This window comes from Homalodisca vitripennis, chromosome 4, assembly GCF_021130785.1.
Source record: "Homalodisca vitripennis isolate AUS2020 chromosome 4, UT_GWSS_2.1, whole genome shotgun sequence".
NCBI classification, from domain to species: Eukaryota; Metazoa; Arthropoda; class Insecta; order Hemiptera; family Cicadellidae; genus Homalodisca; species Homalodisca vitripennis.
In genome coordinates, this window is record NC_060210.1 from 103,587,219 (window position 1) to 103,726,217 (window position 138,999).

The 138,999-nt window shown below is 32.4% G+C and overlaps 5 protein-coding genes across 9 annotated transcripts; 4 read left to right on the forward strand and 1 right to left on the reverse strand.

Annotated features, from left to right (window-relative positions):
• Positions 1–7,780: 7,780 nt before the first annotated feature.
• LOC124359853 (probable G-protein coupled receptor Mth-like 1) lies at positions 7,781–45,217 on the forward strand. 2 transcript variants are annotated; one of them, XM_046812941.1, is made up of 7 exons: positions 7,781–8,503; positions 27,882–28,298; positions 32,639–32,717; positions 34,394–34,584; positions 36,538–36,700; positions 39,733–39,786; positions 44,331–45,217. In XM_046812941.1, exons 1-7 carry the CDS (start codon positions 7,951–7,953, stop codon positions 44,641–44,643), a joined length of 1,770 nt encoding a protein of 589 aa, XP_046668897.1. In that variant the 5' UTR covers positions 7,781–7,950; the 3' UTR covers positions 44,644–45,217. The 2 variants fall into 2 exon arrangements, with proteins under 2 accessions (XP_046668897.1, XP_046668898.1); XM_046812942.1 differs by lacking the exon at positions 39,733–39,786 and having other exon boundaries at positions 7,783–8,503.
• A 4,402-nt stretch (positions 45,218–49,619) lies between these two features.
• LOC124359854 lies at positions 49,620–61,103 on the forward strand. Its single transcript, XM_046812943.1, has 3 exons — positions 49,620–49,772; positions 55,258–55,458; positions 60,356–61,103. The coding sequence occupies exons 1-3, from the start codon at positions 49,770–49,772 to the stop codon at positions 60,890–60,892; spliced, it is 741 nt and encodes a 246-aa protein (XP_046668899.1). The 5' UTR covers positions 49,620–49,769; the 3' UTR covers positions 60,893–61,103.
• A 6,166-nt stretch (positions 61,104–67,269) lies between these two features.
• Positions 67,270–76,051, forward strand: LOC124359855 (C-type lectin domain family 12 member B-like). Its single transcript, XM_046812944.1, has 6 exons — positions 67,270–67,392; positions 71,054–71,129; positions 71,642–71,841; positions 72,147–72,282; positions 74,770–74,952; positions 75,151–76,051. The coding sequence occupies exons 2-6, from the start codon at positions 71,054–71,056 to the stop codon at positions 75,420–75,422; spliced, it is 867 nt and encodes a 288-aa protein (XP_046668900.1). The 5' UTR covers positions 67,270–67,392; the 3' UTR covers positions 75,423–76,051.
• Positions 76,052–84,301: 8,250 nt separating this feature from the next.
• LOC124359857 (zinc finger protein 436-like) lies at positions 84,302–116,128 on the reverse strand. Its single transcript, XM_046812946.1, has 9 exons — positions 115,868–116,128; positions 112,309–112,533; positions 109,422–109,611; positions 102,218–102,357; positions 101,620–101,771; positions 100,669–100,866; positions 97,345–97,512; positions 91,326–91,518; positions 84,302–89,109 (listed from the first exon to the last, which is right to left on the reverse strand). Exons 1-9 carry the CDS (start codon positions 115,985–115,987, stop codon positions 88,765–88,767), a joined length of 1,731 nt encoding a protein of 576 aa, XP_046668902.1. The 5' UTR covers positions 115,988–116,128; the 3' UTR covers positions 84,302–88,764.
• Positions 107,288–138,622, forward strand: LOC124359858. Of its 4 annotated transcripts, XM_046812949.1 has the most exons (7): positions 107,289–107,651; positions 128,537–128,650; positions 132,535–132,697; positions 136,373–136,482; positions 136,735–136,914; positions 137,082–137,247; positions 138,238–138,622. In XM_046812949.1, exons 4-7 carry the CDS (start codon positions 136,380–136,382, stop codon positions 138,437–138,439), a joined length of 651 nt encoding a protein of 216 aa, XP_046668905.1. In that variant the 5' UTR covers positions 107,289–107,651; positions 128,537–128,650; positions 132,535–132,697; positions 136,373–136,379; the 3' UTR covers positions 138,440–138,622. The 4 variants fall into 4 exon arrangements, with proteins under 4 accessions (XP_046668903.1, XP_046668905.1, XP_046668904.1 ...); XM_046812947.1 differs by lacking the exons at positions 128,537–128,650; positions 132,535–132,697 and adding an exon at positions 134,723–134,869 and having other exon boundaries at positions 107,288–107,651; XM_046812948.1 differs by lacking the exon at positions 132,535–132,697.
• The last annotated feature ends 377 nt before the right edge of the window (positions 138,623–138,999 follow it).

Below are 138,999 nucleotides of genomic sequence, written 5' to 3' on the forward strand. Positions count from 1 at the left end.
GTTAATAATTTTGTATCCTGTAATTTAATAAAATAATTCTCTTAATTGTTAATTTAATTTTAATAACTATTTCCCATTGATTTAATATCATATTTACCCAGTATAATTTAAAACGTCATTTACAACCTCAATTGATACAATTTCAATTTACATAAGTAAATTTAAATCATTTACATTTTAAGAACTGGCTGTAGTGAAACGACCTTGAGTTTTGTGCCATAAGAACAATGTTAAACTGCAAACACATTTACACCCTTGTTATTGGTTGCATGAATATGGGAAACAACTCCTACAGAGAGTGATGAATCTGTTACAGAGTTAGAAATTATTCCTGCTGACCTAAAGTTGATTATGCACCTTGATCTTATTCTTTATGAGCATTTTGTTGGAAAAAATGAAGTAAAGTATACTTTGATTTTCTATATAAAGAGAACTCTCTTTTAGTTTTAAAAAGTGTTTACAATCTTGAAAATTCGTTTAAAAAATATGAATTTTTCTACACTTTTATCTAAGTGTAATTATAACTCCAATGTGGACTAATAACTACTAAAAAACCAGTGACAGTCTCAGCTTGAGCTAGTTGTTGCTGGGTTAATGTGTGGATATGCTGTGTGACACAGTACAGCTGCCTGAGGGATGGCAACGTGGAAATTCCAAACATTCATAACTTATCTTGAGGGCTGAATAGTTCAATAGAAGTAACCAACCTGTAACCAATTTTACACTACTGCATTGTTTTGGACTCTGGTCTTTGGCCTGTCGTAGAGAATGGATACATGTTATAGTCATTACTCATCTGCATTTATTTTCACATTATTTTATTCTATTTAGAGATTTTAAGAGAATTTAATAAAGTACTAATACCTCTAACTCAGACTACTGGTATTTACTACTTGTAATAGTCCAGAAAACAAAAATTTATTTTTATTGTACATGCACAATCCATTTTTTTTTTTAACTTAGAGGATTTCTCTTTAGAAAGATATTGATCATCAGCCATACCAGTTGGAAGCCAAAGTGGAAAGACAAAAGGGATAAAGTACCAATTAATAATTTTGTCATAGGTAATATTATGTTCATAATGCACCAACCAACAGATGCCTAAATAATAGGTATACCAGTGTCAGGTATTGAGATAAAATCTAAAAGCTGTTATTTTCACCTAACTAATATGATTTTATCCCATTGGTTGATTATAACTATTGTTTATCTGTTGATTGGTTTTAAATTTGTGAAGTTAAAATACTTTTAAAAGTTAGCACGCAATATTTTTATCTTTTTTCATACACATCCATTTCAAACTTTTGTTAAAATTTAACACTTGACAGTAAATTGTTTTCTTTTTAAGAGTTGGCTATACTGGAGGTGTTCTTGATTTTAGCCTCATAAGAACAATTTTATTTTTTATTTTATTTTTATTTTCTTAAATCTTCATGTGAATGACCAAAACATGTATTACATGTACTCAAATAAGAAATTATTCCTCAAGAACTTTTTGTTTCAAAATAATTTCATTATAAGACCAAAAAGTTTGAATACTTCAACATATTTTAAACAAATCTTTTTAAGATTGATTATAATAAAAACAACCCCTCCCTCAACCAATTGGATCGTTTTATCCTTCAAACCATTGCCTTACTCTAAGAAAATGTAAATGTCTCTCAACATTAGACCTTAAAACCTATTGTGCATTTTTAAAAAGAAATAAACATAAATTACTGTTTTACTATAAGTGAATGATGTTTTCAGAATTACTTGCGTTTACACACTAGTACAGTCAAAAAGAAAGATGATTCAAACAATAAAAATCTACAATTGAAGTTGAGCTTATTTTAATAGTTTAAAAAGAAATGACTTCTGTTTAAAGAACAGAATTTCAATCAACTATGTTAATATACATCCTTTCCAATATACTACTTAAAATCTTTTATATGGATAGGGTAACTATTGTCTTGTCTTTCACTTGTCTAAGTAATTCACTAACACTTTGTAGAGTATACCTTAGCAAACTAAATGTTAAATGTAATTATTTTACCTCTGCACTTAAACATTTCTAAAGTTAAATGCTCAGTGTCAGCTAAAAGGGTTATCTTTTTAATGCACTGCTTGTTCAGTTTAAGTTGTCTTGTTAAGTGTATCAAGTAAGAAATTGAAATTGTTACCAATTATGTTGTTCTTTATGTAAAATAATTGGATCCCCACATATGTCAATTTGTAAAATTTTTACACCAAGGCATGTAAAGTGGTTTAAATAAGAGGTGCCTTTATGTGTGTTGCTCGATTCCCATACTTATATTTATTTTTTTTAAAGATTTCTCAGTATACAATTGAATCTCTAGACAAATGAGGATGTTAAAAAGGTTTAGCCTTTTACTTGCACTTTTATATTAAGATTTCAATTTTATTTCTGGGATATATGACTTAGATTTCTATCATCTCAGTGAATTGACATATTACCTTTTATATTAAAATTTAAAACTTTTCGTTAAAATACAGTCATTGATGGCTAATTTTAAGTGGAGTACACTAGGCCCGTACTCAGACTGGTTTTTATGGAGCCCGGATTCTTAGGGGGCCCAGTACAGGCCCCGCCACACGTCTATTTGAATGGAAAGTGTTGACGGACGATGTAGCTCTATCTAATAACTGTAACGCTATTATAGGCTAAATGTGTAATATCGTTCATTACAATTTCAAAGAAACTGTGACTATTACTTTTAAAATATTAATCTTACTTTTGATTTAACAATCTTGATTGTTTCTTTTCGTCGTGCATTCAAGTGGAAAAGTGAATAATAGTTTTGCAATGAAACATCAAGTACCTCAACACTTGCGTCCCGTCTGACCTGATGAATCATAACGGGAATGTCAATTAAAAAGAGGTAATATCTTAAATTGAGAATTAAAATTATATTAAAAAGCAGCCTATTAAAGATTTTTCTAGCAATCACTAATATATAGAAATAAAGAGACAACTAAAATACTAAAATTAATAAATTTGTAGAGTTCATTAAATTAATTAAAGCAACGCTTAAAATGGTCTGATTAATAAGATTTTTCTGTACTTATTTTTAGCAACATATATTGACTCTTACTATCATTAACAAAATAATAAATCGTTGTCAATGGGATAACGGTGGGGAGGGAGGGGAGTGAAGTGATGTGGAGGTGGTGGACATGACGGGCCCGCCAAAGCTGAGTACGGCCCTGAGTACTGCTGAGCAGTGCATTGAAAAAGTTTAAATACTCATATTAAAGGAGGAGAGAAAGGGTAAAGTGGTTGTGGAGTTGAGGTGATGTTCTGTAAATTAACTGACAATAATACAACCTTCCAAGCACAAATGATGTACCTCTGTTAGCCTAGTTATTGTACAGTGTTGATAGCAATACTAAACCCCTCGACTGACAGCATCATAGCTTTAGTTTGGTGTCTTACTCATTGTCACTGTAACTTTCCAACCTGTTGTTTTGGCACCAAAATTTTGTTTTCATCACATTATATTGTTTTATAAGTAATGTCAAATGTTGTGTACTTATCTTTAGTCATATTCTTAAATTGAACTAGACAATCTTAAAACTTAAATTATTTTTTAAAATAACATGTATAAATTATTTTTTCAATAGTATGTACATCATTGTCTTAAAATTTTTGTTATGATACAGTTTGATTGTTTAGAAATATATTTTTGTCGTCACTAGGTTTAGAACATTTTGTATATTTTAAGGCTGAATATTTTATAGAATCATTATTTTAGTGTAATGTTTTCTACACTATGCTAATATATTCTAAGATTTAGATGTATATTTTTATCTTCCCAGCGACAAAGGGACTAATAAAAGCAATAATTTTAAACTTTGGCTCTAATTTATTCCTGTTTGATTTCAAAGTGTAACACATAAAATTTATCTTGAAGTTAAACATAAATATTTACAGAATTAATTTTTAGGACATATTTTTCTTAAAGTTCTAGGATAAAGCATAAACGCATATGGCCTCTAAATTGATGTCACTTTATCTATAACCACAAGTTTCAAAGTACTTTCTGTTTTTTTTTTTCATGTGCCAGAGATGCTTATGGGTTAAATAAAAATAAGAGTCCCTGTATATTTTTTGTCTCTAAATCGAGTTTCGTACATAAAAAACTTAATAGAGAAATTTAAGATATTATTTTTATACAACTATAAAAATTGTTTCTAGTTTAGACAGACGTACACTTGTATAAGTTAAACCTTTACACTGCCCCATTTGCATTATTAATACCAATGTTGCCTGAGCCAGTTACAAACCTACACAAACACAATACAATGCAAAAACTACTTGGAAGAAACATTTTTGTGCTTTTAACACATTAACAGCAGCAGACATACTAGTGTTTCAGGCTTAGCATAGACCTGTTGAAAAATTGTTTTATTCAACCTAAACTTTTCAATACAAATATTTGGGACTTTTTAAATGTTTTGTTTTTTGTAGTAAAGTAATCAAATTTCAAGTCTTTGCCTGTAATTTTAAATTATACTACCAGTTTTAATTTGAGTTTTATCAAATCTGCAAAAGGGCTTTTTAAGGGCATAATAAAGCGATACTCATGTTTTTATGGCGCAAAGACAGGAGTCAAATTTATTGGATTTTATGAAAAATAAACTTAAAAATGGCATAAAATACGTCTCAGACCAGTAAGACCACCCGTATCGGGATATCAGAAAATATGCAAAGTTCTGTTTCAAAAAATCTGCTTTGTTAAATTTGAAGTACATTAACTTTCTTAAATAAGTATTGAACACGCATACTTTTCAACCAAAAGTTGTAGAGAATTTAATTTTGAAGATAATGGTGTAATAGGCCATCAGTTTCGCTTTATTTTTATTCTTTCCCAGAAAATCGGGCGAAATCTTTAGAAAATGTTATTTTGCTTATTCTCCATAACTCACTTAGTTTATAAGCAATCACGTGCTTAAAAAGAGTTATAAGGTAATCTAAATAATTTTTTCAGAATCTAATTTTAAGAGTCATGCTAAAAGGGCCAAAAAAGGTACTTTGCGCGAACGGGCGCAAACTTTACACGATACAAATTTTAGGAAAGAAAGACCTACAATTGTGTACTCTAAAAGAATTACGTATCATTAATATTTTTAGTTTTTTTGAAGAGAAGGCGATTTTCGCAAAATTACGAAAATGATTTTCGTACTTGAACCTCAGTATTTTCAAAAACAAGTACTTTAAATTGGTCAAACACTCATAACGTATTATAAGAAATAAATAAAGTAAATTATAAAGTGGCAACGATTTTTTTCAAATGGTGTGGAAGAGAGGTTGAGATTTTCACTATTTTTTCTAATGAAAGAATATGAATCGACATGTCTCTTTATAACTCGCTTAGGTTTGATACTAGGAACTTTTATGAAAAATAAAAATAAAGATTTTTAAAAGAATTTTAAAAATGTCCTATGAGTTTTCCACGAAAATGCATTGTTTTTTTTTGTGAATGTATGTAGAAACTTTCCATTTTGTCGTTTGAAAATACCAATTAACTTTAAACAAGTAATAATTTCGTTTGTATTGGATTTGCATATATAATAAATACACGATTTTTTTGTTTCCTTAAAAGCTATAATTTTGTTTTCTACAGGTTTTTCAAGAATGCATACTTTTCTTGTTATTCTTGAAAAACCATTGGAAAACGTGTTTTTTCCCTGAAAACCAACAATTTCACTTGCAAATAAGTAAAAAATACTGACTTTCAGAAAAAACTTCATACAACAAAAAGTTGCTTAGAAGTAGTCAATTTATAGATTTCCGCTTTTATTTTCCATAAAACATTGCTCACCCCCAAGAAGGGGTGGCATCCACCCTCAGGGAAAAAGGAAACCCCGGCACAGAGTAGAATTTGAAATAGAGGACAAGTAGAACCTAAATCCAAATTGTTATAAAAATCGGTACTGTATGGAATTTATAGTTTACACTATTTTACCGTTATTGACTGGACTACAAGGTCATCTAATTACAGGAACAGTTCCGATAGAACGTCTTAGTATCCAAAGAGACTAGACTTCAAAGATTATGTCCCCTCCAACTCTCGTAATCGTTGCATCCTCACTGTAGTCGAGGAGTATTCACATTTCCCCTTTGCCTGTCCCTGTCCCAGTCTTAATTCTGATAAATTATAAAATGCCTCACTGAGTTATATATCATATTCGGCATCCATGTTTTTATTCATTCAAACAGAAGTTCCTCCTTCCTATCTCACTACCTTACCTCATCCCTGCATTCGAACTGAATGTCTGCAACAAACCTAACCTCTCTATAGGCTACAATCCGAGAGGGACGGTCAAGTAGACCGGTGCAATGCTGCAATCCGGACTACTACCACCCTTGCACTCCCTACAACTCACTGGAAATCTGGTTTTGGTAACATTCTGCTTGCCATTTGATCCCTGTTATGTACTTTATTCAACCAACTGTACCCCTCACGAATGATTCCGTTCTTGTTACCCACGCCACACTTAAAACGGTTCTACATTATTCTCTTGGCTCTTAAATCAAGGAAAAGCTTTCATCAAAAAAATATTCAGCCTAGCAAGTACGATGACGTGCGAGAAGAATCATAACTAATAGAAGCCAATTCAGAATATCCATTTGTTAGGAAGAAGGACGACACTGAAACAACTATATCTCTGGCTCTGCGTCACGTTGATCCAAGAGGAAGCACTAACCTGTAGGAGGAAGATAACAAATTTCAAGATTAAATTTCTATTGGTGAAGGGGGGAGGATTCCTCAAGATCACGAAGCCCGACATCTTACCTTAGAGCCTTAAAGTCAAACTTTCCCAGCATGTATGCAGGATGCCAGTTCGCTTCCAGGACTACGAAGAAAACTTGGTGGGGAAGAATGAGATGATTTTCAACCATGTGTTTAGTTTTTGTCGCCTATTGTTTACTTTTGATGATTGTGTTCACAGTTATTTTCCGCATTTAACATTAAGTAATTGAAAGCCTAACTTTTACGGTTTATAGTTGTCTTGTCTGCAACACATCACATTCTCGTAGCATGTTCCAGAATTTAGATTGATTGAAGACATACCTGACAATACACTAATATTCATGCTATACTCAGAGAAACTGCAGGACTTTATTATTGCAAGAGCTAACAGAAACGAGGATCTGCAGACATGACTGCCCCAGTTTAGAGCGTTTATTTAGCATCAGAATGCAGTAAAAGTTTATTTCCAAAGTAAGTTTTAATTAGATTATGCTGATTAGCCACTATTCTCTCTAACTTAAAATACTTCAAATGTCAATATTGGAACCTTGTTAAACTAATTGTAGACCATACATCACCGACCTTAAAAGATACAGGTTCGTTTTGTTTATTTTTATTCACTTTGCGCGCATAATTTTAAGAAGTAAATACAATAGTAATTATTTCTTTATAAAATGTAATTAGCTAAAATTGTTTTTTTTATTTTGAAATTAATTAGTCTTCCTAATCACTTTTCAATGTAAAAATCCCTTTGTCTTGGAAATTAAAATCTGTAATTAAAATACCCATATTCATCCGTATTTGGCTTTTATGAAGAAATGCAGTAAATTCGTCTAATCTAATTAATCTAAGTTATATCTAATAATTATCTTTCAGCCTTTATATTCTCTCTTATCAGAATCAATTCTTTGCAGTCATCCTCCCTTAGTCTGTACAGTACTGCTGCAGCGGGCAGCGCGGGAACTACGAGGAACACTGTAAACAAAACGATTATGATCAGCTGTTGTGGGCTACACACACTACTGTACACTGGCACCGGTCAGACGGGTTTTGCATGCAGTGGCGGTGACGCTAATTTGTTTGTAGTTCCCGTCTGAATGAATGGACAGTAAGGTTGTGTTTCGTGATTCTTGGAAAATGGATTTCTTTGGATATCTTTACATTGTTATCAGTTTTGATTTAGTTCCTTAACATGTTTAACTGTGTAATATGCGTTCCTTTTATTTTTATTTTTACAAACCACGTGTTCTCGGTTTCTGCAGTTGAGCGATGGTTACCGAAATGTTGCCCTCAGGGAAGTCAACTCTCTGGGGACGTGACGTCCTGCGTGTCCAGTGGCACCGAAGTGTCAGATACAATCGTGTCCGCCACAACTGATAACAGGATTCTGGAGTACAGGCTAGAGCACAAAACTCAGTTTAGCTGTGTGAAGCACGAGCCGTTCTTGGTTCAGGACGACACTTTCGTGATTGCCGGCAATAATGTGGTGATATACAGTGAAGCGGGAGAGAACTGGACGCTACCCATGACGGAGATGTGTGTGGACAGTCTGTACATACCGCCCTCGCAAGAACAACAGCCGATGTTCGTGGCCCTGCTGTGTCCAGCTTGTAGTGATCTTACATGCCTCAACAAGTGCTGCCTCGAGAACCATCAGATCAGGATCTCCGAGGATGGAAACGTTATTTCTTGCGTCAACGCCACCGAGCCTTTCGAGAGCCAAAGGTTTCTGGGAAGCAACTCAAGTATGTTGAAACAATATTTCTTCTCTCTACGCTTATATAACAGTTAGATTTAATGTTTAGTCAAATTCTAAAAAACTTCGAACCGGTAAAGGAAACATTAGTGTAAGCTGTTTTAAATTTTACTATCGGGTGTGACCTTAATATTATATTATATTATAACAATAATAAATATATCCCGTGGCAAAGGCAAAAATAATTTTGGAGAAGCATTACAACTACAGATGAATGTTCATTATTCATATTGGGAAGAAATAAAAATTGGAAACTATTTGGCGCAATCCTTTTTCAAATATTTGGGGTATCATATTTTTTTGGGATAGTCATGAAATCATCATACTACAGTATCAGCAGAAGGATTAACAGATACCATGAGCTACTTTCAACTATACCTAACAAAACCTTAACCTTAACAAATGCTTTATTTCCTAAAAAACGCTATAATAAATCCTATATCAGGAATATCATAATATACATTGTTGTTGAGTTAAGTCAATACAGACCTGAGTAATCATTATTAAGAATGACTACCTGACTGATAATCATCATCAATCAGACTATATGCCTCATGTACTATGAGCGGTACAGTCTTGTCGGATCAATATTTAGGTTTATGGTAATCTCGAAAAGGAAATGAGTAATTGCCAAAGGAAACGCAAAGTAACGACTATTCTCATTATTCTAAATCATAAATTCATCAAATTCCATCCCTTGCAGTTTTAACCTTACAGCACCATGAATAAAACTTTAAACAAAAAAATGAAGAGTGATTTGGATCCCAGAGGATCACACAGTCATTTATTCTATTGGTTTGCTGTAATTGGACTTACTGAATGAACACAATTCTATTATAACTTAAATATGTCGTTGATCTTTTCTTCAGTCTTAAATTCTACGCCTTATACGGTCAATATTTTGAAAGAATTACTGCTTATCATTTAGGGTCTTCTCAGTAGTTTTTAAGTCTACAAAATATTCCTGATGTTCTGTTTTATTAAATAAAATTCATTTGTAGTCCTTAAACTATTTATCTCACAATGGACCATGCAATGGTTTCTGTACGTGCAACAAGTACCAACACAAAGAACATTAAATCCATAAATTGTTAAAATATTATGTATGTAATTTAACATCTAAGCTACCCATTACTCCTGCGCTGCTCATTAAAAGTCCTAGTAACCTATTTAGAGCAATCATTATAATAATTTTGGCGTTTACTCTAATATGCTTATATAGATCTTATACTATGGCAAAATAAATAAATAAAATACGGTACACTCATGAAAATAAAATAATATGACTGCGCTCTGTTTTTTTAATTTATTTGAGTGTGCGTTTGACAATGCCGTAATCGTGCGAAACGCGTCACGCATAAGTATAATGGATTGCCCCAAGCTCTAAATACATAATATAAGAATAATACTACAGTTTTTTTAGTAAGCTTGCAAAAGTTGTACATAACCAATTCAGTGATTAAGCTTTATGGTAGGATACATTTATTTTTTATCAATTGGTCAAAATATATTAATTATAATGTTAGTGCGTGAGAAATTTACTCACTAACATTATATAAGTCTACGAGTTATCTCTACAAAAGCATAAACTAATCGAGAGACAGTCCCCGCGGCCGTACCATTGAAGGTTAACTGGAATACCTGTTTGTATAATTACAAGATTACAGAGGCTTACTACAACAACATAGAGTTCAGAAGAGGACCCTGGGCAGCGTGGAGGGGCTATATGTTCTTAAATTGTCGGATACACAACATAATCTACCGACAAGGACACGTGGCAGTCTTCAAATTGTGTCCTTATCTATCAGTCGATATGTCTGTCTATTCGTAGGTGCTATAAATATCGATAGAACGATCCTACAGATTTGGTACATAGGTTCGTCTTGATCCAAGGAAGACCTCTAGCGATTAAAATATAAAAAATAATATTTTTAATAATAACAACCAAATAATAATAATAATTATTATTAGGCTAATAGAATAATAATATCATTATTATTGGGTGGTATATTTTTTAAATTAAAGTTCAAAATAAAATTCTATCATGTTTACATTAGTCTTATGGGTGGATAATCATGATAAAAAAGTGGCCGAATAACAAATTTGTAAAGTAAATTAGTACAATTATAATACTGTATGATATCATTTTACGTAGTAAAACGTGATGCAGCTACTTTGTTGGATTGGTCGTTAAAACGTCTGTTACGTGCTGATGGATGCCTTGATGCCTGTTGTATTTTTCATCCATGTTCGTTTGTTAGAATTCAAAATAAATAAATAATGTATAGTGATTAAAAACCTATGAATTGCTTACTTCTATTTTTATTTTTTAATTCAATCCTTCTAATACCATGCTTGCACCGACCCTAAGACCATTGGAGATAAGAGAAGGAAACCCTCCGAGATATATTGATAGCTCGTTAGACCCGCACGTTGAGGTCCATGTACCAGAATAGCCGTAGGTAGTTTCGACTGTTAAATATTTAACGGTTAGGTCAGATCCACTTATTACTAACCCACTAGCGTATCATGGAAACCTACTGAAACAACTTAATTAAATGTTAATATATTCAAATTATGCATAGTTAATACATTTTGGATGAATTTCCGTGTAGAAGGTTTTAGGCCTCCAGGGACCACTTGGACGCCTTTATTATGAAGGCCGCTAATCACAAAACTTCCGTCTATAAGATCAAGAAAAATGAACTAATAGTTTTCAAGTCAGGTTACTCATACAGCAGTACGTATGGATCTAATAAACAAAGTGGGATGGGATATTTAATGTAGACAAAACTTTTATTCATTCTAATTTAGATTTAAACGTTCTGGATGTTCTAGTCTAGAATTTGTAATTGCCCAGTACCTTTCTTAAATATACAGCGTGGCCATCTTAATAAATTGTGCCACCATTACTATCTCCAACACGTCTACATCTACAGAAAAGTGGGAATATATTGTTCGGTAACTATTTTCCATTTTTGCAACCAATTTCTTATAGAACACCTTGTATTTTCAATTTTAAATTTAAACTAAAATTATTTGTAAACTTTTTTATTCTTGGCATTTTTAACCTACTCTTTTAGAAGCTACAGCCTACCAAAGTTTTTTAGTGCCACGTTTTGCCATATGCAAGCACCATTGTGAAAATGATTTCAAGTGTAATAAAGAAGCTTATGACGTTATTGCGAATCGTTCATTTTCTATTTAAGTCGGTGGTATACTCGTATTAATTGCACTAAGGTTTTATTACTATCCTAGCGGCGAATGCGCTTTTGTATTAAAACTTTTGCTGAAATAACAAATTGTCTTCTATTCTAATCCATGATTTTTGTCACTACAATGGTCTTTATATCCTTATTATTCCATTTTATGAGAATGTAGGCAGTATATTAATTATTCAATGGTATGATTACTGATCTTGGACACAATACTAATATTTTAAATAGTTTCATAAACGGGTAAATTTAAAAGAAAAATTATCAAGGTTAAAACAGCTTTTAAATCTTATATCATATTCAAAAATATAAAAAATATGATGTTTCATAAGAAATTGAGAAATTGGCCACAATATTGAAAAATATGATAAAGTTTGTAAGTGTTATAAAGTTACTTATATTTTATACGGTTACTGAACAGTAGATGAAGTTTAAATTTAAATTTGATCGTTTTTAGGTGGCGACTAAATTTCAAACGTGGAAATTGAGATACATACCTCCGCTCTAAATCAAAACCTGACTATACCATTGGCTTCCTAGATAAATATCGAACTGATAAGTGTTTTGAATTATAAATTCAGAACAAAAACACTTAACCGCTAATCACGGATTTAAGAAAACCCCTGTATTATTTTTGTATGTATGAGGAATATATTTAGGTCGTATAAGAGGACAGGACGGCACGGCCGGGTCGTTGGCACATACCCACATGACACTGTCTGACAGTCCGTGCACGCAGGTCAAGGAATCCCTTTCCCACATTACTGAACGATAGTGCTCGTTGGAAACCCCGGCACTCTGAATCATAAAGGTCTTTCTGTATTCTCAAAACACATGTTTTATAATATAAAGTCAAATAGTTCAAATCTTCAATTACAATGTTACAATACACAATAAGATGAAATTAAGACGTAAATATCTCATGAAAAAGTGAACTTATGATAAGTACGGTATAGTATAGTTTATAGTATTCCAAGCAGTAATAACTTTAAAGCCTATAAATCATAAAATGAATACTAAACTCATCATTAGAATGATGTTGTAAAAATATCTTTCGACTTGGATACATTTTCAATTACCTATATTATCTGATAGAAAAGTATAAACACCCGAGTTTGAACGTTAACTACAACATAACTAGTAGAGCTACAATAATGGGTGTTACATTATAAATTTAGCTTGTCAATATCTGCGTTTAAAAATATAAAATATATTATTCACAAAAACGAATTCCAGTTTATATGTCGGTAACAACGAAATGGGGTACCGGTTTTTGGCGCCTTTCAACCAAACTGCAATTTTTGAATGTTCATAATTCGGAAACTTGTGATTTGACTAAGACCAAATATTTATACAAGATACGTGTATTGTTTTGGAGTTTGAAATGTGAACGTTATTTTTATGAAATTAAAATTAAAATTTAAAAACTTGTTATTTCATTTTGTGAAATTAAAAGTTTTTGTAACACAACTCTATAGGTAAGAAACGCTCGCTGTCAACATTAATTGCTAAAAGTCATAAACGTTGTTGAAAATACAAATTCAAATTAGAGAGAATATCACATGTGTTCAAATTAGAGAGATGATCACATGTGTTTAAATTAGAGAGAAGATCACATGTGTTCAAATTAGAAAGAAGATAACAGGTGAATGACGATAACCGCACTGCTACCTCTGGTGCTGCTCAGATGAAGAATGAGAGCTTCGTAATGTTTACCTTTTTTATGAGGTTAAAGAGACCGAGACTGCTGGAAGTATGAGTGTATATAACTATAACCTACATGAGAAGCGAAGTCTCCTTTATAATACCCCACAGTGAAAAATCACATGGGGTCAGGTCTGGCGAGCGCGCAGGCCAATCGATTGTACCACGGCGATCAATCTATTCCTTAAATGTGTTATTTAAAAAATCTCGAACTTGTATACTGAAATGTGCTGGGGCACGATCTTGTTGCCATATGAGCGAATGAATATTGAAAACAGGATTGTTTCTGAGCTCGGGAACTACTACTTCTTGCAGCAACCGTAAGTAACTTTCTGAGTTAACATTTCTTTGAAGAAAATAAGGACCAATCAGTGCAGTACTCGAAATACCTTCCCATATCATAACACCAGGCAGATTGAGTTCTGCTTGGATTACCATTATGAGGATTTACATCCGAACAGTACCCGCAGTTATACCGATTAACGCGTCCATGTAGTTTGAACCATGCCTCATCACACCACAAAATTGATCGTAAGAAATTTGGATCAGCCTTTAAGCGGATAATTATTGTCTTACAGAATTCCAATCGCCTATCGGAATCATCCTCGTGAAGCGCTTGGAGTAAATATGGACGGTATGGCTTAAATGTTCATTGCTTTAATATTCTTTGCAGGATTCTTCTTGATATTTCTAGTTCAGCAGATGCCTTACGAGTCGATTTACCGGGACTGGCTACAAAAGCTTGGGTAACTGTGTGCAGGTTTTCTTCGTTGCAAATTGATCGTGGACGACCACACTTCGGGGCACTTAAAACGCTTCCTGTTTATTTCAAATTTCTTTATTAACTTCCGCATATACTGTCGAGTAGGTATCGCGACACCTGGATATTTACCACTAAATTCTTCAATTATTATAGCAGTATTTTTTATTATGCTTCCACCACAACTGAAGGATGTGAACTCGTTGTTGGGTTGTAAACATTTTAAAACACACACAAACAAATAACAGATTCAAAGAGCGTCACTTTACACTATTTTTTCTCTCTTTCAAGCCTCAGCTTCAGCTACGTAGGCTTCTATGTTCACTGGTTTATTTTCAAAGTACACACACTGTTTCGTGTCTATACATACTGTATTGGTCCTCCCCGGGATTTGAACGCGTGCACTCACAGTTAGAGAGCCGAGACTATGACCATTCGTCTACGGAGGAGGACAAACACTTTAAACTAGCCACTGGAACAGACAACAATGAACTTACTCCGTGTTGCTGCCAACATAAAATTGTTACCAACCTATCGAAACAAAATATCCCAATTTATGGAGAAACTAACATATGCGCTACCCTGTACATTGAATTATTTCATTTATATAGCAGCTTCTGTGGATATATAAGCATTATATTAGCTAAGATGATTTACTGTATACTATTTATTTGTACAAAAATTGGTTTGTTTAGATTGAAAGGATTTTTATGAATACTATAACAACATATTACATACAGTACAATAATATAACATTTAATATAATAGTAATAATATATCATAATATTAATATTTTTATTTTTGTAATATTTAATAATAATATACAGCTGTATTCAATAGGTCTAACATTTTTATAAGACTATATTTTTGTACTAAATTATTTTATACACCACCAAGAGCGTATATTTTATCTCGGAGATTAAAATAATAATCAAATTTCTCCTGAAATTATGCAGGAATGTACAAAAACATATTTTGACAAACTGTCGCTTTGATTTCCTGAAACTGTGTTGAAAACAAATTAAAACGCAATAAAAATGTTACACTAATTGTTTCCCGCCGTATTGCAAGTGGTTGATTGACTTTCATAAACCATCATCGAGCTGACAAGAGAGTTAATACGAACAGCGTGACGTGATGTGGCGCCAATGACAAAATTACTCAGGGCCGGACAGCACAACCGTTCAATATGCTACTTAGTTATTTGCGAAACAATCTCCATATACGGCTTATAAAAATAAACCGTCCATAGTAGGAGATTTAACATTCAAAATGTTGTTTCTTATAAGTTTTTTTTTATTTAGAAGTAAATACTTTTTTTACTCAAGCCTAATTTACAAAAAAATTTCAAGAAATTTTCAAAATATTATTAAGTCTCCCTGGAACACTATTGTTAGCGCGATCCGGCGGCCAGTCATATAAACTACCATTTGCGGTTATTGGAAGCCATTAGCGTATTCTGTTGATTGCTCCTAGTCATAACCTCATTGGAACGTCTTGGTTTGGATTGGCCATGATCATTTTATTTGTACATGTCAACACTGATGGACGAAATGTCTTCTAGCATTAGTTAAGTAATTTCTTTTCATTTTCCTCACCATTCTACAAAGTCTTGAAGATTATAAGCCGGCTACAGTAAGGACGTCACTAAAGCCAATCGTAGTAATAAAAAGAAAATTCCTAATATGTCCTAATATCTAGTTTAATCAGCTCCAAACGCCTCAAACGTACCACCTGAATCACTGCCATGAACTGAAAGATCTTGCCAAATACTGAAAAAAGTCGATGGAAATCTGGAGGAACCAAATATCTGCAACTTATCCATCATGTCACGTGGTCTCATATAGCATCATTACTTTAACTGTGAGATGTTACCAGTTATCAGTAATGTCAATTATGGTAATTTGGAAACAAAACCCCAATCCCGCACACCATGTCCTTCGATTTCACTCAGGGTAGTTTTCACATACCCTCAACAAACATGAGTGTTATAAAAATTATGAAATAAATAGTAACATTTGTACTGTTTATGTCATTTATAGTCATTAAAAACTCCATACTTGTCACTTATCATGTATACTGTTACTTCAAGATAAACTTCACACTGCTTCTGACGGAGACATCATCTGAATCTCTGACATAAACATTGATTTTATTCAAATCATCCATTTTATATGGAAAACATCTTAATCTATTCCTCAGTCATAATCATGAAATACATTTCCAATCTCTATTGGCCTCCTCTGTCTTAAAATTCATTTCTGTAACGAATTCAATATGGTTCCTTAATATCGGTACGATCCATTTTAGAGAGACACTTTATTTTGCATCATCATTAATAATCATAGTTAATTAAAACAAAACCTCTATCGCTAGTAGTACCTAGCTTGCCTCTTTATGTGCTGGGTGGATTCCAAAGGCCCTCCAAGAGGAAATTACCAGTGAAATCTCCTCTAGAATCACATGAGTAAATCATGGTCACGAGGAGAAACGTCAGTCTCTTCAGTCTATTTGTCGCGCTTCTGATAGGACCACATAACTACCACCTTGGACGTCACTGGAACCCCATTACGATAAGTGAAATTTCTCTAGTATCATTAAGGCCATTTACCTTCATTGAAAGATAAACACGCCTCTGCAATCTACGTTGTCTCGTTACTCCAAGCCTGGCGCAAAGACTTACAGAGGGAGTATCACTCAGAACGTTCACATGAACTGCAAAGTCTCCCTAAGCAGCATTGAGATAAATGATGATCATTTAGATAGATTCCAATATTTACTATACAGCCTGACTTCTTAATACAGATCTTTCTTCTTATATTAATTTAAACTTATTTTATATTAACTCCATATCACTCTAGGAGTGTCAGTCAAACAGAATATACTATTAATGGCTAAATATTCGATACTATCAAAATAATATATTTGGCGTCACGAAAATCTTCAACATAATATTCGTTTCAAGTTTTGACGCAGACCATATGGTAAAAGCAGCATGAGACAGTTATTGCATAACGATATTTGATTTACGTATACCTGTGATAAAATCACTTAGATCATCACGGGATATTTCTTCGCCTTCCACTCTGCCCTTACTCTACAGGACAATTGTACGCCCATTTATTGGAATACATATCTACAGTATTGTGTCCTCACATGAAAATACTTAATGAGGCTTTGAACAGAATCCAGAGCAAGTTGGTGAGTCTTGCCGGAACGCGTAGGACATCCGTACGGCCGATGAACCAGCCGAGGACCACCGTAACCTTTGTGGATAGGGGAATCTTGGTCTTAGACGTTCAGTTTTCGACCAATTTTCGTTCAGTTGTTTATTTTAAGTACTGAAAATGGACCTTGCAAACCCACGAATGAACTATATTGTGTACAATTGTTAACTGCTTTAATGGAATTGGGTCTTAACCTGTATTAAAGCATGCAAACTATAAATAAATAATTGCTCTTAAACACGTTTCTTAACAGTATCATTGAATGCTTAGAAACTTTACAGTTCGGAATTCCAAGAGGGATTTGTTCCTGAAGTCTCTCTTTGACCGCTTGAGCGATATGAGCCAATTATTCTATCATGGTTTTATAACTTACTTGACTTCGGGGGCGCCAATAAGCAAGCCTACAGGAAGATTCCCAAACTTATCCTTCCATCTTGACCTATTCTCTGTCTGGAACATCAGAAACTAAAATGTTAGTATTATTTTTACTGTTTTCTTTTAGATAGTGGCTGTTATAACTGCTTTCAAGCTATCTTTATTTTTACCATTAGAATCATTTCATAATGTCAAGCTTGATGTTGTGAATTGTGATGTTTAGTTGTATTTCGTTTTTTTCTGAATGGTCTATTTTCTGTAACCCTATGTTATTACACAAATAAATATAAATTTCTATTAATTTAAAATTTATAACGTATCATTGCTTTCGTAGTACAAATAAAAATATTGTGCTCTATATTGTTTTTGATTGCAATACATATACTCTTTTTTGTTTGTAATTCATTGTTATTAATAGTATTTGGAAATTGTTGAAAATAATTTAATAACACATTTTTATCAAACATTAATCTATAACATAAAAACTACGTAAACATAACGTAACTATGGTGGGAAGGGTTGATTCAATTTGAATGTTGAGTTTAGCTCCAGTTCACCTTCCACTTAGTGCAGCGTCTGGAACCTGACGCTGTCATAGACTTGACTCCTGGTAATCATGTCACTGTGAAGAGATCCAAAAAAGGTTGGTGACGAATAATTTTAAATCAAACTCTGGAACGTTTCGACATCAGAGATACCCTCATTATAAAACCAAGAGTAATCTAAGTGAACAGTTGTTCTCATTGTCCCATCAGGTGCACAATTGAGTTTTTGACAGCGTCAGAATTAGACGCTGCACTAAGCGAAAGTTGAACTGGACCCGAACTCAATAAATTAATTAGAGGATGCTTTATCTCAATTCAATAATTTAATATTTAAATTCGAATCCCTCATCTCATTCAGTTTGTTGATGACTTGAAAATGTTTTGCTTAAAATAGGAGTTTTAAATATCTGTATGTGTTTAGTTTCAGACATAATACATAATACATCTGTTTGTTTACCATGTTCCGAGCAACTCGATCACAGGTGTTTTGGGTAATGTAATCTATTCGTTTAGCGAGCTTAATCAGTAGGAGCTGAGTTAACTTCAGATCAGGTTACGTAGATATTTGGAATTTTCTTGAGCGCCCCTAATATTAACTTTATGGAAATAAGATGACGTAAATTGATACCTTAAACTATGCTTGTTCACTTAGCACAAGAAGATAACAACCTCTGATAGAATGTTTTTCTAAAATGGCGTTTGCGCTGATCAGAGTGACAGGATGGATAATTAGGATGGGTAAAATTGGGGGAAGAGATTCCAATTTTACCTTCTGTCCTTCTGTCGAGATTCCATGCGGAGAAAGATTAAAATAATATTTAACGAGCATTATCTAATACATCTCACTTTCGAAGAAGAGGATGCTAGCTCCATTCCACCCTCATCCAGTCAAAGCGCACAGGTGAGACTGGGTGAGACAATGTTTAGGCTCGAAGGAATCTTGAGCATAACCTTAGCCACTCCGACAGTCGTAGTCCACAATGAACTAGACCTTTTGACTAGCCCTTTTTACCCCCAAATCACAAAATTTGTGGTTAGTGATGCCATTGGGCGGCCCACATTTAAGTGACAAACCGGGTTTTTATGTAACCAGTATACGCTAAACTGGCAGCTATATAAATCAGTCAGAAGTGAACCTCCTGGGGGGAGGGATGCGTTTAGAATTTACAACTAAAATGGACCCATTACGCTTTTCATTCTTTAGGCTGTCGGCTGAAGTCCATAATGAACTATTATAGCTGTAGGCATATCAAATACTAATGTAAAGTCAAACGAAAGCTGATTATCTATACCTGATTTGAAAGCGCAGGACGAATTCCCCATGACGTCAACCTGAAACTCGTAGATCGGGTTGAGAGAAACACTTCGAAAGGTCAAACAGAGGTCAAGGTCGTGGTAAACTCGATGTGGATGTGTTAATGTGTTTTAATGTTCTCATTTTGCGTCATCAGAAATCATTTAAAATCTTGTCTACGTCATAGAGTTTTTGTTTCAGTAGAATATAGTTTGCGCCAAGAAGAATTAACAATTAGATTATACAACTAACGTTTTTTAAGTTTCCGCGTATGGTTGGTTTTTATTACCAAGAACAAATAAGCAGACATTGAGCTCAATAACCAATTACGCTCTTTTGAAAGAAAATCCTTACTAAAAATAACTTTTATGATCTTTTAATGCAAATCAAATAAATTTCAAGTATACCCTGCGTATTTTTGCGGTAACTTTCAATACATTTCAGCTGGCTCACCTGAAGCTTGGCTCAATTTTAAAATTATATTTACACATATGTTGACCTTTATTGCAGTTTTTACTATATAACATCGATTTAATAAAATTACGATTTGTTTTCAGGTAAAAAAGTATTACAAAGTTATGTTATTTATATATTTATTTCTAACGGTTTTTCCGGAAGCTTTCTTAAAAACATAATAGATGAGCATTTTAAGCATCTTTTGGATATGGAGGTATATAATATCAATTGTAATACTAATTATTAAATATATATATATATATATATATATATATATATATACGTGAAAAGACTTGTAACTGCTTACTTTTGGCATTTCCAAAATTTCCTAACTGTGGACCTAGAAGCCCGCACTTAACCTCAGCTTCGTCCAAACATTCGACCTCGGAACAAGGATCTCAGCTAGAACAACTACGTCACCTACAGTTTTTGAAGGACTCTGAAAAACGCTCCGCTTTCCTGCTCCGTCTTTATGTACTGACTTTGAACGAATAAGAAAGAACAGCCTGAAGAGTTCGAGCAAAAAAAACTGTCCATTAACTTCTATTCAGACCGTACAGGTCTTGTTAGTGCTCACATTTACTTGAATTTCTTTTTCAAGTAGATTCAAAATCCAAAGAAATGCTGCTAAGGGGTTTTAACAAAACTAGACTCGTCATTTTCGTCACTCCTAAACTTCGGACGCTGAACACTTAGTAGGCTACACGTATGAATGCTGGTCACTCAACCTAGAGGAACACAGAGAAATCACTTTATCAGCTGCCCGGGAGACGACCGCTACCCTACACGATCATGAGGAAGACGAGCCTGTCTCACAACAACAATCAGAAGTTGAAAATGCCGAGGTGAAAGAAACAAAAGTATGACTATAAACCAAAGATTAATCAATATTGTATAAGATATTTAACGCAGATGGTTTATTTATAGACACTTTGAAGACATTTATCACTAACATCTACGTCAGCAAGTGGGTCTGGACTGTCTTTTTTGTCTGTTGTTTACTGTTACACACCACAACGTATTTCCAGAACGGTTTGTTTATATGCGATTTTACTCCAACCATTTCGGCCCAGTCCATGTGCATCTGTCTACAGCACTCTCATCCACGATAAGATATTATACGTAAAATATTCACACCTCTCTGGCTTAATACAGGGTAACCCATAAATTCGCTGGCGGTCAAAACACTATATGTTTTGATGTCGAGGCATATTTCTCTCTACATTTATATTTATGGCCAACAATAATTTTCCTTTTATAATCAAGGACGTTTTGTTTTCAATTGTTCAATTTCAACTCAAAATTCATTTACTGAATGATGTTCCTTATGATAAATTACAACGAAAATCTTACGCGAACTGAATGTGTTTTTATTCGCACTGTGTTTAACAAAGAGTAAATGTTAACACTTACCTAGACGTGGATTTAGCTCGGCTACAACAGTCAATGTACTTGGATTGGGTATTACATAATATTTCCGCCTAATTATTACAGTTTACAGCCCACAAACAACGAACACGTCTTGCATATCTAATTGGTAAAATACTGAAGTCGGTGTCACCGACAAATTATGTATTGAGTTCAAGTGCAATGCCGAATTTTAATCAACTATCATCAAGCTATTTCGGATTCCGAAATGGAAAGTCGACAATTGATGCAGTCGTGCGTCTAGTGACATGGTAGTAGAAGGAATTTAAAGTCAAAGAGATACGTTTAGTGTTTTTCTGGACTTGTCAAAAGCATTCGACTGTGTTGATCATAGCACCTTAACTCACTTACAGGAATATCACGGGATACGAGGAGTGCTACTTGAGTGGTTTGTCATATCTCAGTGATAGAAAACATCATTTCCAAATTTCAGTCATGCAGTCGACGGAGAGGGGGTTGGGATATTGTATTCCTCAGGGGTCCATACTCAGTCCACTACTCTTTTTATTGTACGTCAACAACACTGGCTCATCGCTGCATAACGGACAAATTGTCCAGTACGCAGATAACACGACTCTCTGTTTTAACTCAAAATCAAACACAGATCTTGAAATGATGACATTTACTGCACTCAACAAAACAATTCAGTATATCAATGAGCTAAATCTTAAAAGACATCCAACAAAATAAACTTTTATTAAATTTTGTCTGCGACACAGATTCAGATTTTAGTCCAACATCCATCTTAGACGAAACCGAGATTGAAGAAGTCTATTCAATAAATGTATCCCTGGGAATACACATTGATCGAGGGTTGACATGGGATTATTAAGACAGCATTTGTACAAAATTGTCCTCAGACAAATATGTACTGAGACAATTATCCAAATACTGCCCAATTCAGGTACTGATGACGGCGTATTATGGAATAATCTACTCACATCTATCTTATGGCGTAGCTTTGTGTGGAGGTTGTACAAACATACATTTTTCTAGAATGTTTATTCTTCAAAAGAAAGCCATCAGAATAATATTGCAAAACTTGCAAAGAGTTTCATGCAGACCAGCATTCAAAAATCTGAAACTCTTGACAGTACCCTGCCTCTATATTTTAGAGACGCTTCTTTCTTTCAAGACAAAGTGTAATCCTTTAAGAGGTAGCGACATACACTCTTATGAGACTAGAGGCACAAATATACTCTTATAACTACCGAACTGAGAGACAGAACTGCAGCTTACGAACGCTTGCCTTCTCAGGCATGAGTTCAATTTGTCAATCACAATTTATCAAAAGCTTACTCTACCAAATTATAAATTTTTAAATAAATAGTTTTTCATGTTAATTTTGGCCATTTGCTTGTGCTAATTGTATTCAATATTATGTGTATGGTTTTATGCCATAATACTTGTGAAATTTACTTTGTTATGGTAAATTTACATAATATAATGATTCTACACAGAATAACGCGTACAAGTTTTGGCTACAGGTATAGCTTACCCTGCGCCATTAATAAACAACCGTGTGTTTACACTAAATTCCTTTTAAATCTAACATGTCTACGCCAGTCTACAAACGCGAGTTCCGGTATTGGCACCGGGCGATTACTTGAGTGCAAAACCTGGTACATGAAACGTGACTATATCCTTTATCATGTGGACACACAGGTGGCGGAAAAGGGTAACGCCCATAAAAAGGCCTTAAAATGGGAAACTAGTTTTAGGAATGACGCTGGTACACACAACACTGGCTTCTTTTAATTGAATAAGTCCCATACGGAATAAGTGGGCGATTACGTGCGTGGTCTCTCGCAATCCTTACAGAGTAATTATCTTGTTCTGGCTAATGAAGTTTATTCTGTCTAGAGATACTCGCTCTCTGAGATACCGCGCTAAGTGAACACGCACTACAAAAAGACGAGGTTATTAGTGATTATAAAGTAACCAGAACAAGAGATAGTCAAGGCCTGATTGTATGGAAGGAGTTTTGGCAACCCACCAACGGAGTGGCGTCAACATCGCTTTTGTGAGCGGACTTAACCTCTCCACCTTCTTTAGTCAATGCTGTAGTATTCCCTCTCTGGAAATCTCCCTGCAATGGAAGATCACCTACAGTTGTAGTTCTAATCTATATCACTGAGGAGGAAACGTTTCACTTCTCGCTCCCTCAGGCAATAGACTCCATGACTGTTCATCACATTAGCTGCTGTTAATTACCTTCTGTTTGTTGTCGCCATTCCTCTTTTTCTATTTCCACAACGTCTATCTAGACATATATTTAATGTGTTTTATAATACATGTCGTGTTTTCTTTTCCTTAAACTTCATAGTTGAAGAAAACAAAAATTTTTATTTGTAAATTTATAACTTACTCGCCCAACATATCATCAATAAATGTACTATTGGGGTTGTTGTTTTTACTTAATACAAAAAATCTAAATACTTGCAAAACTACAACAAGAATGTAGGAAATTTTGCATATTATCCAAATTAATGTTATATAATTTTACAACGCCTCTGGTAAAATAACAGAAAAAAACAATTGGCTGCCTATAAAAATACCTTCTTGTTTAGTACGTAGTTACCTTATTAGCCGAGTACAATTAGACAACATGTGTTATCGTTAGTCGGCGTTGTAACTGTTAACACCGTATGTTACACATACAGGGAATATAATGATAATTACAGTTATTATCAGTTAACACTTGGTGCGAAATAAGTATATGGCAGTATATACTATGTTTATAGCTACACACCTCATATACACTATACTGGTAATATAGCACTCTAAACATTAGTAACAGCACATGTTGTAAAACAATTGCTAATTAATTTTTTTTGTATTAGCACTTCAACAGTCTTGGGTAAAATATTCAGACAAAAACATGAAGATGTTATTTATTACATTTTGGAAACTTTATTTTCATTGATTAATGACTAATAAAATTCATTACAATGTACATTACATGACGGAAAAGGCTCATTAAATGCACAGTAAAATTAATTAACAAATTGTAGATGTTATGCTGTAAAGCCAGAGTTCTGCGACATATCTACCACAAAAATTAATATGAAATTCTTCTTCTAGACCCTTGCAGAATCTTTGAGGAATCTATTGACATATATATTTTGGTAACATTATTCTATGCTTCTTGGTAAATTGAGGCCAGTAGGCCCTGATGGATGGTTACAATGAGGGATCAACCTTTCCTCTAAAGAAATCTTTTTTTATCCTAGAAAAGATTTTATTGTTTAATACGTTTAATTTTAAATTAAAATTTCTATAGTGGATTATAATATATACAATAAAAGTATAAATGTTAGTTTCGTAAAATTCATTCAGAAGAAATTACTTAGCTTATAGTTGTTATAATATTGTCATCTTGTACTTAGATTAATGTGGGTTTGTTTATTTCACTTCAATGTTGTTTTTAAGGGAACATATGATAGGGTGGCTGTATAAAATACAAATGTATCTTATGAAGATTCAAATATGCTTCTAGGCATACTCGAATTTCGGGAATTTATCTAATTAACACATTTTTGCAAGGATAGATTCCGAAGGAAAAGAAACACGCCAAATTTTAAAGTATTCAGTTGACAGTAGATATTGTTATTTTTCACATCCTAATATAAAAAATAAATGTTTCCCTTTCAAAATTATCATCTGATCAAAAAATAGATAAACTTTTATAACTGAAGTTAACCAAATCTCACGTTTAGTGTGACTGTCATTAATGAGACAAATACAACTGTTGTATTTTGATCAACCCTATTTAAACGTTTAGGTTATTAACTGAAGGTTTAACGCAGGGAATGTCCACATAAACCAACTCAACAGTTCGAGTGAACTCTACTTCTACTTCTACTTGATGCCCAGTTCGGGATTATGTGGGTTCATCAACAATCAAATCAACTGCATTCCTAAAAGAATATTTACCACTAGGGTATAAAGTCATTTAGACATCCAAGGTCTGGACTTTGGCACAAGAACTTTGAAGGAAACAGAAGTTGTCCGGACATTTGCTGTCGTTCAGTGATTCAAAAAATCAGTAATACTGAGTTTCGAGATCTGCAATCTGATCTCTTCCTCAGGTGAATCACTAACTTAACACATATCTATAATCTAGGTTAAAATAAACAAACCATACCAGAGTACTGTGCATAAGCTAGGAATCATCCACTTGATAAAAACAAAATATTAATTATTGTATCAAGATTATTTAACTTAGATTGTAGTTACGTGTTAGGTTAGATATTCGCCTGAAGAAGAGATCAGCGTGCAGATCTCGAAACTTAGTGTTACTGATTGTTTTATCACGGAACGATGGCAAATATCCGTACAAATCCTGTTTCTTTTACAATCCTTCCATCGTCAAAACAAACTTCGGATAAGAACTATGCTATTTATTGATACTCAGATATTGAGTGAGGTCCCTGTGAGGATTGGTAATCAGCTACAAAGTCTCCTCAGTTTTGAAAGTAAAATACTGATGTTTGTGCTAATAGCATCATGTTCTTGTCGCGCACTTTTCGGAGAGGTTAGTCATTTGATAAAGCAGAATTCTTAATACGGTTTAGCTGAGAGATACAGCAAATTGCCAAAAAAGAGTCATTTAGTGAAGATTATCATCACTTGACCACACACGGTCAGTCAAACTTTTGCTCTCTTCGGACAACTTAAAATGTTCCTAGACTGACGGTATAAAGAAATCATTATTCGCTTCGGATTCTCATCAATACACAGTCAGTATTTTACAAGAATGTTTGTCTAATTGATCGTCTACAAATCTAATTTGTGTTCTTGAAATCAAAATTCTGGTCATACGTAACCGTGAGCAAAAATGCTGGTAACACAGTACTCATGACTATTGGTATTCTGTGGATTCCATCCTTAAATAATTGAAAGCAACAAACCAAAATAGCGGTTAACAGACTCATAGAAATGCACATAACACATTTATTTTTAATATTCGAAACGGATAAGTAGTACACATTTATTAAGTAGTAGCAGATATTCTAAATTAGTAAAATAACCCCAATAAATACACTCATAATTATATACATTTGTTATATTGTACAATACGTACCATTTGTTATAGGGTTCAAGACGGACGTTCTCACATTACAAACTAGTTTTTTACCACAAAGAACTCTGGTTCCGTACCGGTAATCCTAACCTGTAAACAAACTCGACTCTATCTGAAGTGATACAGTTACACAGTTGATAGTTGCAACAACTTTTAGAAAATGTCACGATTCTGATGGATCCTTTTTCAAATCATGGGCTTCTATAACTGTTCAATACCATATTTATTTTCTCCATGCATTCTTTAATGTATTATAAATAAGCTAAACCATCCTGCCTCCCATGTACTGTTTGCTAGCTTTCTAGAATACCGCATAATTTAAATAATTTCGCTTTAGGTCAATAATTTTCCACTCTGCAGCTATCAGTGTATCTTCAACAGCCTGGAGTATACGTTGTTGTGAAGTAGCTCGGGTTATGGAGCACTCATTTCTTAAATCGTGTTTTGTTCGGCTTTGGAATAATCTACATATACCACAAAGAGAGTATTATAATACACGTCACTAAAAATGACACTATATATCTGACATATACTTTTATTCGTTCCTTATACAATACCTACCAATATTTACCATCATAGAAAATTAAAAAAAAGCTATTCAGTTGCACTTCCTCTCCAATAAGCATATGTTTTTTTACAAAACTTGTTTTTGAATTTTGAAAACCTAAAAAATGTTCGGTTACTAAAGATGACATAGAATGGTAAAACATTCTCAATACGATCACTTATCAAATTGTACCAAGAATACCATCCGTTTGATCTGTATTATGGTCTAACATTCTTACTCCAAATTAAAATTGAATTTTGTATCACTTTTAAATTAGATTTGTTGTATAGATGTGGTTTGTGACATTTTGTGGACTATAGTAAATACAAAAATATTTAAATCGCTTTTGAAAAAAATTTTATATTCCTATAAATATGATCTTTTTTACAAAATATAAATATATTAAACTTTGAGAGAAATGATCTAGATATTCACAAATTCGCCTAGATGTCACATTTCATAAAAATAGGACCACCAATGTTTGTAGGATGTAAGAAGGAACGTTAGCAAATTGCCCTCACACGTTCACTTCAATATACATACACATATTTTCTAGAATATACTAAGGCTACACATATTTTCTAGAAGACGTAAAGGCTTTTAAGTTACTTCAAGATAACAATTCTGAATTCCGGAAGATATACTGCACTAAAAAAGAATATTAAGCCATATTACTTCTATGCTCACAGAAACGCAATATACTCGTAAAGTGTGGTATTTCTGTTTCCAGAACACCCTCTGGTGATCCATGGGTTTCCGACCTGCAATCTCTTGCCGTATAAGAAGTACATCTCAGGACCGGCGTACATCTCCAGCTTCAGCCGTCTGGAACTACCCAGCATGGGCATGACCGTGCCTAGGACTGAATACTGCGTGGACTCCTCAGCTAGAGGCCCAGTACTAGTGGCCTGCACTCAGCCTGTAGCCGCCACACTCAAGCCTACACTCTACGGCGGCTTCTTCTGTGTGGGAGCGGTGTTCCTGGGCCTCACCCTCGCCCTGCACCTCTGGCTGCCCGAGCTGCGCAAGACCCTCCACTCTCGTGTCCTCATCGCTCATGTCAGCTGTCTGCTGGTCGGGTATCTCTGCATGGCCACCGTTAATCTTGCCTCCATACCCGCGCCTTCCACCCTCTGCTCCTCTGCAGGTGAGTCTCGTATTATCTTACAACGGCACTATTAACAGCAAAGTGGTTTATCTCTTTACAGTATCAGAGATCTTTCTATATCACGTAACTTGCGTAAAGGCCTGTCTTTGGTTACTCAAAGTCGGACATATAGAACTTCATACAGAAAGGTTAGGCAGTCAGAAACTTGAATTTCAAAACGATTTTATTAAAATAATGTTTTAATTTTTAAAATATTTAAGTCGATTTAATTCTCTCTCTCCCCGAGTAGTTAATGGCTATACAGAAAATGGCTCGAAAATAACATTTAGAATACTATAATTCCAATAGAGGACTAGTGACAACATGTCCAACTTTAGACTTCTGGTTATACTATAATTAAACGCGCTCGTACTAGAATAGCACTGCGTCTGAATATAATTGAATTGAAGCGAACGAGATAATATTCTTGCGTACTTAGCACTAAAGTAGCATCAGTATACTAAACGTGAGATGTTAATTTATTGTAAAACGTGAAACTTGTAAAATGAATGTTTTAAAATAGAATGGAAAGTTTTGTTGATTTAATTTTGTTTACTTGAATATTTGATGGCCATTTACCTCATCCTAATCGGTACACTGATTAACTTCTTAGTCCTTAGTTGTACGGAAATTTAACATTAGAAAAATGTAGTTTTTCAAAAATTAAGCATTACGTTAAGTAAACAGTGCATGTTTCTTCATAATGCAAACATTAATTCGTTGACAAAACCCCTGTTTATCTTTACTTACTAAATTAAATTCAATTGAGATAGCAAACCCAAATTTAATGTGTTATTAGCCTACATTTAGACAAATTATAACATCAATGGGTTTTAAAAATCCTTTTTTCGACTCTGGCGGATTATTTTCAGTGCTATCGGACGACTTCAATTTCGGGGTTATCGGGCTAAAACAGCTTTCGGACCTTGCGGATTCGGTCTTATAGGACGCACCCGTTTTATACATGTCTTAAATGTTCTAAGTTTGATCGGAATACATGTATCGACTCTACTAGATGGTGTATTCTCATATTTGATAATGTCAAATAGACAACGTTCCTTGTAGATGTATTGGAGGAAGGAGCGACACTGCTACGCAAGTCGGCTGTTTCGATCTATCGGCTAATTCAGTGGGCGTCATTGGCCATTGATAAAGAACATCTGGTCCAAGAACAACATCTATATAGCTTGCAGCAAATGACGCGTTCTGAATAGAAACAGACAACAAGTCTCTGAATATTTTAATGTTTAGATGTTCACTATATGTGTATAGTTGGGATATATGTATTTGAATGGACACGTACTTAATTACAAACAATTTTTAATAAATTAATAGTTCACAAACTGTGTTTCTTTCATGGTCAAATTTGTTATATCAACACTATTATTAGTTATACCGTCTATGTCAACTTATATCAATGGAGAAAATCAAGGAGAGTTGACGCAATTAAGTCTTCTTTGTTCATTGTTCCTAATATTATATGTGTTAAAATACGATCACATTTTCTTTCAAAATGTATTCATTTGTAAGAAAGGTATTTAGAGAATAATGATAAGTTATAAGTTACATGATTGAAAACATTTAGAGCGATTGGATAATTTTAAAACTATGGCAGTTGGTTAGTAAAACAATATTTTTTCCGATATGTTTAATTTTATTGGAAAGTGAAATCATTGGTTTCGAAAGCTCTCTTCCAAAAAAGTCAAATAATATTGGAAAAGTGTTGTTTAGTAACTACAAGTTGCACTATCTTTTATCAGACAACTGACCACCTCCCATTACTTCTAAATTAACTATACAAATGTTTCTGAAAAGTCGTGTAAAAGTCATAAAAACTTAAAAAATACTGTAAAACTAGAGATATTTTACTAAATGTATTTATTAACCATAATGATGATTGCGAGATTTCAGCTTGTTTTTAGAAATAAGTTTCGTGTTTGAAACACAATAAATATGTTTAGAGCATACAACCTGACACGTGTTCTAGAGTTCTGCTAAGTGATAATCAAATCATTGGCTGAGCTTTAGCGAAGCCTATCTCTCGTGCGGTCGGAAAAATACCATTTCTGTCTGTCTGTTCGTCCGTACGATATTTCGTAAACAAACTAGCCTATAGACTGACAATCCTGCACGTATTTTCATTTTCATATGAGGAACACTGAGTTTGATGATGATGCATGTCACTCCGTGGGATTTGGTGGAGCGTTACCGAATATTTTTACATTGGTCTTATGCATACCATGGTGGTAACGAGAAAATAACAGAATAAATACATTTGTAAACAAACTTTTTTTATTCTCTTTTAAGCCTCATCTCTTGGATATGCTGGCTTGTTTTTGGTCACTGTGGCTGTTATTCCTATCATGATTGGACCTACCCGGGATTTGAACCCGCGATCTCTCAGTTAGAGAGACTGTATCCACTTGTCTACGGAAGAGGACTAATCAAACTTAATACACCTATAAGAGATTCAAGCAAGTGACATATTAATGCATGTAGTCTAACTATTCTAAAACAAACATCATATTATAGTTACTTGGTGTGTAGACTGTTATTATTTAAACTGATATGAAAACCAATTCAATGAACTAACATCTGAATGTATCATGTGGCAAGATACGAGTATGCCAAGGAAGATTTTGATACGCAGACTTTAAATTTTGCATGACACTTCATTTATACAAGAATGAGTTCCATGACGCATCATTTTTATGTCATTCTTGTCTGCGGTATGATTGTCTCACATCTTCATAATGAAATGCGTTATAGATTTGACATGTTTCATGCGATTTCAGTGAAACCTGTTAAGACACGTGTTGTAGCGTACTTCTAACTTGTTATAATAATTAGTATACTAAAGAATTGTTGCAGCACTTGGATTGAAATATAGATAACATGCAAAGTGTAGGTTCTTATGACTATTAGGATAATAATAAATATATTTTAATACGTGGTTGTTTAATTAACTTAAATTAGAGCAATGAGTTTATTAGTGTTGCTAATTATGGTGGCCGAGTGATATTAAATAAATTCACAAAAATGTTAGAACAACGAGAATGACAATTTAGTTTAGTAACTGACTCAAATTCCCCCGTGTTTTAGTCCAATCCCAATTACTTTTCTTTGGCACACCGTTTGTTTCGTATGTGTATGTGAACAATTTTATTATTATTCTCTCTTCAGAGACAGCTTGTATTGAGTCTGTATAAGAGACAAGGTTCTCTGTAAGGCCTCCTCAATGATTAGAAGACCTACTTCATGTTTTCCTCATTTTAAAACTTTCACTATAAACCAGTTTTGAGGTTACGACTGAACATAGTGCAAGTTTCAGATAATGGTCATTGAACTTTGTACAGAACCAGTACTCGCAGGACTCTCTCGAGTTTTGTTTACAAGTATAATAATAATACTTTTAAACATATACATACCATTATGTCTTGAAGTACTGTTTCATATGGGTGTACCGTAACTTTGTGTAGTAAGTTTTATTCATTGTCTAAACAACTTCTCATATTTGGCAGAAAGAGTAGAAGTACATTATCTCTGTAATATAATATCAATCTCTGGGTGAGCCGTTTGGGATTTCCCTGACTGTTACAAGAAGGATTTTAGCTCTGGCATTGGCGGCTTGCTCAAGGTCGACGCAACATTAGCCTTCCTACATTGTTTTTGTAAACCACTTCTTACTTTAATACCCACTACTTATTTTCGTTATTAATAACTGTTCTTCTAAAATTAAGAACGCCAAATCATAAACTAGATACAGTACTATAAATTCATATTGCATTTGTTCTTGTACCTTAAGTTATACAGTTTGTCCACAAGAGGTTTACACATTTAAGCTTCCATGATATGCTCCTTTACTGGCCGATCATTTTGAAACTTTACAAACTTTTCAATTACCATACTAATAATGGTGTGTCAAATTTACAATTCTCTCATGTTTGCAGAAGCGGAATGGTGGTTGAAAGAAAAATATTTGAAATCAAGTGCATAAATTGTTTTATTGGGTTCACAACATAAACTGTTACTGCTACAATGTAATTTGGTGTTATTTTTCACCGGTATATACTTTACACACCATTTTTGGTATTTTAATTGGAAAGTCTGTATAGTTTCTAAAAGATCACCCAGTAAATGAGCATATAATGAAAGCTTAAACTGTAAACCTCATCGTCGGACATACTGCATATGGTAATGGTATAAAATGTATTATTATTATTTCTTGAAATTAATTACCTAGTTTGTAAAATGATCTGTTATTAATAATTATGTAGGTTTACTTATCCCTTACCAAGCTGTTAGTCAGTATTGGAGTTTATTTTAATTAATTGTTGCAGCATTCACAATTCAATTTTCAATTCTGGCTGCTGTGTTCTGGTTGAACGTCATGTGTGTTGACATTGCTTGGACATTCAGGTAAATTGTTTGGTTTCAATATCTTTGTTTACAAATTGCGAATCATGATTAATCCCTTATACTGATTTGCTTATTTAAATTGTTAATTATATATAATTCAATATGTTTCAATATTTTTATTTTCTGCTAATGTTGAGTTGATAGGTTTTTATATATTATGACGGATAAGCTATACAATTTATCATGTATGACTCTTGATTTGTTAGTTGATTATTCACATTTTAGAACTAATAATTATCTGTTCTTCAACAATTACATGATGATATGGCTAGTAATAACTCATACTACAAATATTTCAATGATTTTTTATCTATTTATCATTTAATATATTTATTCCTTCTGGAGTAATGTTTAGTATTAATTTATTAAAAAAAGTATTGTTGTGTAATCATTTATGTCTTTTCAATTAGCGATTTTATACTTTACAATATTAAATTTTCTGATGTTGGAAACCTTGTATAACTATTTATTATACCTGTATCTTTGAATTCAATTTTTAATATTGCATTATTAAATGAACATTTCAGATATTACAATAGTAATATGTAAATGTATCTCATTAGTGATTATAATAGGCCAGTAATACAAACATGGATGTGACAGCAAAATCAATTTCACTAATGTATATAATAATATAATTTTTCACTTTGTTCTGTGGAAAAACTTACATAAAAAAACCTATACCACTTACATTGTTTACATAAACAACTTTTATAAATGCAAAAATTATTTTGCATCTTTTTTTAATGTTATACCCTTACTTTTATTACATAACTATTTATGCAAGTTAAAAAAACCATAAATAGAATTATATTACAAAAATAAGCTAAATATAAATTCAGATTCCAATGCAGTATTGTTATAAATAAACCATCGGACTGATTTTGTTCACAATAGAGTGTAAAAACGCGACTTTTTAATCACAAACAAGATCAATAAACAATAGAGAGATTACACAGCTTAACTGGTAATAGGTTCTTGTTACTGCATGACGCAGATGTGGTAATTGATTTAATTAGTTAAGAGCTGGGAAACCCCTAATTGAGACTGACTTATAATAAGCCAATCTGGTTATAGTTAACCGAAATCTGGATATATCCAACTGGAACAAATCCGAAGTAAAACTATATTTTTATCAATATTCTTACAAATTCATAAATCATGAGACAATTAAATATGTATACTGTTTTAGATGTATATAATAATTGAACTTGTATAGATGTTTATGTAATGAACATCTAGACAAATACATTAAAATTAAAACAATTCATTTTTATTTCTTGACAGTCTCAAAAATTCAATGCTTTGTTAACCGTTGTTTACATAACTGTAACCTAAAAAATCTAAATTTTTCAGATACAATTCTTTATATTCATGAACTGTAGATGTAAAAACGATATAAATGCTTTCAAATAATATTATTAGACTTTATTACTTTAACAAAAGTAAAGGTTATAATTACCTTTTGCAACATTCATGATGTAATCTAACATTTTTATTTATGAATTTATTAAAACAAAATTTGCTAGGTTCGTTAAAATATTAACAATACAATTTGTACTGTCAAAATAATATTCTTTTTATTAAATGTTTGTTAATACTACAAATATAAAATAAAATTTGTTTTATTATTTTACATTGAAGATGTTAGAACCTAATGGACTGACTGTTTGCAGTGGTCTGAGGGCACCCAAAGCTTCGTTGACTCTTGACAGCGACGGCCACAAGTTCCTCTACTACTCTTTGTACGCGTGGGGCAGCACCTCCGCCATCTCCGCTGTCACAGCTTTCCTGGAGTTCAGTCCGGCAGTCCCATCCTCCTCCCGGTTCAAACCTTCCTTCGGCGCTGTCGCTTGCTGGTTCCAGTGTTAGTAACCTACACAACAATAAAAATCTTTATACCTGTTTTTTTTCAGTTAATTGCAAAATAATACTTTAAAATTTGTCTTATGACCTTAATTTATGAAATTATATGACTTTAATCATAAAAATCTACCTAATTTAATCTTTCATTCACCCTTTTGACAAAATATCTGGGAGACTTTCTACATTTCTGCCAATTATGGCATCTAAAAACCAAAATCATTATAATATGAATATTTATGTATAGGTTGTGTAAAATATCTGGAAAAACGTTTATATTATATAAAATATTATAAATTTTTAAAAATATATAAAACCAAAGCCGGTACAATCTACAAATATTTCATAATGATACACAGCTATCCATGTTTCATTGTTTTTATTCTACCAGATAGTTACAGAAGGTCTTAGTTTAAGATGTTAGATTTCCAATGTCTTAATTGCAATTTTATCTATTTTAATAATTTTTATTGCAATGATTTGGTATTTATTGCAATCAAATTAACACCAAATCTCTTTCTTAGCACAATATTCTTGGAAATCTATGTTATGCTATTTTTATCAACTTCATGAACTGTTTAAACTCAGTAAATGAGAGTCTTTAAAACAATTTTTACACTTTAGACACAACAAAATATTTAAACATTTCTTTAATAAAATGGTAAATAATAAAAGATAAAATGTTCTTTTATATATTCATAAAATATAATGAAATACTGAATTTTATCATTATCCTGCATGGCCTTTATCACAGTTTCAATAGCACTTTATCCTAAAGTGAACTTCTGGAATAAATCTAATTGAAAATTCTTCAGAGATTGTACTCAGAGACTTTGTACCTTTTGATTGTTTAATAAGCTATAATAATGCAATGTTAATCAACACCCTTAATAAATCCTTTAGACAATGTTGGTTTTTTATTGAAAATATGTTTTTTGTTAAAAAAAGTTATTGAATATTTTCAATTTTGTTGATTCTGTAAATTTAAAAATCAATATTACTGCCGAACCCAAAATGTTATTTCTTTGCACAATCATAATACTTTCTTCAATAAAATGAGTAAAATAAAAAAATAAAATAGGGCAAATAAGTCACAATGAAATTGAATGATCTTATATAACATTTACAAGATTATGTTACTGTAATTTTTCACATTTCAACATTATGATTTGAATCAAATAAACTGGTTCCAATTACGCTTCTTAAATAATCTATTCCAATTTCTAAAACAATTCTAAAGAATATATAACATAATATGCTATCAAAATATTTTCAATAATTATAAAATATATATTTTAAAATGGAGTACATTTAAACATAAAAATTTCCTAAAAATGTAATTAAAAAAAAATTAAATGTAAATGTAATTTTTTATGAATGATGGTATCTTATGAAAAAGTATACAGTTTTTACCTTCATAACCAACTATAATTATTTGAAAAAGTTTAAAATAAAATTCAAGCCATTTTAGTTATAGGTACACAGTTCCGACACAAATCCGAAATACATAGATTCTCGCATTATAATTAAAATTATAATGACTATTTATTTCAACGTATGGTAATGAATGTAACTTTTTTGGCTAATTTATAATGTACATATATACTTTGATTCAAGCCAGACAGAGTTAATTAAGGTTATTCACATTGAGTTAACTTAATTTATTTCTACCATAATTATCAAAGTTTTTCAATAGATGACAGTTAAATTGTCCTATAGCTATCACTTTCATGACATAATTTCATTTACTTATAAAAATATGTTTGCTCATCATAATTTAAAATACTTGTCAACGACTTTTAATATTTATAAACTTTATATAATAGTTCTTTGTTAATGATACAAATTTTAAGGCCACACTGCTCCTCTTGTACAATTCAGTGTTTGTGCTGTTGCTGACCAACATAGCACAGCTCAAGTACGAAGCTTGCAAAATAGTTTATGGATAATGTTACAGATTCTGAAGCCATCCTGCTCCTCATGTATGGTCCAATGTTTGTGCTCTTGCTGTCCAACATTGCGCTGTTTGTGTACACTGCTTGCAAAATACGTCGCACTCAGCAGGACACAGCCAACATGGTACAACATGCGGGCTCTAGGCTGCGTGACAACAAGGACAGGTATTCTTATTTACTTACTTGTTCCACCGACCGCTGGAAACCCAGTGGAAACAATACACCTCCAAACTCTTCTATCTTAGTTTAATCCACGATCTTTCCCATCTTCTTTAAGACTCTCTTGTCTGATCTCCTCATCTCATTAATTCATCCAATTGTTATGAATGCTTTCAAATGCTATGAGAAAGTATTTAACACGTTGTCTTTTTATTTCCAAATTTTGTTTTATATCTAATTTTTAATAATAGTATATAAACACTATAGATGAAAATAATATTAGTTTATACAGTACAAAACATAAAAACTATGTTGTATTTTTCGTTTAGCCTTATCTGTTTTGTTTCTCCTAGCATAATAAAGTAGGATACGAAATGCAGAGTGCTATAACTCCTGATGAAAAGCTTACTGCCAAATTCTATTACTTGGCATTAGGCAAATGACTGCAAAAACTTACAATGTTTGAAAGGATCTCATGCACAAGGGAAATGAAGTTGACAAGTAGAACAAAATTGATCAACCTTACAGATGCTCAAATCTAGGTACTGTTACTTATACTTCACCTCATTCATTGCATCTATTTTAGAAGATATTTTGTAGCCTCATAAGCCTCATAAACTGGCATATGGGAATCGCCCCACACACACACACACACACACACACACACACACACACGCACATGCACACACACGCACGCACATGCACACACACGCGCACACACGGGCGCGCGCACACACACACACACACGTTTATATATATATATATATATATCGGACCGAAAATGACAAAGTCTTTACGGTATTCATATGAAAAGTATCTGAGTCTTGTTCGGTGGGTAGAAAAGTAATTTGAAATCTGCAAACTTGGATTTTTATTGCTGCTTACCAAAATTTCTCTCATGCTCTTATTTGTTTTGTAGAGAGTGTGAACATTGGCTCAATTTTGTTGGAACTGGTACTTGGAGTTTTTTATTTAGCTGACCTTACTTTGAGGGAGATTATGCAACTGTTTCACTGCAAGCGAAACAAGACATTTTTAAGACAACATTTGAGGAGTATAATTAAAATATACATACACATATATTAACATCAACTGAGATTTACATTCACTAGACTTAACAGATTCAGATGATGGATTTGGAACATCTAAAAATACAATTTAGTAAACAAGCCAGTAACAATTGAAACACATAACCTCAAAATTCTGCAGTGATCCTGTGCATAGTAGACAGAAACACTAGAGAACAATGTAAAATACCCTTAAAGAAATACAGCTTTCATAAAGCTATAATTTTATGTTATACAATTCTTAAATTTTAAATTTAATATCTTTTGGGTTTTCAAGACAACTTTAAAAGAAAGCGTAATTGAAATATATGTAATATTAAAAACTATTCATGACTTCACTAACCTGTACCGACAGTTATTTTCCAGAATGTAATGCCATCTGTATTGAAATATAACAAATTTTATTCATTGCAATAGTATTACTAAATTAATTAATAATTCTAAAATGAATATTCAACCATACCCTAGACAATTAGTATATGTTAATTCGATTGACATGGTCTACATGAACCATACCATAATCAGTATTTTATTTCATCATTCCTTTTTGATACCTACTAAGATTACATATTCATGCTACAGTTACCTATAGACCAAGTAGCTTATTTTTGACAAAGTTATCAGCATAGAAAACACCAAAAAAGAACTGATTGAAGTAAAGAATTCACACACACTATTAATCCTGTTGTCAGTCTGCCCAGCCACCCCCAAAAGATTTATGGACTGTTGCAATGAGTGAAAACTCTTTGTTCACTTTAGTCTTTTGTCAATCTGTATTCTTCAGTCTATTTCTTCCTGAGCCTAAACCAGTACATCACTATTGGCGTATTTATAAACAATTGCAGTCTGATTGATTGTCAAAAATGTAGTTTAACAAAGGCCCTCTAACTACTCATAATATTATTACATTTTTTTGTAATTTTACATTTTAAGAGAGAAAGGCTAACTTAGTATCATCTCTGGATGTTTGTAAAGTTAACACTCTGATTAATAAGTAGCACAGCGAAATGTCTGTTGAAATATTCTACAATTGACAAATGTTGGATTAGAAGTTTTAAAGATATTTTAAGGATTTTCATTTGCTTAGTCACCAAAAATAGTACACAAGGAAAATAATGATATGCCATTAAAACATTGTAAGTCAGAATCAAGTCATTGTATGATTCTTAAACATCACACACAACAAAATTTGAATATTCAATTTAAAACGCACCGTCAACTTTTTGTGGTTTTGGAAAGGCAATATTTTACCTTTACCCCAAAACTGTTGATTTTTGACAACTCAACAACTAAAAAGTCTTCATAGTGTTATTTGTTATTTAACAGATTTAAATTAAAGAATAAAATCGCCGGTATTTTTTTTCTGTTTGGTACTAAGATTCCTGCAGACAATATACATAAATTTTTTATCACAATTATTTCTTATTATGCTGTAGATGTATTCTTAACCGATCAATCTTGCCAAAAAGTCACTTCCTTTTAGCTGAGTGATTTTTAATATGAATTCACTTTTAGTGGTCATGTTCAGCAGTCATTGTATGCTCTCTATGATTCATAAAGACACGCATAGGCTTGTTTCACGTATTTTTAAACAATTGCCATTTAAATAAAGTCAAGATCTGGATATGGTAATTTTTGATCATGATTTTTTTAATGGTTACTGTATATTTCTACTATTTTTTGGTGACACAACTATTATACAATGTGCCTAATATTCCCTCGCACCAAAAGGTGCAATAACTTTTGACACTATAATGCGCCCCTTTTTGAAATATCATTCAGATGTATTTTTTTCAAAATTTAAGAAGGTAGATGGGACTTTTGGGATGTACATTTATTAACAATTTGCTGTGCTCAAGCACAATGTTTCCATACCTTTTAATATTTTTTTATTTTAATAAAGAATTCATTTCAGTTTCATTTGCAATCTTCATGCAATAAATTCTACTAAAATATTTCATATTTTACCAGGAGTTTTGATGAGGAAACTATCTTCAGTGGAGTATCCACAAGTCGGGATAAAAGGTAATATAAAACTTTCATGTGCATCATCATAATTATTCTTGCAATATCTTTACCACATCATCACCATGCACTTTACCATAGTCACTATGCACATGATATCCTAAAAATATACTAGTGAATTTTTTCTTGAGGTTGATACAATACTTTTCACAACAAAATAAGCTGTAAAATTAATTGGTATGAGAGTGAAGATAGTAACAGATACTATTTCTGATTCTTGTAAAACCACTTGAACTTCAAAACTTTTTCTCCCTGTGAAAATAGTCTGGGAAATGAATTTTTACAGAGCTGTAGTCTCTCAAAGTTATTCCCAACAAAAAATTATTTTTCCATGAAATCAGCTAAAACAGTTATTATAGATGAACCATTAGACATCTAGACATGATATATTTATGTCCTTTCTATCCATATCAACACAATCTTATTTTTTTTTACTTTATGTCACTTAAAATAAATTTTGCTAATTCACATTTTTTATATCTCGTAAGGTTCAAAGTTTTGAGAAGTATACAAAATACACTTGCAATATCAATACTGTAAACACAATAATTACCATCTTTAATTAATTCGAGTTAAACAAGTAAAATGATTGTACTTCAATACATTATAAGGAATTTTTGGTAGATATCTCATCTACATATGTATGTGTGTAAATACGAGTATAAACATTCTCTATCAATGTATCTATATATCATAACAATAATTACGGCCACAGTTCTTAATACATCTTTACATAACTTTGTATGAACATTCTACATGTCATTGATAGGGTTAAGTTCGCTGTTGGGGCCAATTGGATGAAAGGGTGTCTGTGGATCAAAACCTTTTTCTACACAAATACTATAGATACATTGTGGTTGGATGGATTTTAATAAAAACTGGAACGAACATTCTATGAGATAAATGTTTACTCTTGATGCGGTTTCAATACATTTTTGGGACAATCGGATGGAGCCCTATGGTAAAAAACGTTTTATAAATCATTCTGTTAAACGCTTTGTAGTTTGATGGATTCCAGCCAAAATTGACATGCACGGTTTATAGGATTAGTAATAACCGCTCATAACCGGCTTTTGAGCCATAAAGGCAGAGGTCCTCGAGGTCAAGAGCTTCCATAGTCTGAGAGCCGAGAGGTGAGGTCAAAACCTGACAGAGACCTCAGGCTGCTGAAGGCTAGGCCCTGCTAATGGCTGGGATATCCTAGAGGCTGAGAGCTCCCAAAAACTGGGGTTGCCAGAGGTGGGGAGCATACAGATGACGAGACCTACCAGAGGCCCTGCACGAAATTGTGGCCTGCCAGAAGCCAGGAGGTGCTAGAGGCTGAGAGCTCCCAAAAACTAGGATTAATAGAGATGGAGAGCATCCCGATGCCGAGACCTACCAGAGGCCCTGCAAGAAATTGTGACCTGCCAGAAGCCAGGAGGTGCTAGGGGCTTAGAGCTGAGAGGTGCTTGCCACGCCTATTACATAGCAGGACCTGCTACAAGCTGGATGGTGCTAGAGGGTTAAAACTCCCAATGGCCAGAAACTGCCAAAGGTACTGCTAGGACTTGCCAGATGTGTATATGTATTACCAGCTATTCTCTGTGATATCTTTCTCAGAAAGATTTGGTAGTTATTGTTTCTTTTGAGAAGGAAAAATATCCTGTTATGACAAAATATAAATAACTTTTTATGTTTACAATAATAAAACAAAGAACAGATTAGGTTATATATTTTGTTTTCCTGCACTGAATTGTTATTTATAAAACGTAGTATGAAGTTAAAACTCCCTACTTGGCAGGTTAGTGGTAGACAGTAATTTAAGAACATTTTATCAGTTTGCTTTAAACACCCAAAGGGAGCATTTGCGGTCTTGTGTTTATAAGAAGCAAAAGTTCTATTTTTACCCTCTTAATATGCTACAAAGAGATTTCATGTTGGTTCAGAAACACTATGTATAAATAAAATAATGTATTGCAGATTTGCTTATGAATTGTTTATTCGGTTCTGATTATACCTATAATTACAGGATAGATGGAGTGATATCTGCAATCTCAGAATTTTGGAAGTAAAAATATCAATATTAATTTTAAAATGCAGTCTTAGAAGTGACACATTATTTTCATTATTTGTTAATTTGGCTCAGAAAATTAAAATCAAGCAGAGTAGGCAACAATTAATCAAAGCGTATCAATGGAAAATTCAAAAGTCACAAGTCTTTAATTGGGTCTACTGTGTAAAACAACTAATGAGGAAACACTACCAGAAGAATGTTTTTGTTTCTCTGGAGCTAAACATTAGATATCATGTTATAAAGTGTAAACATTAAGTGCTATGTTGGGGCCTAGAGCACAAGGGGCTGACATAAAGTAGTGCAATTAGAATTATTGAAGATTTGAATATTTTGTAATTTGTGCATTCTAAGCTGTTGCACAAGAGTGATTGATATTGATGTGAAATACGTTTTTATTCTTCAAAGTTTCTACAATTTTTATTAAAAAATTAACCAAAAGGCATGCTGTCATGTAAAGCAATATCAAAAGTGTGCAAAGCTTTAGTGGAGAGCATCAAAATTAAGTCTTTAAATGATTTCAGATGGGCTTAGCGTATTAAAGCAATACATTCCTTGCTAGAGAATTTTGAAACCACTTTATAAGACATTGCACATATATCTTGTCAATGGTAAAAAAAATCAATGTTTTGTTAAAAATATGGAAAACTTCAAGTTTGTATTTTACTTGCTATTAAGGATATTCTATCACAATGTGACTTACTGTCAAAGATTCTCCAGGCAAGCATTGTGACCTACATAGTTGTGACAAATTTAAAATAAGTAGTACATTTGAAGTGAATTTTTTTACTTATTTGTTCAATTACTGCACAGAAATATCTGGTAATTACAGGTTTTGTGGGTTGAGAGTTGTCAAGAAAGAACGAAATTCCATGCAAACTTGGGAGAAAAGTAAATCTCCATTTGATTCTGTAGAGCATTATTACATAGATTCGCTCCTTTGGTCATCATTAACATCTTAACCAGTTACTGAATTGGCTAATTTAGCTCTTTACACATTAATAATAGTAGACACAGTTGTGATGATCTACTGCTGCAGTGAGGTTTTACAATATTGAAGAGTCAAAAGACTAAAATATTAAGAACATGACATTTTTGTCTAGAGGTCTTTGAGAATAAGATATTCTCCACTAAGGACGTAGCCAGTGAAAGGGTTCAAGGGGTCTGGACCCCTCCAAATTTTCAATTTTTTCAATTACGTTTTTATCAAATGATTATTATTTAAATAATTCAGTATTACTGACATGTACTGCTGAAAGATCGTTCTCAACATTGAAACAGGTCAAGAACTTTGTAAGGAACAAAATGGGGAATAAGCGGTTGATAACACTTGCCTTACTTACCCTAAAACTTTTTCCTGGCTACGTTCTTGCTATCTACTCTACTTTTTAAACTTCACTGTATGTTTTTGTAACTCCAATGGACTCCTATAAGAGGTCTTTTTTAACTTATGGTGGTTGAAAAGTTAGACCAGGAATATAACTGGCCAAGAGAAATTGTCCTTCTTAGCTTTTTTCACTACGAAAAGGAGTGTTGTTTAGACATTTCCAAAGAAATTTATTTCTCTAATTCAAGCGAAAAGGCAAGGCTTTGTTTTGTATAAAAATAACTTACTTATGCAATAAAACATCTGATGTATTACTACAGATTAGATACTGCATCGCTTCATACTCAAAGTGTTAATATCATTGACTCTCGTAGCTAAAGTAGTGGTGACATGTAACATGTTACTATCAAAGGATACAATAATATTGTCTGGTATATTATGGAACATCAGATACTGTGTTACTTAATAGTCCCAGTGGAAGCATTTAAGACTATAGCTATACTAGTGTTGAAATGTAACATGTTTGCTTCCAAAGATTACAGTAGTAGTGTGTAATGTGTCACTGAACATCAAACACTATGTCACTTAATATTCCAAGTATTAACATTGCAGACTACTGCTACAGTAGTTTTGGCTGTTTAACTTGTGAAACTCGTTAAGTTATAGCTTTCTTATACAGCTAAGTAAAAACACTGCAACAGGTCCATTGGATAACAGACCAGAAAACCATTGTTGATTCACATTTTCTGCCAAACATGCTAATTGAAGCGAATTCGGTTAAAAAAATTAAAACGTTTTTGACAGTAAGATAAATTGAGGTACCATTTGTTTTCTATTCAAAGTGTTTGTGAAGGTCCCCAAATACTTATATGTCTCATTATTCTATGTTTTATTATTTCATAGTATTTTGTTTCGTTTGCCATTCTTTCAGCCATTTTCACCTTCTGGCTCTCTCAAAGTTGTGTTAACTTAATAACGTTTTACATTTTAAGAAAAGCATGTCAATAAGGACAGACAATTATCCTCATTTTTGTGATTTCAATCAACTATTACATTTCTTAATTTAGTATCGAATTAATTGTTTATCTATAATTCAATAAATAGAGGATAAATAAATAAATCCTTGTCTGAATAAAGCTAGGAATATTTTATAACTTGTTCCAGATTCTCTCTGTACCTGAAGCTGTTCGGGTTGATGGGGGTGACCTGGGTGCTGGAGGTGGTGTCCTGGCTGTGTGGAGGTCCTGAGCACTATTGGTACGCCACTGACGCCATCAACGCTTTCCGCAGTGTCTTCATTTTCATCCTGTTCTGCACCAAGAAGAAAGTATTGGTCCTGATCAAGAACAAATTTTCTACAAAAAAGACTACAAAATTTCCAATTCACTCCAGGAAGTCTGCAACTTCAACTTCAAGGCTGACTTCAAGTATGACTTCACAGAGAACAAATTCTATACAACTGTCACAGATCTCATAATGAACATGACAGAAATCAGAAATCTCTTAACTGGCTAGTCTCTAACTACTTACCATGTGTACAAAGTTTTATTAGATGTGTGTTATAAATTTAGTATATTGATGACTGAAAGATAAAGACTGATGAGTGATATTTTGTAAAGTGTTTTACAATGTATTATTTTAAAATATTTTTTTGTAAATGTAAATTGATTATTCGTAACTTTTATTTACTTGAAATATCACATTTTAGACTTTAAGTAAAATAGTTTTATCTTGACTATTTCATTATTACAAATATTAAGTGCAATAGATATTTATGAATATTATGAGTTTGAGAATTTATAGCAATTTATTTGTATTTATTGACTATTAAGAGTAATTTATTATTATTGTACAAGACTATAAACAATTCTGCAGGACCACATCGTTTGCAGGTATATGTTGTTGTTATAGTACTACAAAGAGAACTCATGCATAATAATAATGTTGTGCTTGTCTTTAAGTCAAAGTAGTTATATATTTATGGAATACTGAATCAAAGAAAATGTATTTATCATAGATTAATGTGATTAAACAATAGTTGTAAAATGTTATATTTGTAACCTTCATATCCATATCCCTGTTACATTCTGTATGCTGTGAAAAGAGATATTGTAGTGTTGGTTATATAAGGTTATATAATTTTATTTATTATGACATGTGGTGGCCAACTTTAAATTTATTATACAAATTTTCTTGCAGTTTTTTATGTAAACCAACATTCTAAAATGTTTATATTATAATGACATGTATAAGAACTGTTGTATAAATAATGAACAGTGAATTACGTTATTCTTAAATGAACTATTAGTATAATGTCCAGTTTCAGTAATACAGCCTTGTGTAATTATTAATAACTGCCAAAGTGAGAATAAAAAGTGAATACTCGGGGCTGGACTTACATATAGCGCAGAGTGGCAAATTTTTGGAGGCCACAAATTGTGGGGAATAAAATTCAGAAATATGAATTGTATAAACAAAAAATAAAAATAAAGTTCCAAAGAAAATTATAAACTTTATTACAACAAATCCCTTAAAACTGCTGAATACAGCTGGAAAGGCAGGCCCTGCTAGTATTGTTTCTAGAATTTAAATAGGCTCTTTTTGTGGTTGAATCATTATGTCTTCTGGTGGCTACTGTATAATATAGTACAATATATTATGGGGCACCATTAGTGGAAATTGACCTGACACACCACTTGCGATTACAATACAAGTCTGATGAATGTGTCGAAGACATTTTCTTGTGATGCCATCAAAAAGATATCTGTTCAAGCGATACAATCCCATACATAATACGCACAGACATTGGAATTTTGCCACATCTGTGCAAAGATATCTACGATGCTTCCATAATCCAGGGTAGAGCCTTGAAGTCACCAGTCCTATCACCCACTACCCACTATCGAAGCTGTTCTACAATGATCTTATTTGCAAAGAAAATTGCTTTGACTATAATTTTTAACAATACTACAAAAATAGTATAGGGGCAGCTTTGTATTTTTAACCGTTGCAGATAAATCATCAGAACTTTACACATCAATACTATACATAAATATTTATTTTTCTATTCAAATATCTTATTTTTAATCATATTAACGGTCCAAAAGGAGTCCATCATAGCACTGAACATATCATCATTAGTGAATATGTTTGCAAAAATAATTTCTAATCGACTGCAACTAAACCATGCATATATTTATAGAAACCATTTATGTGCTTATAACTATTTTTTTCTTGTAAGATTTCAAAATGGTGGAGCTTCAATATTTTTAAAAATGTTATAAATTATTTTTCAAATCATATTATAAAATATAAACAGTATATATTAACACGCCAACAAATTAGAGTTGTCTTACCATAAACGTCTAACTTTCTAAAGTAATAATGCATCTTCAACTTCATATTTTTATACGACAGCCACATGTGAAATCTATCTTCCTGCCGACTAAATCTGGAGGGATATTTTATTTGACTTCTTTTGTTGCCAGACAGTTTGCTACTAATGGTTTCCATACTGTCTGTCTCTCACCAGAGACACAATTGCCAGCTTAGTTTACACATTTTGCAGAGCTTCCCATAAAAAATTCATATCAACATATGGTTACAGACAGCTAAAATTTACTTTGATCTTTTTATAAGTTATGAACTATCAAAATTACCTATATTATAACTTTTTTATTATTTATAAATAAATAAAATAATTTTTTTTTATAAATTTTTTAATCTCTGTTTTGTAGGTATTTTAGTTTGGCATATTGAATTGATATTTGAATTGATTGATTGAACTTGATATTTCTTCCAAGTTCATTAGATGGCTCATAATTTATTGCTATTGAACAAATAATAAATACATGGAAATACTTTTATAAATACAATCTTGCGCAAGTTTTTATTCAGGAATTCAAGTCTTTCAATTTGTGAATAAACATATGAAAATCACAAGTATGTTAACTTAAAAGATTTAAATAACTCTGTTGCTCATGGAATGTTACTATAGAAGAATTGTGTACATATAAAGTTTTATTCTAGGTACTTTAAATAACTGTTTATGTAGCTTTTAGTATATTTTATACCTTTTTGTGGAAGACCAGAAAAGCAGATTCTAGTATTTTAGTAAAAACTGCCAACATCCTATTTTATAAATGATGGCAGTTTATGTACACCTATTCATCATTTTAAGAACCAGACGTTTACAGTAAAAGAATAAATAGTATATTATTTGTATATTATGTGGATTTTTTGTTGTTAAATAAATATGGTTCAATTTTTTTTAGATAATGTGGTTCCTTAAAACTATAAGAATTTCAACTATAAAATGTCCCCATATATTGAACATTAAAAACAAATTTAATCAGCTGAAAACAGTAAGTATAGCATTGTTTCCAGTTGTAGTCTATTTCGTGTAAAAACACAGATAACAAAGTCATGTGACTACAGCCAGTATGCAATTCCCTAATGGAATAGTGCATAACTCACAAACAAATGACTTTATTAGCTAATGCTGAAATGTTGGTAGTAATAAGCTATGTCACCAATAATGCCTAATGTACAAGTTAGATAACTTCTAGTTAATTGTTAGTTGTATTTGCCTCACATCTTGATTATCTAATAATTGACTATGAACAGTGGTAAATAAGTTAAATTAATATTGCCTATATACTATCTTAAGGACCAACAATATTATAATAAAGAAGGAAAGCTTATCTATAGATACATGACACCAGAAGCAATGTTAGGAAGTAGCTACATTTTTTGCACTGTTGGTACTTTGCAATCGATTAACTATTGAAGTAGTGATGCCTCAGTCGATAACAAGTTTATAACATATTTCTCATTACTTTTTTTAGCATTCAAATAACTTAGATTGTTTATTTATTTGTTTAAGTTTAATATTACCACATGACTAGACCAAAGACTGTAACTCACAGCTTACAAACCTAAAGCACTGCTCTTTCCAAATGTAAATTGAACTCCTTTCAAAAACAAAATACACCTTCCAGCACAGTCAGAAGAAACATAGATTTCACATGAGGCTACCATCTCAAAATATCAAACTGAAGATGCACTTTAAGTTTAGAAGCTTAATTTGTAAAACATGAATATTATTCCTGTGTGTGCAGCAACTCTAATGGTTGGCATTCTAATATACTTGTAACTTTTTTCAAACAATTGTAAAACTCGGTTATTTCCAAACTGAAACCTTACATGATTAAAGTAAATTACAAGGATATAAAATAAACATATTGCTTACAATAATTTAATGTTATTGTATACACTCAAAATTATATACAGTCACTAGCTTAAAACCGTACAAGATATTAAAATTTGTATTTCTATTTATTTTAAATCTGTGTATTGTCTAAGGTGTATTCTCAATTATGACCCTGATGAGACAATGAGAGTACCTCTTCATCTATATTACACTATATCTTGTAGTCTAGGCGTCTCTAATGTCGAAATAATGTAACAAGTTCATTTTGAGCTTCTTCATTGCCGAATTTTGGATTTCTTCAGACGAACATGGCTCCAGATTTCAGGAATCAAGTCTGTAACAGTGTCAGATTCCAGATGCTGCACTAAGATACAAACACAAAATTGTTGTGTGAATTAGCGTTTAACTTAAGATTCATACACTGTTTATTTGAATTTTGTATGTAAATGATTTTGGACCAACAGATACAAATTTATGTACTGCTTTAAAGTATAAGGGCGTGTTTTGACATGACATTTTTCTTTCAAAAAAAGGTGAATTATACCAAATTACATATTTAATCTTCATAATTGATTGTAAACGTATGTGTGCATAGTTTTTGTATGCCTGAATTTTTCACTGTTTTAAGGAATGGGATGGAGTTTGGACCCCAATGTCCTAAAAGGAATAAATTAAATGTTATTATGTGAATTTGATGAAATTTTATAAATAAATAGTCCACCACTTTATAATTTGACCCACCAAACACAAATATGTTTAAAATTCTACTTATTCTACAACAATTAACTAACGGCCTTCCAATAAAAAGTAAAAAACCATAATTCATCATTTATCAACCAATTTGATTTAATTAAATATATACATGATGTTTGTATATATAACCAACATTAATGTGCTGTTACTTTCTCAATTACTTTATCATTATTCAGTAGTTTATTTTCTATCGTGCTTTTGATAAGTGGAAGGAACAGACTTTTACATAAAACTTTTTTCTTCAACCATTATTTTAATAATTAATTATTTTGAGCATTCAATCATTTAGATTTTAAATGTTAGATGAATAATTCATTGATTTCATATTAAAATTATTCTCTTGAGGTGATGTTAAACAGTGTGTGTTCAGGCAACTACAGGAGGAATAATCTCAACTTAATCAAAAGCACATCAATGGCTGTTTAATGGTTTGGTACATTTCTATAGATAATAAGTTACTTGTACGTCATCAATAAAACCATTGTTTGCATGACCTGTCCTGCCTGTGAAAAGCAATCAGCTGGTTGTGGATATTTCTTTGGATTGTACAAGTTTCAACCAGATAACTCTTGCACAACCAACCAAACCGGCCATTCCCTTACCTTGACTTCATTCTGACTGGTTTATTCTCTTACAAAATGGTAAGTGCAGATTTTATTGTCTTCATATTAGATTTTCATCATGTTTCATTTAATTCTTACAATGAACATTACTTACTTTTATTTTTCCATCAATAATAATTTATTCTTTTGGTTTTCTGTAAGAAGTTCATAATATATATTATGTGTACGTTTTTGGTATAAATCATTGCATGCATGTTTTCTGAAAATATGGCATCATTGCTCAATTTCTAAATCCAATTTTTAGTAGTATTTAGATTTTACTCCATTTCTTCTCAACAGTTTTCAGAGGAAATTAAATGACTATGTACAGTCATTCAACTCATAATGGTCAAATTCATCTTTAATAATAATATTACATTCTAATAGTTTTATCCATTATTCTAAGTCTGAATCCGTCTAAGATATCAAAAGAACTAATAATTCTTGTTATAATGATTAGGATGAAATATAGTTAACTTCACGATACAAAATTGTATAACACAAATCATCATAATGATCCATAATGGTGTGTTGAAAAATTACAGCTTTAATTAGTGTAAAAAGTGCTTAATATAAACAATATACGGACACTGTGTCTATTGTTTTAACAGTTCTTCCTTGGTTACAGTGAATGTAAAAGACCATATGTGCCTAAGAGATTCAGCCCCTTGATTTCAAAGTATTAGACATTTTTATCACTAGAAATAGCTTTTAACAGTTCAACTATCATAAGCTACCCAAAACCAACATATTAGTGCTATTAATAAATTAATCTCCGTTTACATTTAAATTAACTCTGTGATATTTGCATAGCTGTATTTTCAGAAAGACAATTCTAGATGACCAAATATTATTTTGTAGATTTTTATAATCACATATTTTATGGCCAAAATTGGTGCCATCATTTAAAGATGATTAAATATAATAATTTTTAAGATTTTATTGATTTTTAAAAATATGTATTTAATGTCTTATAAGGTGAAGATCTTCAATTATTAATAAGGAAGAATGATTAATTTCTAATTTTAATTTCCACTTGGAGTCATTATATGTCAATGTTTATTTAAATAATTATGACTCAATATTAAAGTGCCTCTATTGTTGTACCTAATTTAAATTCCAAATAAATTACCACTCGAAAAAAAAGTTACGATTTTAACTACAGTATATCCCATACTGTGTAATTCAGATGAACCAAAGTTTGAAAGCTTACTTATTATAGTCTCCTCTTTTGGAAGTTTCACTCAGAAGAAAGAATAAGAAACTAAATCATGCATTCACACATTACGCAGACCTCCCATTTTTTTCCTCTAATGGGGTACTAAACTGAATTTGCTTAGAAACATATTTAAAAATACTTTTTACTGCACTTTGGAACCTTTTGTTAATTACAGGCCTGTACTCAACCAGATTTTTTCGGACAATTTTACCAGGCTATTTCAAGGGACTGTGTTGATGACGGTGACGGGACATGACAGGACCCAACCGAATATTATTTTCGAGCCCCGCCAAAGCTGAGTTAATTACTACATATTTGTATTGTTCTTGTTCTTTAAGCAAGTTCGTAGTTGAAAATTTCTTAAATCAGGTACTTAAAAATTAAAAAAAGTTTATTTCTGTTTTTTCAATGGTGTTTATTTCTTCAAATCACAACCACTCTGCTCAGTAGACATGATCAGTCATATACAGAAACTTTTTGGGAGACTGAAATGACTGTATGCTGTTTGAACATCGACTTATGATAGTTGTCCATATACACTTACCTTGCATACATATAATTCAGCAGGTTAATGTCACCCATTTATTTAATAGTAGTAGTTAGTTGCCATTGAGCTCATTTTTTGCCACATACACATATGAAGTTTTGATTCCCGAAAATTAATAATGAACAGCCATTTTAGTCATTGCCTTTCCCTTTGAGTTAATTTACAAAACAAATTCTTTAAATTTTCATTTGATATTTTTAACTTAACAAACAAATTTAATGGTGAATATAGTTTTTCAACCTATTTCAGGCCATTTACTTTTAATAGTTTTTGTTTGTAAAATAGTTAATTTCATTTACATGTTGGCTGCGGCAGACCGCCTTACGGTACACATTCCCAATACTGTACCAATTTTTGGTCTCACAGTATAGAGCCACAGTGAAGATGTTAACTACCTGTATTATAGTTACAGTTATTGAACAGTAGTTTAACATGTTACCTGTGACAGATGCACATTCCCAGTGCAAGTTGTCAGTCTCACTCACTCTTAAGAACTCACTACTATACTATGCCTGAAATTGTAACATTTTTCTGTAGCTGAACAAATATCAATAATGAACAACAATTTGGTCCATCAGTTAATAAATTACATGTTATTATGTTATTTGGAATTCGTATGGAGAGTCATCATAGATATCAGTGTTTCTTTTCTATAGGCAAACAAATACCAACAACAAGTAACAATTTTCTCTATCAATTATTGCTTTTTATTATGTTGTGTAAAAATAAAATAATACACAACAGGATTTAACAGATATTGGACATGAGCCACCAATAAACGTCTTACTCTAGCTGTAAAGATGGCACAGGATATTAATGGACAACATAGTGTTAGTGTGAACACCTGTTTGTACACACTGGATCCAGGTGGTCACATACTCAAATACAAGCAGTTACCTCGTATACTTACTCCTAGCCTAACTTGGCGTGGCCGTACCTGTTGGGGCTTTTTCAGTCACTTTTTGATATTCAATATGGATGGAAAAAATAACAAAGAAGCATTGTTTTCTCTTGAATATTCAGCTGCCAAAATTTTTTTTGTTATGCGAATCACGTGAACATGAGTATATAGTGTGTTCAGTTAACACTAAAAGAAGGAAATATGGTGAATTTCATAATTTGTGCCAAACGTTAATACATAATCCAGAAAGATTCTTTCAATACTTAAGGATTAACATAGAAACTTTTGAATATAATTAAGACTTGGTATCGCCAAAGCTTAAAAAATCAATATTTTGTGTGAAATGTTCATAATAAGTGTAGGAAGAGACTTGTATTGACATTGTGTTATTTACTACAGGCTCATCATTTAAACATCTGTCTTTATTGTTCAGGATGGGAGCATGAACAGTGGGAAAAATTGTTAAGAAAACAGTAAAAACATTATGGAACCTTTGAATAGGCCAGTACTCACAAAAAACACTTTGTTAATAAAGAAAATGATTTCTATAAGATGTTGAACTAATCTAACTGTGTAGGAAGTATTGATGGACAACATTTGGGTAGGGTACAATAAGCGGACCCGGTTTTTTATATCGAAGAATGTAGTCTTTGATACCTAATATTTGCATCTCAAATCCTAGACTATCAATCGATATAAAAGTATCTATAGTCCTCAATAACAATCATATGTTTTAAATTAAAATATGAATTTAATATTTACAGTGATCAAACAAATTACTATAACAAAAATTAGGAAAACTGAAGACGACCATATTTGCTCCTCTTACAGTTACAGTTGTTTCTTTCCCACAAATGAGTCGAACATGTTGAAGCCACAAAAACAAAATATTTTATTTATGTCTTATCATCTTTCAAAGCAATGTCTTGTAGTTTTCTAAAATTGACTGCCATTTTTAATAATTAAAATTACTTATGTAAAATTGAAATATTACCCTACGTGTATTATTTTAAAGTTTTTACAGCTGTTGATATAGACTATTTAAGTTAATAATTCAAAATAATTAATCAGTATCGATTGATTATATCGATGGTTATGATTAAGTAATATCGTTTGCCAATTTCGATATAAAAAACCGGGTCCGCTTATCGTACCCTACCCGAACATTTTAAAGTTATTCTACCTGCAGACTCATGGACTACGTTTTATAATTATAAACACTAATTTTCTGTAATTTTACAAAAGAAAGGATGGAAGTAAGTATCGTTTTATACTGATTGACATAGGTGGCTTTGGAACAGTGATGGCAGAAATTTACGAATGTTGGGAATTAACAAAATGCTTTAGAACAATACCTTAGACCAAAAATAAAATATCTCCCTTTAACAAACATTCAAATTCCTTAATACACTTTAATTGTAGACATTTGACAAAACTGATAACTAACTGTCACAATGCATTTTTGTTAAGGTCCACGTTAAATATTACTGTAACTTACATTACTGCAATATGGAATGTTACCTAATTCATTTCTAATTATGTTTAACTCCTTGGTCACAGTACGTGGCAATTATGATTGTCTGGATTCAAAACATGGTTCCTACTATATGGTAATAGCTTAGGAACCATAACAGCCAATTCACTCTGTACAAGAGTACAACATGGCTGTTCTTGAAATCGGTAGTTGATATTTTAATACGAAAAAATTTAATTGTCAACAGTCTCATTTTGGTGGAGATCGAAGTGAGAGGGTATCAAAAGGGTTAAAAGTATGGAAAGATAATTTTTTTCTCACATTATAGTTTTCCTAGCTGGATACACTTAAAAACCATGTAAATAATAGTCATATCATCGCCAGACAACTAGACAAACAGACTGAAAGTCTCCACTTAAGTGTCTATATATATATATAAGTGTCAGTTAACTGACACTGATTTATTTATTTTAATGCGCATGAGGTGAAGCCTACCTCCTCTCTTAGAACTATATAACAAATGAGTTAGCAATTAGTCCAATGTTCGTCTAAGCAACAAGCAAGGCTCCAATGTGTACATGCATGTAAGCAGCTGTAGGACAATTTGCACAAAGCGGCAAGCTGCATGCTACCATCCAGGTTACCAGCATCCCTCCCGGCTCCATCATGATCATAACCTAATGCACACAGCTCCTGAACCAAAAAGTGCTTTATTTAATCGAAAAAGTAAGAATAGATCTGAAACTTGTTTATAATTAGACGAATTTAAAATGTATTGCTTTTTCACTTTATTAATTTAAGAGCTGCCTTTTTTAACTTAGAAATGTTCTTTCTACTCATACATGATATGGATAAAGATCTCTCTCTCTTCTGCTTCTCAATAGTAATATAAGAGTTGATATTATTGTTATTATTTTACCACCTGCATCAAATGATTTTAAAGCAAACCTAAATTAAAATAGCTTTAATCACTACAGAAGAAAGTAAATACATTTTATATGCTGTGCTATAATTTTTTCAGTATTAGGATATAAATACTAGGATTGCAAAAAGAAACAAGAAGAATACATGACACGTTATTTTAACTTAAGTTAAAAAAGTCATATTGTTTTAAAAACATATTTTATTCTACTTTAATTTGTGTTTATTTTACACAATTGTAACTCATTAACACGTAAATTTAAACATGATTACTTAAAACTGTCATACTGATTAAAATCTATAATTTTTTGTGTGATAATTATCAAACAACAATTTGTTTGACAGCTGCTTTTATAAACAGTTATTGCAATTATTACTTGCAGTTTTTTCTTTGATCTAAAAAATATTATACTGAAAATAATTAATAGAGGGCGGATTATATAACTAGAATTTATTATATAGAAGGCTGAAGTGGACAAGAAAAGCCTGCGCCAACTGATATCTGCTTGCCAATGTCCACTTTGCTCCTCCACGGTGAAACCCCCAGTCAGAATGTGCAGTGGAGGACACTTCTTCTGTCAGGGCTGTATCATAGCACACCCCCTCCTCTGTCCTCTGTGCCATTGCACCTATGTTTACGGAAATCCCAGTGCATTTGTACAGGTATAAACTCATTTACTATTTCTCATTTTAACAAAACTTTATTGTCTTATTTAATACTTTAATAAAAGGCTAAAATTCTGTAATATTGAATTTATTAATAGTGAAGACTTTGATTTACTGTCATATTTTTTTTATAAAAGGTACAGCTTTATAGTGAAAAAACAACGTCAAATCTGTATGTGGCATAGGGAAACTTTGATAGCATTTTCATTATTTTTTTTTAAACTTAAAAGAATACTAAATTGTAGTAGAGTCATCCATTTATGTCAAATTATCATATATATTCTACTTGTCATTCATTCTAATTATTTATACCAAATTTCAATTTGATATGTTATATACTTTTATAGTTATAAATTTGTAAAGTTCACTAAAATGCATGTTTTTATTGTTTCTCATAGTTAAAGATATAGATAACATGATGAAAAGAAATCATCGTTTACATTCTTCTGCACTGCCTTCAATCGTCTTCTTTATTAAAATGTTCAACATTTTAGGTACCTGTATATCGCTGCAATATTTCTCAAAAGAGAAGTAACTATTCTGACTGCAAAGACAGCAAATATGCTTTAGCATTATATTTCTATTCACAGTTAATTTTATTACACTATTAAAATTTGTTTCACATATTAAAATACATTATTACATTCTAAAATGTCTTTCCTAAAATCTTTATTACATCAAAACTATTAGTGACAAAACTCCTAGTTTTGAAAATTACACAAAATTAAAAGGCTGCTTAAGTTATATACAAATATAAATTTACCTGGAATATTGAACAATAGAAATTAGGCACTCTTTTCGGTCTGTAATAAGTAGTAAAAAAGTAGCTCATTGAGCAATAGGAAATAACTAATCGTGGTTCATATTTACTGCCAAAATCTGTTCAAAACTGTTAATTCGAATACTTTATCAATACCTTACAGAATAAAAGACCATAATGTTCAATCCTACCCTTACATGCAGGAGCCTAGAGTGTATTTGAAATGTAGAAGCACACAACCACGGTTTTCTTGAAATCGATAAAAGAATTCCCGATAGAAGACAGACATTGATCGTCAGTTGTGCTTGTTTTGGTGGAAGTCAATATGGGAAATCTCTTTTCAAAAGAGTTAAAACAATCAAAAGATAATTTTCTCACATCATATTTTTCTTGGGTTGTCAAACCTAAACATGCAAATAAAAGTTAAATAAGCTTCATCTATTTATGGTAAAAGAGCAACTTTTTTGGTTGAAAGTGGCAACTTTCAGTCTTTTTATCTTGTTGTTTGGTGGTGGTATAAATATTACTTATCTGCATTACAGTCAGTTTTAAGTTTGTAAAGCTAAAAAATGTATCCTAAAACAATTGTTAGTTTGATACCTATTTTTAACGCTTTTCAATTTCAACCTGGTGCAGCTGATGATCAACTCTTTTCTTATGGAAAATTCTTCTATTGAAGGATGTGAAGGACAATAAGAAGGATGTGTGCTTACACAACGCAAATTGGCTCTGTACTTCTAGACTACTATCTCACGTGGTGATCTGACAGTGGATTGTGACAAGTGTGAATATACTTTTGGTAAATTACAGAGGTTTTCATGCAACTGAAAGTACCATATGTATGGTTCTTTTGAGCGAAGATAAATAATAAAACTAAGCTTTGATATTGTATGACAAAATTCAGATTCTTGCAATAAAATAAATGAGATAAAATCAAGTAATAATAGTTATAAAATATGCATCATAACCAAGGTCAAAATACACCACACCACTTGTCATATAACAGGCTTCGCTGAGGTTGTACGCGAAGTTCAGGTCTATACCTACATGTGCTACTATGTCAAATCTTAAAATGTCATGTGAGTAAGTAAACAATATAAGTATCAACTTAATACTCAGTTTTTTGCAAATTTATTTATCCTGATATCTTCTTGTTGCCATCATGGGTAACCATAAGAATAATGTAAAAATGTTTGCCAATACTCACAGGGCCGCATTTACAAATTCGGCGCCCCTAGGCCTACAGACCAAAGAGCGCCCCCCCCCCCCCCCCCCCCCAGAGGACTCTGATTACACTGACGTAGAAATCCAGTAAATTTCTTAATTACGTAATTTTGATGAAAGATAATTACAATAGTATATATATATATATATATATATATATATATATATATATATATATATATGAATGTTTTGAATAAATAAAAGCAATGAACCAATGAATGAGTCAACGTCGCACCCCGGACCTAGTTGACCTTGGCCACCCGCCCCGCCGAGCGCCAACACCACCCGCCGCCGCAACTTTTTTCTTTTGTGTACTATAAAATTTATGCGCCCCCTAAAATTTTGCGCCCTAGGCCTGGGCCTAGTGGGCCTATAGGGAAATGCGGCACTGAATACTCAGCCAAATCCCACAGAGTGTCAGGCACCATCATCGTTGCCCACACAAAGATAAAACTTGTGCAAAATTTCATGCCTAAAGCTCAATTTATTCTTCATATATTGAGACAGAAATGAAATTTTGGTGACCCCAGACTTTGATAACTAATATTCTTGGATCCCAAGGCTCTCCCATGATCCAATTTTATTTTATTTTGCAAATGTGTTCCTATCCACAATAATTTTACAACATATATTTTACTCTCGGACTTCCCTCCTTTGGAGGGTACCTTGTCCCCCAGTTTATAAAAATTTTCTAATTCTGATCTAAGTTTTTCTAAAATGTGTGTTCAATGTCTAATTTTTGTAAAATCAAATGAACATTTCCCCCCCCCCCCCAACTTACTTTGGAGGGATCGGAAACCCTGTCAAATGGCACGGCATGTGGAGGTAAAAGCACTTGTAACCAGTTTAACTAAAAAGAAACCATACAAATATGTAAGCATTGATGAGGTCATTAAAAGCCTATGAACCACATGGTACAGTATTCCTAGAATTCAAAATTATCTGGTTAAATATATTTATTTCATATAAAAAATCTATTAAAATTATATAATTCATTTCCTTATTTTCAAACCATGTTACAATCTCATCCATCTGAAATTAAAACATTTTACAGCATATTACAAAACAACAAATAAAATTGTTTAATATAACCATTTATTGTTCTAATAGTTAAAAAAATGTTAGTGTTAAAAGATAGAAAATTTCATTCTTAGATTATTTATTATTGAATAATTTGTCTTCAAAACTACATAAATATTTTATCTTTTTTAACCTACTTTAACATCTTTCTGAATTTCGTAATTTAGCACTCAGGTATTCTAGTTGGAGCAAATGATGTTGAAGGTAGAAAACAAGTTTGTAACATAACATAATGCTTATTAGCTGATTCATGAGCATGCCATCAGCAGACTCCACCTACAACGTACTTCTCTCATGCCATTTGTTATAATCTATGTATCACATCTTCGTGTATTTGATCTATTATGTATTATCATGATTATACTCACAATGCTTAACATATCTTAACAATAGCTGGTATGTGTAAGTGGTATTCATGAACGCTTTACAAAAAAGTCTTTGTAGAGGAAAATGAATGGGCTGTTTATTGCGAAGCTAAAAAGCTAAAATCAAACTTGTCTTCATTTTTCTGGATATTCAGAGTAATGAATTTTTAACACCCATAATTGTAGATCCAAAAACTAGGAGTTCTTAGAATCCAGTTTCTTTGGTCCCTTTTGATCAAATGATAATGGGTCCTAGAGAAAAGTGATCTAAAAAGCCTATGAATTTCAGAGACCCTCATAGACCATGAGTTTTCAGATACTATAAGTTATCAGAAACCAGACAATGGTCTAAGAATCTAGAAGCTCTCAAAAATTAAATGATATTGTATACAAGACATTCTATGAAGTTGTATTTTTCTAGAGGCATGATGAAGCAAAAGACTATAGCAACTGCTAACACTGTAGAGTTGAAGGATATTGGTCACACGACTGTTAGAACAGCCCTGACAGTTGTGCCACACAGTATGCTTTCATCATAGTGAGAACTGGCACCACTTCTGGCAAGCTTTAAAATTAACAAACCCACCCACCATGTTTCGCTATTATGCCAAAAGCCTAGATCAAAGGTGTTAATGACAGCATTGCCACTAAAAGTAAATGTAAATTTATTGTATGTAACAGGCCAACAGGACTATGAAAAGATACTATATCTGATAGCCCATTTGGTATTTGTGTTGGAGACATGTATAATGCCATGTGCTACACATGATAGACTATCTGTGTAGTTGAGTATGTTTAATGACCTGTTTATGCATGTTTCCACTGGCTGTAAACATGCATAAACATGTAGCTATCGCCCATGTGATAATTTAAATACAAACTTGTGTTGTGGTAGATGCTGAATGTAATGAGTCAACTATTTGTGCATGTTTACACTGGCTGTACAGTAGTCCTGGATATGAAGCTGTCGTCCATGTGGTAATTTTAATGCAAACTTGTGTTGTGGTAGATGCTGAATGTAATGAGTCAACTATTTGTGCATGTTTACACTGGCTGTACAGTAGTCCTGGATATGAAGCTGTCGTCCATGTGGTAATTTTAATGCAAACTTGTGTTGTGGTAGATGCTGAATGTAATGAGTCAACTATTTGTGCATGTTTACACTGGCTGTACAGTAGTCCTGGATATGAAGCTGTCGTCCATGTGGTAATTTTAATGCAAACTTGTGTTGTGGTAGATGCTGAATGTAATGAGTCAACTATTTGTGCATGTTTACACTGGCTGTACAGTAGTCCTGGATATGAAGCTGTCGTCCATGTGGTAATTTTAATGCAAACTTGTGTTGTGGTAGATGCTGAATGTAATGAGTCAACTATTTGTGCATGTTTACACTGGCTGTACAGTAGTCCTGGATATGAAGCTGTCGTCCATGTGGTAATTTTAATGAAAACTTGTGTTGTGACAGGTGCTGAATGTAGTGAGTCGACTGTGTGCGCATGCACACAATGGATGTACAAAGTTCCTGGATGAGGCAGGCCATGCAGAACATGAGCTTTACTGTGAGTGGAGGTCCGTGCGGTGTATGTGGTGCCAGTGGCAGGGCAGCATCAACCAGTTAGCAAGCCATGTTACCATTAACCATCATGGTGCTATTTTAGCCAATACTGAGGGTTCTATTAACATTCCATCTAGAAGGAATAATATATATTTTTTCGAAATCGATAAGGTAGTCTTCTGCCTCTATGTTTGGCACAAACGTGACTATCCTTTGTGCCTCTGCTTAATGTGTTACCCACTATCCAAGAAAGACATGGAAACAGTGTTTTCCATCAATATAGTCAACAGAGGACTGCATATTTCACAGTCCATACATCCTGTGTCAGATGCTGTCCAACGGGACAAAGTATTTTCAGACCCAGAAAAGTGCATAATTGTGCCGAACTATATCAAAGAGGGAAAAGCATCCTTTGCATACTGTATTACACCAGGCAGCATTATGTGATTAATCTTTAGATGAGTTTTAATTTTGTAAAAGGTGTTTAACATCATTTTTAGTTGTTGTGACTAAGTCAGTATTTCCAGTGGCTCTAAGTCAGTTATGGAAATGACCTCATTATAATTCAGAGAAATATAATCTTGTTATGTGAAATATAGTTTTTATTAATTTGGAGAGGGTGTAAATCTCTCATTACAATAAACTGTTCTTAAATGTTTTTGACTGTCATTACTGTCCTGTATAATTCTGATATCATATTATATTTTCTGAACTATAAAACTTAATTTCTTAAAGATAATGTCATCTTTGTTTAAAAGACACATACAGAACAATAAACCGCTTTAAAAAAGTTGTTTTCCATATTATTTTACCCCTGAACTCCAAATTTATTATTAACATCAACATATACCATCACCAAACAGGTACTACTATTTGAGCTGTTAGCCAAAATTATGTGTTAATTTTTTAAAGTGTGTTTATTGCCAGCCTAGTGGGCTATAAACAATTAATTATAACAATTAGTATAACTATAAATACCAGCTTATTTAGTTCTCAGTTTTATTACAGCTTTTAAATATTACTTGAGTATTAAAATTTTTCTTATTTTCCAAAATCTCAAAACAGTTAAAGTCAAAATGTAAACCACTCAAAACAGTTTAACATTTCATTAAAAAACTATTTTGAATCCCAAATAAAAACGAAATTATTTTCACTGTCCATTCATGAGACTAATACATTTCATTAAGGAAACATATTTAGTTAGATGGTGTTGCAGGGATATATGTTTTTTAGACATTTAAAGAAATGAACAAAATATGTTTAAAAAGAACTTAAAAATACTCATATTACAAATATATTTATGATATTCATCACAACGATTCCAACATGTTAACAGCAACAAAGTGTATTTAAATGCTCAATCTTACTCTTATCTTAAAATTATAACTTTTAACATATGTCAGTACTACTCAAATTGAGAACTGTATGCAGTGCTGGATTTAAGGTACTTGCAGCACTCCACCAAATAACCCAAGTGGCCCTTGCCCCTAGGTGGAACTTCTTATGAGTGATCGTCAGAGCTGAGCATTGTGATCAAGCTATCTTTTTTATTATTACATGTGGTTTAACCTCTTACTGAGCAGCTGGTGACTGAGAAACAAGTCAATGTTCTTGCTGCTGGACTTATATGCTACATTTAAAACCTCACTTATATTTTAACTTCACCACAAAAGCCTAATAATTCAAGGTGTCAGAGCCATATTTTAAAGACTTTAATTTATTAAGTTTGCTATCATTCTAGCATTTAAATGTACCTTATTACAATCTCATGTTTGAACAAGTTGAGTAATTTGGATATCTTAAAGGTAAACTAACACCAACTGGAATGTATTGATGGATGCTAGCATTTATATTGTATCCTTCAACTTCACAATTGTGGAATTAAAGTACAAAGTACATTTAAAATTAATAAATAACGTTTATTTTAATTTTACATTTTAAAATCGGTAGAACATTCAAAGCATAGCATAAATGCTACTAATGGTTTATTTAAATACACAAATAAGTTGAAATGGTGAATTCAGTAATTCAATGATCTTGTTTTACCAATCTGGCTAAACTCCCAAAAAAGCTCTAAATTTATATATTTATAGAAAATATATAATTAAAAAACTTTAGCCAAATAGAAATTATTTGTTAAAATTGATAATATTGCTAAAATTATTATATTATAAGTTATATAACAGTTTTATTGTTAAAATTAAATATGTGTTTTATTTGGGAGACGAGGGGGGAAGTACAGACAGCAAAAATACAGACTAAAAAAAATAGAGTTGAAAAGACATTAGAAGTAAAAGTAAAATAATATAAACTGTAATAGGTTAATTAAAAAGAAAAATACAAAGAATAGGGCACATAAAATCTAAATCGTTTAATTCTCACTTATTCTCTAACACTGAGAAATCAATATATTCTTAATTTAGATAGATGATTAAGATCCACACTCATTCTATATTCATAATAAATTTAATATCTAAACACACTCTTTTCTAGCTTTTTTTGGCTTGCAAAATCTTTAATAAAATAGTTAAAGCAAAAGGCTTAAGAAGCTCAGCATTTGCAACAAAACTAGCCAAGTATTTTTTTAATCTTTTCAACACAGTGGTTTATCTTTCTCCAGAAGCTTAAGATGTCATTATACATATAGTAGAATGCCCAAAGCTGTGTCCATGTTTAGAAATAATGTTGTCAAATATTTTTCATGAATGAGTTGCAGATACTCCAAAAGTGGATTTGGAGTGGCAAGAAACCTATCAACGTGTACTACACGTTTTAGCACTCAATGTTATACTCAATATTCAATGCAATATTCAACCTCCTTAAGGTTGGTAGTGTTCGTGTAAGGCAGAATTAATTTTTCTTAAAACATTGCCTCGTAAAACAAAGGTGTTTTATTTAACATAAGTTCCGTACTCTGTTCGTGTTCTTGAAGTCGGTTCGGATTTTTCCAGTCATTGAATACCTTGAAAAAAGAACTATCATTACTAGAATGGAATAATTTACATGAAACACAATATAGGTGGCCGGTAGTATTTGAATACATAAGCAACTCTCTTTTCTTCATTTCACCATTCGGTAAACAGCTAAAAAAAACATATGTTCTTTTACTATTCTTCTTACATTATTATGATAGTGATGTTTGGATTTTGAAAAATCACAATCTTTTATCGCTAGTAAGTGTTTGGGAATATTTCTTATGACAAAATCAGTTGAATCAACAGAGAAATTGCCACATGAACTTGGATTTAGAACATCTAAGGTGGACTGAGGAACAGCCGATTGAGGACTGGAAACATTTCTGAGCTTAGATCAATATTTACATCAGTATTTAGATCAATCGAATCATAAGTATTTTCCTCTACAGCAACAGAATTACTAGGAACCTGAACATTAACAACACCACAATTTTAATTTTGACTATTCTAGCTGCTATCTCCTGACCTATTATTAAAAAAGCTTTCAATTTTAGAATTAGTTTTTAACAATTTTAAACGTTTTTCTTCATTAAGTTTCTTTATTTGTGTTTATATGATACACTAGTAGAATGAATATTTGTATTGTTATCGTTCGTTGTCAGAGCAATAAGGGTTACCTGCCAATATGAGTTTACAACTAATAACATAATTAACAGTAAATTAAACTGTCATTATCCAGAAATTGTATAAAACACAAGAACAAATTACTAGCAAGAAGTAATGCACTTGCTACTTGCAAAACTATATTGACACTGACACTCTCAAAATAATGTAAACAAAATTTAAGAATAACAGTGGAAACAGTGGGAGAGGACCAGTACTTCGCTCACATTGGGAATGGAAGTGACTCAAACTCACAGGGCCAGTGCTGGATATATAGTACATTTAAAATTAATAAATAACGTTTATTTTAATTTTACATTTTAAAATCGTAGAACATACAAAGCAAAATGTAATGTATCATTACATTCCTAGAATTTCTGAGGCCTTCTATATCCTGGCAAGTGTTAATAATTATTTTTTCATATATATGCAGATTATTTCAACTAGATTGTATTTCTTTTACAAATTTTCGTATACAAACGTAATGTATTAAATTTACTATATTGGTAATTTATTAATTACTAGAAAATGTCTTGAAGCGTTCAACTGATCTAGGTAAAATTAGTCAATAAAAACTAATGGAAACGCTGCGCCAAATGAGATGATAGGAATTGCAGTTATCACGGTTACAGAGGTTGGCAGGCCACATAGGTAGACGCAAAGTAAAAATCTGAGATGTTTGGTAATGGAGGACTCTAAGTTGGGTTGTCATCTGGACCGCTTGTACACGCCCCTTATAGCTCTGGTTAAAGGAAACATTGTAGTGAATTAAACAAATACTTAAACATTTCAAAATAGCCAACTAAAAGCAGAGCAAAATTGAATGTTTACAAAACACCCTGTACAGTGAACACTTACACCACACACACCTGACCTTACCCCTTTAGAGTTTTATATATGTTATATAAAAACATAACATATATAAAAATATTTGGAATATGAAAAGGTATTACCCAGAAAAATCCTTGTAAAGTATGGGAGGATGATGAGTTTTGCTTTATTTCGTTTAATTTATTAACATAAAACTTGTCCAGTGTATTTTTTTCAACTATAATCAAGATTTTATTTTACTTTTTAGATTCGTACGTTACACAGGTCACATGTAGTTTAAATTTTATTATACCTTTAAATAAGTACTAGACCTATAATTAGCTGTTTATAAACAAAAAAGAATACATAGGTTTATGTGTCATATGTCACTTTAATTGGGCTCTCATTATTTCAATTATATTACGTTTATTAACTACCTATCAAAATTGAACTGTTTTTGTACATTTGTATTTTATTCCATTATTTTTTAATTGCCCATAAAAGTGAAATTTTTACCAAAATTCTTAGAATATTGAAGCGCTATCACTTTTCAAACCAATAACTTTAAACTTTTGAATGTGTGTCAGTCATAAAAGAGAAAGTGTACATGTCACACTATGGTGATTACCAGTACCCAATACTGTATCAGGAAGGAACATATTATTCCACCATCAAACGAGAGCATCCACCTGAAGAGCAAAAATATTACCGTTTGATGTTTCAAAACTTCCCTCAAGCACCATCACCTCATAAACCAAGATGTTCTACTTTATAGCCGAATTTTGAAATGATGGGTAACTAGTTTGATAATAATAATTATTTTGTATATTTATTAAACTATAGTTATTGTATGTACCACATATAACTTATATTTACATAATGACTAAATATTCACATGCTTACTTCATTTATTTACATGTACACTGAGCATATGTGAATAAATCAAACAAATAACAATCATAATGTAATGAATTTAGGATATTTTTATGATTGAAATCATAAAACGTAATTGGAGATGTGTATAAACTGGACTTGTATAATAATAATAAATTCAAGTGTACTATGTCTAAATGTTTTAAAATCCAATTAAACCAAGTAGTCTATATTATAACGTTATAGTATTTTCCTAAAAACTAAAGTTTCAGTAAAATGCCTGCAAAGTCGTCAAATTGCTTGCAAATAATAAAACAATCAAAATCGTTAGACCAATTTTTTAACAACAAATTTTAAAAGAACATAGATTTAATTGTGAATTGTGTTCTTTGAATAAGGACTTTTTATGCAAGTTTGATCAATTTTTATCGAATAAACTATACACATTTATATTTCTTTACTTTTATTGTGGTATTACAGTTTTTGAGAACATTTAATTAAAATATGTTAAAAAATCAATTAAATGGGATATTCCATAACCTCAGGTGTATCAGAAGTTCAACACCAAAGGTTGAAAGTTCATTATTTTATTTTTATAGGTAGGTCAACTATAAAACACGTTTTGATAAAATTCTAATTTTGTATACGTCTTACACAATTTTGGTTCAAATAATACCAGAGAAGTATAACAATGACAGAGAGTAAAATGTAAACACTTTTAGAATTATAATAATTCTAAATGGTAAAATCGGCATACTAGAGGTTTTGTACTTTCATTTTATTTCTGTTAGTACCTACTACCACTATCGGTATTCATTAATAACACACATTACTAACAAACGACTAGCGTCAACAACGAAAGCGATGAGAACTACTTTAAGACTGTAGGCGTTCATAGCCATTGCTCGCTGTCCCTCTCGCACAAAGGGCGGGAAATGAGGTCTGTATTATATTTGTCAACCTCCATGGGTCGCAGACGGACTTGTCATTCCGAAAAATTACGAAGCATGAGTCTTCAGTTCTACTATATTATGTCCGCTGTTATAGTTAAAATATCAAAACAAAACTGAACTATGATACATTGTTCCACTACGATTATAATTTCAGTTTAACGCAAGTTAAATATACCTTGAATATTTGAATCAATGAGGGGAGGGGGGTTACTGTTCTGACCCAAAAATTTACTCCCGCATGTGGCAGTATGTGTTGACCAAAACATCCGCCAACCTGCATATGTGTACCTACTTCTGTGTGCGTCCACCATAAACACAAAGTTTGAGGTTGTGGTCAAGAACTTAGCCAGGAAAAAATGGGGGGTCCAGACAACTGATATTTTCCAGCAGTGGACAGAGGGTAAAGCCCCATTTCCCTCTCCCCTTCAAGAGCTCGACACGTTTCTTTATTGAGAACGATCTTTCTGCAGTAAATATCAGTGATACTAAATTATTTTAAGATTGGAGTTTAGGACTAGCGATGATGCACTGTGGGACTCCCAGAGGTTTAGGAGGTACGACTCATACTACCGAGGCTGGAGTTTCGAAACTCCCAGAGCTACATAAGAACTGAGGTGAAGAGCCGCGGCCCCAGAATCCTCTACGCGGTTTGGCGGGATTCCCGGACTTTCTCCCGTGACGCAGCGCCCGCGGCCCAACCCGTCAGTACCATAACGGAACAGCGCAGCTCCGGGTAAGTACCGTACACCACTTTCTCCTGTAGCAGACCATCAGGTATAACTGAGATTAGGCCATTTACTGACAATAGTGTTGCTGAATGTTAGCCTATTCACAATTAACAGGCAGGAGGACTTGCCGACCTTGTTGATAGTCAGCATTCACTGATAGTACAAGTTCACAACTTTCTAAGGTCAATGTCGGTCAGTGTCACCCAGCAAGAGAAAATTCCACCGAAATAATATTAGTAAATATAATACTATGACAAAGAAGTTATATCGTGATAATATAATAAGCCATAAACAACTGTAACCGTATATGCAGGGTTGACTGCAATAAAATTTCTACTGTAAATAATAATTATAAAAGAGAGGATTACTAACAAAATTAAAATTATTATTAATTATTATTAAAATATTATTAATTACATTTAGAACTTATAGAATAATAATATTCCACGTCATTCAGCCCAAGATTATAAATTTTAGTGAGATTGATTTGTGTAGGCAACTCAAAATTTCAGAACGGTTATACAGGTATGTTGGGAGCGTAGTTGGCAGATTGGGGTCAATCCCGTTGAAAGCGTACTTATTTCACAAAAGAAAAGACACAAACCAATTAATGAAAGTAAGAATAATAAAGTGTTATTTGTCTCGTAAACTAGCCACTAAAGATACAAAATATCAAGTCAAAATATATAGTTACACATAGATTATTCTTATTATTTTAAGAGCACGTTACTTTAATTTTGCAGTTTTCTGAATTAAAGCAGACCAAAGTGAACGGTTTTTAATTCTTATTGTCCACGGAAATTCCACAAGTGTTCAAAACAGTTTGTAAAAATATATAATTTACATATTTCAGCACTTTAACGACAAAGTAGTATTAGTTAATAAATAATGTAATACAAGTTTTGTAGTATACTTAACGATACTTCTTCCATAGTACCTATTTCAGTTTTAACAGGATTCTTAGCTATTTATTGTATATCAATGTACAGATTTAAACTTCTTGATTTACATTTATGCATTTAGGGTTTTCAATCATAGTGATTGTTAAAAAAAAATGTAAATGATAATTTTCCACGGTTAATGTTCAGTCAGGAACTAAGGCCCTTCTAATAATAAATATTGTTCGCTCCCAACACGGTGAACCCTTGAGTGTACGTTTCCAACATGGTCGCTCCCACTCAACACGTCCTGAAGTATAATAGTATTCCGTTCAATTTACGAATTGTATACGCCTTATATTATAAATAACGAATCTGCAACCTAATAATTTTCAGGCCAGCGGAAAACCCAGACAAATTTCTCGCTAACACAAGTTTATAAATAAATATATACCAATGTAGGTTTACATAAATACCAGCGCAAGAAGTTCAACGTCATATATAACGGCTTGTGCAGTACAAGATAATGCGAGATGCATAGTTTCCAGAAACATCTCAGTCTCAGGACATCCACCATACTCTGGGAGGGTAGTCGAGACTTTCCGTATACACAACAAACGGCCCTTTTAGTCTTTTTACATTCTATTATCACATATTGCCTATTCAAAAATTTCACACCACAAAATGCCCACAAGTCCAAGGACGTAACCAGCGAGGGGATGCAAGGGGTCCGGACACCTCCCAAATCTTTAATGTTTTCAATTACCTACTATTTTAGTAAACGATTATTATTATTTACACAATTCAGTATTACTGACATTCACTGCTGAAAGATCGTCCCCAACAAAGAAACGGGTGGAAACAAAATGAGGCCTTACTCTCTGTCCACTTCGGAAATATCAGTTGTCTGGATCCCCCCCCCCATTTTTTCCCTGGCCCACAACCTTAAATTTCGTGTTTATGGTGAACGCAGACATAAGTAGGCACACATATGCAGGCGGACGGATGTTTTGGTCAACACATACTTCCACAGACGGACGTAATTGTTTGGATCAGAACCGTAATCTGCTCTGCCGCTCGTATTCAGTAATTCTGCGATGGCACCAAATGTTGTGTGGTGTGACGGGAACTTCTCAACAAGTTTTCGTCCGCCCGTCAGTTCAACACTCTTCTCAATAGCACTTTGGTGTCTCAAGCATTTTATTCGTTTTATGAGTTCATGATTTCTGAAAAATGCTGGATCTGGGGTCAGTGTGACAGGCGGGAAAGAATATATTTATGCTAAGTCTAGTCAGTGCGTAACTTAGCGTAGATTACATTAGGTGATTTGTAATCTGATGTGATTTGAAGATTGCGTTACGATGTTAAATAATTATAACAAATATTCAACAAATGTATTGTTATGTGTCCAAATCGTGTTCCAGTTGCTATATAAAACAGTCAGATAAACTTGCAAGATGTATTAACCAAGCAAGCAATAAAAGCACGATTTAAATAGAGATTAATAACTTTATACTTTCTTTGCGGATGTCTATCATATTCTTAAATATTTGTGTGATAGAAATAAAGGAAGTTCTGACCGAATAATTTAATGTATGAGCCTAACTCTACGGCTCCGTTCTCACGACGCAACAACGCGTTGCTTATCGATTCTTAAACGGCCTTAACCCGTCGCTCGTCTAGTAATAACTGTACAGGAACCCATAATTTGAAATGCTCTAAACGAAAACCATACATATCGAAGCATGTGTTTTCCGCCAGCGCTTTTCCGTTTCACCAGTAATGAAAACGTAGTACATTCCTACACAACAATATTGGTCTTTGCACAGCATTTCAATCTTAGGCAAAACACCAGCTCGTACCGTGGTTCAATATTTACAATAAGTCAATATTAAAATAAATAAATATATAGATGGAATCAAACATTATTAGTCAAGTACCTAATATTAATACATTACAAAGATTTTTTTTGTTTTACAGAGAAGCTTTTTTATTACTCTTTTAGTATTAGACAAAATTCGATTGAAAAACCATAAGTGAGATGGCAATATGCCAATATGTAGCAGACAACTTTACTGTCATCGTCCTGACAAAGTTAGTTGTCTGCAGTGCCTGATTGTGGAAGGTATTCTCAATTTCCAAACAGGAAATTACTACTCGAATCAGAACATAGTTAACTTCCAGCTTATCCAGGAGAAATTAATTTATCTGCTTTTTACAAATTAATTTAGAAATTAATACAAATCATCTTTTTTTTTGTATTATTTGTATATTAATGTGCATTGCTTGTTAAAATTCTCTGTAAAGTATACTTTAAAACCGCCAAGGTAACACAACTTTGTATTACCTGTATTCATTGCAAAACATGTGGTCTGCTTCAAATATTGCAAGGATTATTAAAAATTACAGTAACAATTTAGTGAGATTACAAAAATATAATCTAATTTATCTGACACTTTGAGAACGCTTCAATATAAATTTTAAACACTGTTTGCAGTTTAAAGAATGCTTCCCTGTTGCTAATTTCAAAAAATAAAAAACTACATCACAAAGTCACTTTTTAGACTTCCTAGTAATTCAAGCATACCAAAACCACAAATAATTAGAGTGGACTACTGAATATTTTGATGAGTCATCTTAATTTACTTATTTCTTTATCATTTCAGGTCTATTGGTAATACTCATCACAGAATAGTCATAGTTAATTCATCAAATACAATTATCATATAATTATAAATTTCACTGTTAATTAAAAATACACAATTTAATGTATATTCTTTGTATATAGATGCGTTTTGAGATGTTCCCACTGCTGGGACTCGTTTTGCTGGTGTCATCAGTTACTTCTGATGGCAGTGAGAAAGGTAAGAAGACTTCAAATGTAGAGATAATAGATAATTCATCCAAACAGAATAACTTTCTAAGTAGTTTTGAAAAAGTGTTTTGTTTGTTTATAAGTAATAATTTTTGTCCTAAAACTCCCACAAAAAAGGCTTCTTTAGGACACATTAATTTAGTTTCCTGGCCTAATCAGTAGTTGGTGCACCAATCATTTCATTGACCCGCAGGTTTACTAAAATTGCATACATTTTGTGGACCTTAAATGCCCAGGGTATGGTTTCATGTTTAGTGTCCGTTTTATTTGATCCCTTCAGTTTTTGACTGTCAAGAAAGTTGTTCATTGTTTAATTGGTTGTTACCTGGAGAAGAACTGTCCTTTTTCATAACATAAAATCCAATCTCCAAATGTCTCTATCTTGTTTGTATACACTGTCAAACTTTGGAGGCCAACTTGGTAGCCTAGCCTTGGCCTCATCGTAAATTTAAAATTGTAATAAATTTTTACTGATAACTTTATGTTAATTATCTGCAACAGATGACTTAGGAAAAAGTAATCCACTTGCACTACCCTCAATCCCCTCACTGATAGAACAACTGGCTCTCCGGGAGGAGAAAGTGATGAAGCAGCTGAACACTCAGATGTTGCCACCTCCTCTGGGATATGTGGTTAACAAGCCTGAACCTGACCATGTGAACAGGCCTCTCAACAGACCTCCAGTTCCAGCCAATAATGAGGTTGGTTTCCTCATTATTGTTAGAAGAAACATCTCTTAGGACCAGATCAGAAATGTCTTGTTCAAAGTACTTTCTTAATAATAGTTTATATTCTGGTGAATATAAAACAAACATTTAAACAACTAGACATACTTGTACAATTAAACATCTGTAACTAGTCATCAACAGTTCTTTGTGTAATTTTGAAATATTGGTTTTTATTTATATCTGAAGTTATATAAATTCAAGTATGTAATCATCTTTACACTCACGTTTCTATTACTATGACTCAGTCTTGTGATACTGACATAATATCTATGTCCCAGGTGACCGAAACAGATCTGTATCTACTGGGGGCCATCGAGAGACTTGTGTACAGAGTAGATCTGATGGAGAAGAGGATGAGGCGTACAGAGGAGCTACTGTACCATGTCATGGAGGGCTCAAACACACAGAGACAAGGTGCACTATAATCTATTACTGTACCTATTTAACCTCTTCACATTAACATAAATAAAATAAGAAGTATTGATGCAGTTATGTTAAAATGCATGAAAAAATTGGTGGAAAGGACAGGTAAGAAAGATTCTAAATCTATCACTCTGTACAGTTAATTTTTCTTTACTTTGCCCTTCTCCCCCACAAGGAAACGTGGATGAAATATTTGTTCAGCACCCTGGATTATAGAACCTTCTGAGCTCTATAATCCAAGCTGGAACAGAACTTGTTGCTATCACTTAAATTGTGTAAACGTAAGGTTGCCTGAAGCAATTGACATACGAGGTTCTAGCAACCCAAAATCTCGAAGCTACTGAAACAATGTGTGTGATGTCGGTGTACATGACAATGTAATACCTCATGAAATTATTTAAAGACTAAACTGGATTCAATTATTGGTTAGCAATATTTACCACCTGAACAACACTCAAGGCGTTCAGTACCCTGCTAATGACCTGAGTGTCCATGTTACATAGTCCTGCTTTGAGTTTGCATCATCTATTTTGTACACAATATCACACTCATGATTTTCATCAGCAAAAAGTGTCTCTCCAAAAGTCCATACAAATAAAGCCACAGCTGATGTGCTACATAAGCCACAGTAGCGTTTAACAGCAACCATGAATTCTGAGTCTTGGATAATTATACCTGCCACTCGCCATGTACATTTTTATGACACACAGTTAATGCAAATGTAATCTACTAAGATATAATCTTAACTGGTACACAAAGCAAGAATTTCACCTATCAGATAGTGATATCTGGACACTACCAAATTCGAAACTACTTGTTAAATTTTAAAAATGAATGTAACACAAACATATTCTTGCAAATAAATACACTATTGATGGTTAAGCAAGTAGCACAATACTTCTTAACCCACTAGGAAAAGGACCCTGTTGCTAATACAATCATAAGAAACAATGACTTTTAGCTTTGACCCTTCCAAAGAACAAACAAGAGATGTGTGAAAGCTACAGAGAAGATATTTATTATTATACAGTAGGACCTTGATATATCGAACCTCAAGGGGATTTACAAAACTTTGATATATCAAGAATTTCGATATAATGGGGTTCGATATATCAAGGCTGTTTGGGGCAGACTTCGATATATAGAGGTTTACAACTGTTGTTGTATTATTCATTATATCAAGGTTAACTCTGACAGACTTCGATATATAGAGATCCACACCCACTACAATAATACAGTACAATTAAGAATCGTACATTACTTTATCGGGAAATGTGAATAAGAAATTAAACAAGTACATTATACATCAATTTAAATTTATTTATTTTTTAACTAAACGTATAAAGTAATATTATTACATAAATATGAATATGAAATACTGTAACGTCTTAAAAAGTTATGTTGTACAGTATAAATACACAAGTCTGAAATACGGTTCTACTGTACTGTATTTTAAATGTTTAAAATGCTACTGTAATGTAGGCTTACGTACATGTTATAAAGAGTTTGCAAAACTTATTTACTGTTGTTAAAAAAAATCTACTCGCACTAATCGTGGTAACGTCCAAATTAAACTGAGGGTGGAGTGGTGATCCACCACTGGCGTCTACAGAAAACAAAGGAGTGTCGGTGGTAGGGGTTTCAAGTCTCGACATGGAAAATACGGTACCTACTCTACTTTGATGGTTGTTTGTTTGCACAACACGACAATACAGTACTAAAGTTCGTTTTGTTGATAAACTGAAACTTCGATATGTTGAGGTAATTATAAGAAAACTTCGATATATAGAGGTAAAAAATAGGCAAAATTATTGGCGAAAATTCGATATATTGAGGTTATTTAATTGAAATCTTCAATATGTAGAGGTAAAATTAGCATTGAAGTAAATGGGACATTCAAGGGGAATGACAAAACTTCGATTTATCGAGGAATTCGATATATTGAGGTTCGATATATCAAGGTCCTACTGTATTAAAAATAATGTATGTTAAAAGTATTGAATAGTTTGTGTAATTCGTCTTCTACCATAATCAACTCAAATAAAGGATAGCTGTTTCAATAAAATTATATTCCATTGCTACAGTACCCTGGCAGCCACCAAATCAAAGCGTGAATGTTAATATAAAATACAATGAACTTCGACCTAAATCTTTCCCCTCAATAAATTACACTTAATTTATCAAGCACTTGCTGTGCTAGCAAACTTAATCAAAGCAGAATCAAGTAAATTTCATCCTACTAGTAAATGCTTTGTTCACTGCTCTCAAAATGAGAACATTTAAATAACATTAAGTATATGACTCTAAAATTACATTTAAAGGTATATATTGTAGAACCTCTATATCAAAATAATACTTGTATATTTTATTTCACAATTAACTTTACTGCAATCATTTTAAAACACTATCTTGACATTGTGTATACAATAATCGGTAGGTATTCCATAACACACTGCTGGACAGATATTAATGTTTTAGATCCGTGCCCTGGCAACTTCACACGTGTCGCTCGTAATTGTTATCACTTCAGTGAACGCCAGTACAACTGGAAATCAGCTTCATCCTCGTGCAAGAGTCTAGGAGGCAATCTTGTGGAGATGGAATCCAGAGATGAGTATACAGAGCTCGTTACCTTTCTCCAGTCTGATCCTTACCTCAGAGGTAACAATTTCTCATCAGCTTACTAAAATAAAAACTTCCAGCAACAAAACAATCTGTAGAGTGGCAATGATTCAAAAGTCATCCATCTCAATTGAAATCTTAAAATTATTCTCGTGTAATTATTTGTTATCCTGTTTTCAAATATGTTTATACTACCATTAAACTTGTTGTAACTTTTACAAACTTTGTCCGGACCAGGTGTGGAGTGGTGGACTGGCGGGCTGAACCCAGGTTTACTGTGGATCTGGTCCAACAGTGCTCAGCCAGTGTTGCCAAAGCGACCGAGTACGAGGCCTGAGGATACAGTGCTCGGTACAGGCAGGTGTCTCAAGCTGGCCTTCTCCACCACAGCCAAGCTGTACCAGTACCATGGAGCTGAGTGTGCCTTGCGTCAACGGTATATATGTGAACACGAGGAGAATGCTACCATTCGTGCACTCAAACGACTACACAAGTCACTCAAACTGTGATCTGGTTCAGTCAACTGCAGTAACTAAACAATCAGCCTTGGCAGTACAGTAGTGTACAGTACTGAATGAAAGTAATATATTACCAGACTTAAAATTAACTTGCAATGCTTTTGAGCCTTTTGAAACAAGAGATACATGAGTAGTTTCATGCATTTGTAACCTTTTGATGATTATAACGTACCCAAAGCTTGAAACAAGTAAAAAAATATACTCTTATCATCATTTTGTCTAAATCAATAATCATTATCAAGGTTTTATTACAGTTCCTAATATAATTAAACAGTTAATACTCCTTTAAGGTTAACAAACTTGGAATTTCCATTAAACTAGTAAAGTCTAGTTTTGGCATGAACATTTTTAAAAGACCAAACAGTAAAAAAATTTTCCAGTAACTTGGTATTTAGTTAGTATATAACTTTATACAACATGTTTAGATTAGACTACTGAAAACTAACTCTTAATAATTGTTCAGCTAATGTATGAGAATGCATTACTACTTATATGTGGCTTTATTCATGTCAGAGTGCTCTGCCATTAATATCCGTGTTTCTAATACTCCAGTCTTTTTATATTTATAGACGTGTATTATATTTTTGTACCAAAGTTATAAATTAAACTATAATAAGTAATCATTTGAGTATTTATTTGGAGATTCAACTGTTCGACGAGGTATAACCACCATTGATTTCTCATTGATTTCCACTACAAAACCAATGAGAAGATTCAGTCCAAAAATTAGTAAGAAACTTATCAAATTTAAAAATGAAGTTTGCTGGAAAACTTAAATATAAAACATTAGGTATAGAATAAGGTAGTTGTATATGATACCATGTGTCACATGATACTTCACTGATCTTTGACAATGCAAATCTTTGTTTACAGTTATTTTAATCTGATAGGCTACACAAGTTACTATATACCATGTCAAAGTGATATGTTTGCACTTAGCTTGTTTACAAATTTATTTATTCTGCGATTTTCTCATTATCATCATGTTTACTCATAAAGTCGATGTCAAAATGTTCACTAATGCTCAACCAAATTTGAAGGAGTAACATAGTACATTATCAAATTCGATTTTGCTGGTAAAAGTTTTGATAGTTTTGAATTCTCCTTGATTTTAATTAAAAATTACTCAACAAAGATTCTTTGACATTTGAATACAGTTATGAATAAGAGGTTAACACCTTCACTGTGGCATAAGATGTCTACCCCCTTTAGAACAATATTGGAGTAATAATAGCTAGGAGTCAATGTGTTTATAGTGAAATTGATATGAATACAAGGTGAAATTATAACACACATGCCTTCCTGTTAAATATATTTTTACAAATTTTATTTTAAAACTTACAGCTATCTGGAATGTTAAAATACAAAAATACAACAAATATTTTGTAATGTACATATTACAAAGTTATAATTACAAAACTGACACTTTAATACTATACCGGATTTAAGTCATTATGAAATTAATCGTATTATAAAACCTCAATCACAATTTATTAAAGCTGCACATAATATTATAAACCTAAAATAAATAACTAAAGTTAATTTATTTAAAATTTTCAAAGCAGTTGTCATACAGTACACAAACTTAAACTAAGTACTTGTTGATGAAATATCGAACGTATGAAAACAAAATGACTAATATTGGTGGTATTTTGTAACTTATTAAGAGCTGGCTGTACTGATGGCCATTTTGATTTTAGCCCCATAAGAACAATTTTAAACCATAAAGAAATTTGCACCCTTATTTTGAGTTGTAAAATAATAACAGTCCCATTTTAAAGATATGATTAACACATGTTCAAATACTTTTGTTTTTTTTTTTTTGTAATGTTGTTCTTGGTTATTTAGGAAAAATCTTAAACTCTTTTATTAAATTATTTAGATATTAAAAAGTATACACTTCATAATAAAATCTCAGATGCTAATTATTTCTTTAAAATGAATCATCTGCCATAAATGAGGGTGTAAAAGTGTTGTTAAGTTACGGGGTAAAACTCCATGTGATTTATTTACAGCAGGCTCTTAAGAAATGCACTTGATACTTTTATGGTGCATTTAGATGTTCAACTATTAAACTGTATATCAATAACTCAGAAATTCAATACTAAGTATAGTTGTATACATTTATCTGTAAACTTTATAATAATTCTTTCCGAGTTGTATTTTTAATCTCTAAAATACAAATAGTGTCAAGAAGTCCCCATTATTTGTGCTAGATGAAAATAGAAGTTTTTAAAGGGCTTTTTGTTTGACCAGATGTAACAAATAATACATTAATGGCAATACATACCATTACTGGATCGTCAATTCAACATACCAGTAGACACAGGAAAAACAGAGAAACAAACTATTAAGGCGCAACATTTGCACTCCCTTACAACATAATGTTGCCTTGTAGTAATAGGGCTTTTGGTAGGCAGAAACAATTCTTGGAAATATGATTATTTTCACTGTTTACAATGCACCAATAGGTAAAGCTTAATTTTTTCAAACACATTTTGTAACTCCATTTAAGTGAATTTTAATGAAAGAAACAATATAATAGGGTCATTCCAAAAGAACAATAACACTATAATTATTAGTGGATTTGTAAATTGATTGAGAACATTGAAATTGAGAACACTGATATTTTCTCCTGGCTTATAGACATCTATATTTTATTTGATATAAAAATAATGTGGTAATTCTGGGTGGTTAATTCAAAATTTATATATTAATCGTACATTATTTATGAGCTATAATGGTTTTTAAATAAGACAAAAGAACATTAAAATGTATTTTCTTATGGTTGGGTAACCGGTACAAAAGAGAGCTCCTTCTCCAGTAATGAACCATGCATGCTGTGTCATCTTGCCTATAGGAAGTCCAAGTTTTCAGTAAGTACCACAAAACATGTAAGTGTATGTGTGTGCGTTTTGTGTTCTCTCCCGTTCCCCTACCATTCCAAAGCTAATCTCTTTTTCCAGTTCTCCCTTTGTCTTTGTTTTGCTTTCACTATTTCAAATGAGTTAAGGTGAATGCTTAGAAGCACAGTGTAATTACAAATACATTGTGAAAGGCTGTTCATTTTGTTTTTTTTTTAATATTTTGTTATAGTACAATAATACAACAAGATACGTGTCATGTAAAGCTTCACTACGGTTGCATGCAAAATTTAATGTCTACAGATAGTCTTTATCAAGATATCTTGATAAATTTACGTTTTGTGGTTATTAAGCTATGTTGAACAACAGGGTTTAAATAATAAGAGTTCCTGTCAGCTAGGAAGTGTACTACAATGCAAGAGTGCATCGAAATCAAACCGTGTCAATGACTTTTAACCCTTTAAGGAGTATGGACGTCATATGACGTCTTCTTTTGATAGGCTACAATGAGTAATGGATAAAATCCAAAAAATACCAAAAGGAGTAAAAAATGAAAATCTTTAAACTCTCTTAAAAAATGTTTATTTGCATTTGATTTAAAGCTTAATAAAAAAGGACTACGTGTTCTACAAGTCAATATTTCAGTACTTTTCAAAATCAAACGTCTTATTTCCTCACTACAGCAGATTCAATCAATATTGCCTGCCATTTGGACAACAGTAACAAACTAGATAGTTGCTCAACAAATATGTCACTCACAAGATAAATATGGCCACAGTACACAGTATACAAGGAATGGTTAGTATAATGTGGCGGCATATTCTGACAGCAAAGTGATACGCGCGCGACGCGACCTTTGAGTCAGTGACTTCTACCGGGTGGCTATTGTGATCTGGTGGTAAAATCAGATTACAAGTAAATGCGAGCACAAACATGGAAGTTAAGTATGTTGCCGATAGATGGAATCACTTTACAGACAAATGTACTTAAAGGCAATCAGTAATAGCAATGCATTTACAATAATACAAAAATACAGAGGCTAAACGTCATATGACGTCCTCACTCCTTTGGGCCACTATAAGAGTATACATCATATGACGGCCTTACTCATTATGTAGAGTTTACACACACTCCTTAAAGAGTTAATATAGATTTCCACTCAATATTTTTTATTTACAGGTAACATGTGTAAATGTCACAAATTAAATCTCAAATGGTTGTATAGACTACAGTTTGTTTACAAATTTATTTATTTTGTTATTTTCTCATTGCCATCATGTTTACCCATAAGAACAATGTAAAAATACTCACTAACACTCAACCAAATCCCATGACATGCACAATCATCCAAATTAGTGTTCCAATATATAAATAAAGAAGTTCCATGCAAAATTGCAATGTCGGTCTATTGTAAGTGGTACTTACAAAATAGCAATAAATGAAGATTAATATATCTGTTTGTATGTCAGCACAATGTTTAATGTTTCATAAGTTTAAATAAAAAAAAAACAAATCGGCTAGTATGACATAGTTAATGATATAACTACAAAATTAACTTCCTTATCCATTGTCTTTAGTTTTTAAATTTGTTTCATAAAGTAAAGTTCACTTTTTGACTGATAATTCATTAGTTCTACCAGCAATTCCCTTCTTAACAGCTCTGTTCATGAAAATACGCAGCAGACTTCTGGTGATTCATGTACAAAACAAAACGGTAAGCAAAATATTATTTACAAAAATAACACAATTTGTTAATTTAATTAGATTATCTAATTAGGTTTTACAAACATGGAGTGCTATCGCAATCGGTTATTTGCATACTGCCGATCAGCTGCTGTTTACAAATAAATGCATTGTGGCGATGCGAGAATGTAAATGTAGAAAACATTAACTGCATGCAAAATATTATTTACAAAACGATTGATAATTTATAAATTAATTGATCTATTTACGGTTTTTAAAACACAAAGTACAGCAAAATCACACTTTAGCAATCAATAATTTGCGTACTGCCGATCAGCCAATAATAATTAACACTAATTATGTCCGCAGATTTGATTGTCAAGTCCTGTCGATTGATTCTCAAATCCAAATTTTTGTTCAAGTTTCTGTTGATTTGAGGTTCGGGATTCTACTTCGAGAAGTCAGTAGTTTAAAAAAAGATATTTAGAGATCATTCCTTCTTTAAACGTGACATTTTCAATAAAGGGTAGAAAAGAAACTGGGTGATGAAAAAATTTAAAAAAAAAACTAATTTCAGAGGTATTTTTTATATTCCCTGTGTTTTGAGAGTTCCCTGAGAATTCCCAGTTCCCTTCAGTGTAGCACCATCCCCTACATTCCAATATTATCACCTTATTTTCCACACTCCATGTAAAGGCTAAAGCAAGCAAACCCAGAGGAGTATTGAAGATCTTATGAGATGATCATAACAAATTACTTGATAGTCAAATATTTTAAGATTGGGAAATATTTTGATATTATAATATTTTGAAAATGATGTTTGCTTAAACTTAAGAACAATTACTTATTTTAAAACATATTTCATTAGGGACATTCTTGATATCACTTTTTATCTTATTATGTCTCAATCAAAGAATGCTTAGTGATATTTTCGAAACAGATTTGTCTAATAAAACAATGCCTTAATTGTTAATGATTTATATCTTTTGCACTTACAATTAACATTTTCTACAATTCAGCATCTATACAACATGTTTTCTGGACATTTTCTAGCAGATAAACCTATACAGTAATAAAACACATAACTTGTTGCATTGAATATATTGATACATACCAAATATAATCAATTTTCAATATTTTTTCAGTATAAAGTAGGACTTATTAATTCTCTCCATTTCATTACCTACACTTTTTACTATCAACTAATTAAAATTAACATTTAGCTTATCACATATATTGCTAACGTTAATGAGTTTGCTCAGCAATTAAAAAAAAATTATAGTGTCCAAGAACTGAACTGATAGTACATTTATCCATTACAAACAAAATACTAAGTAGTCTTTACTCTATAAGTCCCTCAGCTCTAAATGTGACATATAAAAATTAAATTATTGTATAATTTTTAATGACAGAAGGCTTCTGAGTAAAGGAACAGTTTGTTTCAGCTCATGGTTTGTAGGGAAAGTGGATCAATGGCTTGGCAGAATTGGGCCAGAAGCTCAACGGTCACTCACTCAATCAATATTCCTAAACTCGCATTCAAGTTAAAATAAATTAAAAACAAGTTAAAATAAATTGACGAGAGACTGAATTAAGCTATAGAACACAAAAAGTTCAAACAAAAATTTTACAGACAACAGGTTTGATTATTATATTGCTGTCACTGTAGTTACATAACTCAAATATTTCCGTGTGATGCCTTACATTAACCCTTTGAGAACCACAAATAAGTTTGTCAGATTTTTTATTTTTTTCAATCTTCTTGCATGTGCTAAAAGTCCACACAACAAGATGCAATTTGTAAGATTATTCTTAAATATTTAATTAACAAGTTTTACAAAATAGATTCTTAGTTTTTTACTATTATATATTTTCAGTGGAATAGAGAATTTTTTAGCACATGTAATTTTTAAACATGTAATTTTTTAAACTTTAGTAATTCAATTTAAATTTAGTTTTTTACCAATATTTATACAATTGCTTATGTAAAAAACATTATTTTCAACTTTAGAAACCTACAGAAAAAATACAAATAAGTTTATTGTGAGTGAATATTATTTTACATTTAAGTACAAGAAACAATGTTATTTGCTTTTGAAAACAAACAACTAACCTAACACATAATTACAAACTAGGTTAGTTATTTACCTGAAGAAGAGGTCAGATTGCAGATCTCAAAACGTAGTATTACTGATCTCTTTTGTATCACCGAATGATGGCAAATGTCTGGAAAAATCCTGTTTCCTTCACTCAAGAGTTGAGTAGTGAGTGCCAAAACACTATGCACGACACTCTTCCTGGCACTTTGTACACACTGTATAACATTTTTATGCTACTGAGTAAACAGATTTCTTACCAGTAACTCATTTGCATCGCAAAAAATTAAGAGCGGCCAAATAAATTATTAGCTGGTCTTTATCACAACTATCCACAGTGACAGAATACCTGACCACTCTATTTTTTTGCCCAACAACAGTGGTCTGGTAAATCGTCAATTGGTCCTCAAAGGGTTAACTGAGCAGTAATGGAAAAGTACTCCTCTAACTTTAATTTAAACTTTGGTCTTTTATGGAAAAATATAAATATATATATTCCACAATACTTTACAGTAAAATAAAATAAATGAAAATTGAAAAAAATATTTGGATAAAAATCAGTCGACCCTAAAAGATATTTTTCAATATAAGCCTGCTGTTTTTCCAATCACCTAGTAAAAAAATATAAAGTTTGTGCACTTTGAACTTACGCGTTGATCAAAAGTAAGTAACATTGTATAATAAGCTTTTAAATTATATATAATTCCATGGGAGAGCTTTGTAAAGGAGTATCTTTAAATTTAATTTTGTTCAGTTCAACTTCTTTACAATAATGACTTTATCTGTAAAGTATTTTAAACTTCTCAAAATATATTCTATAATAATGCATATACCACACTAAAAACGAATGTATTATGAATAAATGTAAGCAAATTTTTCACTAAATAAATAACAATTAAATTATATTATCTAGTTTTCTCTCAAATTTAATACTATCCATTATAGGTTCTATCAAATATAATACATTTCTTTGTAATTTTCCAAAGTTTCTTACTATGATCTTGAAAATAAAACAAAAAATTCCTCATTTACATTAATAATATCAATTTTGAATGCTACTGCTTTTGAAAAGTTTTTGTTAAGTAATTTGATGATAGCAAAAAATAGAGATAAATTAACCCTTAGCACGCCGTAGACGGAATAATCCGCGATGTTGTTTGGTCTTATAACGCCAAAGACGAAATAATCCGCCGATCAATAAAAATATATTTTTTTACTGTTTTTGAAGTTTATAAGTTCAATACATAAGCCACAATACAAAGTAATGTACTGACTTGACCAAATAATCCAGTTGCAGCTGTCAGCTGGCCGCAGTAGGTAAACAATAAATTGTTTTGTTGCTGGCAGCTGTTCTCGTCCCGCCGATGACGATACTATCCGCCATTACCGACTGTCAGTGGAGCACGCATTGTGCCTTGGGAAGTGTTCTTGCATTGTCAATTCTTATACAAACAGTTAGTTGTAAAAAGTTATTGTTACCATGTTTTAGGTGTTATAATAAAGTTTTTATTGTTTCTTTTCTGTTGTGTAATTATGGCTGCAAGTCATGTCCCGAGACCCCATGGCTTCATCCTGATTTTTGTTTTGAAGTTTACTGTACAACTGCCTAATCTATTATTATCAGAACTTAAAAAACAATTTAAGATCAGCATATTACACTTTATTTGTTTTCTTATCCTTGTACATAGTTTTCATATTTTTCATCACATGCATTTGATTACTCTGTAACCTAAATTTGATTTTGATTGAAATATTCCATTATTATGAAAAAATGATATTATTATTATATGCAAGTATTACATTATTGTAAAATTTATTATTTTTTTTGTGACTATTAGTCATTAGGAATTAATAAAAAAATTAGCTTTAAGGAATTTTCATTTTTATTTTTTCACCTTAAATGAGCGTAATCTAAAAAATTACTAAATTTATATCGGCGTTCAAAGGGTTAAGTTAATGTTCAAAAGCTTAATATTTTTGTACAGAGAGTCCTATTTATAAATACTTATTACATGTAGCCTACTCACCAATTCAATTACCAAGTAAAAACCAAACATGATTTTAACATGAGTTCTGGATCTAAATTGTTTTTTGGAGTAGCTGATCCTCTCTCAAACACCAAAAGTCAAAATTTTGTACACATCCTCTTTGTACATAGTTTTTGTAGAGTAATTTTTGTATAAAGTATTTTTAAATGTCACATACTCATAATAAAGTACACACAATATACAATATCAAATTTTTTATCAAATAATAAAATTAAATTCAAAACTTATTTTTAATAAATAATACTGTTAAGTTTTGAACAGATATCACAGAATTCAGATCAAAATATATAGAGAACAATACACAGATTACTTAAGAATACAAAACTAATAGCATTCTATAATTGACTTGAATAATGGAGGTCACTAATTTAACTATTATTTATGATCAAAATTAAAGTACCGGTCATTTTCCTCTTTTAATATGATTAAATAGTAATTAATATGGCTATAAAACCTATCACTACCTTGCTCATTAATAAGTTATTAAATATGCACAACACCAAGAATAACTGAGTACAAAATAAAAATAAATAATACAAGTTTAAAACGACTTAATATTAAGTATACACGATTTAAACATAATAATGTAATTTACTTTGTTTTATTTTACAAAAATCTGTAAATATAAATAAAGTAATGATATGCAAAATACAAAATAATACTTAACCTTAAATTATAAAAGAATTCTCAAATACAATCAGAAAATAACATATGAAAAACAAACTATTAAAAAATTATTCATGACCACTTTATCTCATATTATACAGAGTTAACATTAAGGCTCTATGCAATGTAATGTAATACAATACTTTGTTCATATGCATTACAATGCAACATTCACTCCATTATTATATAATGTGTTGGCCATTGCATTCAGCCGTTCCATTTAAAAAACTACTTCCTAATATTTGATGCACAAAATTTAATACCGATAGTATGTTGTGAAAACTATTCACAAGATCTTATGGATAACTTAAATCATATTTAGATGCACTCTAACAAAACAAAATCAAACAACGTTTAATACAAAATTTTAACAGTTGAAATAAATTCATGGCAAGATTTGATGAAAGGAACTAAACAAACAATAGAGAAGTTTTATTTGGTTAACTAAAAATTGGTTACACAAAACTACATTTAAACAAAATAATTATAGTGACAGGTACTTTGGAACTTTTTCTTAATTAAGTCTTAATTTCAACCAGATAATATGTCTTTACTTATAGCACTAAGTATATTACTTAACCAGGCCAACCAATACAAACTAATGCTTGATAAAATATACCATTCAAGTTTTTCTTCCTTGATGATTGGAAGACATTCAAAGTTGAGTGAAATAATTTCCTCATACAGCAAGACTTGTTTTACTAATACAATACAAGTACAAGAATAATAATGTGAGGATACTAAAAAAAAAAAAAAAAACATGCTACATTTTCCGTGTCAGGGCCAAATTGGGACATTCACAATCTCACAGACCACTATAATAATGACACGTAATACACAAAGGGTATGGGCACATTTGGTGTTGAACAAATTATTATTATTTTTTAACCTAGACACTAGACATTAAAATAACCTAATAATATTGCATATAAAAGCTCTGCAGAGAAAGAAAGTAACAAGTGATGTTTATACTCACTTGTATGTAGTTGTGTAAGTATGGCTTGGTTTTGGGGAGGGATGAATCTGATTTAAGAGAACATCACACCAAGGGTAAAAAATAAATCATATCAAATCTAAATTTAAACATACTGGATAGGCCTTATTCAAAGTAAAACATTTAACTGCTGTATTTAAAACAATTTGGAGGTTTGAACACATACAAATATGCTTAAAATTCTTTAGGGTTTTGGGGGAGGATTATATCCCCTAAATGCCCACTTAGTTACGCCAATGCTCAATTATAGATGTGTCAGAGAAAACATTGTGTTGTTTCTAATTCATCTGTAGCATTCATTTGTTTGTACACAAATAGATCTCCCACTACTAAATGTGAAGTATGTGAAATAATTTCATTTTGTCGTAAAATATTCAAAGTTGATATTTTATGACATTTCATTCATCTTTACTCAAGTTATTCACAAAATTAACAGTGATTTCAGTAACATGTGATGTTAAAAATGTAGAAAAAAATATTCTTGATGGCGATAAAGAAACGGGCGGTGATATGTAGCTATATAAATGAATCCTCTCAACAAAAAACCCATAGACATTTTCCCTTTATTTTAATGCATCACTCACTAGTTATAATAAATTTGGTGAAAACATAATTTCTTTAAGAATAATAGCTATAGTATGATGTTTTTAATATAAAGGGAATGACCTCAACAACTTCTCAATCTACAGGTATTTCCCCAATTGTAACAACTATTTACGTACATCGAAAATTCTAACATCAAAGATTGTAACACTACAGACTCATCGAAAACTCCACAATCTCAACACTAACACAGCTAGAGGTACATATATATTTTGTACATAAGTACAAATAAGGTGAAACTCCTCTTGCTACTTCCTTCGCTACATGAGAACAAAAGTGACTTTATCTGTAGCTCTTGTAGATATTAGTGCATATTAAAACAAAAGAAAATATATAATCAAATTCTACAGAAATTAAGAGTTCTACAAAAGCCTCCACAACTTTTGAATTATAAAATTTATTACTTTTACGTTTCTTGCTAGTTTGAGTAGTTAACAAGCCGGCACATAATTGTGTTCCAACACCAGTACTACCAAAAGTTTGCTCTACACAATGCTTAATGTGAAGCGGAATACACTGGAATGGTGTTCTGGTTTCTCTAAAGTAAAAAAATAAACACTTTTGGTTTGTCCTCAAAATTTTGTTAAAAAATCTTTTTATATAATCTTAACTTATTCTGATAAAATAAGATATCCTTCACCTTTCTTTACTCTCCTCATCACCACAGAAATGAATAAAAACACTGTCTAAGGCCTCATATTTTTAAAATTTGCCCAGACCAACTTTCCTCTGGATGTACAGTACAACCTTGTTTATACAGACTTTACTATCCGTATCTCCGGATTTATCCAATCAGTTTTACAGAATGGATAAAGTAGAATTTTTAGAACAACAAATAATTTTTGTTGAATTTTCAGTGTAATTTGATTTTTTGTGAATACATGCTCGGTGTTCAAAATAATACATACAAAATAATAACAAATGAACAAAGTTGTAAAAGTCCTTCATGAACTTTATTATAAATTTGCAAGATTTAAATGATTGGCTTTAGACCGACAACGGAATCTTCTTGTAGATGACAATTGTAGCAGCAGTATGTTCTAAAATGGTAACAAAGGACAGTGAGAAAAATTCTGATATCGAGAAAATCAGATGTTGTGATTCATTCTGATTTCACAGCAGAGTTAGACCTTAGACCTAGACCTTAAACCGTGGTTAAACTTTACAGCACAAATGATGACCTTGAAACGTATTGCTCAGAAAAAGTGTACCAAAATAAAACAAAAAACACTGACAGTTTTTTTTATAACACAATTAAAATTTCCCTTAACTGGTTTACTTTATTTATTTTCTCTATAATTAATCATTATTAATAAAACAATAATAAACTAGCTCCTTTTTGGCTACTGCTGTATGTGTAATAAATAAACTTCTTATCATCTGCAATCTATATATTCTGTATTAACTGTATTCCCTGTTATCAGAATGTTTATTTATCTGGATCACATTTAGCCCCAATTAATCTAGACAAACAAGGTTACAAGGTTGTACTGTATTCCATACCGCTAGGAGGTAACAGTTCTGCCACTTTTAGTTCTAGAAAGAGCACTGTGTGTAACACAAATAAAACATTATTATATAAATAAGCCACTGGTATTGTTGTTGACAACAATATAGCTACATTCCTTTTATATATACCTGAATAACAAGAATTGTAAACATAAATACAAATACAATAAAATGGAGACTAATGGAATATTAAAAAATAACAAGAAAACAATAAAACAAATAAAACACGTTTGGACACTGAGATTCAATCAAATATATCCATGTCATTGATACCAGACTTATTATGCCAAATCATGTCACAGTACTTAATGTATAAATTGAAAAATAGTACTTTCTTTCTGTACAAACTTTTTTTGTGTGAGTTGCTTAACAGTATGACAAATAACAGTTACTCATCCACATAATTTTAACTGATTTGAAAAAAGACTGACCAAAAATATACAATCAACAATGAAATCATGTTCCAACAAACTATGAATAATTTATGATTTTTTTACAATTTTATTTATGTAGTTGTTAATTTATGCTTAAAAAACGCCTTGAACAAACTGTATTTACCTTTAAGCTTCCTTCATTCTATGAACTCAAGGTTTATAAAACAATGTCAAAATAAATTCATTGGTGCATGCACTTAAATCACGAGATTCACTAGTCAGTTAAATTGTATTACATTTCTGAATACACACTTAGTATACAGTTTAATTATTTTATTATATTTTGAAACAAAAACTAGTGAGCAACAAAATGTGATCACATTACTAAATAACTAAAATATTTTGCACATGATCTGCCATTAACACAAAGTATACTGAAAGGAAATGTTACTATATTTAATTATAATAGACAGAGAGAGAGAGAGAGAGACAATCACTACCTGTGCTGCATCATATCGAGGGTGGGGTCGAGGTGTGGTTGTCCAGGCAGCTGGGTGAATGTGAAGAACTGCTGCAGAGTAGGGGCAGGGAAGCTGTTGGGGTGAGGGTGGTATGTGGTGGGGGGTGGAAGGGGTGCAGGGGCGTACTCCTCGTACAGTGGCAGGGGCTCTAGGGGTGGGGGTGGGTTGCTGAGTGTGGGGGGCTTGGCACGAGTCTGGCGGCTAGTGTTTATGCCATGCCTCCGTTTCATGTGCTTATTGTAGTTCGGCCAGTTGGTGAAATGATGCTGACACTCCAGGCAAGAATATGGACGCTCTCCTGTGTGCTGTCGTCGATGTGTCTGTAAACATACACTTTATAAATTACCATTACATTTGCTAGAAAACACTAAAGCACACAAAATCTTTTGTTTTCAAAATAACTGTGTCTCAAATTTCATTTTCTATACACACGTTAGTGAACTTAAAATAATGTGACAAAAAGAACATAAATACATGTATTTTTATTGTGTTCAAATATAAGAAGATGGATTGTGGCAATTAATTAGTTGACTACGATTAGTAAAAACAACTACACAACTCATATATAAAACATAATATAATAAAAGAAACATGTCTTTAGAGTAACCTACAAAATATGTAATTTTAGATCAAAATAAAATAGATCTCTAAGAGGGAAAACAGGTCCCAGACAATTGGAGTGGCAAGTATTGAGCTTAATACAACATTTTTTTTAATGAACTACAAAACTCTAAGATGTGAGTTGTCTACATACATTAGTAACAGAACTCAAATTGAAACATTTTTACACTTCACCCCTCAGCCTACAATTGACTCTTCAGGCTTTCTAATCGATCTTGCATAACTAAAAGATAGACGAGCAGAAAAAAAAGGGGGCATAAGAAAAGCTCAATCCCATATAAAAGTGACAAACATTTAACTGTTTTCCATTGAAACACTGACAGATTACAGAACAACATTGAAATAATGAATCATCTTCTACAAGATCTGAAGATTGTCTTAACAGAACATGGAACCTGTTCTGAAAAGATGAAAAACACAAAGCTCATACATTTCTCACTGGTAGTTGGGAAACTCATATCAAAGGTGGAGTTGTTATCTACAGAAATAATAACCTTAGGAATGAAACTGTACATCTGAAAAATGAAAATGTTAGCGTATCCCTCACTTGCGAAATTGCTGGAATAAAAATTAGTCTTAGTAATTCTAAGGTAATTTTTATATTAGGAATCTATTGCCTACCCACAAACTGTTTAGCCATCTCCAAACAACTTCTAGACATTTTTGCAGACATTATTGACTCACTTCCAACAACTAACTTATATATTCTAATCATTAACGATTTAAAATATTCATCCGTAAGGAGTATGCTAAATGAAATGTTAGCATCTTTTATCATAAAAAGACTCAAACTGCCTCCAACTAGGATCACCCCAACCTCTGCTACCTCTATCGACAGAGTGAGTACTAATTTAAGCCTAGACCAAGTAGTGCAGGTGATACCGATAGACTGGTATACTGGACAATTGTGCTCACTAAGTTTGCCTACCTCAGTTAACAAACCTATGATTTCCTGTAGAAGAAACACCAACTTATGACATTTAAATCCATTTAAAGTCACTTAGTTCTAGAATTATGAGAAAACGTCTTCAACACCAATGATATTAATGAGATCTATAACAATTTTATAAGGTATTTCACTTCAATACTTGATCTCACCTGCCAAGATTGAAAATTGAAGATCACTAAAAAAATTATAAAAAATAATAGAGGGTCAAAAATAAGATATTCTGGGATGAAGAAGCCAGGGAATTAAAGAGGATATTCTTGGAGACCAATAAACAGTATCTTTTAAGTGGTAAGAAGGAGGAGCAAACACCTTAAAGAAAAGTTATGACCTGAAACTGAAAGAACTTTGATGCACTTCCAGTGCCAATCGTATTATGGCATCTGACAACAAAAGCAAGGATATTTGGGACGATATCAATTGTGAGCAGCAATCATCAAGAAGTCAACATTCTGTAATAAAGTACTTGCCTGTAAATGGAGAAAGCATCATGAATAGTATGGTAATGGAACACCACTTTAATCAGTACTTCACCACCACCGCTGAAATACCTTGAAGTCTGCTGGCTTGTTTCAAATCGATCTATATCTGTGACTTCTGTTTCCCCGAAATATAATTACCATATAAGTCTAAATGAACTCTTACCAACTAAAGAGCTTGAGCTAAATAAGATAATCAACTCTTTAAAGCTAAAGCCATCAGAAGGACTAGACAAAATTTTAGGATTGTAAAATTTTGCAAAGAGGAAATCTTTTTACCGCTTGAGTATGTAGCCAATTTATCACTTCTTCAGGGATCTTTTCCCTCTATCCTAAAAATAGCTTGTCATTCCCCTGCACAAAAAAGAAAGGATGACACAGGAAACTATAGGCCAAAAGCTTTGATCTAAGCAAGGAACTATAACAATTATTTTCTGGAATCAATCCAAAGAGATTTTTAGTACAATTTATTTTTATGAATGAGACTTACTGTAAGAATGCCCTTAAAACGAAATGCCTTGCCACAATATTCGCAAGTGAAGGGCATAGCTCCAGTGTGGATCCGCAAGTGTTCACGCAGTGTTCCCCTCTCTCTAAATGATCGGCCACACACATCACATTGGTGTGGTTTGGCTCCTGTATGTACCGAATGGTGCTTGCGTAGCTGCATGGCAGTCTTAAACCTGCAGCAACAAGAACATTGCAATAATTATCTGTTCCACAAATTCCTGTTATTAAAATAAACTCACTGTCTTAAAAATAACAAATCTTATAAAAGTGGCCTTAGATTTTCTATGAGTATTAACCCTTCAACGCACTATTTAATTTGAACTGAACACCCCCTAAGTGGTCCACTTAATTTCTTGTTTTTCACAGTTTTGTGAAAACATTACCTATACATACATTAAATGATTTTCTGTTAAGCCTATACTTGTAAAAGTGATCGTATTGCTAAAATATAAGTATACCCATCATAACTTATGAAATAAAGTAATAAAACAGGCCTAGGCCTAAACAATAATCCAAACTAATTTTAAAAACTAAATCTAAAACTGTTTCACTTCACTGATGCACATAAGAGTATAAACTCACAATCAGATTTGTCCTAAACCACAGTGAAAATCACTTTCAAACAACATAATTGCTAAAATTACACTCAAAAGTAACATTATGAAATAGTATGTAAATATAACCAAACAAATAAACAGCTAAAGACAAACAATAACATCGTCATGCCAGCAGGCAAAGTCGTGCCACCTTGATCGATGTTTTTTGACTACTATGTCAGCAGCTGTTTACAAACAGAGCCGAACAAGGCCCATGAATGTAACACTGAGACACCGGCAATGGATGATTCAGTACAAAGCCTAGAACAACATCTACTAAATAATACTCCTCAAACCGAAAGAGATAGCCTAACCATGGCAGCAAAGCTGGGTTCGGCCCTACTAGAAGAAAACAAACTTCTTAAACACCAAAACAACATAATGACCGCCAGACTACAGGGTTTGGAAGCAAAGATTGAAGATTTGGAGTATGAGGAGAACAAACATCTTGCCAAAAACGAACACCTTCAACGAATTATTTCTGAGCTTGAGGCACAAATGGCCAAGGAGAAAAAGACCGTTGTCTGTGACTTAAAATCCATATTTGAGGAGCATGACGAAAAACAGGAACTTAAACTACAGGAATATGAAGTCAAGTTAAGTAGGCAAGAGGAAGAATTATCTGCCCTCCGGCTAAAACTAAGAAACAAAGCCCACTTATCCGATGAATATATGAGTACAAAGGAATATAAAACACTCCACCCGACCGAATCACAAAAACTGATTCCGCCACAAACTCTAATATGGCTAGTCCACTCCATGCTCATATAACGGAAGTAGGCCTCCTAAAAAAAGGCCACAGCTTACACTGGAAGAAAAAGATGCAAATACTCGAAATGAAACTTCTCAACATGCAGATAGATAATGACAAGGGCGAAGCAAAACAGGATGATAAAGAACATCCTCAACCTCCAGCGGACAAAAAACTTTATCGAGGGTAACTGAAATCGATGCCCCACCATGTAATAAATCAACAGCATGGTGCCACACTTCGAGGAAGAAGAAAGAGCACCGACATTGAGAAGAAATACTTTTAGTATCTCACTACAAGCTCAAAAATATAAAAAATTTTGCCCTGATGAACTCAACCCGTCGTCCGAAAGTTATAAAACATACAGTAATTTTCAGGACCCCAGACCTAACCTGAAGAGGAACCCACCAATGACAGCCAAGACTCGTGGCCCTACAGAGAGTGCTGAGGACTTCTTAAACAACTATCTGAGAGAGCACCAAGTGAAGGCATCCATCTGCAACGATGCAGGGAAAGGCGGCCCAACTGCTGATCTGCCACAGTGTGAACAGCCCAACCAGCATTGTTGATGCATCAACACCATCACCCGAAATATGTGTGCCCCCACAGGCAGGCACAAAAAACCGGCTCTCTCTTGACTGATTTTTTTAGATGTGATGGGAGCAAAAAAAGCAAGACACAAAACCATCCAAAAAGGCAGAATCTACCAAAACTCCACACTGAAATGAAAATGAAAGAGCCAACCAAAGTACATTAGGAACGGACAAAAACTGAATAAATTGACCATCCTTCATCAAAACATAAGAGGACTAAACAAAAAAAGGTTAACAGACTTAACCATAATCCTCAGTGAAAGATCCCCAAGTCTAGCTGATCCTGACGGAGCACGGTCTTAGTCAAGGCGAACTTGAGAACACAAATATCACTGGATACTCGCTCATAAACGGAGTATAGCAGAACCAATCACAGGCTGGGAGGTGTCGCCGTTTACTCTGCGGAGTCCCTCAGATGAGCACTGTTGAAGTCGTTGATGTGTCACAGCACAGCCTGGAGCTCGTCTGTGAGGTAGCGATGATCCGAATCAGGGTTAGAAACCACAACATAAACATACTTGGGTTGTACCGCCCCCCGGGAGACAACATAGGACCTGCAATGGAAATTTTGTCAAGTATCTTGGAGGAAAACCAGTCTCACAACAGGTACACAATCATTATTGGTGACATCAATATTGATAACCTAAAACAAGATGTAAAAAGTAGAATCCTCGAACAAGAACTCACCACACACAATATAAGAAGGCTGGCCCTGCCCGCAACTCGAGTAACCCCTGAGTCAGCAACATCAATTGACTGCATATGTTCTAACCTCTCCCACAGACCAACATCAGGCGCTGAAGTTTTTTCAAACAGGCCTGTCAGACCACACTGCACAGCAGTGCTGGGTGAACATTCAACTTGAAGATAACAGTATAGGGGCCACAGTGAATAGAAATCTATGCACAAGGAACTTGAAACCGTCTTAAATCACTCCTTGCACAACAGAACTGGGACAGTGTACACCAGAAGCACTGATGCAGAGACAGCTTACAGCATATTCAATGCGATCCTACAAGCAGCTTTTGGAACACACATTGCCCTAGAAAAAAATCTAACAACAGATACAGAAAAGTAGACAAGCATATCATGTACTATGATCAAGAAGTTTAAAACTCTCAGGGAAGACTTCATCAGAGCGTTGAACAAACATGAAACAACAGGCAACATACGGACAGAGCAGAGGTGATCACCAAAAAGAAAAGTTATGATCTGAAACTGAGAAACCTAAGACAAACTTCAACAGCTGAATTCATCGAACAGTCCGACAATAAATCAAAAGCCTTATGGCAGATAATAAACTCAGAAAGAAGAGGGAAAAAAGAAAGGAATACAAAAATACAGCTGAAAATCAACAATCAAATGACCATGATCCCGCAGAGGTGGCTGAACACCTGAACACATTCTTTTCACCCAGATAGCAGAAACCACCCTTCAACAACACTCGGACTTACCAGAGAAAGTCAATGATGTGATCAACCTACAAACATTAGGAAACACCCATCAAGAGCTCCTTTTGAGTAGAACCACCCCTAAAGAAGTGGAAGATATAATTGACTCCCTAAAATCCAAATCCTCAAGTGGTGTCGATGACTACTCATCAAAGATGGTGAAACACCTCAAACATGAATTGACAGCCCCCCCTGGCAGGCATAATAAATAAATGTCCTTTCAAGATGGTCACTTTCCCTCAGACCTCAAAATAAGCAAAGTATAACCCTCTGCACAAAAAAGGAGAAACGACAGAAACTCAAAACTATAGACCGATCTCTTTGATATCGACATTCTCCAAAATAATCGAAAAAATAGCACTGAGAAGACTTATGAGCCACCTCAACCACCAACATCTTGTAACAGAGAGCCAACACGATTTTTAAGAGGTAGGTCAACGACCCTCTGCCATAGTGAGCCTGGTAGAGTTTCTTGTAGAACAAATTGACAAAGGAAATTTTTGTCACAGCTGTATTTCTAGACTACAGCAAGGCCTTCGACTGCCTAGGGCATGAATTAATCTCAGAAAAACTAGAAGGCCTTGGAGTAAGACATTTGTCAAAAAGCTGGTTCATAAGCTACCTGAAAGGGCGAACGCAGGTCACAGAATTGCAACAAACCAAGAACCGTGTCACGAGCAAGCACCGCTCCAAACCCATTGCCAGTGACACGTGGTGTGCCCCAAGGATCCGTCCTGGGACCAGTCTTATTCATACTGCTGACAAACGATTTTGCTAGCTATATTCAGAACCCGAATACAATGACAGTAATGTAATGCAGACGATACAACGATACTGCTCAAAAACACCAGTGCAAATGATCTTTACACAGACACAGCAACCGCTCTGAATAAAGCATTTCAATACTGTAAAGCAAATGACCTAGCAGTAAACCCCTCCAAGACATCCCAGATGAATTTCAGCAGGAAGAGAGAAGAAATTCTTGAGACCCCAGGCGTACTGATGGAAAGACATATGAAATTTTTTCTCGGGCTAACCTTGGATGATAAGCTTTCCTGGAATCACCACGTAGACAGCATGTGCACGAAGATCAGCTCAGGTATTTACGTTGTGCGATAGGATCAAACAAAATTGTGGCCCCCAAGCAGCAAAAAACAGCATATTATGCACTAATAGAAGCCCATATCAGATATGGCCTCATTTATATGGGAGGAACATCAGCTGCTAATGTCAACTCGAATACTTATCCTTCAAAAAAAGCAATAAGGGCCCTTGCAGACCTTGGGCCGCGGGAGTCCCTTGCCGAAAAGCATTCAAAACACTAGGAATAATGACTGTGGTGGCTCTCTACATACAGGAAGCCATACTGCACGTCGACAGAACAAATGTTCCCCTACAGGAAGAGACCTCCACTCCTATGATACCCGGCATGCGTCACAATGCATGATCCTGCCAATACATCGCACATCCCTTAAGGAGAAAACACCAACATATGCTGGCCGAAGACTGAAAAACCTGCTCCCGCCAACCCTGGGAAGACCTGACAGGACTGGAGCTGAAGAAGGAACTTAAGAGGTGGCTGCTTGAGAGACCTGTCTACACTCTTCAAGAATTTATAGAAAACACCAACTGCATCAGGACAACATGAACATTTGAAGCAGAATATTAAGCCTTTAGTTTAAATCGCTAATTTTGTACCTTGACTCTATCACATGTCTTGATGATATTGTAATAAAAAGAATGATTGATTGACTATAAACTACATGTTGAACGGCTTTTGATACATAGGTATCGATAAACCGATAGTTCATTTCATCTTCTTTCCAACGATGTATAACTAACTCTAATGTATTACACCAAAAATAACCGAAATATATTCGTTATAAGATCGGACTGCGCGATGCGTACAGCGTACGTAGCGGGCCGAGTTCAGCGGTAAATGCTAGACGTACGGCGTACGTCGCGGTCCGTCGAAGGGTTAAGACACATTTCTTCAATTATTTTTCATCTCACTCATACAAAAAGAATATAAAATAAAAGATTGTCTAGAAAGCTCAAGCTGCCTTGATTCATTTTGGAGAAAAAGTTATAGGAGAAAAAAACAAAAGTAAAGTACTCTGCTTTTTACCACACATTAAAAACAGCCACATTTTTGTTGTTGGTAAAATTATAACCTTCAGTTTCCTTCTTGATTTGATCTTAATAAGACAAATAACTATGAAAAAATATGAGAATGTAAATTAAATTGTTTATATTTAAGCGTGAATGAGAAATAAAAAACAAACACAATAAAAAGAGGTATAAGATGGAATTTTTGTTTTTTTTTTATGTAAAGAATATGATCACAAAACGTTTTTGTAAAATTCAGGGATATTAATTATAACGTATACGTAAACAATAAAAAATATCTTTATAAGTATCTAGAAGTTCTAGACTGCTTCATTCGGAAAATATTATAAAGAATGAAAATGAATTTGCATATTGAGCATATGAGTTTGTCTAGACAGTAAAATAGTTTAAAGTGCATTTCAATCCAAAATCCTGATTTAATATTTTATGATATAGAGTACTAACTGAAAATAACAAGAATACACAGTGTATAACTAACCCTTTGTTGCAGAGCTCGCAACTGAATGGTTTGTCCTGTGAGTGAGTCAACATGTGAGCGTCCAAGTTGCCTTTCTGGACAAAACTTTTGCCACACTGTTCACAGGTGAAGTTGCGAATACCTGTGTGGATACGCTGGTGAGTCACCAGGTTAGGTTTAGTGGAGAACCTACAAACAGATTTTACAATCAATCTCATATTGTAAAAAAAGAACTACAAACCATTAGGCTACAAAGGAATTGGGACTGATTTCCCATACATAGGTACTGTACAAAGGAACTTCCATGGTATATATTCTTATTCAACTGCTAAATCATTTCATGTAACACATGGATAAGATACAAGGTAAATACCTAGATCAATCATAATGCTCAAGCATGTTATCAAATGCATCCATTTATTCATGTTAAAGACTTTTCAACTATTCAATAATATACTGAGAAATGTAATAATTTTCTTGATTCAAGATTTGTATTCATCATTAAACATACAGTAATGCAATAGATCAATAGCAATATAACACAATTTTACTTTTTCATAGTGTATTGCATACCAGTGCCAAAATTAGGTCAAACAATGAAGGTTGACCTTATGTAGCTTACATTGTTAAACAGACATGTTCACATTGCATAGGCAACAACTTAAACTTAGATAATGGAAAATTCTATGTACATATTATATAATTTTAACCCTTTGAGTGCCCCAGCGTTTTGCTATATGGTATGCATAAAATGCCGAGCGAAAATGCCCAATTTTGCAAGAGTATAGTTAAAAACTCATAAAAAAAATTTTTTTAGTATAATGTCTTGGTTTTTGCTTTTTTATAGACAAATATATTTTCTTTATAAATATAATACATTGATTACTTATTTAACGTTTTTATACCATTAAAAAAAAGTTAACAAAAACTTTATGAGCAAAAACATTTTGTTTTTTATTTTGACACAACTTAGTGTTATTTAAATATTTTATTTTTTCACTTTCAGTTATTCTATCTTATACTCCATTTAATTCTTTGCAAAAATAAATATAAAAACTTTTTTGATACTTATAAATAAAGTTTGGAAAATAAATATGAAAATATGAACCGATACAAAACTAGAAATTTTCTAACCTAACCTAACACTCTGTGTATTGTCTACACTGCTAATGCTTAAATCTAATGCCTGCAATACTAGGTCTTCATTGTCAGCAATGTTTTTACGACTCATTGCTTATAAATATCACTGAACAAACACAAAAAAACATAAAAACTATACAAATGTATTTAGTAAAGTACTAGCTGCTTACGATCACCATAACTCACGGTCAAGTCAGTCATTGTTCTATTTACACACGGACTAGAACAACATACACAAACGAAATAATATGAAGATACAAACACTACAAACCCATTTACACTTAAATACTTTCAATATTTACAATCGTTTGTGAAATAAACACCAGCGCAAACAAAACATGTGATGGCTCGTCCGTGTAGCTGTCGATTCTAAACTCGCACTCTCTTTACAACTGCCGTATAAATCAGAATCTAACCAGAATGCAACAAAACCTTCATCAAAAGTTACGTTGAAGTCTTTGGAGTGCGTATGTATAGTCATTGAGCCAATTTAGATAAATGCTATATAAAATATAATATAGTATTTATCACTGCAGAAGTCGCAAATAGCGATTCTGGCACTTCTTGCATATAATGCAGGATCGCAAATAGTGATGCTCCGGCACTCAAGGGGTTAATATTATTGTTTATACAATGTAGTTTTGCCATGTTTTAAATGTAATTATATTTTTAATACTTTTCAACAATTTTACAGCTGTCCTTGTAAAAAAAAAAAACATTTGTACTAAAATGTTCTACATAATTAATTTTTCTTTCAGCATTTCACAAGTATTTTACTAACAACAGATTTTAAAACAGTTCGTTATTCATTTCGTGTTTCAAATAAAAACATTCTATAACTCAAGAGTGTAACAAATTGACATCTGTGAGATATTTAACCCTTTGCATGCCACGGCGACGATACATCGTCGCCAAAAACCCTTGCGAAAAGTGCCACGGCGACGATCTATCGTCGCCGACTTACTGTGCGAAAAGTGCCAGGCGACGATCCGTCGTCGCCGTCTGTTATCGTAATTTTTAACGCTTTATTTTTCATGAATTCTTTTCACGACCAATATTGTTTTATTTGTTAACTATCCTGCAATAGATAAATAATAGTTCACATAATACTTTATATTCGTGAAGATAAAAAAACACAGAATAATAGAAGCAACAACAGCTGGCGGTGATCAACCGGGCGCGTAACATCGTTGGCGCGTAAACAACTCGCTACGTATAGTATGCGTAATATCTAAAATAATACGTTCGGTCACATGGTTGTGTATACATCGTTTTGAGGTTAGGATCTCTAAAATGATTTTGTTAAATTGATATCTCCCGTGCGTGCGTGCGCGTGCGTGCGTGCGCGTACGCACGCGAGCGTGTGTGTGTGTGTGTGTACATATTTTTTGGGAAAATATGAAGACCATATATTAGATATACTTTAGAACCAAAGGATAAATGTAAGTAATGCATTAATTATTTTTGTTTTAGTGTTGTGTTACCGGTACTGAAAAATGATTTTTTCATTATGTACATAATTTCAAGCATTGTTATGTAACTATAGTAATTATATAAAAAAGTCAACCATTATTTTTTTTCACATTGACAATGTTATAAAGAATATTAAAAAAATTCTTCCCATGGTAAAATTGTTTCTTATTAATTTGTCAAAAAAAATAAAAACTAAAAAATAAAAATTGCTTTATACATTTTTTGGTTTTGACATGCCAAAACTAATATTATTTTATGTTGTTTCATTTGTTTTGTAACATTTTATTGTAATACAATTTTTTACAAACATTTTGATACCTCTTTCATAAAAATAGTATGAAAAATAAAAAAAATATATTCTTTTTCCGGAAGCCCGGTAATACTTCTTATTATTCCCTGGCATTTTTCGCATATGACTTGCAATATAGTTGCTAGTGCATTTCTTTTGTACTAAATTTTTTGCCTTGTGGCATTCAAAGGGTTAATAAATTAAATGAGTACTGAAACTCTACTGTTATATGTGTTATAAATTGAACCAAAGAAAGAAAAGAATAATCCTGCCAGTATAATAGAGATTAAATGCCAGTTGTAAATTAAATCATGAATCAAAACTTTTAGACCAGAATTTTAGAATCGGAATCAAATTTTTTGAATTAGACCATCTGTAATTTAATTTTAAATCTATATTATCAGGAAAGCAAGACCAAAATATAATGTTGAGATATTTTATACCTTTTATTGCACTGATCACAGAGGTACTTGTTTTTTACATTCTCGGGCAGATGACATCGAGTATGGATGAAGAGAGCGTTTTGGTGTCGGAATGCCTTGCCGCATTCCTGACAGACGAATGGCCGAACATTGCTGTGAGAGGCCGAGTGGGAGTCCATCACTCGCTTATTGGAGAAGCTCTTGCCACACTCCTCGCAGCTGGTAACATTTACACCATAAGTATTAAGTTATCTGGCTTACTTTTATATTTCCCTTTATTATTGTTTATTATGTTACTTAATTGAAGTACATTACTGATAGATTGGTTAAGAATTACGTCCCAGTGGTGTCTGTCTGGTGCTCAAGATGCTCCTAGAGCCTAAAATCAATTATTGACTGTGATCTCTGCATGGAAGCTACCTATCCACTAGCTCCTAGAGGCTGAGAACTATAAGGGGCTTGCCATCAGATGTCATAAGAGTAGCGCTGATTGAGGCCAGAAGCTTTCAGAGGCCACAAGCACGTATAATTGGAGGCTCACCAATAGCTAGGAATTACAAAAGGGTAGGAGCTCCCAGAGAGCCAGAGCTACCAGAGGTCAGAAGTTGCTAAAGTCCAGGAACCTCCCAAGACGCTATCAGAAGCTGGGAACTTATAAATGCCGGGAGCTACCAGAGGTCACAAAATCCAGAAACCAGAAGCTGTCAGAGGTTGCTCGAGCTCTCAGTGGCCGAAAGATTCCAAAGTCTGATAGAAACTCGAATTTCTCAGAAGTCAGGAGCCACCAGGAGCTGGAAGCTGCCAAACAACAAAAGCTCCCAGGAGCCAAGAGCTCTTAGGTTTTGAGATCTCCCAATGACCGGGAGCTGCCAGTGGACCAGAGTTCCCAGAAGACAGGAGCTTTGAATGTTTCAGAGTCAGTATAATTTACTTTACGGTATAAACTACAATGAAAATCTAATAACCAATCACCTGTACTTGAGAACATTGCGGTGTCGCTTAATGTGACTAAAGAACTCCTGGAACTGTGTGCTGACCTTGGAGCACTGGGCACACATGTAATGAGGACTTTGCTTGTGAATCAATTGATGATGCTCTCGCAAAAGCTCCACACTTAGAAACTCCTAAAATAAAATTACAGAATATTTAGTATTTTATCCAACAACAAAACATATCTGTGCAAGTGATGAGTTTAACATTAATAGAACTTTTTAACGTTTCCAACATGAATAAATAAATATAATTCTAGTTTAAATAAAGCTTACTAAGAACACAAACAAGCAGTATATTCTGTGTGTAAATAGTTTTTAAATATACAGGAAATAATGTTCTGCTTCATATTTTTGCATTTTAAAACTTACACATTTGTACATTGTTTATACGTCTACTCATATTTTCTAAAGAAAAATGCGGTTGTATACATAAGTAAAACTGAAATTTGAGATAAAACCATTATAATGAATAAGAACAATTATTTGACAACATAAAATCAATAAAAATTTGTATTATTGGTATATTATGAATTAGTATCCATAACTCAACACAAATTAATATCAAAAGAAAGTGTTACCTGTGAACAATCCGAACAGATCCAACGATAATGCTGCCACTGTTTATCTTTTAACATCAACTCTTCCACTTCCATCTCACTTAAGTCTTCCAATTTTTTCTGTTTTCGCACTGGTGATCGTTTCTTTTTCAGCATACTTGCTGTAATTAAATTTACAAATGTTTCAGTTGACCATTGATCCTTATAATATAATATAATAAATTATGTATAAATAATTACAACCATATATTGCTTATCTCTCTACATACAAGGTAGGAATACACTACACCACGTGTTGTGTAACAGGCTTCACGGGCTGCATGCGTCACTCAAATCTGTAACTAATTTTCTTATTTAGATGTTCTGTGGACAGATAAACAGACAGACAATCTTAGAGAAAAGAAATTTTTACTTCTCCACCGACAGGCAAAAGAGAAACTGTGTCAACCTACAGAGAGATAGGCTTCAATGACGCTCATCCAAATTCCATAGTTGGATAAGCACCATCACAGAACTCATTCTTGTCTATGTTGAAGTTTCATTCAACATTTAAAGTCAACAGATGAAATCTTTCTCAACGTATCTTGCCACATAATACAACCACACTTTTGTTCATTAAGTAAGGTTTTATAGTAGAATTCAAACAATAAAAGCTCCTGTAAACTCCTGAGAAATCAGATCTTGTTAAAAGTTAACAGATTAAATCTTTCTCAACATATACAGTGGAGTCCCGCTAATCCGAACACCGGTTAATCCGAACAGGTCCAGGAGGAATTATTTATAACGATAATGAACAGTTATAGAAACTAATTACTTAAAAATAAATGGGTGCATCATTTCGTACATAAACAAAGAAAACTTTAATTAAATAGACATACAGTATTTTATTAAGACAAATTGTGTACGGTATAGTACATAAATAATGAAGTTAAATACAGTACCAAATTGAAACTTACAGGTTAAGTATGAGTTAAATTACTGTATTAAGAAGTGAAATCAAACAAAAATTGGACGTACAGTACTGATATTATTATTGAGTACAATATTAATTGTTAAAAGACATAAATTCAGTTATTGTCTTCTGTCGCATTGAAGAGAGTCTATTGGATGACGCGTAGTTTCACCATCGTGTCATAAACATGATATCGGCAGGTGTAGCAGTAGCCTGTCGCTCTAAGTATCGTAGTGCAAGGTTAAGCGCTGCTGCACCGTCTGCGTGTGGCACCAAATCTCCTTTATCACCCAGGTTCTCGTTGTCCCGTAGCGCGTGGACCCGTACAATATCCAGTACGCTCACATTGGGTTAAAAAATTCAATTTTTTTTTAGTTCCAAATTTTGTTAGCTTTAAGAACATACTTCACTTTTTAATTTCTGTCAATTATTAAACGTGTTATGAATATTTTTCAAAATGCATGTCATCGAATTTTTTCGTCCCAGGAGAGCATGAGGCGTTCATTTATTTGTTATAGTACTGTTATGCTGATAATCTATGACCATAAGGCCCATACTCACCTACCAGTGTCTGTTATGGATGAAATAAAACCCATTTTCAGAGATTTGTCTAATGAAGAACTCCTTAGGAAATGCCTTCATGGTGGGACACAGAATTCTAGCGAATCGCTAAATAGTGTGATATGGTCGAGAGTACCAAAAACAACTTTTGTAATGAAAAGCACCTTGGAACTAGGTGTGCATATGAGGCTGTGGCAACTTTTAACAGGGGCAACATAGTGAAGTGCCAAGTGTTGGAAAAGTTTGGTATTAATCCTGGCTCTAGATGTGTGCAAGAGATTAAACAGCAAGATCTACGCCGAATTCAAAAAGCTGAAAAAGAGCAACAAGAAATAGAGAAAAGGTGCAGAAAACAACTTTCTATTGCAAAGAAAAGGCTAGAGGATAGATATGAAGAGTTAGAGGACCCAGACAACCCCACTTATGGGGCAGAAATGCACTAGAGGTAGGCCTAATTTTAATTATCATATATTTTTTGCTTTAAACACGTTTTTTCCGAAAATCTAGTTTTTTAACACAAAGGTACATTTATCTAAAAAACTATTGAAGATATCTGAAAAATTCTTTTTATATTTTGTTTATTAGGTCTTCCTTTACATTTTGTATGAAGCAAATTCCTTATTTTTAAATCCTATATTTAAAAAAATATATATTTAATACAAAAAATTCCTGGAAAAAAAGTAGTTTGGAAAAAAAAATGTAATATCCAATATATATATATATTTTTTGAAGTTATCCATACAAACTATGCAAAAATGTCCAAAGTTTCTAGTAACACAAAAATTATGTACCTATCTTTTATACTTTTTGAGAAAAATGTACCTTAAGTAGAGGAATTTAACATGGGCTAGATAGGCCTGGCCGACCCCCCTTAACAATAGAACTCTCACACTAAATACGGTAAATGTGCTTAGTATTCGCAAACACGTTTATTTGTCAAGAAATACAATGCAACAGTCAGAAAACATATTTTAATAAAAAATGTTGATAATTCTATAACAAAATAGGCCCATTCTCAAGTTTAAAACCGTATTTTTCTGTAATTCTGGCTAATCCGAACAATCACATAATCCGAATAGGGCTCGGTCCCAATTAGGTCGGATTAACGGGACTCTACTGTATTGTCACACATTGCATTCCTATATTTGTTTATTAATAAAGTTTAATATCAGTGCTCAAATAATAGAATTTCTAGTGAGCTAGTAAGGGTAATAAAACACAAGAGTGTGTTGAAATCAAATCATGTCATCATAAATTTTTGTATTGACTTCCACTCCTTTTTTTACTCTATGAATACAAATCACAAGTTGAGATCTCAAATGATTCAGATTGTTTACAAATTTATTTATTCTGATATTTTCTCTTTGCCATCATGGTTACCTATCCAGTGTAAAAATATTCGCTAATGCTCAGCCAAAGTTTTTGTTTCAGTTATGTGGGTCAGATGATGTGTTCAATGAACACAAAAGGACTCACAAAAATAAAATTTCTTAATTATTGGAGTGTGTGTTCATAAATTAAGCATTTGATTCCAATAAGAAGCTGGTAGAATGTACTTGTAGTACTTTTTATTTCTTTAAACTAAAAACACTAGTATTTATATGCTGTATATTATTTAGGAACAAGAGAAACAGAAAAGATGAAGTTGTCACACGTGGATCTGAGGAGATTTAAAATAAGTAGGCCTATATAATAAAGTAAATAAGTTTTGGCTTTTGGTTGTTTCCCAAATTTAATTTGTTTGAACAGGAAGATAAATTACTCAAATTTTAGAAGAGATGGTGGGACTTGTTTTTAATTAGTTGAATTCTGTAACCTAGAGAATGCATTTGTAAAAAAATTGATCAACATATTTTTTAAAAACATTATAGTTATATTTTTTTCTTTTTTATTTAAGAAGTTAAAAGTGTAATATATTTTTATTTTAAAACATTTTTAAAATCCCATTTTTTAGTTCATTGCCATGCTTTAACGAGAAAACAAAATCTCCCTATCAGATAAAGAACATGAGAAATATGTATTACCACAAGCGCTTGCAAAACCCACAAGAATTCCCCATCCATAATCATGGAATAGAGTTTTCCTTTATCTTTCAGTAAGATACACAAGGGTATATGATAAATGATAATATGAACAAATTACAATGAACAAAGTTATTAAATAAAAACCCTTCACTTTCTATATGACCTCCACACAATAGATATAATAAATATACTTAATTATCTGTAATAATAAAATGTAGTGGAAAAGTATACGATTAAAAAAGAATATAACTTGTTATATGTAAGTAACAGTATTTAATGAAGTTTTTGCTATTTTTGTAAATAATTTATAGATTGTTGTAGATTTGTAGATATTAAATGTGACATTTTGTTTTAAATCAGTAAGTCTTCTATTAGATACACGTAGATTCTCTACAGTAGATTCAATTAATTACAATCACTGTTAAAGACAAATAAAGTATAAATAGGCATTCATGAAGCTTTAATTATATCATATAAAATACTTCATCAATAAGAATTTTTAAAACAATATTTGCATAGCACCCAAAAAGGCATGTAACGATAAAACCTCATAGTCTTATCTGTGTGTCATCATATCTGTGTATAACAAAACTGATTATTTACACACAAATGATTAATGCAAATAATTTTACATTTTTAAGTCAATAACAATTGTATTTAATTTAATTTTAGTAACATTATTCTTGAATTTTAAAGTCCAAAATATGTTCTAAAACTGGGAAATATACTACTACACTATAACTATGCTGAAGAAATGTCTATTTAATTAGTTGTTGTGGTAATGATGTTGATTTGGACTTCATTATACATCTCCAGGCCATTCACTTTAAAAACTTTCCAATGTTCATAGAAATTGACCAGAAAGCCAGCCTAAGGTAAGGCTCCTGAATGGAGTCAATGTATCTAAAGCTTCACTTGTTAATCATCTATTTAAAAATACCTTAGCAACAAGTTAGCTCTTTCAAATCCCAGCCATTTTCTGCAAAAATCTTCCAAAACCCCCAGTGACTTACTACAAATTTAATAAAAATCCCAATACAATTTCGTTCATATTGCAGACCTTTGTAACAATTATTTTTCACCCAATTTTCTTTAAGTTTCTTTTTTATTCTGCATTAAATATATTAAATTATACAATAATCATTGTGGTACATATTTATGCTTGTGAAATATTTTATGCTAAAAATAATATGCCTTAAAATTTTGTTTAAAATTTTTTTGACTTTTTATATATGTAAAACCGATAATTCAGAATTATATTTATTTGAAAAAACGTTATAGCTACAGAATCGCGTTAGGGTTATGTATATACATTTATGATGTAAAACAATTTTTTTACATAATAACATTCAAAATCCCCTTTTCATTTAACTCAGAAGTTGGAAGTCGTTCAAAATTGAACATCATTATGTTGTCAAAGGATGCATTTGTTCTAACATTAAAAACAGGTTTATTGACAATATTTAGATACCATTGAAATGATAGAGTTGTTTTATCATCACAACATTTTTTGGTTCTTATTCTTCTTTCTTAACTGCTATTATTTATGACTGTTTTTGTTTCTTTAGAGTCATCATTCTTGACTGATGAGTGTATGAATACTGTGTTCTTATTTTTGTTAAGTAAAACATTTATTTCATTGGTTAAATTTGAAACATTTATTACCTGAAAAACGATAAATATAGTTAAGTTTTATTGTATGAGTGAGGAAATATAATTATGTAACTGTTTATTTTTATTTCAACTTTATGTAAGTGTTGGTGTTTTGCCAGTAACCATATCAAAGTCTATCTGACTAACCCGTGCTTTCAATTATATTGATGTAAATAGTTTGTGTTCAAAGTCTGTCATCACTTTTTAGTAATATTTATGTACTGCAGGTTGGAAATTTTGAGACAGAAGTGTTGGTGTTTTGCTGGTAAGCATATTAATCACTTGTTTTTAACTTAACACATGTTTTGAAATAAGCCTAGGTAGGTGTAAATAGCTTACCAAATACTTTTTTGTGGTAAAACCCCCGTACAACTATATATTTTCTAAAACTATACTATTACCATCTATTTAATCAATTTAGAACTATCAACTTACAATATTTCATATTAGTTTGCTATGAACAGTCACCCATAAATTACATAAATTTAATTTTTTAATTTCAAGTTTCACCTAATGTAACACATATTTATATCAACAAGTTATATTTTTAGTATTATATTATTCTACAGATATTACTGAATAAAACAACATATAAATAACATTATTAATAATACTCAGTATTTGAAATGTAGAGATAATATAGAAGAAGTGCTTTTCAATGGAGCAAAAATAGCCTGCCACTGCACAATTTTATCTGGCAGCTCCAGTGTTAAAAATGGAATTAAATGGTTATAAGTCCTTAATTCTTTAACCACCAGTAGCAAATAGCCTCTAAATCTGTAGTACCTCTGTAGACCTTTCTAGGCATTTAAAAACTAGAGTTTGATCCTGCAAATTCACGCATTTGGAGTCTACTTACTAGATCCTAGTATTTTTTTACAGGGTTTTACTGTTTTCAATTTATTATAAACCCTTTAATGTGATGTGATGTAATATGGACATGCTTTAAAACCCATTTATGTGGTTTGACGTCCACATAACATGTGGTGACAGCCCATCATGTGGTTTTATCTTCCAGCAAATTCTTGAATTATTCCTACTAAATACTATAAGAGAACATTGTAGACAAAACGTGGAACAAATATTCTTACTTTTTTTATTCTGGTTGTTTTATTTTGGTTGAATATCGTCACTACTCAACCAACAGGTTTCTGTAAGCTGATTGCAGTAATAAGATTACCCTAATTATTGTAGCAATTAGGATCCACAAATATTTATTGTAAGTTTATCATGATTTACTTACTTTTCCTCCCTATCCTAGAAATTTTGTAGGACATTTAAAGATTTTTACAACTTTCAGTTAAAATCTTTAATTGATCATTTAGTCATAATTAAAATTCTAATTTGTATTTTATTAGTTCATCATCATTCATGAACATCTCAATTAATCTGTTCAGAAAAATACTTATGTATAAATATTAATTAAATTTAACTGTTAGTGTTGTGATAGGATTATCATTCCTTTCTGACTTCCAGCAACAACAACAGAGGAAGCTTTATATAAATTACTTTTCTGAGTATTATCCACAAATAAATAAATAAAATTTATGTTGTAATAAACAGCACTTTGGCACTTGAATTTAAACTTGTTTACCAAGAATCCAATTCAGTTAATCAACGGTTCTGTCGACAGGAAGCATTTGGATAACCAGCGCTCTACTGTAATTACATAAATAAAACAAAATATTGAAATGTTAAAATATGGAAAATTAGTAATGTTAAACATTCCCCATTATGGTTACACATTTTATTTACATTGTTGTGTTGAAAAGATCACATGGAGAACATTTAGGGTTCAACTTTTTCAGTAATTAATGTGAACATGCAAATGCATGTACTTGTACGTGCACAAAACATACACTATGTATGGTATCATGAACTTTCAATTTCAAATTACTTGGTAATTATATTCAATACTAGATGATGGCCAACTAGAATACTCTATGTAACAGCTTTTTGTAAAATTTAATTTTATATACATCAAAACACCATATAAATACCTCTTTTTAGGTATGGAAATAAGCAGGCTACATACCAGGTTCATTTTCATCGTTATCAATTTCAACAACTTCTTCAATAACTTCTTCCAAGCTGTCATGTGCTCCCATATCATCCTCTTCATCCTCATCTTCATCTTCTTCTTCATCCTCATCATCTTCTTCAATATCTTCTTCTAATCCGTCTTCTACTTTTTCTTCTATGCTTTCAGTTATATTATTTATATCCTTTAAAACATGAAATACATTTTAAATAAATAAACTCCACAAAGTAATATTTTAAGAAAATATTAAAAATTATTTGTAATTTGTAGCAGAAGAGTGCTGTAATTTTAAAAAGTCAACACCCATGTCTTAAGTCTTTTTCATTAACTTAGTTTCAACCATTTTTCAAGAAACAGACAAATACTTTTGAAGCAATCATTATTAAACCTCACATTAAAAATTGAAATCTGATTGTCATCGGCAACAGTTTGCCATGTGGTAACAAAGTCATCTTTTTTATTTGAATCCTTATTAACAGAAGGACGTATTAATCAATCAGTTCTAATGCATCAATATTTAAGAAAATAATCAAAATTTCATTAAATGGTTGGTTGATTTAATAGGATTATTTGACCTTGAGTTGCTAGTTAAAACCCCAACAAGAGTGACAGCAACAACACAATTGTCTATAGACAATTACTTCTTCAAACTCACTAATGTTGCAGTGGTAATGGTTAATGCAACACTTTTGGAAAACTACAGCCACAGGCCATAACTATAAAAAAGTTTGTAAAGAAGCCTAAATTCTTATCTTTAAAATCTATGCAAGAGCTAAAGACGATTAAAAATGTTTTTTTAACTGTAAAAAGATTTACAGAAAATTAATTCAAGCTAAAAAAAACACCTTTTTCTGCAATATGAACAATTATGCAATTATAAATTAATCTTGTGTGAACTTATCGATGTATATGTAATTAATGTAATTAATCAGCATCCTTCACAGGTCATAGCAAGATATTCAGTATTGATTCAGTCAGTTTTGTAGCACAACACCAAATCCAAAAATTTTTATTGACACCATCCACTCTATTTTAGAAGCAATAATTATGTTTTAAAGTTATACAACAAGTTAAATTAATAAGTTTTATTAAAACTTGATCATTTAATTAAAATAAATAATTAACCCTCTCCCACTCGCATTGTTTCCAGGCACTCACGGTACTTATAACCTCAATTAATTCGCTCTGCCGGTCGCGCCTCAACTTACATACGTTCTGTCATTGTAATTAACTATAATTATATATATTAATTATTTTACTATATATTGGTTCAATGAAGTTGATTGTACGAGACCAGGGAGGGGGCACACGGACAGCTGGGCGCTGGGTTGTTTGTTGCGCAGTTACTTGGTGAAGGTCATTGTCTGGCTCGCCGTCACTGCCCCTGCCACTGTGATCACTCCGAACTACATCCTCAATGCCACCAACCACTTCACAAAGCTCTGGTACATCACTACACTCACTTGAATCGTCGCAATCACTACTAATAACGAGATCGATTTCACTGTCACGAAGTGTACGACTACTACCTGCCATTGTTTCCGCACAACTAATATAAATAGCAAAATAATGGAATAAATCTACTTTAAAAGTAAAGTAAATTGTCTCCTGATAGCAAACAACCCGTAGTAGTACAAACTATTTCTACTTGAGAGCAACACTTATCGGCACTAGTAGATAAAGCAGTGCGTGCCGATCTGTGCCGTTTAGGCTGCAGTGGCAATGTAGTGGCCGTGCCGATTCATGCCTTGCGAGCGGGAGAGGGTTAAAATTACATAAAATTTAAAATGTCATTATTAATAATAGTTATTAAAAATAATAATAATACTCTAAATTTTGATTACTACGGATAACAATCCTAATAATATTATAAATTCAAAAGTGCCTTTATTTGTTTATTTTGCTTTCACACATAAACTATTCAACTGGTTGCACTGATATTTTACATGAACATTCTTAGGGTTCCTGGGATGAATTCTTATTCCGAAAATTCTTCCGGGCTACGCACCACTGATCTGTAAGGTAGTTAAAAATCCCATTTCGGTTCCTAAAGTTGCGAAACATTAATGATAAAAAGAGCCTGTTAAAATGAAATCAACTGTTCTGTATAAACATTGTATTATGACTGCATGATCATATGTTAAATTAAATTAACTTCTACTTTCTAATTGTTTACATTTATAGAGTGAAAGCATAACAACACTTCTTATTTCAACATTGTGACAAGGAAAACCAATTAATTTATTCTGGACTTTAATTATTGAATGAAATTGTAAATGTGTATATGCAAGGTATTGAATTTTGTTTCCTTAAACATTGTGGGAAGGCATATTTACAACACCTTAGGGAACAAAAACGGAGGGACTGGGCATTAGCATAATTCAACAAATCATTCGTTCCGTGATTATAATAAGTGTAATCACAAAGCAGTACACGAGACATTAAATGCAATTTCTATGATGTAAAATCGTTGAGGGGACATCGCATCCATTTTATACTGATAAAGTATATAAATACTGATATAATTCCTAGACTGGACCAAGGAAATACTATGATATAGCGAACATTGATTGGAAAGCAAGAACATATGATATATGATTAATTTCAATTTTTAAATGTCATAGAATCCTACTGTATTACATCACAAGGGCTTTCATTAAGACATCTAGGAACTTCGACTTTGGAGTTCCTCTACAATGGTTTAAAATAGTTACTGAAATCATTCAATCAAATACACGGAATGTTGCATAGAAATTGCCAACGAAGCTGCGGGTATGTGTTAATTTTATGAAATTAAAATCTTGTATATGCTAAATAAAACACACATAAAATAGGTTCAGTTATATTTGAAAATAATAAACCAATGACTTTGTAAACATACTTCATGAGTGAGAGGTTGATCAGATGGAGCAGGAAGTGGAAGCAATTCAACCAAAGTTTCTTCCTCTTTGAGTTCTGAGGTTTGACAACCATCATCTCCGATTGGAAATAATCTATGAAGAGTCATCTGAGCCACATGAGAAGTCTCCAAGAAATGATAGCATTGTTCCAATTTGGAACAACAGTCCAGACAAACCATCTTTGGTAACGGGTCTTCAGGATACATCTGCAACAGAAATGAACTTTTAAAATACTGCTCTTTAAGGCAGAAATATAGATGACATAACAATCCAGGAACACAGAAGTCAGGTGCAGACAACACCATGTTGCTTTCAGGTGGACACAAACAATGTGAACAAATTATTAATTGTCAGAAAGACACAGGAGGAAGCTAAGACCTTGATCTCTAAATCATTCCAGATTTACATTATCATAATATATTTAACCAGCAACCTATCTTGACAAATTACAGATTTAATTTTACATTAAAATGCAGACACTTATATACAGGAACAATATTCATAAACTAAAACACTACAAAACATACATAGAAAGCAATACGTTTAACATTTTTTTAAAGAACAAACCAAAGAATGCAAGACAATATTGCTAGACCAACTGAAAATAAGGTTTAGGAAGAAGACAAGGATACAACTGAGAGTGAGAACGAAAGAGAGTGAGGGAGAGGGAGAAATTCATAGAATTCCTTACATCTTGTGTTCCAACTAACAAATTACAACTTCCTATATCACTTACTTCAGAGGAAATTTTACTTCTCCAAAGTTAGGATCACTGGGAATAAACTTGAAGTATAATGTAAGCTTCACAATAACTACAAGATGGTTTAAATTCAATTGCCATAATAAAAACATTATGTATTACATATTGTAAAATAGCCTAAATATACATAATGTGTGGAAAATCTCAATAACATTTTTTTTATAAATGAGGATTATTGTACTGTAATGATAGATTGTAAAATACCATTTAAGTATTTTTTAGTATGGACTCCTTGATAGGTGTCACTATTAAGTGACACCTTATTTTGAAGGTATTAAGGCAAGCCAGCACCTTCTAACAAGTAAAAATTGCATTTTTAATTTTGTCTACATTTCTTTCTTTTTGAAAATCTATAATGCTATATATGATATCTTAATGGTACGTATTTTGGGTTATTTAAAACCATCTTTTTGGTGGATGCTTAAGAGCTTGTCACTCAATAAACCAAAAGGAAAAAATTGTAAAATGTTGTGGTTTAACTTGTTTTGGTAGGTGTTGTACCTACAAAAAATTACAACAAAATCATAAAAATCTGAGAGGTCTGCACCCAGACCATTGGTTTAATAGACATGAAATGATCCTTCATTATAACTTTAAATTATTTTGATATTTAAATAATTTTGAAAATATATGTTATTTATACTATAAATTACTACATCATATAAAATTTCAGAATAGGACAGAAATGGATTTTAAGAAATATTTTGCTACTAAAGTACATACCGGTTTGGTGTGAGCTGCCATTGCTATATTCGTTAAATAATATGTTCCGCAATCAGGTATAATTTAGTTAAAACTTCTAAATTTATATAAAATCTGTTTTTAAAAAATTATGTGAGCTTAGGCCCAGGAACTGTGTCCTTCTTGGAAAACAGTAGAATACATAGTGTGTGTGTGTGTGTGTGTGTGTGTGTGTGTGTGTGTGTGTGTGTGTGCGCACGCACTGCACCAAAACATCAAGTTAATGATAAGTGGAGCAAAAATTCAGAATTGTATCCTGGTTAATGAAACCTTTTTGCAATCTTACCTCTCTGTTTGTCCAAGATAATGTGCAATCAATATTTTCACCTCTGTTATATGCATGTATGCATAGAATGCCCACATGGTAGTGAATTGAAAGAATTGTATAAGAAATTTATTTAATGAGGTAATTGATGAAGTGATTTACAAAAAGTTACTAACTGTATAAGTCTTCGATGGTAACAGTAGTAAAAAGCACCAACACTTTTGTTGATGATCTTTTAGAAACACTTTTAAAGCTCAAAACACATACATTTATAACTAATCATCATAAAGCAGAAAAAAATAAGAGAAGGTCATATAGTAGTTAATTGTGTTATACAGAAAATGATTCCTCCATCATATAAGATGAGATACAATTCTTTCACTGGACTACCAGCCAAGTTACCCTATACCCCTTCATTATTTGGGGGTATAAATACACTTCGTACCATATACGTGCAAATCTAAGATTACGAATTTGTTGAGAGCTCAGTGAAACATTTCTCAGCACATAAAACCAGATGTATTATGTAATTTGGTATTGTATATTGTGTGCTTTCACATAGTATATGTGTCTTGCTGGAGCCGTTTTGCATTTTAGAAAAAGTAAAGTTCGGACAGTCAAAGTACAAATCTATAATTTTTGTTGTGATTTTCAGATCTGCGGCCAAAAACAGCCTATATCATTGTTGTGACTTTTATGGTATATTTTTGTTCAAGCAACTGACAGTATAATTTTAAAAGTTAAATTGATATTTGTTTATATAATGTGCTAACCCATAAACTGTTTTATTTAGGGAACGGATTACATTTGTAAGTTTATAGGTTAGGTTTCAATGTCTGTCATCCGCCATTTTTTCCTTCAGTAAGTGATAGGCTATTAAGTATTGTGGGCGAAACTCCTTGGCAGTTTCACACCAATTTTTTTTTAGGTCTCCTGTAAGAAACACTGCCAAAAATAGTGGCCACCAAATAATACCAAAGCAGACCTACCAGATTTTTATAGTTGAGATAAATTAGGAATCCGATATTTCTTAGAGGATGAACTTTCTGTAACAAGATTTTGTCAAACGTTGCCACTACTCTATACACTGCGAGGTGGCTAAACATTGACTATCCCCTGCTCTTGCGTTACTATTATGTGCCATATTAATATACTACATAAGGCTAAAGACAGTTGCCTTAGAAATTAATAATAATTATGTAAATCATAAGTCGATAGGCTATATCTTTCAGATAATACGGTTATGAACACACTCAGCCATATCCCAAAGAAGGGACATGCTATTTTCAGCATTATATTTAGCAGTTTGAGATTAGCTACCAATGTTGTTTGCAGCTTTGATGAATTACACTTTTTTTAATGTCCAGAACTCACTTTCACCCCATACATATTCATAACAAATATCAGGTAGAAAAGATTCGGGATTAAACCACAAAGGTTGGGATTAATGGTTAGTCTAAATCACAAATTTAAATTGATATTAATATTTATAGGTTTTATAAGATTAATATAAGCAGAATTTTCACATTTTTCAAGCTAACTTCTTAAAATGTGATTTTTAGCATGGCATAAAACTACATGTCATAAGTGGAAATCACTCCCAATATCTAATCTAAAACTAGGCTCTTCTCTATTTTACTTGAAGTTTTTTTCAGAGGTATAACGTAAAATTCTACTAATTGTTCCTGCATGCAACTAATAGTAATTGATAGTCTACAAAAAATTGTTGATGAAATATTACTTTGCGTTTCCAACCTAGAACTTAACCTCTCACCTCAATTTGAAGACATTTGTTAATTTTTGATTCAATTCGCAAGTTATGCCCTTCATCATCGTAAATTCCTACAAAGGAATCTTTTTTAACAGCACAAAGACGACAAAGTTTAATGTCCATTTTACTAAATCTACAAATTTAATTTACAACGTAATCATTTTGTGTTTGTTTATAGTGTATTATAACCTCCAATTACAAGAAATACACTCTACAGTAACCCACAAAATTTTCACTTGTAAACACCAACATAGGATTCATTTCTAAGCGTAGGGATACTTAGTCGTCAACTAGACTAGACTGTACCATTACCACGTAAATTTGATGTTGGATATTCTACATGAAAAGAATAACTTAATAAATAAATACATTATTAAAAATAATGCCATGGATATTGGATTTGTATAAATTTAATATATAACTAATAGGGCACAAATTACTTGGAACTATATTTTATCATATGGTCAACCATTTCATTACTTTTGTTTCAATTTGAACATGTATATTTTTTATTTGCTCATTCATTTAGCCTATGCCATACTTTTTTAAACTGGGCAATTGAAAATAAAATTGCCGAATTAGAATGTTTGAATGGTTTATTTCATATTATTCGTTAAAATGGCGGAAAGAAAAATAATAAGTCTAAAGTTATCAAATAATTATTTTTTATCCAGATTGTGAAAATAATCTGGTATAATCAATTTATGTTATATTACGTTCATTTTCGCACTTTATTTTAGTCGAGTGTGTATAGTCTTATTCTGATTAGTCTTATCAAAAAATAAAATTCGATTAAACTTATCGTACCATAAACATAATTGTAATATTTTGTATTATTTGATATAAGAAAATTCACAATTATTGGATATCTAATTGTGACTTTTCTTTTATAAAATAATAGAAATTGTTTTTCCAATAAGAAGAGCTCCTCCTTCAATGAAATAATTGTAATAGTTTAACACTGCATTACTTTTTATCAATTGACTATATGCTTTCTTTAGTAATCGAACAATTATTTGACTCCTGTGTATTATCCAGCTTGTTACCTATGCAGGAAGCAATCATAAAAACAAAGAATCAAGAATCAAGAATCTTTATTTTGTCGTTGACATAATACATATGTATTGACAAAGTCATATTACAGCTTGAATTAGCTACAGTCAATTCTTCAATAATTTATGACATAAAAAATTATAAATATTTGAATATATCATTAGCTAACAGACATGGGTTTTAAGTTTTACTAGGCTATAATAAATAAATAAATAAATATTGCACATAAAAATAGATATTGCACATAAAAGTAACATACATAAGAATAAATTATCACAGACAAAATAATTATTATGAAAGACAAAAATAGCATAAAAACACTGAAGTCAAATAACAAATAAAACTGCACATAAAAGTTTAAATATAACATATTCAACAATATTGCACCAGCTCATAAATTTAAATGTATCACAAGTTTCAGTTATAGGCATATAGTTATCTAAAAAATATCTATTTGTTCCAAAAGCAAAAATTCTTGAACTGAATAGACTGGATTATTCAACAGCCATTCATAAAATTTTTGTTAATAAGAACTTTTGATTGTTAAAGTAATTGCTAATTTTAATATATTTATTAATTTTATTATAGATTTTAAAAGACATTTCTACGTGACTATTGAGTGTTTTCTCTAGCCTGGAATGCGTCCTTGAAATATTACTACTATTTCTGGTGTGATAAGAATGCACATCATTTTGAAAAGTTAAAAGTGGGCATTGTTTCAGTGCATAAGATAAAAGTTCATAAATATACAAATTAATTATTGTTGGAATTTTTTAATAATTGAAACAGCGGCCTGCAGTGGGCATCATCTACTGCATTTGCGAGAATACGAATAACCTTTTTTTGAATAATTAAAATCTCTTTTGTTCTACTGCAACCACCCCAGAAAATTAAGCCATATCTATAGATACTTTGAAAGAATGCAAAATAAATAAACCATTTTTAAATAGCTCATATCAACAAGGGCTTTAAGACGTCTAATCAGATAGACAACTCTAGACAGCCTAATTGACACATGATCTACATGGGAATTCCATTGAAGTTTGCTATCTAAATGCATCCCAAGAAACTTGACACACTCATCCTTGGGTTGTAAATTTTGGTCAAAAGGCCTCAAACTAAAGACTAAATGTTGGGTTTTATCAGAATTCAACTTGAAATGATTGCTTTTAAACCAGATTTCCCCCTCATTTACCGCACTGTTTATTAGATGGGAAAGTTCACCCATCATGCCAGCGGCTGCAAAAAAGGTGGTGTCATCCGCATATAAAATTGATTTAACTGGATATGAAATATTTGATGGTAAGTCATTTATTGAAATCAAAAAAAGTAAGGGTCCAAGCACAGAACCTTGAGGTACTCCATGCTCCACCCTCACCCTGTTTGACCAATTTCCATTAATACAAACAAGCTGTTCTCTATTGGTTAAATATGATTCAAAAAATTGTAGGGCAGATCCTTTAATACCGTAAAATTCTAATTTTAACAACAATTCCTGGTGATCGACACAGTCAAAAGCCCTGCTCAGGTCGCAAAAGGCGGCCCGAGCAAAAGCCTTATTTTCAAAAGCCTCAATCACATTTCGCACTAAGTCATCTATGGCATTTAGGGTTGACTTGCCACTACGGAAACCATACTGTGATGTGCAAAGCAGATTATTATGTTCTAAGAATTCATTAACTTGATCAAAGACAAGAAGTTCAAGCAACTTAGATATAGCAGGTACAATTGAGACTGGCCTAAAACTAAAATTCAAGAAAAAATACCTGCATGCCAACATTACTATTACTTGAACTCCTCCCATCTACACTATACATTATAATTTAACGTGCTAAGCACTAGCATTCTTATTCGTCAAAACGTTATATTATTAATGATCTAACAGTCAAAATTTTAAATGCTATTTTCTGAGGATCTAAAATGAAAAGTAAAATGTTCCCTATCCTTTTACTTCAAAAAACGAGAAAGAAAATCAATAACATTTATACATTTTGTACATTTAGTCAGTTATTCTAATTTAACTTTTAAATCTAATACTTAACACACTATTTACAGTAGGTATGTTAAGTCTATTTATGAAAGGGCTAATCAATCATAAAAAAGATTGCCACAAAAGTATTCTGCAAAATTAACATTTTTGAAGAGAATTGATTGTGCTGGTGTCATTCAGTCTGTAAACTCTGCACGACAGGAAAAGAAGATATGGTAGAATACTGAATAAAATGAAATAATTATTATATTTATCAATGAAATCAGTTTGCACACAAGTTTAAGATTAGTTTGAAAATAATTTTGTTTCACATTTTCTCATTATTTGATTTTCTACAAGATAAATAACAGGATCTCTAACTGGAATTGAACATGACCAAATACTGACACATATTTGACAATAAAAATTGTATTGTATTGTTCATGTCCATACATTTGTGATTGTATTGTATTATTTGTTCATCAACTTTTTTAGGAAGCTTTCGAATCCTGGATTATGTTAAATTATTATTCAGTGGATAAAAACCTACCTTTTGGAGGTATAAAATTTAGAGTATAATTTTATAGTGTATAAGCATAATTCAGAGAATTTTGATTTTGTTCAGGAGTGCTTCAAGGTTGCAATTTGGGCCCTATTTTTACTTTTTGTTTATTAATTAACATTTATCCTGTTCCATGACATACAACATTTTTCTTTTAACAAATTATGCCATTTAAATAATAATATATGTAAAAAAAATACTGAAAACAATATTTGAAATGACAAGTATTTTAACATTAATTGCTGGTAATGAAACATTTATTAAGAAGTAAATAATAAATGATAGTGCTATTATAAATTGGATGATTAACACTACAAAAGGTTAAACAAGGACCAGACTTGAGTCAGTGTGGGAGGCTTTGTGTGCATTTGCCCCACAGTAGACAACATCCTGGCCCAGAGTGTTTCGATATATAGGTTGACTGAGTGATTAAAAATATGGGTAGCTCTTAGGCTGAGGCACGTCATTATATACCAACCCAATATGATTCCTAGATAAGGAGTCCTAAGCAGGTTTCTTCCACAAGTTGAAAAATGGTGACTCACAGTCTGGTTGGATTTACATCCTCCAGAGACTGAGCTTCCAGCACTACATAGTCAAAGAGGATATACTAAACCGTATCAGTTTCCTGGCTGCAAAGAAGACATCATTATAGAATATGGAATCCTTTCTTTATCAAATGACTCCTGAACTTGATCCATGTCCATTAAGGAAATCAATTATCCTCCTCAGGTTTTCTATGGCCAAACCACACAAGAACCAATCAAGTGTGACATTGGGGTTGCCAAGGTTTTGCAGGGATTACTGCCACCTATGAATTGTTCATCATAAACCCATTTTCCCCCTTCATTCACGGCCTGGAAACGACCAACCCCGCATACTGAGTTAGGACCTATAAACGCGGCCTGTTTTTTTTAGCCAAGAGGTCAACTGTCTCATTTCCTATGATCCCATGTTACCCCAGCATCTAGTACAACAGTTAGAGAGAGCACCAAGTTTGGAAACAATCCCAAAATAATTTTGAGGTGATCTGAGTGGAATCAAGAGCCAGCAAAGCTGCTTGGCTATCAAAGATATCAGGATGTGCTTATTGTGACAGCCCCTACTTAATCCTAGTGAAGCAAAGGCCGAACTAGTACAGACCTCTGCCAGGAATATAGTGCAGTAATGGCCAAGACATTGTAAAATACCCGTCCCTGGAACGAACTCAAACCTGAATTGCTGTTCAGGACAAAGCCATCAATGTATCAAACCAGTTAATTTTTTTGTGTAAAGAGGAATTTGGGTTGTATTTGGGTTGAATGAGGTGTTGTATTCCCAGTTGGGTTGCATTCCAAGATGAATGGAATACAGTTTGATTACATCACAATATAAAGGTAGTAGAGATGGAAGTTTCAAACTAAATTTCATCAACCCTACAAATTAATTCATTCGAAAGGCATATATGAGTATGTACGCAGACATACAAATACAGTATACAAACAGATATCTGCTTTTGTCATTAACTAGTGTGAGAGACTGAGCTGAGTGCTCAGTCAATTTAACTTCTTAACTTAAAGTGATTAATCTTAAATACAAATATATAAGTAGGTTTTAAGGGCACAAACCTAGATTTTACAGTAAATAAATTTATATTAACATTTCCTTGTACATCTTCTGTACCCAAGTAGACACATGGTCTACAAAACCATGCAAATAACTATAAACTGCATTATCTAGTGACAAACATCTACTGATTTCAGGTGGCAGAAGGTATTACCTCTGTTTTAAGGGCACTATCATAGCAATATGGAAACACTTATATGAGCATATACAAGTGTTTACTATGTAAAGTATTAAATTGCATATTATAGCACTATTTTCCAGGTTTGAACTACTTTCCAAATTTCAAAATTCTGTCTTCAAAAAGTTAGTTTGAAATTGATGAAATGTTAAAATTTGTACTTGACAGACGGATAAGAAAGTTTAAATTAATAATAACTTTCGAATTACTGTCCTACTATCTGTACTACCTATTATCTATACATGAGATCCATATTCTGTGTATTACATTTTCTTCATAATCCTAGTGAACATAAATCATAAAAAAGTTCAAATTGTAAGGAAAAAAATCAATAAAATAACTTCATGGCATGTTTTACACTGTCCAGAATTTACTTGAAATATCATGTAATAAACTCGATCAATATATTCTGTTTATATACTTGTATATTATGTGTTTTTCTCATTGCCAACACGGTTATCCATAAGATCAATGTAACCAGAATAATTGTTTCAAAAGCAGAATTTGCCATTCTCTATGAATTGGTGATTACCATTTTCTATAGAGATGTACAGGTAAGAGTTTCATACTCAATTTCAGTCCTCTTGGTGATCTCATTTTATACTTATCGTGCACACAGACTGATAGAAATCTGATTTTGTTCATCAGCAACTGGAGGTTAACGCTAAATTTTCAGTTCATAAATAGGAGTAGGGAAAAACAACACTGTTGAGAAAGTCATTTTAAAGCCAACATAAGCTATTAACAGTTATAAATATCTACATCATTTAAAATAAAATAACCATCTCAATCATCATAAAAAATAAATATTTCAAACATTAACAAAAATAAATATATAATTTAACAAGAATTTGCTTTAATATAATAGTAATATACAAATATAAACTAAATGGCAAAACAAGTAACAAAGTGTGCATGGCTAGTGGGAATGGCAACTTTTCTTCTAAAGCCACATTCATATATTAGTTTATTTCTAAATCAACACGCATAGCAACCTCGCTTTTAATCCTCAAGAGTCTTAAAAGGCCACTGCTGTAAACAGAGAAGATAAGATATTATTTTATAGGATAAGGTCCTGGAAGGAATACCTCTTTGAATAGGGAAGAATAGAGACCAAGTCTAGTATGTAAACGATCTACGTATAATGATAGAGAGCCAAAATGACTCTCAATTTCACCAATGAGAGTTAGGCGGAATGTGAATCCCAATCTAGTTACTTTGTAAATTGGTCTATATGTTTGCACTGGAAGAGTGACTAACTAACCCAGAATAGGGAGGATCAGGGACTTGAACAAAGCCAAGTTTTGGCAGATCTAATTAAGAACTTGCTTTGGCAATGATTAAAGCGATGTGCTTCTGTAGGCTGAATAAGGAGTTATAATGAGTTGCAGGTATCTGATCTTTTCCACTCTACTTTATGAAGTGTTTCTCAATTAGTAATTATATATGAATCATATTAGTGTCCCATTTAAAAGATAACACACACATTTATGATGTAAGTCATATAAGATGTTTAATTCCATTCTATTGGTACGATACCAATTCCTAACGATGTTGAAGGAGTGTTGAGGTGCCTCATGATATTATATTGATGATATTAAGATATCTTTTGATTGTGAGAGTAACAGATGGTTCAGTTCTGCAATCGGCCATTACTTTTACTGTAGGACGGACTGAAATCAACCATATGCCATGAACCTAAGCAATAGTTACTTTTTCATATACTCACTTTTACCATCCTTATTTGTGGTGTGTGATACCACTTTCAGTTAATATTAAATCATACTAGTGTCTTGTAATAGCAATTGCTGCATTTTGCACACTGTTCTTAAATACTTTACACCAACTTGTGGTCTATACATCTCAATAAAAACAAAACACTGAATTCAGTTGTAGATCTTGCATCCAATGTAAGAGAGTTTCTTACTGTATTTACTGGTGTGATGTGCTGGTAGAATATAATCTTTAGCTCTACGAGAGTTGTAGTAGTGTACATCACTTCCTCTTGCAAAGTCTGTTGGATCTGTGCATGTATATACAAAGACACAACCGTCAGAAGCTTAAGTGATTTATATGCACTTCTGCAACTCTGTAATGGACTAAGGTCCGCTAGTGCCCTCACTGCTTTCTTCTGAAGTATTAGGATTTTGTTAAGGTTTTGTTCAGAAGTGCCACCCCCAACTATTAGACCATGCCGAATGTGGGACTCTATTAGGGCATAGTAGGCTAATTTTGCAGCGTCCAGCCCCCTATCCATTTTATCCTACGCACTGCAAAAATACCACAGCCAAGCTCTTTTTTAATATGCTCATTTCAGGATAAATATTTGTCAATAGTTAAACCTAATAGTTTGGATTTGTCCTCCACTGTGATGTCATTGATATTGGGTATAGGTTCAAGTCTTTTGCTAAAATGTAATTGAGTTGTTTTGGATGGGTTTATTGCCAAGTAATTCTGAAGACAGTACTGGAGTGTTTTGTTAGTTGTTTTAGTTATTTCAGAGTTAAGTCCATGTGCTGTTATATTTTTATAAGCAGAGTAGTGTCATCAGCAAACATAATAGTTTCAATATTGCAGTCACTGATGAAATTAGAGAAGTCGTTCGTATAAAGCACAAAAAAGAAGGTCCTAATACTGAGCCCTGAGGGACTCCTCTATTTATTGGTCTTGGTTTGGATGTGAATGTAGTTCTATTGCAATTTGATGTGTTCTGTGTTCTGAATCTCTACAATCTGACTATGTCCTCTGAGATAGTCTTTTATCCAGTCTTTAGATCTTCCTTTAAAGTCCAGGGATGTCAATTTTTCTATAATCAAATCATGTCCCAAGCAGTCAAAAGCTTTACTATAGTCCAATAACACAGCTCCAACATGATTATTTTCTTCTAGCTCATCCAGAATAGATTCAACTAAGCTTGTTAAGGCACTGGTTGTTGATTTGCCTTTTAAAACACCATGTAGTTTTGTGGTTATAAGATCTTGTTCTAAGTATTTCAGCATTCTTGGCAATTTTCTCAATTATCTTGGAGAAAGTAGAGAGCTGAGAAATAGGTCTACAGTTTTCAGCTCTAGTTGTAGATCCTATTTGTGTTTTGGGTATTTTTTTGAAAGTTTTAGTAGAGAGGAAACTGACCTGTACTGAAAGATTTATTAATTATGCTTGTAAGTGGATTGGCTAGTTGGGTGCACAGTGTTTAACTACTTTTGCTGGTATTTCATCCATACCACATGATAGCTTAGATTTAATCAAGCCAATCACTTAAATTATCTCTTCCCTTGTGGTTGATGCAAAGTTGAGCAATGGTAGGAAGTTGATTCCTATTATTAAGGGTTAAATCTGCTATTTGAGAGAAGTATTGATTAAGGTGTTTTGCTATTAAAATGGGATTACTTTCCACTATTCCTTCTATTTCAATTTTTGATAAAGAGTCAGAAGTCTTTTTTGATGATTTCTCCGAGTTGATAATGGTCCATAGAGCTTTTGATTTGTTGTCAGATTTGTGGACATGTTCTGTAGCAGCATTTCTCCTGAGGTCTCTGAGTTTCAAGTTATAAAGTTTCTTTTTATTTGCCATCTCTTCCTTGTCAGTTGGTTCTCCTGTCATTTCATAAACGTGTAAGGCTCTGAGGAAATTGTCTTTAAGCATCTGTACTTCTTCAGAGTATTCAAACTTCAGTGTGTGTTTTGGTTTTTTCCTTGTTTTCTTTAGTGGACATGCATTGACTAGTGCTATTCTAACAACCAAGTTGAATGCTTCTTCAGCATCTGGAGCATTGTATACTTGGTTCCAGTCTATCTCAGCCAGTTCTTGGTTTAACACTTGAAGGTTTTGTTTACTGAAAATCCCTTTAGAAGAGGCTATACATTTTTTGTAGTCAAGAGCAGATTTCACAGTTGGCCTGTGTGGTCTGACATTCCTTCCTGTATCAAGCGGAAACTGACCTTATCCTCAGGTAAGTTAGTACAGATACAGTCAATTGATATCTTAGAGGTACTGGTTATCCTCGTTTCTGGGAGAGGGAAACAATAGACAATAGACAATAGACAATATTCTTTATTCATAAACGTTGAGTTTAGAATTTTTGTCAATACAATAAAGGACATATAGTACATATAAAATTAAAAATATCAGTTCATGATGCAATTGATTTCCCAGTTTATGAACTCCTTGAATAGTGTAGAAGGGTTGCTGGAGAAACCAACTTTTGACTGAGTTCTTCAGGTGTTTGGGCTGGTGTTTTCTTCAGTGAGTCTGGTAGAATGTTGAAATAGATTGCTCCTTTGTATGATGGTTTCCTCTCATATAAACTTAGGTGGTGTGTTTTCAAGAGCAAAGTGGTGTCTATTTCTTGTGTTGTAGCTGTGATGGTCTCCAGTTCTAGTCTGTCCAATTGTTACAGAGTGCAAAATAGTATCAATTATATAAAGAGCTACTACTGTTAAAATCCTCAGTTCTCTGAAGGCTTCCCTGCAACTGTCTCGTGGTCTCAGTCCAGTAAGAGCTCTGATGGTTTCTCTTTTGTATTACTAATTACTCTTTGTAAATTTGTTGCTGTTTGTACTTCCCCATACAATTAATCCATATCTAAGGTGGGACTCAAAGAGAGAATGGTAGGCTGATTTACCCATATCTATATTGCTAATTTGTTTAAATTTCGTCGTACTACATAAAGGCAGGAGCTAAGTTTTTTTGCAGAGTTTATCCACATGAGGCTCCCAGGATAGTTTGTTTGTCTAGAGTCAGACCTAGGTATTTTGTTGATGTTGTTACCTCTAGCTCTGGGAGACCCCTGTGATGGTTTCGGGAGGCAGTGAAAATTAGCTGCTGTGTTTTCTTCTCATTTAGTACCAGATCATTGATATGGCAGTATTGCTTTGCCATATCAAAAGCTATATACGAATTGATGTCAAGATGTTCTTTGTCTTTCTCAGTAATAATAAGGGCAGTGTCATCAGCATACATCACAACCTTGCAGTATTTCTCCAGATATTGTGGGAAGTCATTTGTCAAAAGAGTGTAAAGCACTGGACCAAGCACAGATCCTTGAGGTACGCCTCTTGTTACTGGTAACAGTTCCGACTTTTATTTTGTGAATTATTCCGTTGCTTGATGATGTAAGCTCTACGGAGTTGTTTCCTGTTGCTCAAGTAGCTCTTGAACCAGTCTGCCTCTTTGTCTTCAATTCCTAATGATCTGAGTTTTTTCAATTACTAAGCCATGCTCTAGGCAGTCAAAGGCCTTACTGAAGTCTAGGAAGATACTTGTGGCTATACAACCTTCTTCTAGTTTTGTCGATAATAGAATTCAACTAGCTGAGTTTATTGCTGTGGTTGTTTGATTTATTCTTCTTGAAGCCATGCTGTCTTGGAGTAAGAAGTTCATTTTGATTCAGGTGGCCTAGAAGTCTTTTCAAGATGACAACGTTCTAGAATCTTTGAGAAGGTTGATATTAGTGAAATGGGGCGGTAGTTGCATGGTTCATTCGTTTGAACCGTCTTTATATTTAGGATATATTTTTGAAGTTTTTAAAACAATTTGAAATATTCCTTGGGAAAGAGATTTATTAATTAAATTTGTTAGTGGGATGAGAAATTTCCATTTTTGCAATATTTAAACCAATTTTGATGAAAAATCATCTTCTCCTGCTGAGGACTTTTGTTTTAGTCCATTTATAATTTTGCCAATTTCATCACAGTTTGTTTTATAGAAGTACAAAATTTGCATTTTTGAGGTGTCTTGGGTTATTGTTTTCGTGTGTTTGTTATTCTGTGTACTGTTCATGAGTGTTCTTTCAGCTGTGGTTGCAAAAAATTCATTGAGATGATTTGCTATTTCTGTTGGTGAAGAGATGGTTTCCCTGTTTGACGATGAGAGTGTCTAGCTGCATGTTTGAGGTACGAGACTTTCTTTTCCTGGTTAAATTATATTCCATAAAAACTTTGGTCTTGTTGTCTGCTTCCTCAAATCTGTTTGCGATCTCTTCTTTCTTAAGTGTTTTTAATTTCAGATCATAGGCTTTCTTCTTTTGTGCTGCTTCCATCTTATCCTCTGGTTTCCCTGTGAGAATTGCTCGGTTTATGGCTTCTAGGTAATTGTCCTTGAGCTCATTGCTTTCTGCATCCCATATTTTTTGAGGTTGTTCTTTTTTTAGTTTTTATAATAGAGAGAGGACAGGAGATGTCTAATGCTTGTTGAAGTGTTTTTGTGGAACATTTCAAATGCGTCATCAACATTGCTTGTTTGTAATACCTTACTCCAGTCCTTTACTTCCAGTAAAAAGTCTTAAGTCCTCCATTGTATATTTGTTTATTTTTCTTGTCAGTGTCTGTGCTGGGATGAGTCTTTTGTCTGTATTGATTTTACATAACTGGGCACAGAGGTCGGATATTCCTGTGTCGAGGACCTTGGGTAGATATGTCAGCTTCACTCATGTTTGTACATATAAAGTCGATGGAGGTTTGGCTACTATGGCGTTATTCTTGTGGGGGGCAGTTTAAAGTCTTCTCAAGTCATATCCTAGGAGTGCTTCTTCCAGTTTCAGTGTGTTTTCATTCACTGTCATGGCATCTACATTTATATCACCCATTACAATCATAGGATGTTAAAGGTTAGTAGTTCTTCTTCAAAAGCTTTGTTGTCAGGGTTAGTGGACAGTCTGTCAATAATAATATCTCCCATTATAACCGTATGTTTTACTTTAGATTTTAATGTAGCAAGTATATTTGAGATTGCATTAATTGATTGTTTGGTCGAGCTACTACGTGGTTGATATACTCCTAGAATGTATATTCAGTCAATTTTAAATTTTACTTTTACTAATGCTGATTCGCAGTGTAATTCTCTATTAGCTTCAACTTCTTCAGCATCAAGTTTTGCTGCTTCCTTAATGTAAATTGCCACTTCCCCTAGTCTATATTCTTCTCTGCAAAATTCTGTTATCAAATTGTAGCCATGTAATTTTGTCATATGTGATCTGCTTAATGTCATTCCATGTTCAGTTAAAATTAGTACTGTTGGTTTCAAGGCTTTTATAATTTACCCACATGGACTCTCCATTTCATAAAAGTCATTGTCTGTGGTATAGCAACAAATTATACATCTATCTTCATCCTTTTCACAGAGAGAGTATGGTAATCATGTATATTGTGGATATGTATATACTTTTGGAAAGGTTAAATGTAAGTTTTGTATTATTTGAAAGTTATATATGAATGATAAATATTAAGATATAGTTTTACATATTTTTCCTTATTCTAATAATGAATAAGTAGTCTTTTCCTCTATTAATGAACTATTTTGTTAAGGTTCAAGTCCTGACTAATCAGAGTAACAGACTCTGGCGGTTGGCAAGGTACCTCGGAATGGTGATGATCAGGTGGCTGGCGACAAAGTTTGCTGCACTCTGCTATCTTTCACATGTAAGTTCCATTTGTTAATTCCTATTTTGCCTATGGTATTGTCTATTAATCTGCCTTATTTCAAAACTCATTTTTTAAGGAAATTTTGGCAACTTTATAGAAAGCTGGAAAATAAAAAATGAGCTCAACTTGTATAGTAAGATCTCATTTCCTTAAGTGCATATCTAGTCCTCAGGTCTGTTTTGGACACTTGAATATGAAATTTTATTGGTTGGATATCAAACTGAAATGTTTGGAGTTATAAAAATTTTCTTTAATTTACATAGGTTCTTATTTTATTTATTTTTATTTTAATGGATATTATTTTATTTTGTACAGAATTAATTTTTTTCTTAGGCAAGTTATAATGACACCATTTTGTATTTATGCAAGTGATTTGATATTGTAAAATGATGAATAAAGTATAATCTAAATAACATCCATTTAGCGGAGGCATCACAATTTTATCCTTTACTAAATGGCATAATAGGCACTAGTGAAGTATGTTATGGTTATTGGATGATATTACTACCTCATGGTCCACTTTTGAATAATTATAATTTAAGCTTAACAGGCTGACTGATAAATGCCAGTATGTTATGCTCATTACCACTGGCCAAGATAATTCAGTATGGACCAGCAATGAAGGCATTAACTACATATACCATAGTTAAACAGTATAGAAATTTAACATGACTGCAGCAGACACCATAGTGCACCATGTTTATTACCACTAGTTAAAATCACTCATTATAGAGCTGTATGATGATGTTAAAGAAAAGCATGTTGAAAAGCAAAATAGTTTTAATAAGCAGCACAATAAGACACATTAATTAAGAATAAGAATAAGAATTTTATCCTGCCAGAAAATATTCCACACAAATACATTGGCACATCAATACAATGTTACAACTTTTGTAATACAATGAATATTCTAAAAGTCTTGTTTTGTCCACACTGTTGAGATGTACTCTTCCACTGAATAGAATGATCTTTTACATAGAAAATAATTTAGTTTAGCTTTAAATTCCATATCACTTAGCATCCTTATATCTAATGGTAACTTATTGTATAGTCTAATAGCCATCATCATTGGGCTTTTGTCGGTTTTAGCTAGTCTAGTTTGAGGTAAGTTGATATTGTTACGACTTCTTGTTTCATAATTGTGAACATTTTTCCTTAGGTTTACTTTTTCTAAATTAGCTCGGAGGTAAAGTAGGCATTGTTGTATATATAAAGAAAATAATGTCAAAATTCTAAAACGTTTAAAAAGTTCTCTGCAACTATGATATTTATTGACTCCTGCCAATATTCTGACAACTTTTTTTGGATGATGAATACTTCATTTGCGTAAGGAGAAGAGTCCCAAACAATCAAACCATAATTTAAGTGACAGTGAAAAAGTCCGAAATAAGATTGTATAAGAGCTTTCTCCTCAAGTTCACCACATAAACGTTTAATTGCAAAAAAACACCTTTACTTAGTTTACTTTTATCCCCTACAATTTGCTGATACCAATTTAAATTAGGATCAAAAGTCAAACCTAAAAATTTTGGAAATATATCTTTTTGTGTCTCATTAGGATCTTCTCTGAGGCTAAATATTACAGTAGTTGTCTTATCATTATTTAGAATCAAGTTGTTGGCAGTGAGCCAGTTCTCTACAAGATTAATATTCAATTTGTAGTCTTCTAAGAGTTTGTTATAATCTTTATTTGTAGTTACTATAGTGGTATCATCAGCATATAAAACAATATTTGCAGGTACATTTACACTCAAATCATTCACTGCAATTAAAAACAGCAAAGGCCCCAAAACAGAGCCCTGTGGGACTCCACAGGTTATTGGTTTACACAGAGATATATCTTTTATACTACTACATATTGAGATCTATTCTTTAAGTAAGAGCTAAGTACATCTAAAGCTATCCCCTTAATATTATAATGTTCTAGTTTTTTAATCAAAATGTTATGAGACACTCGGTCAAAAGCTTTGCTAAGGTCACAGAAAGTTATAGCAGCAAAGTCTTTCTTTTCATAACAGTCTAGAACCATATCAACCAAAGAAATAACAGCTTGAGCTGTTGATAACCCTTTTCGGAATCCAAATTGTTCTCTACAAAGCAGATGTTCCATTTCCAAAAATTGTAATAACTGTTTACATATGACTAATTCCATGACCTTAGACAAAACCGGCACAATAGCAACTGGCCTGTAATTTCCTATTTCATCCCTTTTACCTTTTTTAAAAATAGGATGAACTTTGGTGATTTTTAAAACATCAGGAAATATTCCTAAATTTAAACAATTATTAATTAAAACAGTCAATGGTGTTACAAAATAAGTTATTGTTTGTTTAACTAAACAATTCGTCATACCAAAATGATCCATGCTATTTTTAGGAGCTAATTGTTTTATTATATCTAAAATATCACACTCTGTTATACCTCTAAAAATAAAACAGCTTGTATCATGAGGCACAATTTTCTGACTTAAATAATACTTAAAACTATAATTATTTTGGTTCACATTTACATATTCTTTGGCAACATTTATAAAAAATTCATTAAAATCATCAGGCCTAAAATAATTATTTACACTTTCCTTTGTAGTACACTTTTTATTTCTATTTACAATACTCCATAATGCCCTTGTTTTATTTTTGGCATTATTTATTAAACTAGTATTTGCATGCTTTTTTGCCTTTTTAATTTTACTTCTGTACATGTTTTTCAAGGTATTATATTCATTTTTGTACCATGCAATATTCGTTTCTTTTGAAAAATGGTAGAGAATATATAATCTATCTTTGATTCTTTGAAGCTCAGAAATTGTACCAATGACACTTCCTATCTATTTTTTTATTTTTTGTTCTATTTTTCACAATACTTACAAAGCATATATCAAAGTAATATTTTAGAATATGTACAAATGTACTAAAGCCAACATTAACATCGTCTGCCATAAATACTTCCTTCCAATTTTCCTTCAATAAATAATATTTAAATTCTCTAATGCCTGCTTCAGTTATTTTAGTTACAGTTTTAAAACTCTTATCACAAAAATTACTTTCAAGATCAACCTCAAAAGAATATGTAAAAACTTGTGCAAGGTGATCACTGACATGCTTATTAACTACAATCGTTGTATAATTATTATCAAGAGAAGTAAAAATATTATCCAGGCATCTGAGACCTCTAGTAGGCTCAAAAACTGTTCCTTTTATTCCATACATACAACAGAGATTTACAAAGTTTACTGCATTTTTATCATTCATGCCCAGAAAATTCATGTTAAAATCACCACATATAAACACATTGCTTATTTAAACGATTTATGTAACTTAATATTTTCTACATGATGTCAAAGAAAATTTCAATATTACCGTTACAACTACGATATACAGTTACTAATACAAGCTCAACTTCCAAAATTTCGACACATGCAATTTCACAATCTAGCTCCATAGAGAGCCCATTGATGTCATCCATTATTTTAAGACGTGTTGGATCATACCTAGAAAAAATTACTGTACCTCCGTGGATCTTAGAAGTTCGACAATAACTGGTTACATGTTTTAAGTCATTAATTGAGTATGTACATATCTCATTATATTCCATCCAGTGCTCAGTAAGGCATAAAAAATCTAAATTTAATTCAATTGAAATATTTTCCAAAATACTTATTTTATTAGAGAGGCATTGACAATTTAGATGGTAAATTGTGAAATTTGATTTTTCAGAACCATTTTTCAACTTTACATCATCTTTATTTTTCTTAATATAATTAGTTTGACCATTTATCTTATTTACATTTCCTGACAAGATACTATAACTATCATTACTTAAAGTAGGTGTACTAGTGCTCATGAAATTAGTTGATATTATATATTGACAGTTGTTTCCAGAAGGCTGTAGTTTTCCAACAGAGATTCGGTTCCTGAAGCAGGCGGCTGGTCTTCCTTCGGTCCCTGAGAACGTTTTATACCCATCTGTGAAGATGCTACTGTCTCAGCTATCATATTAGATAACCATCTCTTACCCTTGTGGTTAAGGTGTTGTCCGTGTCGTGTATGTAACTGTCTCACCGCATTACTTGCTCTAACCAACGAAACATTGCTGAACTGTTCACTGAGTTCCTTAATGTTAATTTTATGCATGATTCCATGGTATTTTGTTAAATAATTTGTAAGTTTTAATCAGTTGCTATCAACTATGACACCTGTAATTTAATATGATGTAGTCTTGCAATAGCATTAATACTATTTACATAAATAATAATATAATTTGGTTAAATAATATTTAATGTAAATATTATTTCTGTGCCCAAACTAAGTTTGTGTGTGTAGTACAATACAATCTTTTTATTCGTAATGTGATAACAGTATTGTGTTATGAATGTTAAATTAACAACAATTCAGATTTATATATTTACTAATACAGAAAAATGGAAAATAAAATACTTCTAGAAAATCTTTGTTGAAAATTTTTTGCAGAATAGCTAAAGAGAGATGTAAATAGTTTTAGTAAATGTGAATTTACATTTAACCAATTCCTTTGCTATGAATTCCAATTAATTGTGTATGATCTGTTTCTAAAAATTTATATCATTAGTGTTATACTATTGTGACTTGTGAATTCCTCAATACTGCAAAATGCTCTTGGCACTAAATATGCTTTTCAATTTCTTTTAAATAAATTAGGATTGTTTTTAGGTTGATTTATATTCTACATTCTAGAAAAATATTAAATTATCTGAGTTTGGAGTGGAAAATATTCTAATAAATTTAATCTATGTTGTTGAGGTCTATAGAATTTATACACAGTTGCTTTTCTGTGACAAAGACCAATAACCAAGGTTACACATTTTATAATAAGGAAGCTCAACCCCAACTGCTTTGAAGAGCCATTCTGGCTCACAGAGGTGTTTGTACAATAAATGTATGTTCATGGAAAGCATGCATAAGCACTCTGTAAACCTGATGCAATACAGAGCTTGTCCTTGATTTCTGATCCTTGCTCAATGCATGTCCCTTTTTCAGTGGACTACAAAATTCCATACATTCCTCAATCCAAAGTTTGACATTCAGCATATTAAGAGGACAAAGGTTAACTTTCTTTGTAGTTAAAAATAATTTTCCAGCCAATAAGGTGAAAGAAGAACCAGAAGTTATGTTGGGGACTTCCTGAGTGTCAGCTGAGAGACAATACTTTTCTTGGAACTGATAGGATTTTGTGAGATTTGAGACAATACCTAAATATAAGCAACCATTGTTAAATTTCTCTAAATTCAAAGCATTCATTCAACTGTGATTTTGACTAAAACCTCTGATAAAAAAGGTCTTTGGGATAAAATTGTCATTGTAAGCCTAATTTCCTTTGGCTACATTACCTCCTCTTATACACACCTTGACTCGTATATCTCTTTTCTCTGCAATTACATATCTTAAGGCTCCATAACATCATGTGTGTAGTTAGTATATATTAATAGTCCAAGAGGTACAAAATAAATAATTATAAATAAAACATATCTAAATAAATAAATATGTTTGTTTACATTAAATATACACAAGATTTAACTCCTCAAAGATTTAACAACATTGAGCAAACACTGAATGTTTCAGACTCTTTAAGGAGTAAAATCAGTGGTAATTATTGTAATTTGAAATTAATTTTTTGTTGAGTGTTATAGTTGTGAAATTAACCAAAACTTAAAATGATCAATATTTAGAAACCTATACCTCTAGCTGTGTCTTCTATACCCCAGGTTCGCCTATAGGGGGTAAGAAAGAAACATATTCCCCACAATAATTTGTCCGTTCTTTCACATGTTCAACAGCTAATATTCTCTGTTAAACCCTATAATAACACAGTATAATAATATTGTAACAAATCTGAAACTATATGTTACTTTTTCTCTAAACAGTGATATTTATGTTGGCGTTTTACATAATTTTGTCAAAGTCTGTCATGAGTCAGTGTTTTGTGGGCTAGAATATTCTTCATTCCAGAATATTTTGTCACCAGGAAGTACTCACAGACAGATAGTCAGTTAGCTATTAGTGTGGAATGTTACCCACCCTTATCTTCTTCCAGCAACCACTTTCCCCAAGGCCAGTGGCAAAAGCAAAAGTGTGTTGTCACTGAAACCCCAGATGAAAATAGAATCCTGTGTAAATAACCTGCTGCCTCTATAAATAAGAGAGAGACAGAATAGAAAGTGTCAGTTGTTATGTGCATTGGGTAAGTGAAATAACAATTTTTTGTCTTCCACTGTATATGTGTTTGGTTATCAAGTAAAATTTCGAGCTTAAATACATATTTAAGTACATTTACAAACATTTTTGTTCTTTTACTTTTTAATAGACTGAATGGGATATATCTCTATATCACAGGGCAGGCAGTAAATGCATAATAAAGCACATTCTTAAGATAATATAATAAATTGGATATACAAATATTTGCAAGTTAATTTATAAGTTTGGTTATGTTGAGGATACAGAAAATTATTTTTATGTATCAATATTAAAACATACTTAATGGCAAAGAGCCCGACTGTCCTGACTTGCAAGGATTGCTCCTGTTCTTTTTTCTATTTTGATTTTATGTTCAATTTACTCAAGTCATTGGTAAGTAGCTTGCTTAAAACTCTATGAATTTAAACTTTTCGTACATTTTGATGTTCTTCTTTGCTTTAAGACTATATAATCTTTTTTTAATAGAGCAATTTGTATTGAGTTAGAGTGCACAGGGGGCATTCATAACCTGCTACAAGTGAACAGACCACTTAAAATTCATTCATTTACAGAAATTCAAAGAGTGCAATATTACAAACGAGACATAAAGACAGCTTATCTAGACACAGAACATACAATTAAAGCACAGTTTAGGCAGGAAAAAGTATAGGCCATTAGCGGCTCATAACAGCCTGAAGCAATAGTACATTCCCTTTGGAAATAAGACTTTTTACCAAAATATGCCACGAGAGCCAACAATGAATCAAAACATATCCATTTTATAATATAAAATACATTTAATTATAAACATGTTTTACATGATAACCTGAATATAAAAAAATTACAGACAGAAGAAAAATTGTAATTGTTTTCCCAGTTGACTGCATGTATTCCAGAACTAACCCTTTTAGTATATAGATTTTAAACATTTTTATAACTGATATCGTAAAAAAATCAATAATCATACCAATGAAAAGTTTTCTTCAAAATATGAAACACAAAGATAAGTATTTTGTACTTTCTTTATATATATATATATATATATATATATATATATATATATATATATATAAAATAAAACATACTATTTTAAAACTTTTGAATGGTTTGATCGTTGATTTTTTTATGATATCCATATTATTGGTTATGTATGTCATCATGACAGTTAAAAAGTCATATATATATACTCTTAAAATTTAAATGAAAGCAATGAAAACTGGAGAGATTTTAACACTCTTGATAGTCAAAAACAGAAATCAAATTTAAATCTCAGTGGACTACTGTGACAGAAAAGAGAAAGATACTCGTAAATTTCATTCCATATGACACATTAGAGCAACTTGCATATAGTTTGAAAGAAATTCAATTTGAGAGTGGATACAATATTGGTTTTTATTAAATCAATAAAGCGAGTCAATGTACTGAAGTTTTTTTTCTAATATATGAAACCAAATAGAAGCTATTGGCATAAGAGAATGATCGGTTAACTATGATCACAATTTGTGTGCAGCCACAAGATGTGGAGTCTAGGCCTGATCCTGCTGTTTGCCTCTGTGGCCCTTGCGCAGTTCCCCGGAGGACGCTTCCTTGAGGGTCCTGTTCCCCAATTGTGTGCTCAACGTAAGTTACTATTGTTGTTACAATTACTATAATGTTCATATACTTATTGGTATGTTTTTCAATGACTATTCAATAATTGTCAATCACTATAAGAGCACCCTGAACATCTTAGTTATATATAATATTCTGGAAATAAGCGAATGAAATTTGAATAAAATAGTTTATACTCAACCAACAAGTATATAGAGATTTAGCAAACTCTCACTTGTATTTATTTTATTATTGCAATAACACATCTGGAATATGCTGCAGGAAAGATTCATGAAAAGTTTGGCAACCATGGATACTACTTCTCGTGGCGTGATCCACAAACAGCCAAGCAGGAGGAGGACTGGCTGGGTGTACGAAACTGGTGCCGTATGAGGTGCATGGATGCTGTTGCTCTACAGACTACCCAGGAGAATGAATGGATCAAGAGACAGCTCGTACAAGGTATATTACTCTATAAAATGGCCAGCAGCATTGACTTTTATTTGTATTGTTAGATTAAAATCTTGAAAACATTATATTCAATAACATAACACTGTTGTAATCACTAAAAAATTCTGTTTCCTAAAAACATTTACTTCTTGCTAATTTTCAATTTTATGTTATTTTAGATAAGGTCCGTTACATCTGGACATCAGGACGCCTCTGTGACTTCAAGGGTTGTGATAGACCTGACCTGCAACCCAAAAGCATCAATGGATGGTTCTGGACCTCAACCTTGCAGAAACTGCTCCCCAGCACAAACAGGATACAAAATGACTGGAGTCCTTCTGGAGGGTATGTACTGTACTTTGAATTAAAGTTTAGATAAACATGTGGATGTTAGAAAGTGGAGTTCAGTCTACAAGAAAACCATAGTTCAACTATAATATTATAAAGTGACAAACATTAACTATCCTATTGTTAGTAATATTTTTTTAAGTTTTTGTGACAAAAATATAGCTAGTAGCTACAGTAATCAATACACCACAGACACTATGATGCATCCGTCGACAGACACATATCCCCCATAATAACGAACACCATACCGGCCTCATCGGTTGACCTCATCAGTTGTATTTTAGCCATAATTTTTCTAGTTTATGAACAATAAAATTGTTTAAGTATATGCACTGTTGCCAAGATTTTCTCAGTTTGCTTCACACATAGACATAAAATTGTATTCATTATTGGAACATTAATAAAAGCCTTAAAATTGTATTCATTACTTCAGTGTTTATAAAAGATATAACATTTTCACATTTATAATATAAAAAAATTTTAGCTTTATACAGATCAGTAATTTATTAAAAATAGTTAATAGTTACTCTGAAACTTAGTAATGAATTTTACAAGTGTAAACTGTTATAATAGAATAGGCTTGAAGTTTAGAAATCTACCGTTTTTTTTGTAACATTAAGTTACATAAGTAGACTCGAATGTTTTTGCCTTCATTTAGCCATTATATTATTTGGGCAAGAACATAATCATTGGTTTATCAGCTTGGACTGTTAATAATGAAGGCAATGTTGATTCTAAAGTTATGAATATGAATCTAAAATTTAACCAGAATAAAACCGTTAAAAAATTTAAAGTCCTTGTAAAGTTCCTCCGATTCTCTTACACTTAATTCTTATCTAGAGATCATGCACAATATGGGTGTAATGCAACAGCCAGGATCTTCTAGGATTTGAAATTGCTTATGATCATAAGAATTACATTCATAAAACTATTAAATTGTATAAAATAAATAATGCATATAATGTGATAAATTAAAATGATTTCCAGAATCGGAGAGCAACAACCAGACAACCGTGAGTTTAAGCAGCAAGGTGCGGAGGAGAACTGTTTGGCAGTTCTTAACAACTTCTATGGAGATGGAGTCCACTGGCACGATGTAGCCTGCCATCACCGCAAGCCTTTTGTGTGCGAAGAGTCTGACGAGCTCTTGACTTATGTCCGTTACAACAACCCTCAGTTGAGAGTGTAATCTCCCAACGTCTTTTAGATGTCATTTAATTAGGTGGTAAATATGTGTTATGCTAAACTTGAGTTCCTTTTCAAAGTGAATGTACATCAAGAGTGTGACAGCCACAATGAATATTTTCTAGATGTTACTGTGATTGGGAGAAGAGCAATATGAACAAATACAGTGTTATAATTTTAACAACTATGAAATAATTCTTTGAATTGAACCACAGCATGAATACTTCTTCTAATTTAATTAATTATATTATAAAACACAGCTGTTATTATTCACGAATATTGCAACTATTGAGAAAAATTACCATTTCCCTTTATGTATTCAATATTATTTGAATGTAACAAAACAACTAAGAGAAGAATATTGTTCATCTTAATTCTATCTGTTATATTAATACAAAATAGACAATTACTTTGACCTTTTATAGGTGATTTGAACACCAAACCGTTATTTATTAATTAAATACATGGTTCCATAATATTTATATAGTTTAATTTTACAATGCTTAAAGAGTAAAATGTATGCATGCAGTCGAGCTAAAATGTCAAAATCCGTATGTTATGTCA

Coding starts and splice junctions, on each gene's coding strand:
- LOC124359857 (XM_046812946.1), bottom strand. CDS start 115,987: ATGGACATTAAACTTTGTCGTCTTTGTGCTGTTAAAAAAGATTCCTTT. Junction 109,612..112,308: donor ATCAACCTCTCACTCATGAA/GTATGTTTACAA, acceptor CATGTTTTAAAG/GATATAAATAATATAACTGA. Junction 102,358..109,421: donor TAACGATGAAAATGAACCTG/GTATGTAGCCTG, acceptor ATTTAATTACAG/CAAGTATGCTGAAAAAGAAA.
- LOC124359854 (XM_046812943.1), top strand. Junction 55,459..60,355: donor ATCCCAGTGCATTTGTACAG/GTATAAACTCAT, acceptor GTGTTGTGACAG/GTGCTGAATGTAGTGAGTCG.
- LOC124359853 (XM_046812941.1), top strand. CDS start 7,951: ATGTTTAACTGTGTAATATGCGTTCCTTTTATTTTTATTTTTACAAAC. Junction 32,718..34,393: donor GACATTGCTTGGACATTCAG/GTAAATTGTTTG, acceptor GACTGTTTGCAG/TGGTCTGAGGGCACCCAAAG. Junction 39,787..44,330: donor TCCACAAGTCGGGATAAAAG/GTAATATAAAAC, acceptor AACTTGTTCCAG/ATTCTCTCTGTACCTGAAGC.
- LOC124359855 (XM_046812944.1), top strand. CDS start 71,054: ATGCGTTTTGAGATGTTCCCACTGCTGGGACTCGTTTTGCTGGTGTCA. Junction 71,130..71,641: donor TTCTGATGGCAGTGAGAAAG/GTAAGAAGACTT, acceptor TATCTGCAACAG/ATGACTTAGGAAAAAGTAAT. Junction 72,283..74,769: donor CTCAAACACACAGAGACAAG/GTGCACTATAAT, acceptor TTAATGTTTTAG/ATCCGTGCCCTGGCAACTTC.
- LOC124359858 (XM_046812947.1), top strand. Junction 136,915..137,081: donor CAAGAGACAGCTCGTACAAG/GTATATTACTCT, acceptor ATGTTATTTTAG/ATAAGGTCCGTTACATCTGG. Junction 137,248..138,237: donor GACTGGAGTCCTTCTGGAGG/GTATGTACTGTA, acceptor AATGATTTCCAG/AATCGGAGAGCAACAACCAG.